General features: G+C 40.7%; 4 protein-coding genes and 1 long non-coding RNA gene across 9 annotated transcripts; 2 read left to right on the top strand and 3 right to left on the bottom strand.

Annotated features, from left to right (window-relative positions):
- The first annotated feature begins 4,494 nt into the window (after positions 1–4,494).
- Positions 4,495–11,343, top strand: TMEM254 (transmembrane protein 254). The gene is made up of 4 exons (XM_039554147.1): positions 4,495–4,627; positions 6,176–6,279; positions 7,443–7,502; positions 9,810–11,343. The coding sequence occupies exons 1-4, from the start codon at positions 4,526–4,528 to the stop codon at positions 9,928–9,930; spliced, it is 387 nt and encodes a 128-aa protein (XP_039410081.1). The 5' UTR covers positions 4,495–4,525; the 3' UTR covers positions 9,931–11,343.
- A 4,208-nt stretch (positions 11,344–15,551) lies between these two features.
- Positions 15,552–47,476, bottom strand: LOC104690224 (putative threonine dehydratase). 2 transcript variants are annotated; one of them, XM_019286640.3, is made up of 12 exons: positions 47,289–47,476; positions 42,474–42,500; positions 38,930–39,272; positions 35,734–35,850; positions 34,601–34,842; positions 30,265–30,430; positions 29,722–29,818; positions 28,769–28,844; positions 27,951–28,076; positions 26,559–26,726; positions 26,189–26,246; positions 15,552–18,472 (listed from the first exon to the last, which is right to left on the bottom strand). In XM_019286640.3, the coding sequence occupies exons 1-12, from the start codon at positions 47,420–47,422 to the stop codon at positions 18,374–18,376; spliced, it is 1,653 nt and encodes a 550-aa protein (XP_019142185.1). In that variant the 5' UTR covers positions 47,423–47,476; the 3' UTR covers positions 15,552–18,373. The 2 variants fall into 2 exon arrangements, with proteins under 2 accessions (XP_019142185.1, XP_019142186.1); XM_019286641.3 differs by lacking the exon at positions 42,474–42,500.
- An 11,206-nt stretch (positions 47,477–58,682) lies between these two features.
- On the top strand, positions 58,683–70,970 carry PLAC9 (placenta associated 9). The gene is made up of 4 exons (XM_010400895.2): positions 58,683–58,871; positions 68,500–68,597; positions 69,498–69,618; positions 70,788–70,970. Exons 1-4 carry the CDS (start codon positions 58,814–58,816, stop codon positions 70,796–70,798), a joined length of 288 nt encoding a protein of 95 aa, XP_010399197.1. The 5' UTR covers positions 58,683–58,813; the 3' UTR covers positions 70,799–70,970.
- An 860-nt stretch (positions 70,971–71,830) lies between these two features.
- ANXA11 (annexin A11) lies at positions 71,831–93,011 on the bottom strand. Of its 4 annotated transcripts, none has more exons than XM_039553831.1 (15): positions 92,870–93,011; positions 83,812–83,869; positions 82,583–82,695; positions 81,089–81,442; positions 80,456–80,543; positions 79,982–80,076; positions 79,421–79,534; positions 79,120–79,210; positions 78,924–79,003; positions 78,701–78,757; positions 77,724–77,817; positions 76,933–77,028; positions 74,300–74,358; positions 73,619–73,741; positions 71,831–72,583 (listed from the first exon to the last, which is right to left on the bottom strand). In XM_039553831.1, the coding sequence occupies exons 2-15, from the start codon at positions 83,858–83,860 to the stop codon at positions 72,524–72,526; spliced, it is 1,473 nt and encodes a 490-aa protein (XP_039409765.1). In that variant the 5' UTR covers positions 83,861–83,869; positions 92,870–93,011; the 3' UTR covers positions 71,831–72,523. The 4 variants fall into 4 exon arrangements, with proteins under 4 accessions (XP_039409765.1, XP_039409766.1, XP_019142191.1 ...); XM_039553832.1 differs by lacking the exon at positions 92,870–93,011 and adding an exon at positions 92,829–92,853; XM_019286646.3 differs by lacking the exon at positions 92,870–93,011 and having other exon boundaries at positions 81,095–81,442.
- Positions 93,012–98,132: 5,121 nt separating this feature from the next.
- LOC109144764 lies at positions 98,133–102,773 on the bottom strand. The gene is made up of 4 exons (XR_005602175.1): positions 102,435–102,773; positions 101,401–101,538; positions 98,406–98,542; positions 98,133–98,214 (listed from the first exon to the last, which is right to left on the bottom strand). It is a non-coding gene; the product is annotated as an uncharacterized LOC109144764 (long non-coding RNA).
- Positions 102,774–114,491: the final 11,718 nt, after the last annotated feature.

Genomic DNA, 114,491 nt, shown 5'->3' with positions numbered 1-114,491 from the left:
GTTTCTAAACAGAAGAGGGAACAATTTTCTCCACTAGTAGGTGCAACAGAAACTTTAGTATTTGAAAACTGAAGAGAGTGATCTATTGATATGAATAGCATGTGAAATTAAGTAGAAAGATTAAGTAGAAAGAATGCACAGGTCCATCTGGTTGTTTCAGTAGAACTAACCCACCTCAGTGTGCACACCCAGTCACAATGGAGACCTTGAGACCCCCTGGACACAGCTTCAGTGAAAAAAGCAATTTTTAAAAATGAATTTAGCTGTCTTTGAAACCTCAAAGAGCATTGTATGTCCCATCCTCATGGTACTATGTGGTTACCCTACCTGTTGATCTCATAAAGAACCTCTTTCAGTTTTAGATTCTTAATAAGTACTTGAGTGTTTAATACCAACCTAATTTGAAATCTAAACCAAGTAGTGCAAATACAAGAAAAAAAGTTTGTATGCAACCATGAGGGAATATGCTTTTTTAATGCTTTTTTTCCTTTCCAACTTTTTTTTAAGATTATGCTTTCCCTCTTTTCTATGGCCTCGACTACTACACACTGAATTTAGCAATGTGTGCAGCCTGCAGCAGGGTAAAGCTAGGTTAGCTCATCTGCTCCAGGGCTTACAGAGCCCTGTCATGGGGCTGGCAGTTGTGTTGATTGCTCCCTATCAATATCTGCATGTTCTCTAGCACAGGAAATGCCTGAGAAAGGACAGGGAGCTGTGGCAATCCTGTCACAACTGACATGTGTTCCAAACTGCAAATCTAAATCTGGCTTTGGTAAGCATGGCCAGAGCTGCCCACTGTCTGCACTCAGCCTTGGTGGTGTGCTGTTGAGAGCTGCCAGCTCATAGCAGCATGCCATTCACTCACTTTTTGGCACTGATTAGGATAAAAGGAAAGGAAATCAAAGTAGAAATCTCAGAAGTTATGGTGAAATAATTTTATTTCCTGTAAACTTGGCAAAGTGAATTTGTTCTGCATTTTTTTTCAATAATTCATGTAACAGTGTTTGGGGATTTGTAGTTTCCAGTTTAGATTATACTTGTCAATAAATGCCATCTACTGACACATAGCATTTCCAATGCTGAAGCCACAAAGATAGCTAATATGTCAAATATATGAGGGCAAAATTGCAAACCTTTGCAAAATATGATAGAGCAAGCTTTTCAGCTACTCTGGAAAATGACTCCCTCAAAATTAGTCGTTAGGTGTACCTAACAACACCTAACAAACACAAGAAAGATTAACCACTGAAAGCAGTGGATGTTCTGTTTTATGACACCTTCAAAGTAAGACAAAATGCCCCTTGAAAAGTATCCTTTAAGTAAGTGCAAATCACTGACCTCTATTCAGAGAAACAAGATAATATTTAATGGCCTGTGCTGGCCAGACTAGATGATGCTACAGGTCTCCTGGCTTTAAATTATTAGAAATGGAACTCTATTCAGCTTCTTAAATACTCTAAAGACTCCTCTCATTGTCAAGAGAAATATCCTGTTTTAAAAAGTCAGGTCAAAGACACTGTCCTGGATTAGAAATGGAACCTCTGAAAGTCCAGGCCCCACAACAGGTCAGAGCAGGGAGTTGTCTTCATGAACTAGTTCACGTTCAGGTGGCAAGGCTGTTGAGATGTCCAGGGCTGGTAGAGCTACTCATGTCAGTCAACAGGGCTGGCAGGGAGTGGGGGCTGCTGCCTCACATGAAGCTAGAAGAATATCACTTAATAAAAAGATAAATCAATTATTTTTTGCAACAGAGAAAGAAAAGTAAGCCAGCTCGCTGTCCTCTGCCCACGATGTCACAGTGTGGGCGGTCCTCAGTGGAGCGTGGCAGTACGGGTGACACGACACCGTGTCTGACCCCACCTGGCCACCAAAGCCGGTGTAACAAGGCAAGCGCTGCAGCAGCGCCCGGCGCTGACAGCCGTGCCTTTGCTGTGCATCCACTGCCCTCTGCAGCCACCGCGGCGCAGCAGCACGGCCATCCCTTCAGCCCTCTGACTACGTCCTAAACACTGGCCTTGCTGCGACCTTCGGTGATGCTCCTGGTGCGTGGGCAAGGTGGGCTCTCCTTGGGCGGGGCAGTCCCAGGAACTTCTACCACAAAGCTCGGCCCGTCTCAGGATCTCAGCACCACCTCTGGACATGGCATTACAGGCAGAAGCAATTGTGTAGAATGTTCTAAAGAGGAAGAAATTAACTGATGGGCTACAAAAAACCCGGAGACAAAAACCACAAAAAGTTTAATTTTAGAAATTTCTCTCAGACACTAAGACGTAAGTGGGGTCACACATTCTTCTCTCCAGCATCAGCAAAACAACCCAGGGAAATTTATTAATCGGGTGTAAATCCACATAGCCAACCTCACTAGGTTTTGCAGATGGGATCCCAGCAACAGTTTTACCACTGAAGGAATTTTTTACCAAAGTCTCCTGTAATCTCCAAAGAACACCCCAGAAAAATGAGGGAAAGGGGGGAAAAAAGCGCAAGCAAGCACAGTGCTTTGGGCAGGATTAGACGGGAATGAAATAGAGCCTGGGAAACAAACCAGTCCCAGGACAGAACAAAGGTAACCCAAAGACACGCAAAGTCTGTCCCCTCTATAGTGACCATTTTCTGCAACACAGGGCTCATGCTGGGGAAATGTCACGACTTGCTGCATTAGTTGTTGCAGAGAACAACAGCTCTACAGGCACGTCATTAACACGTAATTAACAGAGCAGCGTGTTAAGGCTTCAGGCAAGGAGAGAGAACAGCACGGTCAACATTTCTCACTGTGTCTACACCGTCAAAGTCATGTCAAGAAACAGATAGCAAAGCTCAAAGGAAAGCATGAACCCACCCAACCCCCTCCCAACATTTCTACCCCTGAGCATCCTTCCCAAGGCACTGGTGACTCATCACCGAGACCACAGTCCCAAAAAGGCACAGAATAGGAAATGCTGGATTTAATACGCTTTGAATCGCTAGTTTTCAAAAGGGAAGGTACTCTGTACTATTCTAGATAACAGCTGAACTGCTCAGTGGTAGGAAGGTCAATAGCTGTTTATTTTACCCCAGCAGCGAGCGCTACTGCTGCGACCCCGGGTGTGCTGCGGCAGGGACAGTCCCCCGCCCCGCCGGCACCGGGGAGCGCCCCGGGAGCCGCCACCGCCCGCGGCCCCGCCCGCTGCCACGAGAGGGCGCTCCGGCACCTCCGGCACGGGCTGGGGCCGGAAAGGGAGCTGCCCCGGAGCCGGGGCTGCCCGGGAGCCGGGGCTGCCCGGGAGCCGGGGCTGCATCTCGGGCCACACCTGCTGCGATTGTCCCATTTCCTACATTTTCTCCACCCCTAAGCAGACCGCTGCAGTAAAGGGGCAAGGAGTCAAGCTGAAAAACTCACTCCAATTTCTGTGCTGTCCCACACTGCGTTCGGTACAGAATCACAGAAACGATTAAGTTGGAATAGACCTCTGAGATCATCAAGTCCACTCTATGATCGAACACCACCTTGTCAACCAGACTATGGCACTGAGTGCCACATCCAGTCTTTCCTGAAACACCTCCAGGGACAGTGACCCCACCACCTCCCTGGGCAGCCCGTTCCAATGTCTGATCACCCAAAACCTCCCCTAGTGCTCTTCTGGACTATGTCCTCTTGTCCTGCCACTGGCTGCCTGGGACAAGAGACCAATTCCCAGCTGGCTACAGCCTCCTTTCAGGTAGTTTTACAGAGTGATAAGGTCACTCCTGAGCCTCCTTTTCTGCAGGCTAAACAACCCCAGCTCCCTCAGCTGCTCCTCACAGGACTTGTGGTCTAGATCCTTCCCCAGCTCTGCTGCCCTTCTCTGGACACATTCCAGCAGCTCAACATCCTTCCCAAACACAGGGGCCCTGAACTGGACACAGCACTCGAGGTGTGGCCTCACCAATGTCAAGTACATGTGCATGACCCCTCGCCTGGTCCTGCTGGCCACACTATTGCCGATCCAGGCCAGGATGCCATTTGCTTTCTTGGCCACCTGGGCACACTGCTGGCTCATGTTCAGCCAGTGTCGACCAGCACCACCGGTCTTTCTCCTCTGGGCCACTTCCCAGGCACTCTGCCCCGGCCTGGGCTTGTAGAGGCCAAAGTGCAAGAGCCAGCACCAGCTAACGCCGCGGCCAGCCCCGGGCAGGCGGTGCCGGGCCGCGCCCCCACCCCTCGCCAGGGGCCCGATGGCAGTGCCCGCCCAGGGCTGGGCGAGGCCGCCTCCCCTGGTCCGTGACGGCACAGCCCGACCGCAGCCCGGCCCCGCCCCGGCCCCGCCTCCCCCAGCCCGGCCTTAGCGGCGGCGGCGCGGCCCGGCCCCAGCCCCGCCCCAGCCCGGCCTTAGCGGCGGCGGCACAGCCCGGCCCCCGCCCGGCCCCAGCCCGGCCCCAGCCCGGCCTTAGCGGCGGCGGCACAGCCCGGCCCCCGCCCGGCCCCAGCCCGGCCCCGCCCCGGCCCCGCCCCCCCAGCCCGGCCTTAGCGGCGGCGGCGCGGCCCGGCCGCACAGCGCGGCCCGGCGGGATGGCGGCGGCAGCGGAGCGCGGCCGCGATGGCAGCTGCCACTTCCAGCGCTCCCGGCTCCTCTGGATGGTCGCCATCATCTTCGGCATGGTCGTCCTCGGTGTAAGGCGCGGCGGGGGGAGGGAGGGAGGTCGTTCAGAAGCCGCGGGGTGTGTGGAACAGGCTCCCTGTACCGTCCCGGTGTGCGCGGAAACGCCGCTCCCTAAGATAAACTGCGGGGGAAAGGAAACTAGAGGTGCTGCTTTGGCCAGGCAGGGGGAGGCTGGACAGAGCCGTGCAGGAGGGCCAGAGTGAGTGAGAAACCGCTTGGCCTGCGAAGGGAAGCGAGGCCGTGGCGCTGGAGGCGCGTCCCGGGCGCGGTCAGAGCATCCTGGGCGCAGCACCAAGCGAGGGTTTGCGGGGCAGGTGCCCTGGGAAAGGGGCTGCAGCATTCCCAGAACTGGGAATTGAGGCACCGAGCGTCAGCACAGCTTACTCCGGGACAGCTGTGGGGCATCAATCCATAAGGTGCATTTACCCGTGAGGGCTTTAGGCACAGGTTGTACGAACTGGTGTTGGAAAAACACACGAGTTCTGTCACCATGTTGTCTTAATTTCTAAAAACAGACTTCAGCTAAGTTAGGTTGGATTACTGGAGTAGGGATATTAATGGCAGTTTTGATGTATCTTAAAAAGTTTATGAAAGTCATCCATTGACTTTCACATGTTGCGATTTTCCTTCTGTTTGTGTATGGATTGTCTAAACTTAAGAACTACCACTGTAAAAATGATGGTCAGGGCAGGTCAAGCCACTCACAAAACAGTGTTTGGACTGCTTAAAGAAACAGAATGAGCTTTAAGCAGATTCCCTGTTTAAACCCATCATCTTGCCACATCCTTGGCATAGCTAAATTTATGTGTAGTGAGAAACTGCAGCATTGATACCAGAAGCGAGATAAGGCAGTGTGAACTTTGGCCTGGCCTAGCGCTCACTTTACGTCCCCAATGGACTCTGAAGTGCACAGCTCATCCTCCCTGGCTTGTGGAAGTCAGGGTGCACAGTGGCAAACACTGCGGACAGCTCCGTGACAGGAAAGAAACCTGGAAAGAAACGCTACATCTCTGGTTTTGGGATTGTGCTTAGTTATCTTCTGTGCCCTGTTAAAAAGAAACAAAAATCTGACATTTTCTTTTTCAAGGGACAAAAGAAGAATGACTGATCTTCTAGTTTTAGATAAATAGTTATTCCTCCTAAACAGTGTATTCATTGTTTGGCTTCTTCAGGTCACTTACCTCAGATTAACTTCTTCAGGACAAAGTCTTTTTTGCAGCTTCCATGTCTAATAGATAATGAGCTTACTTAAATGCCACTTAATGTGCAGATGCACTCTTGGTACCCAGACTGCAACCTTAAACTTATCCCCTCAGCATCCGGTGTGTCAAGGAATAGAAATTTCATAGTTGGAATCTTTCAAAGGCTACTGAAAGAATATGGGTCTTGGAGAAGGTTAATGGAATGAAAGAATTTAAGTACTATGAATAAATGAACCCTACACCATGGACATGGGGGATGAGGGAGCAAAAATAAAGCTATTTTGAAGGTTAAATTGGTAGTACTTCTACCTTAAAGTAAGCTAACTACATTGTTGGTTTGTTTTGTTTTTTTTTTAGTGGGTAACACTTTGGCCTTCAACTATACCTTATAGCTATTTGGGAATATTTGGTACCTTCCTTAATTATTTAGTGGAACACCACCACAAATGGGTATGCTACGGGTAAGTTCTATTTGACTGTGTAATTATTTTGCCTCTCTCTTGTACTTAGTCTGTGTTAGCAAGCTTTCCTGTAACCCAGTTGTTAATTAGATTTAAAGAGATCTCCTTTCATGCTCATTATAATTAAGGGTGTGGGGTAATAAGTATGTAGGAGACTAGACAGGCTAAGACCAGTTTGGTAGTTTAAAAATTGAACTTGGAATTTGCCATCAATGCTGTTTTAGCAAGAAAGGGAAAAAATGTTAAGATGCTACTTTTGATGACAGTTATTAGTCCAAAGTTATCCTTGTACCACCTACTGAAAGTGGTTTTTTCTCAAGCTGTTGCTTGAGCAGTCCAGTTCTTTCTTTAGGAATCTTCTTTTTCCAGTTTCAATTAAAGAACATTTTCTACCCTGATACTCATTTATCCTGATCCACATGAGAAATAACCTGCCGAACAAACTGCATAGTGCTAAGTTTTGCTGAGTTACAAAGCTGAGTTTTTGCTACTTTAATTAACAAAAGGGCTGGAAAATATTTCCTTGAGCTCACTGACTTCCTGTAAAGACACAAATCAGTAGGGCTTTCTTGTTTATTGTGCCATGTAGAACCGTCATCTTTTCTCAGAGCATCTTTGCTTTAGCAAGGTATTGAATTGATCCTAACTGAATATCCTGTGTAACTTTTTTTTCTTCAGAAGCTTCTATATGAAAATTTGTGGGCCAAGTGTGGCTTATCAAGTCACATTATATATTCTGAATCTATACATAGAGTTATTTTCATAGAACTAAATCTGTAAAAACTTAAGGAGCTCCTTAGGACCACTAAAAATACTTGTGTAAGTAAAAGGATAGATTTTGCATGCTTAACTAAGATTAACTTGTACTGCTTTCTCTAAGCATTTGGCTTTTTGGCTTAATCTGTGCTGAACGTTTTGGAAGCATAGTGGGTCAAGGCTTATTGCACAAGTTACAGTTGCTCTGATTTTCTCAGTGGACTTCAGTTTCTTTTAAGTGTACACATATGGAGGTTTTTTAAGATGAAAAACACCCCAACCTTTCTAGGTTAAAATAATTTGTCGCTTCAGTGCTTTCAGTTTTATATTCTCTGCGTAATGCATCTTGGATACAACAGTCTTCTCCCTAATTTTCCACAAAATAAACCATGTTTTCTTTCCACCAGGTTCTGGGTATCCTGGTTGATTCACATAGTGGAAGCCCTCTACGGTATTAAGTTATGCCAGTAAGTTGTTCCCTCCTCTCACTCCAGCATAGGTTCTCTGCAAAGGATTTCTGAATCAAGTGACATAACCTACAGACTGGTTTTGGTGGCTCTCAGCAGCAGTATGAATTCAGAGGATACTGGTAAAATTCTTGTTGCAGTGACAGTTTGCTGTCCTCCACAATTGGTTGCTGCCAATTCTTCCAGTGGTTACTGTCTTGCAGGGCAGCAAAACCAGGGGCTGGCAACTTGCAGAACCAGCAGCAGCAAGGTTTGCCAGAGCTTGTCTGGCAGCCTCTGACCTCCCTGTTCACTGGGTAACACTGCTGCTCAGGAGGCAGGGGGAATGACAGATGGTGTAGAAATAGTGAGATAACTTCAGGTGTTACAATTTTATCAGATCTTACCTCATCAGGATTGCAATACTGCTAATTACACGCTTAAACCATTGTGTCTGTATTGTGAGGATACAATTGGACACTTTCATTTGGGGACTGTTTAATATCTACTTGTATCTGCAGGTTAGTGGGATAAAATGCTCAAACTAATCAGACTATACAAGCAAGGCCAACTAAGTCTTACGTTAGGATAACAATTTACCTGGAAAGGAGTGCTGTCCAAACCCATCGTCCTGCTCATTTGACTTGTGCTTGCAGTAATTCGGAAGAATGTAGATACTGGTTCTCATGCTCTGCAGGGTAGGTGGCCAGTCTGTTTGCCATGATAAAAATGATGGGATTCCACATCATTTGGGTCATTCACTGCTGTCTGTCCCAGGCTTCTCAGGTGACAGCTCTTGGAAGCAATGGGATTTTATTTCATGGAATGCTGTATAAGGGTTGGGGTTTTTTTTAAGATAGTAGAATATGGATGAATAATTTCTGCCTTCAGAATGAGAGTTAGTAATAATTTGTGTTTATCAGACTCTCATTTTAAGTTATGTAGCTTTGAAGTGAAAACTTTAAGTCTGACTGTGCAGATAGATGGGTATTTAGGCTTAAGGTGATTCTTTTAAGTATGAGGAAGCTTGACTACCAATGAACATACCAAATGAGTGTACTGTAATTAGTTTAACCAATGAAGTTTTACAGAGTAGTGTTAAAACCCACAAAAAAATCTGCACAGATAGCCTGCCCATCATCTCATCAGGAGTGCTGCTTTAGATTACCTAACAGCTATACTTCTATGAGCACCAAACACCATTTATTTTTACTTATGTAAAAGTGATGTCTACTTGGCAGCATCACAAAGGAGGCACAAAGAAAAACTGTGAGGACTCAGATACAAATTCGCTAATCAGCAGTAGTATTGTCATTGGCTCTTGGCCTGTATTGCTGCCTATGGTCTGTTCATTAAGCTTGCTTTGTAGCAACAGGTAAATTTCTTAAGCCCTTGTTCTCTAGTTTCTGCACTAATTTGAAAATGCTGCAGCTGAGATTATAAACAAAAAAGGTTTTCATATCTGGTAAGACAGTTTAAGAATGAACATTTAGCAATGTTGTGTTAATCAACCCTTGGGGGATGATCATTTTGTATGTGTTAGGCTGTGGAGCAATGAAAGCTGAAGTGTCCTGGCCATGGTCAATAGAGGGGCCTCCTTGTACACTGAGGGGTTTTAACACAGCTATGCCTGATGGAAATGTGAAATCTCTTGGGTTTGCTGTCATGTTTATAGTTGTTCCTTTCAGTAGGAATACTTCTCAAGAACAACGAAGTGGAGGAAAAAATGACAATGTCTGTAACATACAGAAAAAGTCACATATGTTAAGTTAAAACTAACTAATATAGGAAGGTCTCTTCTTCATAAATAAAGTGAAGTGCCTTCAGCCCCATTATGTGTCTTTTGTCTAGCCACAAATTCAGGTACCAGTGCTTCTCCATCCCTCATCACACAGTCATTGCCAGGTCTCTGCCCTGCCAGCCTACAGTCTGCCTTAACTACCACAGTCAACAAGAAATTGTATTCAGACTTGTGTGTTAAGATCGGTATTAACCTGATTAACCAGTTTCTTTGTTCTTTGTACACAAACTTCTGGGATAAGTAATTTCAAATAGCATAAACTGAGATTGCAATTTGTATATTGTTGAGGAACTTGTATGCATAGAATTTCTGAAAGAGCTGTTGTTCAGTAGATAGCTTAAAATCCTAAACCCACAAGAACCGGTCTGTTTAGGTAGCACAGGAAATGTCTCAGTAGATGGAAATTAATGTGCTAAGCTGAAATGTTTTAATCCATTCTGAATATCTAACCTTACTTTATAAGTACCACTATAGCCTGCAGGACTATAAGTTTTGTGACACATTTTATGCTTTTGTTAACGTTACAGATCTAAAGGAATCACTGACCCGGCTGTTCAGTTTCAATGGTTCGTTCAGACCCTTTTATTTGGATACGCTTCCTTTGGTCTCCTGGTGTCTTACAAGCCTTCAGCCAAGAAGCAATACTAGAAGATAATGAAAGAAGTCACTTCTCACGTACTTCATCCTCATTTTTCTTAAAAGACCCCCACATACATGTCTAGGTGCTGTAATTAGCAAAATTACATTCCTGCTGCATGATGCAGTGGCCTTCTACTCAAGCAACTCTCCTCTTACTAAGCAACACAATTATAATTCTCAGGGCCCTGTGGGTAGTTCAGTAGAAAACCAGCCCTTCAGTCTTGGCACTGCCAAATTTCAATCCTATTTGTTATGCAAGAAGCCAAAAGTTGCTCCTCTGCAGATTTTGGCATGTGTTCGCTGTCACTGACAGCTACTAGTAGTGATTGATAAATTACCTTTTAATGAGGAGAACTGTTCTTCTACAACAGGGAGGTTATTGAGAGCCACAAGGCAGCTTGCACCTGTTTTGCAATAGGATTTAAATTTACCTATATTTTCTCTACAGGACTGTTGTTGGTGTTGTTGTTAAAGCCTGGTCTTCGTACTTTGTTTTGTCTGCTTATTTTGTTCCACAAAGGACAGACCACTGTATTGCTGCAGGCACGTTGAAAAGACCATGTCTCAGCTCACGCTGAGGTGCAGTGAGCTTGGATACATAAAGCACTTTAACTTGGTTTAATACACGTGCCTTAAAATTCATGCAGCATGACCTCGTCTTCTGAATGAAGATTTAAAGTTATGAGTTATTATAGTATAGAGTAGCTTTGAGGGCAGCTTTTTCGAGAAGTAATTTATTATCTAAAGAAAAAAAAATTATCATTCAAGAATCTAGCTGAAAAGTTGATATTTGGAAATGAAATTAGATGTAGTGAATAAACATATACCACTGTTTCCCAGATGCTGGTCTTCTGAAACCTAAGGTTGAGACACCATCATAAGCACCCCTCAAGAGTATTTCCTGTATGTGTAGTGAGTCTTCCATCAGATTGTCTTTTAGTTTTGAATATCTGAACAAGAATTTAGCGTGTGTAGTTTTAGCACTTTTAAAAGGAATAACTATTTAAAATACTAACTCTGGTGTGGGGAGTAGTTTTGCCATGCTACTGTTCTGGAAGAAAGGTAAGAAAAGGTTGTTCTTTCTCTAACCTCTAAGAGCTCCACAAGGCAGTAACAAATAACCTTGTGCAGTACCTACAGACTGTAACACTTCCATGTGAGAAGCCTTATTCGAGCACAGGTACATAAAGTTTTTGCTTTCAGTGGGTACTAAAAGCATGGAGAACTGAAGGGTTTGAAATGGTGGTTTGTTTATTCTGTTGTTGTTGAATGGTAAACTGGTAACTTTAACATTTTATAGAGAAGTAGAAACTCATTTAGTGGCTAGAAATCCAACTAGAATGTCAAGAGCCTGAGCTACATTTTACTGTGTAACCTTTGTCTTAGTCTGTGACCCTGGAATAAAGATTTCTAAAAAGTGAAGAAGTTGTTTTTTTTTTAATTTATCATAGAAATAAAATGCCCATGCAAAGTACATAGACCCCTTCTTGGTATCAGTATCAGTGTTCCCACTTGGAACATGCAGGATCAGCTTTCCAGAGTAAGTCCCATCACTCATACTACTCTGCCTTCCTCTCCCATGGCCAGTCTGCACTCCAAGCACTTGTCAGGCTTACCCTCAGCCCTTCCCCTGGGTTCTGGAGAGGCTACAGGTAATCACAGCTCTCTGAAGTTACCCACATCCTGTTAGACTCCACCTAATTAGGCAGGCTTCCTTTTAGACAGGCAATGGCAAAGCTTCCTCCGTGCAGCCCAAGGAAGCTACAGTAGGAAGCTATAGTAGAAAAAAATATGTACTGCCTTAGTTAAAAATATGACCAAGCTAGAACAAATTCTAGCCAGGCACTGGTATCAGCAGCATTTTTTGAAGCATTTTTTGTTTAGCGTGACAGATTTCAGCAGCTTTCTGCATAGAGCTTTTGTTGGGCATCACTTACCAAAGATTTTAGAAATGCAACTGCCAGGTATTCATCTACCTTCAGACACTTTCTCTCCCCAGCAGCAGTTCAGTTTTAACACTTGTTAAAAAAAAACTCCAAACAAACCAAAGAGAAAAACCCAAACAAAAACCAGCCAGTGTTTGCTGTCAGCTCTGTCCCAGAGCTGTAACCAGCACAGATGCCTGTTTGCTAAAGTTTCACAACGCCATCCCAACTGCAAACCTGAGCAGCATGGGATAAGCAATGCTGACTGACCTTGAGGAAAAGGAAGAAACCCATAGCATGACAAGACTGAAAATAATATTGAATACCATTTCTGAATCAGTGTTTATAGCATCCTTAACATCACGTAAGAGAAACATACCCTTAATACGTTACAAAATTATTTTAGAAAGCTAGCAGGAGCATGAATCCACTCGGCTCACAAAGACACAAGTTACCGGCTACAGGCTCTTTGGAAACACTTCTGGTTACCTCAGGCATAAGCAATTTCTTCAGGCTATTCCAATAGCAACAGTAAAGGATTACTCTTAATCACTTAGAGCACCTCCTTCCCATGCAATCAAAATGCCCTTTCCTCAGCAGAAGGGCAGAGCAACAGAAGTGTACCCTGTGTTCCCACAGGCTGGGCCGGGTGTCAAACCATCCCCATCAACACCCAACCCACCCTGCCTGCCAAAGGAAAACACTTGCAAGTTGAAGTAATTCAGTGTAACAAAATATTTCAAAATACTGCTTCCCATTGAAAGGAAACCCCAATGAAACACACAGAAGAGCTTTAACTTTTGAAAAACACCACTAAATAAGAAGGTAAATCACCAAGAAAGCTAAGCTGATACTGATAAAGGTTTTCCAGGATGGATTTTTCTGCCAACTAGGCTGCTGAAAGCACTGAAAAATAAATGTTGTTTAGACATCCATTTCAAAGTGAAAACAAGAAAAAAACCGACCCTTACTATGAAAGCTTATGTGCAAGACTGGGTATGCATTATATTAACAATGTAAAGTAGATGCCAAGAAAATTTAAAGCAACCATGCCTGTTTTTTCTAGACATATTAAAAAAAAATCCCCATTCATTATTTAACCTGCACTGGAGATCAAAAAAAATCATTTCATACAAGTCAAAATAACCCCATCACTTAAAACAGTACTTTTATGCTGTGATTGCTTGGTAGCTTTGTTGCAGAAGAAAACAAAGAAACTACCCCAACCTATTTTCACCACTAAATCATGATACATGGAAATGAGTGTAATTTACTCCTTAAAGGTAATTAATCCAGATCAGCGTGTTTGGCAAATCACTGCTCAAATCAAGCTCTGTTAAGGAGATCTGGATATGTAGATCAGGATATACAGCATCAGCTCAGAAACACTGCTGAGCCTGAACAGAGGCAGTGAGAGGTCTCCCACCCATTTTCAAGAACTACTTCTAGAGCCTTCAGAGCTGTAGCCAATTTTTGTGAGGGAGCGATGAAAAACTCCTCCCAGAATCTCAGTATGTTGTCTTGTTTTGCCTCTTTTTCATGCTGACCTAGATTTTTCTAAACACAACAGGAGTCAACTAAGCCAGCCTTTGGAAATAGTGTTGGTTAATTAAGGGCATTTCATTTGCTTTGAGGCTGGGCAGCTGGTCCCCTGAAGAGCAATAGGGCCCCGGTGAAGCTGGGGAAATTTGGTCACTGCCATGGAGTCTGCAGTGAATTTGACCACTATAAGCAAGCTCTTTGAGGTCCCACAGTGTGATGGTTGTGGGCATTCTGGTACAGTCTCTGTATGCAAGAGCCACATGAACAGCTTGAGAAATTACCACAGCTTGTTGAAAGCAAAAGAAACAAAATCCCTCAGTATTTCCTTCACTCCTGCTCCTCAGAAGAGCAGTAATAATATGGCACAATCCACGTACTGTACTAGACCTTACACGGTCCCTGCAACTCCAAACACACCTACAGCACATGCATGAGGGGAAGAAGGAGGGGAGAGGAGGAAAGAGAGGCATAAGGAACATTATTGTATCACTTATCAGCGTTCTTTGAGATCATTTTCACAAAGGAAAACCACGCAGGTGCCCCTTGAGGGAATACACAGGGTGACCAATTTACCAAGTTCAGAAATCACACAATTTAAAGTGTCCTTCTAAAGACACTCTAGACCTCTTATGAAAAGGAAAACCACGTCCTTCTCCAAAATTTCAAAAGTGTGAAGGATAGGGTATTTTCATAGTTGCAATCTGCCCCTGCACCCACCCACACCAGGCAAGTAAATCAGAGTACCTCTAGAGGAGCTTTCAGACATCAACTGCACAGGACAAGCCCCTCGTATCCTTTGTGTGGATGCACTCAGGTGTGACTGATCTGGCTCTGCCCCTTAAGGACTCTTCCTTTCTTCAGACTGACAGGCTGTATGGGCTCAGCTGTATGGGATGTTGATCATTATTGACATACTTCAAAACATTCATATTTTATTAGAATATTTTCCGAATAGTGCCACTAGTTTTTGCTGCAGTTTTTAAAAAAATGAATAAATAAATAAATGCTTTTGAACAATGGGAAATTCATGAGCTCAGGAGGGAACAACATACAGAAGGATTCCTCCCCTCCTTTGAGATGTAGCAAAAGGTTGGGAGCACGTGAAAGCAAAGGTTTGTGATAGAAGAAAACTCTACAAAGCCAATACCCTATGCATGGCAGACTGCTTACAGTTAAACAGCAGAGAAAGTGACAGGAGAACCAAGGCCATCAAATAAATGACTGGCAGGAATTACAGCCCAACCCCAGAGAGTTGCAGTTTCCTTTTCCCTTCAATAAACCACATGCCTGTGTTTGGGTCTAGCAAAAGTTTAACAGTAACAGGTCAAATGCACTTACTGCATTGTGGGATGGGGAGTTTGTGGATCTCCCAAGAGCAGTAGGCCAGAAGGCAAGGTGCTGCCTGGGAGGACACACCACCCGCATGGGGAGATGAACTGCTCCTGATGCTGCAAAAACATGTACTGGCAGAGATTTAGATGTTAATCCCCAGCTAACAGGACCTGGCTGAAGAAATGACGGAATCAGTGTGGGAAGAGATTTTGTTTCAATTAAAGATACACCTTGTTTGCATCAGTCCTGGGAAGAAGTTGTGCTGTGCCCCTGACAAGCAGTGTGTGCCTAGGACAGCTCCCAAGGCTAAGTGGCTTAGCCCCAGTGGAACTGCCTGGGTCAAGGCATCCTCTGCCACTGCAGACAAGACCGTGCACTTTTGCCAGTGCTTTGCTGCACCCTGGAACTGAAGGACTGGTTCCCCAAAGTTCGTGATGATTGTAATGAGAATCTCTGAGAGCTGATCTCGTGGACTTCCCTCACCCACCTGAGCCCAGCCCAGGACACCCTGCACCCTGTCCAGGAACACAGCTAAGCACAGCCAAGGCCCAGCGCAAGAAACAGCACCTTGTTCTATGCCAGTAAGGAGAGTCCATGCTGGACTTCCACCCTGCTGGGGAGCAGGCCAGGAGTCTCCCCTGCCACTCCACAGGGCCAGAGCAGCCATCCTGCCCAGCTGGGCTCTCCTCCCTGGCAGCTCAGAGCTCCCCCCTTGCAGGAGTGATGTGGATTTTGAGTCAATATCAATGACAGATAGAAGAAAAATATTAACTCTGATTTTTTAAAGTGAGGCTGCTATCAGTATCACACAAGAGAATGACAAAGCTTTCATTGCTGAGGTGGCATAGCATAATTTTAATTATTTTTTAAGTACATACAATGCTTAGATTTATATTTTGCTGATTTAACCATTAGTGAAATTTTTACATAATCATTAAAGTTATTTTTCAAGGTACATAAGAACACTCTATATAAAAATACTTCTTGAAATAAAACCACATTATTAGATCTTTGAAGTGCCATAGATCTTATTATGTTTCATAATTCAAAAAGGAAAAGGTTAGCAGCACAGGTATTTCACTATTCTTTCCAATTGCATACCTTCATTTAAATGTTTCGTTTTGAGGGGTTTTTTCCCTTGGAAGATCTTCATTTTATCTTTTAAGCCAATGAGACTTGAATAAAGGCAATAGAGAGTGAAAAAAACCTCTGGTATTATTATATTCACATACACTGCTTATCACTGAAGAGTGATTTACACTTTAAAGTATGTTTATTCTTAAAACAATAAAAATAAAACCAAACTGCAAATATCATGTTTGACATTTTAAGTACCTTCTGGACATCACATTCCTTCCCCCCACCCCAAACACATTTCCAAAATCATATAGTGATTTCAAGTGCATTGATTTTTGGTTACTCTGTGTGCTACATCTTCTCACCCCAGGTTTGTGAAGACTTGCTAAATGCAGTTCCCATTGATTAGGAAATAAGTTGTTAATGCTCTGATCTTCTAAAACAATAAAGTCCAGGATAATATGAAACTAGAAACCAAGTATCTAGACAGCAGAACCTGTTGGCCACTACTGAGAACTTTGGTTGTAAAGTTCCGTTTTCTTCTCATGTAGGTACCTGAGACACCCTCAAAATTTCCTGAGACTTTTGCCAAAAGACATGAGAGGGTAATTAGACCCTTATCTATAGTGGGTTTACATCCCCAAGTCTGCTCTTTGATGATGTGGTTCATTTCTTGTTCCAATGGAAATAGCAAGTATGTAATATAGAGTCTGTCATCTATTTCTATACAGATTTCTTAAACTCTTCTGACAGTGGAGAAAGGAGTTGTGTCTGACAGGCTGTGATTTACAGGACCAAGGCCTATACCCATCATTCTGGATGGCAAGAAGGGAACAAAACAAACCATTGGGGCATCAATAATTTTTAGTTCCATGTGCAAACCAATATGGTCCTTCCAAAACCAGACTAAATCTGTAAACTTCTATTTTTTTGTCCACCATTTGTGAGACTCTCTACTCCTGCTCCTTTGTGAACCACAACAAGACGGAGCAAACAGAGTATTTCCAGAAAAATAATACTGCAGAGACAGCCATAGTGCTGCCCTCCTCATCCCATCTTGCCTGTGTAAGTTAAGCTACAGAGAGAGATGGATCAAAGAATCACAGAATGCTTTGGGTTGGGAGGGACCTCAAAGATCATTTAGTTCCAACCTCCCTGCCATGGAGTTCTGTTCACTAGACCAGGTTGCTCAAAGCCCCAACCAACATGGCCTTGAATCCTTGCAGGGATGGGCCATCCGTAACTTTTCTGGGCAACCTGAGTCAGTGCCTCACCATCCTCACAGTAAAGCATTTCTTCCTAATATCTAATCTAAATCTGCTCTCTTTCACTTTAAAGTCATTGCCCCTTGTCCCATGCCCCATCCAGCTTTCCTGTGGGCCCCCTTTAGGTACTGGAAGGTGCTATAAGGTCTTCCCACAGCTTAAGTTAAATTCTGCCCAAATGCAAAGGCACAGCTGTGTTGTGTGCACATTCAGAAGAGGGCCTGAACTGCTCTTACATTTCTTGCCATCCCACTCTGTTATATCACTTAGTTGGTCTCTGCCTGTAGTGATAAAAATGGTATTTAGGCCAATGTGTTCTTTGTTAATTGCATTAGCCATGTGCCTAAGACTTAGGCTTCCTCTTCTCCCAGCACTGCCTTTGGCTATTAACATGGCTATTAACATTTAAATATATGTCACTATTAACAGTGTACTTAATCTGTCAGGTGAGAGGGATACAGTCTGTTTTAGACAGACTAAGATGATCAGTGGAATGCTAACTACAAAATTCACATGGGTACAGAGACCCTTTTTATATAGAAAAACAAGCCAGTTTATACGTTACTTTTTATACTGAGTCTCCAAAAGCAGAGGGAAGAAATACATTTGTGTTCTGTTCATGAGGTCTAATCATACTCAATACTTTTTTTTTCAATTTCTGCAAAATATTTTAGAATTTTATTTTGCAAATAGGATCATTTTCCCTTGGGAAAAAAGTTAATATTATATTGGCTTTTATCTTCCAAGGGTTTTTCTGTCAGTTTAAATCACCTTCTTTTAGCATAATTTTTCCTCACATGGTAGCAAAGATCAGAACATAAGTGTGTTCAACCCTACACACATGTATACATATATATTCCTGAAGCAGATTTAGCAAACAGAAAACTGCTTCTGGCTTGGAAACAGAAAATTTCTGTACTTGTAGTGTGGCTAAGTCCAGCAGAAGGAGCTGCATTACTTTAACAAGGGGCATTAAAATCAAAAGACCTTTTGGAGGTCCATATTCAGATGTAAAAAGAAATGCCTTTTCCTTGCTTGTTTATGGAATATCATTGGATTCTACAAACTAGCTAAAATCCAGGCAGCCAGCTGATAATGAATCATGGAATTCCAATACCAGCAGAGACTAAGAGTTTCCCTTAGCTAAACTAAAGTTTTGAGTTTACTACATTTTGAGCAGGAAATAAATATCCTGAAACTATTTGCTAACTGTCCAGCTTTGAAAGACAATATTTGTTCTGAAAGCCTCAAGACTGGGGCTCTGTAGAATCCTTGCCAGAGGCCCTCATGCCCCCCCCCGCGCTGTGCCCGTCACCGCTCGGTCCAGACAGTTCTGGGGTAGCGTTCCAAGAGCACATTCCTCAGCTGGGCTGTGTGGATCTTGTCTCTGGTCTCCACAGTGCAGATGACCTGGAAAAAGAATTAGGACCATTCCTGATGGCATGGCAGCAATCTCAGGCAAATTTCCAACTTAATGCTAAAACACACTCATAAAAAACAGTTCAGTAAAATCAGTTCAACATAAAAACTCTGGACCTCACTTTCACTGTCTATGCAGGTAAGAAAACTGACACTGGAGACATCTGGGGCTCTTCCAGCCTGTCTGCATGACCATAAAACCTTCCAAAAGCCCTGCTTCATTGCCTTCAAAGTTTAAATAAGACAGGCTGATCCTCTGCTGGCTCCTGGGCAAGGTACTTGTCTGCTCTTGGCCTCCCTGAAGACATCTGTTGGTAGCTTCTCTCTTCCGTTCCCTGGGGTATGTACGTGGCATTGCTGCCACCTCACCCACCTCTGACTCTTACCTCACCACATTTCTGTATTCCTAGCAAGTGTTTGTTCTAATACCTCCATCCTTCAAGCATTTTATATCCTCCTTCTCTTCTCTCTCATGCAGTTATCCCCCAGTTCTTTACCATCTCTGCAATATTCTGGCTGGTTTCACTTCTCACACACCTTCTTGCTTCATTCTGGTTTTTGTTTGCTTATTGCATCACTCCTAGTTTTCTTTTATGGTTGTTCTGCTGCTAAATAAAACTAAACTCAGGCAAAACTAATCTTGATCATTTTTTTTAATTCTTCACTTTCCTCCACAGGTACTGTTGAAATCCTGTCATGTAGCCACTGAAGATAATAACTTCAGTGGCATTTTTCCAATTTTTCTATAATCTCTCCTTTTTGCATACTCACATCTTTGCCCCATCACTTGAAAGCCTGGGCACTAGCAAAGATGAGGCACCAATGTGAAGGTGCAGAAGGAAAATTATACTTCACAATTTTAGACTCCTAACTTCTATCACTGCTGGCCCTGCTGGAATTATCACGGGTGTCAAAAGTGCCACACGGAAAAAAGACCTCACAGAAACATGGAAATCTAGCAAGGAAAGGAGCCAAGATAAGTCATGGTGCAACTACAGAGAATTCATTGTAACAGACAAATCTCCAGAGAGCAGAGAAAGAACGAGCATGGTAACCTGATGGTGGGCTGCTCCAGACATGCCCTGTTAAAATGTTCCTATCAGAGCTGCATCCTTTTTAGAAAGCAACAAGGCAAAAAATACTCAAATATGTTTACAAGGACAATTCTAAATAAGAACCTCAAATTCACATTTTCTGGAACTTCTTAAAAATAACAACAAACCTTTAGCAAAACTGTTGATGAAAATATAAAACACTCCAAGTTATTCTAAATAGCCATAGCTCACTTAATTAGGAAACTGGCTACACCTTTTCAAATATCCATCATGAAATAAGCCACATTTCTGATCTGGTCTTGTAATTCTTCACCTCTTGTGCTGAACATAGTCCTATTTGATTGGTTCTTTGGAATGCAAATTAGATGCTAATTTCTTTCTTCTTCAAAAAAGTGGGATTTAGTCTCAAGAGAAGGGCAGTCATAGAGGAAAAGTAATAATGCGGAAAGAGAAGAGAACACAATGATTGGGAAAAGTATCTGAGAACACCAGTGTACCAAACACCCATTTTCCATTCCCTGGTTCATATTAAATCCCTGAAGCTTTGCAATCATATCTTCAAGAGGACACACTCATCTCTCACAGAGTCTGGAATTTTAAAAAAGCAACATTTTCCCCCTTCCACAGCAATCACGCCTGTTTTGTCCTGAGTAGATCAATTACTGCTCTTGGAACCAGTCTGGACTTGACAGATTCAGCCCTGAATGTCTGGCAGCAAGCAGTTGCTGTGCCCTGGGAGCAAGCATTTTGATTTATGGTTAATTATCGTCTCTGCCCTTTCCTTTCTGCTCATGATGGAAACCAGGCAGACCTCACTAGACTGGAGCCAGAGAGCTTGTGAACAGGTTAGATAAACACTGTCTTTTTGTTCCGAGCATGCACCACATCCAGCAGCTGATATGGAAGATACCATGCTGTAGTGTAGCATAAGAGTAGTAACAGCAAGAGCAGTGGTAACAACTCCAGAAATTCATCTGACTTCTCACAGTTGTCAAAGAGAGGAATAGAGAACGTTTGCTCCCAGCAGGAGTGAAGAGAGAATCACACAACACCTCAGGGCAGCTACAGATCTCAGCAGCAAGGAAGGCAAGATTTTACTTTCTTGCTTAGACTAAGACAATTTACACTGCAGTTTTACTTTCACAAACTGCACTCTCTTGTTTGCTTCACCTGGGAAGCATCATTTACATGAGCGTCCAACAGGGCACCCCTCACATTCAGGGGGAGGTTAATGAGGTTATATTTATGTGGGATGAAGAAGCACCCCAGTACTACTTACTATAGGAGGCTGCATAGCTATCAATGACCTAAGAGTAAGTGGCCCAAAATGGTCTTTTTTAAGAACAAATGGCAGAACCTATTGCCTGATCTTTCTTGTACACCAGACAAGATAACCTATGACAACTAGAGAAAAATTTACTTTAAATTTATTTCATACTGATGAGCCCTCAGAACTATGCATGGGATTTTTGAACCTGCAGAGCCCTTATTGGCTGCCAGGCCGCCTATGCACAGCACACCTTTCTTTTCTGTGTATCAAGAAACCCCACAAACCCACCAACAACAAGAGTGCATTTTATGAGTTTCTCTCCTACATAGCACGTCTTTGCTGGATTAAATAAATAAATAAATAAATGTCTGGTCCAGTAAGACCATTAAAATAACCAGCCAGATGGATCTTTTACTGCATTTAAAGTTCCATTCCCTGTGGCAGGTAATCTAAAGATTCGTTCCAGCCAAAGGGTTTAGTCAGCCTGTAAGTTTTTGTCAGAGAAGGCCTACAAGTAATTAAAGACAGAAGAGATTTCACTGAATATGGATGGCTTGTGGGTTTTATTTAATGACTGGAAGTAATTGAGGCAGCAGGACAAAGGCTAAAAAAAAAAATAAAGGAAAAAATTGATTACAAGTTATTACTGTGCAACACCAAAATCCAGATGCATAAATTCAAATACTCATAGAAATTACACTGATTTCAAAGAGAGGAAATTTCATAACTTCCCAAAAGAAAGAAATTTGCAAAGTTCTATGCTGAATAGGGAGGGCACCTCTACTCCCTCTTAAATGCAAGTTCTCATAATGGAGGCACTTTGCCTTTTAGATCATATTTTCCTAGATTTTAAAAATGAATTTGGCATGCCTCTCAGCTCCCTGATGCCTACTATCTGTAGGTTGTGTGTGCAAATAAAAACAGTGGGTGGACATGCTGAGCCAATGTCAGAGAGCAGAGGAAATGTGAGTAGTCCTGCTGAATCAAGAGAGTTCAGTCTTTTGTGCTTTTCCAGGCTCAATGTAAAGCTAATACTAAGTAACTAGTGCAGTTCTTTACGTCTGGGAATCATCCATTGAACATTTGTATCCTCCTTCTTTAATTCTAGAAATCATATTCATTATATTTTCTTAAGCTGCTGTTGTAGGATTTGCATAACTTAGTAATCATGATACACCACATTTAGCAACATTATAGGTTTGTTTGCATGAAAGTCACTGGAGTTAGGAGTGAAAACTTTATTTATATATACACTGGTTTCAGTTCTATATTTAGAAAAAGGGGTTTCTTTTTTAAAAATCAACAACTGGGCAATTTTCTGAATTATTCAGTAAACACCCAGCATAAGTTACTTCACATTACCGATTATTTGGTAACAGCAGCTCGGTTGATGGTTTGGGGATCAGCTGTCAGATCATCCCCAAGGTCAGAGCAATGGAATGCTTGAGAAAGAGTGCAGCAGCTGTCAGCTGCTTGTGCAACCTGAGCCCTTATCTTTTGGCAATTGGTGCATTCAGGTCGGCGAGCAGGAGCACGAGCAAGCCATGTTAGGTAAGGCAGGGAACGGTCCACCAGGAACGCTTGGGCCCTCCCCAGAGCCAGGCTCCAATTCCCCAGCTGGGGCAGCCTGCTCTGTACCACAGTCTGCTGTGGAACGCCATTGGAGAACATGACCGAATTCTTCTGGAGGGCCTCAGAAGAAACGGAGTGCTGAACTTCCCCCTCCCAGTGTCTCCATTCTGTAGTTGGGGAACAGAGCATGGAAGCAGAGCCTTGCCCAGGGTCATGCAGGAAATGCTTTAGGAATGATAGCATCCTTCTGCACACTGTAGCTGTACAAATGCCTGCTCCTCTGTATTTGCTCCACAGGGCAGTAACAGGGAATATGTTGGCAACTGGGGACTCCAATCCAAAGGATTCCTTTCCAGCCTTTACAAAATGCAAGTTGGCCCAAACAAATTTATTTAAATTGACCAGAGCAGACTAAAATAATTTATTGAGTTCTGGCCTGAGGCGAATGAACTGTATGAGAAAAAAGGTATTACACCACACAAAGCCAGGAATTCCAGCACCACTGGGAGAATGTGTAATGTTACTGAAAGGAAAAGGAAATATTTGATTTATGACTTAGCATTTTCTTGCACAGGCAAGAGGGACAAGTAATGTGGTGGATGTTCTTTTTACAGCTGGTCTCTTCCAAGTTCTTCAAAACCACAGTATAGTGAAGGTCCTGAGAGGTATGAAGTGAACAGACCAGATAACCCATAATGTCAGACAGGAGTGAGGTCAGAGGGAGCACTGCCACCACTGCAGTGCAAAAGCCACCCACTGAAAAGCTGCTGGGGCAATTCAGGACCTTGCAGAATCCTCCTGGACCTGCCAGTTTGATTATGCTGTAATTTCAGTGGTGAGAAGACTTTTCTAGAAAATTCATGAGCTGAAAGATATTTTTTTTCAACTACGTTGCACAAGTCCAAAAATTAGACCTCATTAAGCAGGCAAGCTGCTGATCTACTTCATAGCAAAGAACATCCTTACCTTATTGAGTTGTTGATTTTGCTCATTGACTTCTGAGTCAATAGTAATATGAAATTAAAGGGACTTAAAAGGTTTTAAAGAGGTTTACAGATGGAAGCAATTTAAGTGATAAATTGTCCCAATTGAATCTCAGGAATATTACTGATGGAGAACAGAGAAGTTCACAGAAGCAAGTTGTAGCTTCCCCCCATGAACTGGGTTGTCCTTTAGATCTCTGTATCCATTTAATTTGTGATATCAGATGATTTTTTTCATTAGCCTTGATATTTTTTTCTGTCTAGATATTCCCAGCCATCTAACCTCCTTCAACAGCTTTAAAATGTGAAGCCTACCAAACCAGTTATTTGTCTGATTTGCTAAGAGTTATCTATTTCAATATAGGGACTTTGGAAGTAGCTTCCTAACCAGTCAGGTAAGAATGAATTAGGGTGTAGTCCTCTGCGTGAAAGAAATCCAGAATGAGTCACAAGGGAAGAGAATCTAAACTGGAGGGATAAGCAGGCAGAATCCTAAAGAAACTCCCATATTGTTCTCCAAGGAACACAAGCAGCTGATCCCTCTGCACAAGGCACTTCTTCATCTAATATAGACACATTCCTTATTTTTTATTGTAAAAAAAAAAATCTCTTATTTTTGTCATTAAAATGTCCCAAAAGTTTTTTTTTTCCAGAAGCGTAATTTGAACATAAGATTCATTTTAGAAAGTCCTTACTATTTTATAAAATCAGACTATCAGAAAGGATCTTCCCACAGGGCATTCCACATGTGAACTAGAAGAACAAACACTAACCCAGAAAGGTATTTCACTAGAATGAAAAAAACCCCCAACCAAAGCAGCTCCATCATCCTGATAAGTGACTAGAAGCCAAGTTTCTCTTCTTTGGAAATAAAAGACTAAATCTAAAAGGATGATTAAATACTGAGGCAATAATCTTGACAGGACAGATTTAGTGTTTCAAATAAGCATCTATGCTCGCTGGTCTGTTCTGCCAAACACCCAGTCTATATCCACAGTCAAAAGCACACATTAAAGTCAGAATGAAATGGGTATAGCTGCAACACCTTTCTTGTTATTGCCACCAATACAACACAAGGTGGTAATTTTGGTTCTTGATCCAGGTTTAAATTCATGCTTAATTTTAAGTGCTGTGATTTACATAGCAAATGCTTAAGGTATTTTGATGACACAGGTCTTTGGCTCTTAGAAACAACAAAAACAAAACATCCCTCACATGTATTGGCTTTACTATGAAAATATGTACTTTTTCCTGTATCTGGATAGAGCAAATTAATTTTGATGCTTACATATAAACTCTATATTTTTCCCTTTTTGATTACATGTGTTTTAATTTTCAAAGAAAGCTTCACAATTCACTAGGTGTCACCAGACAGAGCTGCCTGCAGATGTCTCTACGTCTGGGTCACTACTTTGTACTTCACATCTAATTATCCAATAGCCTCTCCCAGACTGATTAAAAGCCATCATGCAAATCCAATATCCAATTAAATTATTCAGGGATGCAAATTCCTCCCCTCAACCTTTTTGTAGTGCAACACTGTCAGATTCTTCAAGTGGACAGTCAGTGAAAATACATTGTGTTCAAAGTGCAGAGAATAGCACATGGCACTGTTTTCACTCAGGGCCTGTATTTACTAAAAACTAAAAAAAAAACCCCAAAAAAACAACAACAAAAAAAGCCAAAACAAAACAAACAAAAAAACCACCTAAGACTGTAGATTTTGTTTAATTTGCTTAATAGCATTAATAAAAACTACAAGCCTCACTCCATATAAATAGTGTTGAAAACTTTATACGAGTTACAGGGTTTGTTGAATCTAGCCTTCAGTGAAAAGGGTTTCCAGAGCTAAGTTAGTCACTCAGTGGGATTTATCCACCTCGTGCAGCGGGTGTCACGCTATCTCCAAGTCACCCAAAACAGTGAGCTGGCCTATCATTATGGCACACTGCAGAACAATGTGGGGTAAGTCCTTGATGCTTGACAGAACTGATGATATCATGTACTATAGTGATCTTTACCTCTTCTTTATATCTGCAAGTGAAAATATTGAGCGGGCTTTTGCATCCAGGTGGGAAATTAAATGTAAAGGCCAAAACCAAAGAACTTGCTTACCCAGTAACATTTCTGCACCCCAGTTACAAGCCTGTTCAGCAAAGATCTCTAATTTGACTTGCACCTGAGGTTTCACAAACTAAGCCAGGTTGGACCTGGACAGTGATAGCATGAAATCGGTAGGACCACACCTTTGCCAAAGCAGTTGAAATAAGAGATACGCCATGAGACAAATGGTCCTTTTAAGAGACACCAATAGCTGGTAACACCTCTTCACTGTTACAGCATCCAGTACTCAACAAAGGAATAATGATTTGCCTTTGTGCTCTGGTGGATAAGAAAAAAAACTGAGGCCCTAGTTAAAAGCTAGCATTCCTTGAGAGTAAGGGTGTTCTCTACATTACTTTAAGGCAAATGTCAGACAATTACAGCCAGCCTACACAGCTGGCTCTTCAAGTTCTGGACGGATGCTGCAGCTTGCTCACCTCCTCCAGCACCCTGCCACACATATCAGGAGGGTTCAGAACAGCAGTAGTGCAATACAACACCTGGAGTATTTCACCAGGATGTTGCAACAGCAGGTAAAACTGGTCCTGTGTTATTTATATGCCTGCTAAGTGCTTGGCAAGAAGCTGTACAACACAGAGGAAACAATCTCTGACACTGCACACTGTTGGACTTCTTCAACAATGGCATAAAGAGACACAGGAAAACAGAATAAACCAGGGGAGGCCAGTACTATTAGAGAAATTGAAATGGCATCTCATCTTACCTCAACAGTGAAGAGCTCAGATGTCACAAATGTGCGTTCTTGTTTGATATCCAAAACTCTAGATCAAATAAGGGACAAATTAGAGATCACAACAATCCCCTGTCACTGCAAAACAGTTTCCACAAGTGTTCGGAGAGTAAATATCTTTCCTTCTTTCTGAATTACACACAATTCTATGCTACAAAGGTGTTTTCAGATTAGAACAAAAATGAAGGAAATAAAAACTTTTTTGCTATATAACAAGAAAAAACTTTTGATTAATTAGCTACTCAAAGACTTGGCTTCAGAGACATTCGGAAACATTTGCCAATCTTTAAATAATCTTTCTGCTACTCTGTGATTATATTTTCCAACTATTAATCTGATTTACCTTGCTTCTTCCCGAGCCAAAATTTCCAGTAGCTTTGACATGTCTCCTGGGCAGTCGGAAATCACAAGGGAAAATCTGCACACTCTGTTATCAAGGGTCAGGGCATGAGCTATGCACTGTTGCAGCAAATGTAATTCCAGGTTTCCACTGCATATAACAACTGCCACTCTGAAAACAGACAGAAAAATAGCAGTTTTGACTTGCACTCGCCCATGTAAAGGGACCATAAATCATAAACACTGCATCCAAATCAGCCTAAGGTCTGCTAGAACCTCCCCTCACTAAGTATTACATGTCAGAGGGCTCCTGGCTCTCAGTAGCCATTTTGAGCGGGTAGGCAAGGCCTAGAAGCTGGCTGCATTTGTTGGCCTGAAGTGTTGTTTTCATTTTGAATTTCCTGGACATTTGAATTTTGTTAGAGATAGTTAGCTGGAGAATTGAAGGTCTAGGTTTCAAGTTTTAAAAATTTGACATAATTCTCCCCTGGAAGTTCTAAGTTTCAGGCTCTTATTGATCAGACATCAATATGTATGTTCAAGGCTTTCTGTAACCATTGATTAAATTCATCACAGCCCTAAAAAATGAGTGCAGAAATTTTTGAAGGGCAAGTGAAGAGCCATATGATTAGTCTATGAAAATCTCTCTCTGCAGAGCCAAATCTAACCTGAGACCAAACCCTTGCATTTTCCCTTTTATTTTATACTGAAAATTGCTGCTGTTCTGTGTGTACTCTGTCAGCCTCTTCTGAAGAATTGCCTCAGCAGTATTTTAGTGTACAATGCTATGCACTGGAAATTTTATTTTGTCTTGAGGGCATGTAAGTTTAAATACATTCTGGACTATGATCTGAGCCAAGGCTCAATCCACTTAAGTGCTGAGTCCTCAAGCTGAGAGGCAAGGCAGCACTTACCCACACATTCAACACTAAGCACAAGGATAATCCCTCTGACTATGTGGACACTTCTCAGGACCGGGAGGTGCCACGGGGTGACTGCAGCAGACAGCCTAGCTTCTGTCCCACCACAGACAGGGCTGGATTCCACAAGTGGAATGAGAGGAGACAACAGGATGACAAGAGCAGGATACTGTCCTGGCAGGTGTGACAATGCCTCGTGGAGTTGTAACTGCCTTTCCCCCAAACATCTGAGAATCGAGGAAAGGGACAAAATTTGTCAGGTCTGCAGGCTGGCATTTGTCTGGTTCAACACAATCTTACCACCTGTGACTGGTCTAGTCAGTCTGAAGTTTCTGCCACCAATGAGGCCCTTGCCAGTTCAGGGGCAGGAACTGCTTTGTCACCCATAGAAGAAGTAGCTTTTCACCGTTTACCTGGGACCAAGGTGCTCAATCCCATGCTTTTCCACAGTTCCCTATTTGCAATAGCTGCTGTACCTTTTACCCTTCAACTCAGGCAGCTTCCCTGCCACCAATGCTGCAAGTCCTATGGCCCCTTCAGCATCAACCGTGGCTCGTTCATACTCCAGCAGTCTCAGCATTGAAATGAGGATGTCCTCCTCCCTGAAAGCGAGAGACTTGGGTCAAAACAAATCAAATGGGCTCCCAAAAGCAGAAGATAATACATTTATGTGTAACTGGGTTCTTGCCATCTTCCCAGATACATAAGACCACAGGGTTACAGAACAGTGTGCTACTGGGGGTGAATGTACACCTCAGACTCATTATTAACTCAAAGACAGGATGGCTTTTTTTTTTAGAAATATTACCTAAGTCCTAGTACTAAGTATATTCCACAAATTTGGTCTTTTTATGAAGATTCAGAAGAGGTTTGTCAAGGACAAGTGTTGTAGAACACAAGGACAAGTTTTACACCCAAAGCATGACTGGGTAGTGGTGGCAGGTGAAGTTTTGGCCAAGGGGTCAGTCTGGATGACACTTTTAGTCATATCACTTAGTCTTAGGTAGTCCTGTGAGGAGCAGGGAGTCAGACTTGATGATCCTTCATGGGTGTCTTCCAATTTGAGCTATGCTGCGATTCTATGCTATGGGGGTCTGAGTTCAATGTCTCCAGTGCCCCTCTTGGAAGGAAAGGTACCCCATTGCCATGCTCCCAGTCTCTGCATGATGGCAACTCCTGCCAACCTGCTCTCCACTGCACACGCAGAACCACCATAACCTGGTGGTACAGCACATTTTTCATATACAATAATGTTCATCCAGTATTATTGATTTCACTGTTTTTCTTCACCTACCTCACAGCAACAACTTTATCCACAAGCTTCCCAGTCAGCTGCAAAGAATTGCTGCCAAAGCAAACTCCGCTCACATCTGCAGATTTCAAAAGACAAAAATATGAAGTTGGCTGTTTTAGACATATTCAACATTTTTTAGAGTCCTGGCTGGTCTGTACCCTTAATGAGTGCAGCACACTGCTGTTACATGACCTTAAGTTGCTTGATTTTTTTCATATAAAAGAAATGTGTTTGGTAATAAAAGAAAAATCTCACAAGAAGATTTTGCCATTTTGGACACCTTCAAGAAAATTCTGATACTTCACTGGCATTCTTGCAGTGTGAGAATGACCCTGCAGCCCAGTGCTTTTCACTGAGGCTTGAAGGAGAGGAGACCCCAGAATGACACTGGGCTTGTTAGCTCCAGCAGGACAGTTGGCTAAGAGTGCAGACACAGGCAGAGCTTATCAAGAGAAATTAGAAGTTTCTTACAAAACTCCAATTTAATCCAAAACTTCCAGAGATTTGAACATCAGGCAAACAGGATGTTCTTAAATTGCTTAACAGTTGAGGTTTTTTGAGCAAATGATATGGAAACAACCATTTATAAACACTGTTGTTCTGAGAACAGCTTTGTGACTAAATATTCAAGCGCTGCATCATTTTCCTGCCTTTTCACAAATTAGTCTTTTACACAAGAGCTTTCCCATTGACTTCACAGGTTTAGATGCTGCGTGTGAGCACAATGTTCAGATAAATACTCTCATATTTCCATGCACACTGGAAATAGTATTGTACCCCATCAGGGTGGTGGGGGGAAATGTGGCAGAAGTTGCTCTTACAACTTGAACTAAATTCTGAGTCTTCAGAGAATTCCCTTAAAATATCTTTGAACTGAAATAAGAAAGTAATATAGCTGGAGAAATCTGTTACAACCTTTATTTTACCTCCAAAAGAATACTGCATTTTCTCACCTCCATAGAAGTGATGATTGTTGCAGGCCTGATCTTCAGTTGGGTGGCCAGCTTTTAAGGACTGTTGCAATACTGGGAAACTTTCAGATTCAACTCCCTGAGGAAGAGAGATGTCACATTTTACAGAACCAGTTGTAACAGAAGTTACCACCAAATCAGACAGCAAAACCTACAGAAAGTTTCTTCTTCAAATTAACAATTAATTTCAAGTTGTAAAACAATCATGCTATCACTAAACTTATTCTGTGGCTTACTTAGGACCAAATTTTTCCAGTAAGAACTTATTTCTAAACAGAACTGGATTTTATTTGCTTTGGAAAAGTCTTCCCACACTTTTCTCTTAAATCCACCCAAACAGCCAAGGGACAGGAGCTTTCCTGGTTCTTACAGGGTCCTCTCACAGGCAAAAGTCCACAGGATCAGATAGCTCCTGTCCCCAGCATATGCAGTCTCTGGAAGTGTCAGTAGATACCAGTTTCTTTTGTAAACAGCTGTGGTGAAAGCTGCCCAAATGCAACAGTTAATAGGTGAAAGGCAACTTACAATTATAGAAATATGTGGGTTGAGGTGTTTGAGTGCAGCAGCTGACCCTGCCAGCAAGCCACAGTGGCCTCCTGCAGGGAAAATCACTGCGTCCAGCTTTGGCACCTGCTCGTACATCTCCAGCCCCACGGTTCCCAGGCCTGACAGGTAGACAGCACTATCCTCCCTGTGGGAAGGAAGGGCATAGTTCAGCAGGGGTCACATATGTCAGTGCAGTAATAATTCAATCTACTACTTTCAAGACATTGTTCAGCAGAAAAAGATAAATATGAGGGTAAATCTGCAGCATATGAGGGGAGGAGGTGATGCAACAGGACAGTGCCATCAGATGGACCATCGCATGCTGCTACCTGCTGGGAGAAAACTCACACTGTAGACAAGCCCCTCAAAGAGTCTTCAGACTGAAGAGCACTTAATTCCCATTGTTATCAGGTGTTTACAGAGAGAAGTCATGTTTCCATTGCCATCACCTCCTTCAGTTCCCTAAAATTTAAATGTTGCAGTCCAAACTACAAGCAAAGCCTCAAAAAGAAATCTCCTCTTTACTTATCAGTGGATTTAGTGTTTGTGATGAATGGAAATTTTCAGGAGATTTAAGCAGTGTGTTCAACCTCACAAATACCAAAGAGATTGCTAGAGCTGTCTTTCCATAGTCCAGGGCCAATATCTGATACCTTTGCCTTACCCTGGAAGGGTAAGCGAAGCATTTAGTCATGCCAAAATATGCACTGGTAAAATACTTTCAGGCAAATGTAATATAAAGAATAGGGACAAACAGTACCAAAAAATGGAAGATAACTCTGCTATACAGTCTCATGACTGACTTGTATCTATTTCTAAAAGCTGGTTTGCATTTTATTTACAAGCTAGCAATGACGTAAATGTAGAACTATATATAAGAAAAGAAATATGAGCTCTCTGTACATTCTGCTTTTTCTGGCAAACAGAATTATAGATCCAATGACTTTACTCAATTTACTTGACCCAAGGATGTTTGGGTACTAGGAAACTGTTTTTATTACTGTTAGACATGCACAGAGAGGCTCAGCATAGGAGCACAAAATTCCTGCAAGAAGGAGACCAAGGCCCTTGAGAAGTTACCTCACATATATATCAAGACACAGAAAATTCCTCAGGGCAAGGAACTACATAACTATATGTATACTATTACTACTATATGTATACTACTATAACTTATGTATAACTACATAAGAAAGGATGGGATTAATGAACGTCAACTCCTGTAGCACACCCAAAGGCAAAAGCAAGAAACCATAGTGGGATGGGTAACTGAATCCTTGTATTTATTGTCTTTATCAAGATACCGAAGGAGCTCTCACATTCCTCTTATATGTGACAAAATATATCACTATCCTCCTGAACAATTCTGGAGCCTTATTTCCAAAGAAGATTCAGATCCAAGTTTGTGGAGCTACCCCTGCCGTGGTTACATGGGCTACACAGGAAGCTGCAAAAATGAATGAAGGCTTGGGATATTCAATGTAGGAATAAAGCTTCTCTAACAACTGAAAACTGTCCCAACGAGACTTCTCTGGGCATGGAGAACTGTTAGCAATTTGAATCAATAATTCAGATCATCACTTTTTCCTTGCTAACATCCAGTTGAAACATCAGTTCACTGAACAGACTTCAGCTTTTATAATAAAATGTGTGATTTTCTTTGCATTGTGACTGATAACTTTTGCTTTATGAAAGCAAACACATCTCTGAATATCATATGCCTTTGAGGTAAAATGAGGGAACAGGGCAGATAAATCTAAAGACTTTAGACTGAAACAAGCATTTCTGAGCCAGACCTAGAAACTTGGATATTTGTCTTCTGAAATGTATGATATATCAGTAATCAAAGATTGGCTGTCAGGCTTCAGTTTTCCAATGAAGTTTTGGTGTAGCAGCTAGAAGGCCCTGTTCCCATCTGTCCCAAGTAAGCAGCTCAGAGTCTTGTGGATAGAGTAACAGACTAACCAGATCACAAACGACCAGGTTTGATCAGCATTTAGATAGGGAGTTACACGAGAAAAACGGGCTCTCAAGGAAGGAAGGTGTGTAATTCAACCTGCAGCACTCTTTCCTCTCTGATTCACAAAGGAATCTTTCTCACATCCTCACAGAAGTACTGAGTTAGTTATTGGCAATAGTCACATTGCATTTATAATGAGGTCCTGAGCCCCTGTAGTTAGTAAAATTTTCATGGCACCTAGGCAGCAATTAGGCAGACTAAATGATTGAATTCCAATTTGAAAAATCACATTTCCTTCCTGGGATTTCCCAGGAAGTTGCAGCTGGGTAAAAAGTGTCCTTCACCTACTTGAATTCTTGTACGGTCATTTTCATGACACAGTATTTTAATTGCAGTGAAGAAATGGGAAGAGCTGACAATGACACACCCAGCTGCAGGGCATCGCCCATGCAGGGACAGCCAAAGACAGTCACGTAACATCTGCTTCAGGAAGGGCAGAATGAATGACTGGGTGAGGAGACCCAGAGACCAAATTGCTGGGGATTTTATAGAAGCTAGAATCAAACTGAAATAAAACGACATTTCGGAAGTTCCAGTCTAACGCTTGAGAGATCAGCTGGTATTTTACAAGCAGCTTTGGCATGTGACAAAGAATGTGTGTCAGACCCACACTGGAGAAGACTGGCTATCCATAAAGGCCCATATTACACTGGGAAATACCAGTCTACACCTAACAAAATATTTTTCAGATATCCTACTATGAAAAGGCTCACAATTGCAGTGGGGGTTTATTCCTTTTTTTTTTTTCAGTGAAAAATTGCATCTGTGAGGTTTTAATTAAACATAGTCGCAGATTGAATAACTCTGCTTCTTGTAACCTGAAACAAATCAGAGTGCTTTAATATTATTAATGGTAGTGTTTACATTTAGAATTCCTCAGTGTTGGATGCTGAAGTCCTACACATGCATTGTCCCTGGAGCTTCAAGACATGAGAATATCTACCTTAGGTATCTTAAATCATTATCTGGGGAGGAGGGAAGATTAAACATCAAATTACAATAAAATAATTTAGTTCTTGTGTGCGAATGTGATAGCTGATGCAAGCTAGCTGGAAATTAACACATCAATAGAAAAATGGCTGACAGAAACTTGGAAATCACAAAATTATGGAAAACTGTGGTTTTCAAAGGAGCCTAAAAGTGTATAAAATTCTTTGGGATTTAGGGCACCTCATTCCCCACCAGAAATCCCAGTCTGGGACAAGACTGTGCCCATGGTGACAGACCAGGCACACAAACCACCCCTGTGTGTCACTGGCTGCTGGCAGAGATGGCAGAGGAGTTCAACAGTACAGTTTGCAGTATTGCCTTCCCAATACACCAGCTGGAAAAGAAGTGAGGACTCCTCTGTTCTGCTCATTCTGGGATCTTCTTCCCAAGCAACACCACTCGTTATTATTGTATTTAAGGCAGCAGTGCCTGGGAGCTGGAGGGGAACGGGCACTCACTGCAGGAGATGCCATACAAACACCAAGAGCGGGATGAAGCCCACACAGAAGCAGCAATGGTAGGGTGAAAATAACATTCCACCTCAGTGCATCAGAGGGGATGGACCACTGTTAATGATTCACCCCTCTGTGCTTTTGGAAATCCTTCTTGAAGAGAGGTGGGAAAAAAAAAAGGGGGGCGGGGGAGGGCAGAAATGCATGAGACTCTACAGAGATTAAAGAGAAAAGGGAAAATGTATCTGTTCTAAGTATTTTTGCCTGCCTTATCTCATTCATGTTTTTGTTACATCTGCCTTGTCCAGTGACCTCAAATAGTTCAAATTTAGATTTATGCCCATCCTTAGCTACTTTAAATATATGTGTGAAGTAGCCTCTTAATAATCTTTTTTTAAAGGCAGTATCAGTTTTGTTCCTCACACCAGATATGTGCAAACCTTAGAGCATTAACCTTTTCTTGCTCCACATTTTCTCACTGAATTCTTTGCATTAAAGATTAATTTCTACGCACCTAACTTCAAAGAGAGAGACCAGAAATTAACACTAGCCTTAATGCTTTCTGACAGAGTTCTGAAGAATTAACCTACAGCCACTATCATATTAGCCCATAGAGATCGCTAATCACAAAGTTTGCCTAATTTAGGGGAGGAGAAGACTGTTTAATTTTGGTCTCCATGCCCAGCTGTTACAAAGAGACATGATTTGTGTCTGGGAGCATGTAAGTGTCCATATTCCAGGTTAAGAGGAGCATTTTGATGAGCTGTGATAACATTTTAATGAAACTAATTGTTTTTGCAGAGCTGTGCGAGCATCTAATCAGATCTTTCCACTGAGCCTGGCTTTCACTTACTCTTCAAGGTAGAGGTAACCATTCTCCTGCGCCAGCCTCCTTGCGTGCACCTGGGAATCCTTAGCTGTAGTGCCGTAGGATATAACCATGGCACCGTAGTCGCGGCACATTTTCACCCTGGCCGGAGCTGTGCTGGTTGACACGATGACAAACACGGGAATACGGAGCTCTGAGGCATGGTAAGCGACAGCCATGGAAAAGTTACTGTCCGAAGCCACGATCACCCCTTTTCTTTGCTGATCCTAAAAAACAGGGTTGCTTATTGCACATGATATAGTGTCACATAGTTGTCCCATATGATCCTGGATCATTCTGATGATCTGCTTTCCTTTTTGCCCTTTACTAGCTGATTGAATCAGGATATTAGGGTACAGTGTATGCACGTCTGGTATGATCTCAGGATTTACACACAAAGCTAAAACAGCACAAGATCAACCCCTGTGCCTGCACTCCTCTGGGTTCAATTCTTGTTCCATTGGAAAGAGCTGAAAAACTCCAACTGATCACAGAAGAGCTGATATCTGGTCCCTCAGAGCCAATATCTCTGCTCTGCCTGTATGAAATTATTTCATTTCAAGCTTCCTTTTAATAGAAGATTTAATTTATATTGTTACGAAAGGCAGGAATAACCACTGCTCTGGGCTGTTGTCTCATGCCTATTACAACAATTATTGCTGCAGAGACTCAATAACCTCCTATGACAAATGATAAACAAGCTATTCATGTAAGAATACTGAAATTCATTACAAAATCAATTGGTGATCTAGATCCTTGTCATCACTCATTGTAATTCAATTTCATCATCACCCATTAGTTTGGTGGTTTCAACATATCAGAACCACAGTACACATGAAAACACTTGCATCTAAATGGCACAGGAAAATGCTCGTGTTTCCATTCTGCAAGTTTTTGTTTCAAACATTAAGAATTTCACCAGCAGATCAGCCAATTGTAAATGAAGTAGTATTTTACATTCAGACCTGTGTTCACATGCTGTGTTCAGTAGAATGATTCTAAAGACAAGAAGCACTGTGATTCCATGGAGATTAGAGGTAAGTTTATCTCCAACTCTGCTCCATTTTTGTGAAGCAGAACTAATCTAGTTCTTTTTGAATACTGACATTTTGCTATACCTGAGGCAATGACATCAGAAGGTAAAGTACACCCCGTTCCTTCACAGATCCCGTGTACTGGAGGAACTCCTTCTTCAGGTAGATGTCCATCCCATACTGCTTGGATAGCCTAGAATACTGGAGTAGATAAATAATATTATGGCAATGTATCTACTATTAAGAAAAATCTCCCACACTCCATCAGCTGCCTGTTGAGGTGTGAATTCTACTGTGTATGAGCTCTAAGAAGCAAAACCTGTCATCTGTTTCTTCAGAAATACATGACAGTGTGTTGTTACCTACCAGGTCCTTCTGGTCTATAGAAGTGATTTTCAAACTCACAGCACCACATGCCATTAAGAGCTCTGAAAATAGCACTTGTTTGGGCCTTACTGTTCAAATACAGGCATTAAAAGAAATATTTTCAATTATTTCAAAACCCATGTTTCCAGCACTAGCCAGAACTGGATATTGAATATCCAAAAAATAAGGTCATCATCTAATAGATACAAAAGCCATCAGAAAATTCCTCCTTGAGCCCCATTATGGCTCTGCTGTGGTTTCTGCCACAGATTCACTACTGAATGTCATCTATTTTGCATCCTAAGGCCAGTAGACTATGAGTGAAGACATCACTTACTCAAAGAAAGATGGAAATAATAAAAAAACTATTTCCCAGGACTGCAAGTGTAAGCAGCAGCTGTTTGGAAAAGCTTAGTGTTTGGAACAGAAAGGATGCCTGAGCTGAGGGGAATTAGCAAGCACATTACATGTGATGCAGTGCCCAAATGCATGATTTTTAAAAATTTTTAATGGAAAATATTTGTTAAGTTTTACAATAAGACACTCCCAGCATGTATCAACATATTAATTTCCTATTATCATATTCACTAAGCCAAGAGTTTTACACTAGACAACTCATGAAATAGAGCTGCAGAAAGCCTGTGGGTGCCAGCTCCCCAGGCTTACTGCAGCTCTATTTCAGAATTGGCTCCATCTCCTCTATTGGCTGCCAAAGCAAATGAGGCCCTGGTGATTTAGGGGATCAAGTCCTCATTTAAGATAAGTCACAAAGTGAGACAGATTCAAAAACAGCATGACAAAATATTTATCTCAAGCAATATCTGGCGGTGTCATACATAAAATGTATAGTGTATACACTAATATGTACTGACATGTTTTTCAGACTGTGGGATTTCCAAGTGAATTTATGTAAACTAAATATATCTGAAACAGATACTTGCTTTGAAGTATTCAGTTAAACTGCATGTTTCAGGTGAATGTTTCAAGGCTTTTTAGTGGATTTACAAGCATATGTTAAGTTTCTCACCCATAGGTGGGGCCAGATTCTCTATTTTGCTTCTGAAAATCGTGACATAAGATCTACCACTTGCTGCTCCTTTGCAAATCTGGCTGCAGAATTGAAACAATGGAAAGTGCTTAGTACACTAATAGGATAATAGTTTATATCCTAAACATCCTAATCTATGGAGAATGTCTATGCAAAACAGAATAAGAACACTATGAAAGAAACACTACTAGTTCTTCACATACCATACTTGTTTTTGTAGAGAATCTTGGATTCTGGAGTGAACAATCAGAAAAAGGATTTAAGGAGATGAATGCTGTGAATAATAAAGTTGCTAAGTCTACTACACTTAAAACTATGTCATTAAGTCACTCTTTACCCCCCAAGGTGGTGTACTTTAGATTGATATTTTTCTTTAATTTTGATATTCAGTATTTTAAGTTATCCTTTTCATCTCCCTTTAACTGAGGCTTTTTTCATATAGCCTAAATATAGCAATTACTTCTAACAAAGCAGGCATCAGTGCTATTTTCAGCTGAACTGACCTGATGTGTGACCTCATAAGACCCATTGAACCTGTAAGATTTCCCTTTAGTCACCGTGATCTTATCTAAGGACTACAGATACCACGTCTAACATACAACAAACAGCCCAGCCTCCCTCTGGCCTCCACAAAGCTAGCACAACAGCCCTTACATCTCCTCCATCAGTAGCCCAACCAGGTGTGCAATTTAATGTCAGCTCCTTGTTCTCTTATGCTCACTACCTCTTTGACATGTTACAATTCACTCATGATGCCATATCTCAGCTCCAAGGCAAACTCCTGTCTAAGGAAACAGGATACTCCATCCATGGTCTTACTTGCAGATTAGGAATCACCCTGCAAAGTGTTTCTCCCTTCAATTAACTGACTGGAGTATAGTCACATTCTCCTTTTAATCTAAATAAATGTCCTTGAAACGGGCTCTCAATGACAAGTTAAAGGTTTTCTGTGTTTTTCTTGACACCACTCTGTTTTGAGTCAATGCATGAAATGCACTAATGACTTCTGCAGGAACATTGCTTTGAACAACAGCAGTCATAAGCTATTTTCACATTAAAATATACAGGTTTTTATATGGACATAGGTTTTCCACTATTCTGATAATTTTAAAAGCATAGTTCATTAAAAAAGACTAAAGAAAGTGAGACTGTTTAGCTTGACACACCAAAAGGAAAAGAGATTAGCCACAGAGTGCCCAGAGAAGCCTTCTTGAAGAGCTCCCAGCAGTAGAAATACACTATGAAAAAGTGTAGAAATACAGTACAGCTTGCCACTGTACTTCTCTTATGCTTTAGCAGATCTTGTACATTGATGGGAGTATCTCAGTCATTTCTATACTTAGGCTGATCGACAGGTGCACATGTTTGTGTGTGTCTGTCTTACCATCCTTATTTTGCTGAAGACACCTGTGGCAGAAACACCTGGTTACAGAACATATCCAGCCCTTCCTGGTTGGCCTGACTGAAAAGGGAAAGCTGTACCTTCAAACTCTCCAAACAGAAGGGCTGGTTCCAAACCAGACCCTCCCACAAGAGTGCTTACCCAAATGCTGGTAGTCTGCCACCTCCAACTCAGGTTCTTTGTGGCAGGAGTTTTTCACTGGGAGCATGATACCACAGTGCATTAAGTCTATGCCTAATGTGTTTTAGCCTTTGTTTACAGGTCACTGAAATCTTTGAGGATTTAAGTTAGTGTAAACAGGTAAGAAGAAAATTATTATTGACAGTTAAATACAACTAATATGAACATGAGTCTTCTTACACAGATCTGTCTGCTGCAATTCACAGTCTTCCTTCATTTCTGATCAGCTTTCATAAGGAAAAAGAAAAACATTGAGAGAATGCAAAACCATAAAGATTCCCTACCATGCAGGGGGTTTTCTGAACACCACACTGGATTTTGAAGGCTGCTGCACTAATGTCTTCAAATCGAATCAGCTTGTTACAGCTTGCCAGGCTGGTCCTACTGCTCGCCTGAGGGATGGAGGAAAGGGCATCCCTAAGTAACTCCTCATTTCGGCTCACTATCTTCATTTCCCAGGTCTTCACATCCCCGTTCAGGTAATCCTCCTCACCAAAATCCTTCAGTCTCTCGGGGTTGATAGAGGGTGGCTTTTGCCCAATAAGGCCATTTCTTACGGGCACATTCTTACAGCAGCGAAGATCACAAAGTGCTGGGATATGTTGTTTCTTTATTTTATTGTCATCCCTGAAAACAAACAAAAGAAACTTGTTAGAAAAGCTTAGATCATCAAAGGATTTAAGCATTTAAGAAGGATGCACGTCTCAGTTACTCCTTGCAAGCATCAAGCAGGCAGACTGAGTTACTACTGTCATATTACCTAGATGTAGCTGCACTGACAGATACTCTAACCTTCCAGCTGTTAGAAAAGCCACAAATAACCCAGCCTGTGGGCAAACTGTAAAACTGTCCTACCCAAGAAAATAAGAAATATATCATCTGTGTTGTCTGGACAGCCAGACCTTCCTTAATACTCAGTACACAAGGGGCAATGATCCTGGTTCAGTGCTTCCAAAAATTTTAGAATAACTGGAATTCTATTTTCTATATGCAATTCTATCTTTCTCAAAAAAGGCAAGTAGCTGCTGCAGACCATTCCCATAAACTATTAATAGCAGTAACAAATGCCACTACATTGTACACGAGAGGTCTGCTCTCTGCCCTTGCATACTTGCAGAGAGTACTCTTGACAGCCATCAGCTGCCTCGTGACAGGAAGGAAATTACTTTGATAAGGGATAACAATTATATCCTCCTACAGAGCTAAAGAATTAGGTCTCCTGATCTGTGGGTTAACATTTCATAGGTAAATACACATGTAGATATGGCAGAAATGTGGTGGCACAAAAATCTCTTTCCCCAAGAAACTTAGGAGAGACAACATTGCTACAAAAATTTGCCAGTTTTGCTACCTTCAGCTGCCTGACTCTCTGGTCCATAGCATTCAGTTCACAAGGAACAATGTATGGTAGTGCAGGATTTTGCAGTCCTGTTAACAGATAAATGCAAAACTTCTAGGAATTCTTGGAATTTGGAGATTATTATGGGAGAAAGGAGCATTAAGCAGAAGACCAGTGATTTGGAAAGGAGCTGATACCACCCCTGGTCTGTGGCTATGATTACACATATGGTATAAGCTCCTCTACGTGACTTACTATTAATCTATTTGGTAGAAATGGTTTTCTAAAACAAACATGTTAAATTATGTCAGAGAATCCAGTATTATCTCCAACAAAAATTATTTACCTTTTTCCTAAAATAATTTGGGTCTAAGTTTTGCAGTTATCCATCAGCAGGGCTGGCTAAAGCACATGTTATACAGCAGTGATCAGCACTGTAATACGCTTTGCAACAACTTCCAAAAAGAATTTTTAAATATTTAGAAATATCTGTTTTTTGAGCAACTGCCCCACTTTGGGCAGTATCATCCATTTCCTTAATGGTATTAATAATCTGTGCCTGTACCTACACTTCCAATTTTTCCACTGAGGAATTCACATAACAATAGGGGCAATACAAAATGTTTTATTATTCGAATCAAGTATTATACCAATAGCATCAATCATTCTGTATATCTTCACAGAAGACAATTTTTGTAGCAAGATCTTCTCTCTCCAAAATTAATGAGAATGCTAATTTTATAAGATAAATAAAGTATATACATATTTGTAACCTGTTTATGTTGAAACTTGTTGATTTAAAGTATTCTCCCAATACTGTATCTTAAAGCTGATACAGCCTAACAGCAGGCATTCTGCTTTCAAATCAAATAACTTATCAAGTAGCTCTATTCTACACTTTTCTGCACTTCTGCTCCATTTGGGCTAGATAGCTGGAACACTTATAAAGATATTAAGCTTCCAGTGTTAATTTGGGTGCACATTAGTCTGCTTAATGCAAAGCTGAGACCCAGATCAGACTGCCTCCCCAGGAACTTGTTACAGCACAGCCCCCAGCAGAAACAACAGCAGCAGCATCCAAGAGGCCACAGCGCTGTTAGAATTCATTCCATACCTCCCTCCTTCTGAAAAAATATTTTCCATATCACAGACTCCCATAACCACTCCAAAAGGAAAAACAGATACATCTTATTTCTGAACACACTATCTAAAATATTTAGCAAGCATTAGCAATGAATTATGTTTCTTACACTGGAAATGGGTTAAAGGGGCATATGCAGTGAAAAGAGGCAGATCAAAAGTTCGTGATTTTATGGGTGAAATGTTTTATCCAAGTGGCATTTGAGATGGAAGAACAATTGTCATTTTTCATTGCATCTGTTGCAATCAAAAAGTCCATTAAAAAACCCAGCCAAAGATGACCACAGGAAGTTTATTGATGAAGCAGGATTCTGTGAGAAAGTAGAAGTGCATGGTAATGCCTCACCACACTAGTGTCATCAAATATTTGCATCTGCAAATAGAGAGACCAAAATGGTATATTGATTTTTTGCCCTAGTCTTAGGTTTCCCTTTCTTGGCAGGAAAAAAAAGGAGGGAAGTAAATCCGATTCTCAGTCCTTGATGTGCAGCACTACTCCCATGAACAGTGAGTATCTGATCAAGACTCCAATGGAGACAACACCTTGTAACCATTGGAAGAGAGGAACAAAACCTGTAAAATATGTATAGGCTTCTCAGGTTTGAGCTAGGTTTAGAGTACATCTGAAATATTACTGTCTCAATATTTAATATGAACACTATCATACATTTGCATCTGAAAGGTCATCAGCCTCTTTAACAAGGGGATATCATCATTCTACTGTATACATGTATTTCATGTATTTATTTCAGAATAACTTTGATTCTCCTTCTACACCCACGTGTTTCATTTACATGAAAGAAAATGACATTTTCCCATATTGAGCCTATCTGGGTGTGCCACAGACCCTCCCAGAGCTCTCAAACTCCCAAGGTAAACAGTGGGCTGAGGTTTGATCACATATCACAAATGGGCAACTAATGACCCTGTTGGGTCAAAAGTACTTCTTGCCTCAAAAACATTTCACATGCTTGGCAGAGATCCGTATGGATTTCTTTTACAGGAACAGCCAAAACAGGCAGCAAAGCATGCAAGTACTCACAAAAACACAGCATGTGACTTCTCAAGCACAGTAACAAAATATAGCCCCTACTCCAGCAATCATGTCCACCAGATGAAGATCTGAGCCAATATAAATACAAACCCCAGCATTATAAAACACTGTTCCTTTCTAATGGAGCTTTTCCTTTTTTGGAGTTTGTCAAAAGTTTTCATTGAAAGGTCTGTTTATTTCCAGACATAAAACAAATACCCAGCTGGCAAGCTTTGTTACATGGTTATAAATTACAACATTTTACCTTTAAAGTGATTAGTAAAAGCAAACATGAAAATACAGTTTATAAACCTACTTTTTCAAGAACAGCTGCTCAGCATAACTGGAAAAAAAGAGAGAAGATCCATATGCAGGCATTCCATAAATAATTAAGGCACAGGAAAAAATATAATTTGTTTAAGTAGATAGCTTTACATTAAAATCTCAAAGTCAATGCAAAGACAGTGTGTACCAAAATGTACTCCTAAAATAATAAAAAGCACCAGCTTGGAATTAATAATTTTTTTATTTCCAGTTTGGTTTTTTGAACATACTGATAATATTCATCAAGTTAAACAGCACTAGGTAAAACAAATTTTCAAAAATAGTAATAGTAACAAACTAAGAAAATAATAAAACCAGCAAAAATAATTTTGGGAAGATAAAAAGCAGTAATGCAACTATACCTAAAGACCACAATTGCTGCCTTCGTTAGACAGAGAAAGGAGTGTCCAAGCAGTTATCCTGCAAGGATGGACAGTTACACGTCCCCATCAGGTGAAGCACGTGCAGACTGCCTCCCTCAGGACCCATGAAACAGACTAAACAGATTAAACTGAAGCACTGGATCGCCTCAGCTTCTAAAACTGAAGGAGCAAAATCTGCAAAATCACGGATGTCCAGGGAATAGCAAATTGTGAAAGACTAGTCACCACTCTGCCCAGTATAAATGTTAGGGGGAGATCACATGAAAGTATCAGGTAGAAAATTTTAAATTTCCCTTCTTAGAGAAAATAATTATCTTGCAGAACTCATTGCCAGAGGACTCTATGAAGAACAACTAAAAAAAAATGGGCTCCTAAAAAAATTGTGCAACTAAATGTGTGTTGATCACTACTTCCATATCATTCAAGAATTAATCTGTGGTTCAGGAAGCCCCTGAGCACTTGGCAAACTCCATGAATGCATATGAGAGAAAGCATCTTAGGTGGCTTTTATTTTTCTCTCAGCTCTGTTACTGGCCACCACTGGAGAGAGGACAACAGTGGAGGATTGCTCTTTGGCCTGAGCCAGTGTTGTCATTTTGATTTCAGATATACCCAATGTCAGCAGTTGGCCCATTTGGCAGCTTTTACGCTTTCAAAATGGGTCACAACAACATGTTTTGAGGCAGACATGAAGTTGGAATTATGGACATACATTCCTCTGTACTGCTTCACAGATGGAAATTCAATTATCACAAAAGGAAACTAATCTTAATATAAGACTGAAAACTCAGCCTTTCTTTGTCATTTCTACAGCAGCTTTTATTATCTGCATTCACAGTGATACACATTCACTATTAAGAGGGACTGACAGTGTTGCAATATGCGGAAATGTAAAAATTTTCTTAAGAAAGGATGCTCTTTGATGCTTGATCTTTGTATATTTCAAGACCAATCAACAAGAACAGAGATTTAATCCATGGAACAGATAGCAGCTAACAAGTTCTAAGTGATGTCCATGTGCTAGAAAAGCAAATTACTCGTTAGTAGAATTACCTTGGTAATGTTTAGGGCTTGACATGCTTCAGTGAACTCAGACCTCAGAGGAGGTGGTTAACAAAGTCTGGGGAGAAGGATGTTCCACTGATAGTGGACACAAAAAATGCAGAATTTATGGGCCCCAAGGATATTTTGCAGAATTCCCAAGATAAAGAAGAAACTAACAAAGCCAACTCAGCAGCTGTGCTGAAATCAGCTCCAACTGGGCAGAAGGTGATTCTGGCAGGGGCAGATCCCGACCACCAACACAAGAAACCACTGACCCAAAAGAAGAGAAAGACTGAGCATTGAGGACTAATTAGCATGAGAAACAAGAGAATCATTAACCAATAGAAGGTAGAATACTAATTAATAAGAGAACTTACAGCAAATGAAAGCTGATTCCTTTGTTAAAACATATAGATAGTAAAAAGCATTGATAGTTGGTGTGCTCGATTTGTGGAATCCACAGAACACTTGTGCACGTCTCAAGTATAATGAATGGCTCTCACTGTGTAATTATTGGTTTGTTGCACACCAGGTAAGGAATCTGATTTTTGTGGACAACAGTAGCATGGTACAAGTTCTGTAGAATACTTTAGCATCTTTATAGACTGTGCCATGACAAGAAGTTCCAACTCCAATGCCCAGCTTGGGCTAAGCAGTCTCAAAATGTTAAACTTGAGTTTCACTTCAAACTCATATGCACATGTTCTCTACATGTGGATTTTTAATTTTGTCATTTTTTCATGTTTCTTAAGCTTATACCCTGCCTTATATGTTGCCATGATCTTCAGGCTCCCTGAAGACCTTCCTGGAATACACTGACCAAGAGACATTGTTAAGACACAGTTTTAGACACATTTGTCATCTGCTTTCAGGTAACTGGGTTCAGATCTGATGTCTGCAAGTTCAGAATATTTATTAAAGCAAAAGGTGACCCCTTTAAAGTCACTTCTGCCTCTTTCCTCAAAGTGTTGAGCAGAGATGGATCATGCACAGGGGGCAAAGCAGCGGGAGCAGCCTGCTGCAGGTAGCAGTGTGTTCGGCTTATGACTGCAATGTGACTGAGGCTGGGATTTCCTCTTACAGGAGTGAGAAAGAGGCAGTCTCAGGATATGACAGAGAGGGCCCTTTCCCTCATCCAAATCCCTTTTACCCAGAACCTCTCCAGCTCCATTAATCCTTCTAATTCCATGTCCCAGCGCTGTCTCCTCTGACCCTTCTCGATGCCTGAGCCTCCCAGACCCCTCTGATACTTTCCTCGTTTGTTGCAATCCCCTTTCCCAATAGCTCCTAAACATTCCTGTTCCATCTCAGCTCCTCTTCTACCTTTTTACCCATCCCCAAATACTGCAATAGTAGCAATTTTTTAAAGCATCTAAGCAACTTGTGCAAGTGGGACTTTATGAAAGACAAATGGTAGAAAAATAGAGGCTTGCTGAGATAAAAGTGTCAAGAAGCATCATAGCAGATGTCATCTTCACTGCCAGGAATTCCCCTGTATAGTGTCTGAGTGCCCTGCACACCACTACAGGGTGACAAGTAAACCCCTGCAGGCACGGGGAAGGAACACATTAGATCTCTTCGACAATACATTTAAAACGCATCAAAGACAACACTGCATTCAAATATGACTGTCTTGAATTGAGTATTTTGTGTAATACTAGTACTTAGAAACACCCATTCGAGACTGTATCACTCCAACTAGTGGCACACACAGGATGGAAATATAAAATGCGTGTCTGGCATTTATATGCCTAAACCCTATGCAAAGTAATTGCTCCTAAATCACATAGGAATCACCACCACCTTCCCCTAAACAGAAAGACGTGTTCAGCAAATATTAGCTCAACTTTACTGATAGAAACTGGGACGCAGACAGATCCAGTGACTTGCCTAAGACTTCCGCAGGACTGTTTATCAGAGTGTCTTAAGGACAAACAGATCAGGGCTTAGTAACCAGCCTGCATGACAAAAGTGTAAGCACTGTGACCACCCAGCACAGATAGGTACATAATAACCAAGCCTTGAGACTGAGCAGGCTTTTATAACTCTGCTCACCATATACAGGTCTGACAAACCTGTGTGATGCTGCACCAGCAACACACACAAAGAAAGCTCAAGCTCATGTAGGAAACAACCAAGCTGTTTTATCACCTCTGATAAAATCTCTCCTTACTTTTAGTAAGTCAGATTTATCAGTGCCTGAGCCTAGCACTGTATCTGCCTCCATCTGTGGTCATAATCTATTGCCATTCTTCTCTACACACTATGCACATGTCATTGCTTACTGCTGGCAGTGGCAGCTGCGTGGCAACTGCTAAATAGATAACACTGGAAAAAGCAATCTGAAAGCAAGAAGAATTCACAAGGCCACCCATCATGGAACTGTTGAAGAAGAGGTAACCAACTGTCCCTCAAACAAACACATCCCTCTCAAAAGTTCTTACAAGACATTCACAGCTGTGAATGTCAAATGATCACTATCCAACACTGCACACAGTTTGGCAGCTAAAACTCTTCAAGCAATTAAACTTTTTCCTAAGTTGAATGTATTCTGAGTCTAAAGGTTTTCTGCTGACTAACACATCTCCATGATTAACTCGTAATTAGGAACAAATAGCACAATTCAAACTAGAGGAAAGAGTGGTCCTGTGCTGAAAGGAGATTCACAGTGCACTGCATAACAGGTCACATCACGGGTGACTTTGGGCAAGCCCTTTTTTGCAGTGCAGAGCTGGGACCTTGTCTTCCCCTTTATTAACAGCATCAGGCCTACTGAAAAAATTTATGTTTTAAATGTTAGCAACATATGCAACAAGAAGAAGCAGAAAATGAGAATTGGCCCTTGTTTGTACCACATCTGGCAAAACCAGAGCATGATCTTGTTAGTGGTGTCCAGATAATAAAACTGAGGGAGAAACAAACTATGGAAAAGGTTAAGAATGGGGTTGCACAACACCACCATTCCATGTGTGTGCACAGCCTCAGCTCATGCTACACAAGGGCACTAGATGACTCTTAAATTCCATCTGCACGATCCAAGCCTGAAAACAGGAATTTAAGATCACCATAAGCACCATAACAAAGACAACCACAGAACTGTAATAACAGGATCTGACACGGACTATACCAAGATAAATTTTCAGCAGTCCATTGGCCTGTCTAGGGCTATTTCTGATACTGTATTCATGAAGAAATAAAAAAAGCTGAACTCCACAGGCTAAAAATATTCAGATCTCTACTTCTTCTAGTGGATAACTCCAAGAGCAACTCATATCCACAGAACCCCGTGAGATTATGGAAAATTACAAACAATTTCCTGGGGTTTCTTAGTTTGGTTTGATTTTTTTAAGAAAATAAGGAAAGGAAAAAGAAAGCATTACCTATACAGCACAGCGACTAAATAAACAACGAGGCGAAGCAAAACTCCAACTACGACACCATAAGGAGGCAGAAGGGGTCCAGGGATTGTCATGTCCATGGGCCTGGCCCTGGGTGAAGCCCAAGGGCTGACCATGACCCCTGAGGGGGACAAAGGAGCACTCTAGCTCTAAGTCAGACAGCAGTGTTCTCCAACCTTTGCCAGAAAGGGTCGTAGTCTTCATCTTCCCTGTAGCAGTCCCGGGGACTTCTGTTTTTTAGCACCTTGAAGTAGATAAACTGTGCTGCAAAATTCATTGTAATTCCTTGTGCAAAGCAAAGCTGGGAGACAGCTGGCAGGGGACACACTTGCCTGTGAGAAGTGTCAGCCCTGCACTGCCTGGGTGGGAAATAGCAGGCAGTGTGCTGTAAGCAGCTCTCAGCACTGGCTGGGGGGGAAGTGCCTTTGAAAGAGATGGCTGCCGCTATTTAAAGAGATTATTTCAGAGCCCAACCTGTCCTTGTCAATTTGAGTCAGGGCCTGGATTATGCTTGGGTGACGCCTGTTAGCAGGATGCTGAACGCTTTAGTTACTTACTGCTTAGCTGTGGACCATGATCCCGACCTGCTGCAGGGCCCATGACTGAGCAGCAGGACTCTGGTAGGAAGAGCAGCAGGAAAGGGACGCCACGTTTGGGGTGGTTGAGTCTCTGCAGGGGTCCTTTAAGGCAGCACCAAGGGACATGGGTCCTCATGACTGAGGCACAGAGGAGATAGCTCAATTCGTTCAGATCTTCTCTTGGCAAAAGTCCCTGTAGCAGAAGAATACAGGTATCTAGATCACAAAGAAAAAGAAAGACCATCTAGAGGAAAGACAGTAACAACAGAGAGCTATATCTTTATAGATAGATATCTGTTATATCTTTCTATATATAGGGGTTTATATATCTATATATAAATATATAAGTGTGTAGGTATATATATATATATAAATAATATATTCTTGATGGAGTGCAGTCTCCAGGCTGCTTTGAGATGGACCAGGTGTCCATTTCCACATAGGAGTGGTCCCTCAGTACCCTCTGCTTTCTGCTGAAAGCATACAAAATCCTAATCTCCAAGATAGAGAACAGACACATCATAAAATCTAACCCAAGCTGTGACCTAACTCTCCCCAAAGGATATAATGAGAAATACTATATTCTGATTTATATGGGAGAGTCAGAATAAATGATCAAATAGTCTTCTGGGACCTCTGGGAAAGTCTGAGCTGTGCTGGTGGAGCCTTCCCTACACAGGTGTGGCAGGCAGGCCCATGTTCTCTTGACTTCATCAGTACTGATGAAGCTCCAGATTTGCCATTTTTTCCAGTTTCTCACGCACAAACCCCTTTTATTCTTCCCTTTCCAGGTGGTGGATGTGCAGGCTGTGGTGGTGCCATGTGCTACAAGTGGCCACAGCCCAGCAGCACACTGGTGCCAGGAGCGATGAGACAAAATGCACTTGGCTGCTGCCAGCACCGGCTGCCAATTTACGTTCAGGCCAACTTCACTGGTGGCTTGAAGTGCAGAGAGAAGGCAAGTGGAGTTACTGCTTTGGTCACAACACATCTGAACTGCAAGGGTGGGCAGGAAATGGAACTTTGAAGCAATGAAAACAGCAGTTTATCAATCTTTCAGGTGTCTGAGAGTCCACACCAATGTGCTCAAGTCTTGACATGAATTTGGTTCCTCACAAACAAGGCTCTGATCTGTGATTGACACTTGCAGACCATGCTGAATGAATAAAAGGACTTCTGGGACCATTTGGTCAAGAAGCTGGAAAAAAATTTGCTGAGCTGTTGCAGGACAAAAGTACATGAAGCACTGAATTGCTATCCCTGTAAAGCACTCCCAAGCAAGCAGCCCACAATAGAAGAAGGATCTTTGGAAATTTCTGCTGCAGATTTTGGCTCCTGTCAAACATTCTTTCAAAGCCCTTGCCACTTCCAAACCTGTTCACAGTGCTTTAAGAAACACCACAATTACCACAGGAAGGAAAAACTACCTTTCAGCTTTGATTTTTTTCTTTTACATGGGTGGAAGGAAGGGATAAGTAAGATAAAATTGCATTGCTGGTAGTGTCAAGTTGTATCTAACACAATTGCCATGAAACTGTCAAGGATGACAGTAAGTTACAGATCACCCCAGATGACATTTCTTTTCAAATCTAGAGTTTCTGACTTCCTTCCTGCTCTTTGGTGGGTCCTAAGGGAAGGAAGCCAATGCCTCAGTGCTGCATAGCTTTCCAAAGGTTTCATTTACAACTTCCATACTGCCACCACTCACTCTTTGTGTGTTTCTGCAAGGAAACCATCGTTCATATCTGCACAGCTTTAGGCTAACTGAGACCTCAGTAAAACCAGCCTTGGTCAGAGGCACTATATACATCTGAAATGGCAGTTTTTGGGAAGTGGTTTTATCTACACCATAATAAAATATTATCTTGTACTTAGATAATTTTGAGTCCAAAGAAAGAAATATACCACACACTTTAATCAACAGGCAGAACTGAAATTAAATACTCACTTGTGTAAAAAAAAAAAAAGCAGTGATTAGGACTGGAAAGAATTGGAAAATCCAAGTCTCCGAAAAACAGTTTTATACTCATCAGGTCATATACAACTGCCAGCCTTCCTCTCTCAGTCCCTGGTGCAAAACCCATTAAAAATAGCATAATGTGGAGAGGACCAACTGCTCCTTTTTCTAGAAAACCTTTTAAACAAGGTTAAGCTGCACTTTTCCTGAACTGAAAAATAAAATAGAACCATTTTGCTGTCAAAATGGAAAACAATGCTTCATTCTCTTGTAACCAGAGAGAACTCAGTTTGGACAGCACTGAGAAAAATAGCTATGGCCATTGTAAATAAGGACTTTATTGAATTACAGGACTTGAAAGATTGTTTTGAAGGGTTAGCCAAGCTTTTCCCTACACTAAATAAAATGAATAACATTTCCAACCCCAGTGAGAACAGCATGGGTGGGAAGTGATAGTCTGTCCAAAGCAGAGAATTTTTTACAGAATTTGATCACTTGCAGAAGAGGGAGGAGACAGTCTGCAGTTAAGCCAAGAAAAACAATAAGTTTCTCAGAGAATAGGAACTCCGAAAACCAAAATGATAATTGAGGATTATGCAACATGTTGATGCAAATATGGTGGTAAACCACTGTGATAATCAGTATGGATAAAGAAATACAGACAACTCATAAGGAATTGGCAACTAAAAAAAAAAAAAAAGAAAGAAAGAAAGAAAGAAAAAAGAATAGGCACCAAAAAGCTTCCCGTTTCCTTCTTATTAAAGATACTAATTTAACTCCCATCTCAGATTCTTCATAAATCAATATTCATAGAGCAGATCAGAGTTTCAGCTCACATGTGTTTGTATTTTTGTTTCTATTTGTCAGAGAGCAGCTGACCCATGGCATTCCAATGTTACATTCCCACTTGTTATCTTTAGGGAGCTCAGAAAAGGCTGAGAAGGTAGATTGAAATCAGTGGAAACAGATTTAGCTTCCTCAAGCTGTACTTCAGAGACTGAAAGAAAGGGCAGGCATAAATTCAAAGAACATGTTTGCTGGAGCAAGAGGCAACAGGGAAGCCTGGATGTGCTTTGTCTAAAGTTATGGGACAGACTATATCTGTTTACGTGGGACAGACTGTATGTTTAATGCAAACATTTTGCAGAAAGGATGTGATATTTCTCAAGACAAAGAGCAAAAGTTTACATTAGAGCCCAAAAATCATCTCCTCAAAATAGTATCTATAAGAGGTCTAATACTAAGATGCTGAACCAATAGCATCAGATGAGGAAAAACTGGGAACTCCAGCACAAAGCTTGTACATTGCTGTTACCAAAAAAAAAAAAAAAAAAAAGTACATTCTCTTCTGCTGACACTAAATAACTGATAAGAACCAGCAAAATATTTTGTGCTGCTATTTGGGATATTAGCTGTAACATCCTGCTTGTCTCAGTTGCAAGTGGTAGGATAATATTTCTAATACATGCAGAGGCAGCGGATTAGCATTGCAGATGCATGAAAGTACCCAGTGCTTTCCCAGCAGTCTATTCTAAGCCACCTCACAAAATTATATTAATGAACAAAAATTGTATCCAGTTATCTCTGAATAACATGAGATCCCTTATGTCACCCCTGACTCCAGGGTTTTTGTCCATCTGGGTCTAAAGCACTGGTCACGCGGGTGTGTTCACACAGAGTGGAAGTGCACCGGCTGAAGCCCGTGCAGGGAATCACTGAAAAGCCACATTTGACTGTCTATGCAGAGAACAGCAACTGTGATCAGCAGCTTCACTTCTGCTCTCCCAGACACATTAGAATATCACAGTGTCACCATATAATTTCAAAGTGCTACTGCAATAATTTTTTCTCACTAACAGAGAACACCAGGCATTCAAACTGCACGTGAACGTGAGCTGAAACACAATTAGTTTTGGGGCTTTTTAACAGACTTAACTCTCAAAGGGATTCTGATTTGCCGCAGCCTATAGGTAACTACTCACGATGCCTTCAGAGACTTTAATTGCCTTCGAAGATGTTTGACATGGCCCTGCTTAGACACCCAGCAGCAGTGAAGAACAGATGGTGGTGTCTGCTGAACGCAGACCAACGCTTTGCCGGGGTGCCAGCCCCCCCAGCATCGGCACGGACTGAACTCTGCTTCCCCACCAGCCCAAGCACGCTCAAGGTCAAGTACGTAAGAGTCGGGGGCTGTTACTGCGTTGGAGACACTCACTGATCCAAATCCTCTTCACTCCCCTCCCTAATTAAAACACTGAACTCTCAGTTGCAGTTCACGCTGTGCTGGAGATCAGCTCACCTGGGCTGTGCCCAGCGCTATCGCAGGAGAAGGAAAACGAAGAAGCCGCCTGAGCCAAAGATGGGGCAGGAGACAAAGCGGCCCCTGGGGTAAGCTGGTGGCCAGAAACAGGTCACCTCAGTGACACCCGTGAGGCAGCTCCCCAGCTGCCAGGGCCATTCACACGTATTTGCTGCCCGCTCCCCACAGCTCTTCCCCTGACCTTCTGCTGGGCTGCTCCCCGCATCTCACCTCGTCTCCGCCTGCTCCCACGCTCTCCTTCCAAAAATTCCATCAAAGCTGCGCAATTAAGTCCCTCCCAGTGATCCCAGCAGAATACTGTGCACCCTGGACTGCTATAATTTCTTCTAAATTCAAACCATAGGCTTTTGCTCCATCAGCTTCTCCTAATTCACTTTCTTAATGACAAAGAGATTACTTCAGAAATATTTGTGGCATCCTGATGATTCAATTGACTCCTGTCCTCACCTCTGCTGCTTCTTATTCCTCGAACACATGCAATGAGCTCTCCATTTCCCTTTGACTTTTTTATCGTCTAATATTCTATTTCCTCTTTTCTCAGTGTTAAAGAGATGTTAGATAGTCATCAATGTGAAAGTCATCCCTTCATTATTGTGTAGGTGGCAAAAAGTAGTATTCAAGAGGATAAAAACAGATAGCACTTACAGAAGTAAAAATACAGAATGACATAGATTAATATCTGCATTAAGACATAATATTTCTGTTATTCTTACAAAGAGTTCCAGTGGTGGGTCTGAATTAAAGAACAGTTGGGACAGATAATCTAAAGCATTTTACTGCATCTGGACAAACTATTATAACAGATTTTTTAACTTACTCTGAGCCAATTGGTCTCTTAAGGCAAGGAAGGATATCCTAAAATCTGACATTGGAAACAGCATCCATACTATCGTGATTTCCTACATGATTGCTGCCTCAGGTGATAATTCTCACTCCTACTTCTTTCCTCCTTACCACCAACTAAACTATGCATGCAGATACAGCAAACTAATAGCAAGTGTAGCCACCATCAGCCTCCCTCCTAAACACATATGGAACCGATTGCACTTTAATGAACTCATTAAAAAAAAAAAATTTAAAAGGGGTGGAGGACAATAGTTGAGTTCACATCTGTTTTCTAACAATTGGAGTTAATGTCCTGCCTCCAGAGTCTGTAGAGTGTGCTAATCTGTTCATTTGTGCATATGCTCACAAGGTTTTCATGCCTTGGATCAACTTTTAATAGAAATTTTTTCTTAGGCACTTCTCTTCCTTCTTATGGTTACACTATTTCCCTATGGCAACTACCACAAATTCTCCTATTAAGTAGTGGCATTATGAAAGTATTTAAGTTGTCTTTTAATGCAGTTTTGCAGATGGAATTAAAGATGTGAGAAGCCAGTACTATACAGTAATAACTAGCTATACTGTTGGGGAATCTTGTTGGACAGGATCCATCATGTGATTAACTACAAAGGCAGCAGGATGAAAAAAATTCATACACATTCTTGTTCACTCTCTGCCTGGAAACATGTATTGGAAGCATGTTTGAAGAAAAATTGCAGCTAAAGATGTAAGGGATCTGTAATAACAAAGGAACTACTATCATCCTTCTACAGTATTGTATATTCACTCACACACGTATTTTAAAAGGAATTTTACCAGGGATTTTTACTGCATTGGCTTTAAAATTATACACATACTATAAATTTTCAGAGAAATGGCAGTGGAGTGATTAGCTTGGCTTCTCTCTCTTCTTGGCAAATCATTCTTCCCCTTGCAAGTCTCCATGACCTTGTGGTAATTAAGAGAAAAGGAGACTAGGCTGACTAGCAAACAAAAAAGGGATTTAATTCCAGCTGTTTCTCTGTTTTGTTAGGTATCTCCACTCACATGGCAAATATTACCTATATTCACAGGCTTCACATACATGGCTGATGCATTCCCTAATGGAGAAAGGTACACAGCTGTGTGTTAAGTAACAGACCTCTGCTGTACTGCTGTTTGTCATGACTCGTGTTCAGCAAGGTGCTGCTCAACACATTAATAGCTTCTCAGATATTAGCAGCTCCTTCATGGAATTAAATTGTGGCTTCAGTTTCAAGTAATTATCTCATTTAATTGGTGTGGTTTGCAATACCGATCTGCTAAAGACACTAGCTGAGTAATTCTAATTTGGGAATAATCAAGTGCTTCCCCCGTGAGTATTATTTTCCCTGAATATTATCCACCACAGACTCACAGATCTATTTCACATTTTTATGTGACGCAAATGGGTGGACGTAAAGTTACAACAGCAAAGGGCCACAACCTTCTGCAATAGAAAACATAGCAAATATCAGATCACCCTTTGTGCAACACAAGACTGGGAGTCAAGAGTCTATTCCTGAATTACTAACTTAGCTGGGAATATAGTTAATCCTTCTTTCTAAGGACAAAGATTTCTTTTCACTAAAATGGGTGGGCACACTGCATATCATATTTCATAGGGTTCCTGAGGCAAGGCCAGGCTTCATAGAACGCCTGAAATCTGTCAAATGAAAGGATGTAACAACTAGTTAAAAATACAAAACAAACAACATAATTCACTAATATTCCACATGACCCACCTTTTCCTTCAGCTTTCTGATTCAGTTTCCTTGCAGATCATTGCTCAGGAAGCTGAAGCCACAGACTGAAAACAGCCTGAAGCCATCAGATGCTTACCTAATGCTGGCAAACAGAATCCAGCCTAGTGTGCTGGCACCAAGATGACACCAGAGAGTCAATTCCTGTAGCTGACTCACTGCTGGCTTTAGGCGTAGCACAAAATGTATTGTTTTGAAGAAGGCTGGATCAGAGCTGTCTGCTCCATGACACATACACTTGTTAACTTCTCCAGGGAGGGCAGAGACAGAGCTGATCCTCACAGTGCTTCACACTATGAACCATGCGACGTGGGTTCTTAACTGCATCAAAGACTATGCTTTTATGACAATAGCAGGAGAACTTGATGCTTTTTGATGTCCCCTGCAAATCGAGATAATAAACACGACTACAAGTTGATATACAACAGACCAGAGAGGGGCCTGCACTGGCACAGAACATGAAGGTATTCACTCATGGAAGGCTGCAGCCATACGACCTGTAACTCCGACAGAAGCTGCCCCATGACCAACAGAGGCATGGAGGCTCCATGGAGACTCCCAGGGACGTGGTGCTAAAAATCACTACTATCAGAAGCTTTAAGTGGCAATGTCTACTTCATTCTAATGAAATCATCACTGCAAGAGGCCCTTCATCTGTTCACCAAACAGAAGTACTGTTGCAGAGCAAAATTCTCCTTCCCTGAGAAGCAGCCCAAAAGCTGCATACTTGCTCTGCTCAAATCAGCCTCTCCAGGTAATAAAATTCTGCTTCTGTATCTGTTCAACAACTGTTCCAAGCCAGCAGTCAGAAACTGAATGAATTCCGAGAGTGAAAATAATTGACCTCTTCCAAATGGATCACGAAACAAGTCTCAATTTACATTAAGTATTCAATAACCTCCAAGTAGCAAGAACTTCTGGTCATGAGCAGCTGACAGAAGTTAGGCCTGTGATGAGAGCCTAAGGTACCTCCACAATCTCTAATCGACACCAATCTTCTCCCAGGGGCAGGGAGGCAGACCACACAAACCTTGCACAGATTTCGTCATCCACCAGTGTTAAAGCCAGGGTGGATATTATACTCTTTCATTTCCTTCTCTTCAGGGTAATCCTCTCCCTACAAGGATTGGTTTTCTACCATATTTTTGTCTCCTGAAATAATCTCCACTTAATTTTCTGTGTGTCTCACATAAAGTCCTATTTTCTCCAAGTGTCTGCTCAGCTATATCCTTTGTCAGCCCATGCTGCAGGATGTCATGCCCAATAACAATGTGATTTTTTTCACATGGCACATATGTCCTCTGCTGACACATACCCTTTATTTAGTCTGCTCCTTCTCCCTATGCACTCTGCAGTTATTTATTGCTTTTGCCAAGCATTTAGCTAGTCCAAGAAAGAGATACAGAAAGACCATACCAAAAACAAACAAAAAAAAAGCACCTCCCAAAATAGACTTAATCCTTATGTTTGCTCTCCCTTCCACTAAACTGCCTGCTGGCATAAATTCACATCCCTGTTCACTGGTATGCTTTTTTTGGCCACCGGTATCTTGGGAACATCTCAACAGCTGGATTTTGTGCAAACCTATATTCATATGATCTCATTGTGTTCTCATATATGGCCATTTCCAAGATGAATGTGCGAAAGAATGCTTTCTCTGATGGTAATCAGATACTGACTAACTTTTCAGAACACAAATATGTTTGCATCATATTCTTTCTTCTGCTCTCAAATCATCCATCTTCAGAAAAATCTACTTTACAATTTAATGGGTATTATCACACCCCCAGATTTTTTGTACTTTTGTTGCTAGTTAAGTTGTCTTCTCTTGCAACTTCCCTCTGAGTATTTATAAATAACAAATGTAATCTGAGGTAATTAACCAGGATGACCAAAAATCTCAGGACAGGTAGTCCTACTGAAAAGCAGAATCCCACTGGACAGAAATATTCCTTCTGGCTGCATTTCCCTGCAGTGGAAAAAACTTCTCTCTGATTACAGAAACAACCCCTGGAGGATAATAGTAGAGAAAACCCACACTATTTTGTTTAGTTCTCCATGGCTATCAGACCAGCACCTCACTATAGTCAAGCATAACACAGTATGCAAAAATATGCAGCAAGTGCCTTAGAGGGACAGAATTGTTCCAGGAGCCTGAGAGCAATTCAGAAGGAAGCTCAAGGAAATGTGCTGTAAAGGGGGTGAATGGCCTCAGCAAAGGTGGTCTGGAATGGAAATTGCCATCTTTTTTCCAGTGTGTTGAAAGGAAAACTGTTTCAATGGATGTTCATTGCTTTTTAGTGTGTGACATAGAGGATGGAAGAGAGAGCTTGCAGAAGGCATCCATGCAGGCTCCCTTTGCAATACAGAGAATGCATTGGGTGATTCTGCTTAAAAAAGGACAGAGGCAAAGGATAAACACTTTCAGAAAGCAGTAGCCAACTATTCATAAATATTCTTCTTCTGCTCCCCAGTTCCCTCTCTTCAAAGCACAGACAGCACATAGATAATGTCTCACTTCAAAAAACACAGCCTACCACATCAGCATCTCATATTGAAACACAGGGTAAAACTGAAGGTAAACTCACTGTTACCTTTTGCAGTTCCTCTCTCAAGACCCATTTATAAAAAAATTAAGATTTATGTACGTTTTCAGCAGGCATAATCAAATTTATTGTCAAAACAAGAATTTGTAAGAATTATAGTATGCTACATAGTGATTCAAGCCAAAACACCCAGAAAAACACTGCCACTCCAATTTTCATAGTTCATTTAATTTTTATTTCATAAAAATGTTAACTTATTCAAACCAGCCCTGAGGACTTAATAAACACTGAGGTTGTTCTATGCCTCATCAAAACTACCAGCTAAATTCCAGTCACAGAATCTCTGTTACTGAGGCTATTTTGCCTTTCAACTGAGCTTACAACCTAACCTGCTATGGAAGTCACTGAGGATGATTCTACTTTGAACTCTGAGATAGCATCCCTACAGGATCATTTTCAGATATTCAAATAACTTGATTTTTTGACTGCTAGGGAGGTGGTAAAGACCAAGGAAATCTGTTCTAGTTTGCAGGGGTTTATTTTCAGTGGTTAAAACACTGTCTATCCTTGACAACAGCCTTTAGGATTAAGCAGGATGCCTTCGTGGCCTCTCACATTTTTCTTGCAGTAGTTTGAAAAAAGATAACTCAAACGAACGTGAGGAACAATACCAGGAAGGAGATACCTTAAGTCTTTGAACACCAGCCTAGAGAGGTCAAAGACTGATGCTTATCCAGTCAGCACCCAGAAACCTGTTAGACAAACAATGTTCAACCAAGATCCTGCTAAAAATCCCACACGTTGCCAGGCTACCATGAGTAGCACTATTTTTGCATGTGATGTTACCAAGCCCAACCAATTTTAAAAGCCTGCCAAACTGAGAAGAGCTCAGATGGCTCCTCAGGTGATCCTATTATACTGTCCAAACATAAAGCACCACAGACAGTTGTCACCTCCCACAACACTGCCACACATTGAACTGCCCAAGAAAGATGTTTCTGCGCTCTTCAAAAAGAGCATATAATAGTAAAAGCCCTATAAGCTCACAAGAAGTAAAGATACCATGTTTTCCAACACTCCTGCCTTGCCTGCACCAGATGAAATTCCACAGGGAAAGAAACATCCAGCACCCCTTCCTCCTTTCTCCCTTCCTTTCCTTGCCTACTTGCTGTATTTACAGGACCCAAAGCTTTTCATCACATTCCATTGTAGTCTGTGTAAATAATACAAGCGTAAAAAAAATAACTTTGGGGAGCCTGGGCCACTTCCAGCTTGCCCAGATAGCTGGGCTGTGCGTAGAGCTGGAAGGGTGTTTTTTAAAAGGAGGGAAGCAGAAGAGAACAGCTTAAGAATCTTGGCTCAGCCTGGGCATATTTCCGCCTAACTCTGGCTAAACCTCAGCACGAAGGGCTGGACGAGGAGTCGATAGGAAGCCGGGGAGGGAGGGAGGCTCTGGGGCTCTCCAGCACAACTACGGCAGAGTCCGGACAGGCTGAAACCATGCTTCTCCTTTGGGCACTGGCATTTATTCTAGTCCTGCAGGAGCAAGACATTTTAGGTAAGTGATTCTGAACTTGCAAAGCAGAAACTATAGCTTAATCTTAGTAAGGTCAAAGCCTTTGCATGGGGTGGGAGGGGGAGGCAAATAATTGCATACTCTATGGATTTTATGTGAAGGTGACACAGGTACATGTCAAAATTCTGTGGGCATATTGTTTTTAAGAGGAAAAACTCCATTTTTGTGACATTAAAGTCTGTCCTGTAGGCATATTGTTTTAGTAGAGATTTTTTACTTCTTACAGGAGATACTATCACTCTACCGTCAGAAATTCAGAACCACATTGAGGTGCTGCAGACAGTGCCCTGAATTTCCATAACTACTGTACTGGCAGCTGTATTAACATCACACTAATCCATTCAGAAATGAGATTGAAGTTCAAGGTGATTAGAGAAAGATTCTCCTTTATTCAAAGGCTTCTTTTTAAATTTCTTGGTAACAGCATCACATTTTTATTTCTTCTGCCTTGGAAGTACAAACAGAGAACATCTGATAAGCCTGCATCTGAATTCTACTTTCGTTAACAAGAGATTAGTGCTGAATAACCTGTAATCACATTGTAGTGTGACTGAAAGCTATTCAGTTTGGCTAGTTCAAGGCTTTACAGTCCCTGTGTAACCACAAACCTGGCTTCCCAGCCTGTTTGTACTACATCTTTTCTGCTAGCTGAGGCTCAGCTTTATTTTCTCTCTGGTCCTACTTTCTTGACAACACAATGGTTGTATTTCATGGCAGGGTACTAAGATCCTATTACATTCAAAACATTTCCTGAAAAACTGTTAGTCCCTTCTGCCCCCAAGTCCTAGTCACTCTTCTTTGCCCTGACATCCTCTTACTTAACTGGCTTTCTGATGTTTATCTCAGTGATGAACTGAGATATCAATGCAAAAGCAAGAGCACTCTAATTTGTTTCCACTCCACAAGAATTCACTATCCTCTTGTGAGTTTTGTGAGCTTCACCAAAATAAACGTGAAATTAAAGGAAAATTAAAAAAGGCTTTGTCTATTCCCCAAAAAATGTGGTTTTAACCTCAAGTCATTCACAAACTCAGATAAAATCCAGTTAATTAGAATAGCATTTGAATAATAACTGCAGTGGAGACTAGCACCCAGTATCATGCCAGGTGGCAGCTACTCTGTCAGCAAATCATGTTTACTGTCTTCATGGTGTACATCATGCAAGATGAGCGATTTTTGTGTCTGTCGTGATCCGGGGAGCACCCTGACTGACTGAAAGACCATCCCCACTTTCCCTTTGCTATCTTTGACCTGGGGAATCTAACTTTTGATTCTCTTGCAGATCCCTCCATCCTAACTCCTGTGGGTTCCTCTTAAAAATTATTCAGTCAAACTAGAATTTATGTTTTAATTCAGCTATTAATATTCAATAGCCAATCTCATATTCGAAGAGCTCAGCCTCCAAATTATTCAGGAGAAGAGGATGGCACAGGGGCCCTTCTGGATGCAACCGTATGCTCCTGCCACAGTTCACAGTGCTTTCCTGCTGGTGCTGGGTTAATTTGTGGGATGCTGCTCAAATGCACCACATAATGTAGTCTGGAGCACATTACCTGCCCCATCTAAACGTGTTTCCATTCTTAAAAACATCCAGGCAAATCGTTCTGAGGGGTGTGGCAGCCCAACAGCAAAGAGTTTGCTCCATGTTTATGCGTGGCAGAGAGGTGACCTGGAGTTCTCCGGTAAACAAGTACCTGGCAAGCAGGCTGGCCCCCTGGCATGGGCCATTAGGGGAGCGCACCAAACGCTGAGCGTTCTGCCAGGGAGAGCTTCCAGTGCAGGCACTGCTGCTCCACACTGTGGTGTGACTTGCTTTTAAACAGCAGAAGGTTCAGTCGGTTTTATCTACAAGTTAAAGTAAACCAAGTGTATGAATGTTTTTCTTCATTCACCTAACATTTTTTGAATTCTCAAAATCTCTTGAATCCTCTGATATTCACATGCAATATCGAAGCTGGGAAGATCTATAAGCTAGACCATTATCTAGAAACTGGAAAAAAAGAATCCTTTCAGAACAGCTAGATTCTGCCCCAAACTGACCATTTGCATTCTCACAGAGGAGCAGTTTTTCTCTAGGAAATTAAACCACTCCATTGTAGAATTAAAGCCACAGTAAAATTTTATGATAGGTATCCTATCTTAGACCAGACTTGGACTCATATTTCTCTACTAACAAATTAGTAATGGTTTAATCTATACTCCATATTATAGGTATTTTCTGTCCTTATGGAAATCTATCAGCATTATTGTCTCCAGCACAAGGTTTACAGTCTTTGCAGAACACACCTCTGAGCTCCAACAAGGAAGGAGAAATAAAGTTTGTGACAACAAAGTGTACCCAAAAATAACTGCATTTGTTAAGATTGGGAGGCATCTGGAGATAGGGTTCAGTACACAAGTGAGCCTTTTATAAAGGGATTTTACACATCCATAAAGCCCTATGTTTTCTTATGTTTAGTTAAAAGGAATTTAAGTTCTGTGGACTTTCTAACCCCCAAGTGCAAAGCAAAAGTTAATATCAAACTCCTCCAAAAAATCAGAAGTTTAGAAATACAGGACTCCTGTTGTTTATCTGCAGGGTGTGGCTCTATTTATAAACACAGCTGATCTGCTCTGCTTGAAGCAGTTGTGATTCCTGGGCCTGAATGTCAGGATCTAGTGTGTATGTGTGTATGTATCTCCCCTTCTCTCACTGTTCTACTTCCTGAGTTGTTTCAGAACAAAAGAACTGTCTGCCAAGAGAAAATACATCTTCAAACAAGTTCTTAGATTTGTTTAGGTATTAGAAAAAAACCTAAAATTATGTTATTTCATTGTACTTATTTCTTTCTACTACCATGACTTAGACATATGAAAACTACACAATCACAGAGCTAACGAGTAAGTCACAGACTCACCTCACCCACTACCCATGACCATAGCTTCTATTAATAAACACAGACTAAAAGCCATGTCCTCAGAAAATTGAAAAAGTCTTTATCCTGCACAAGCTGGATTCTTTATGTATACTAAAACTCAGCTCCTTCCTAAACAGCTTCCCCTTCTCTATGCACAAGTATTTCCTATTTCTAGCTATAATCCTCCTAACACTTAGGCTCAGTTCCCATAACAAATATATATTCACACAAAAATAAACACATAATAAAGGCAAACTTTTCTGCAGCCCAAAGCATCATTGTAAGATACAGCATGAATTAGAGTAACGTACCTGCAAATTATGCAGCTCGTGTCTCTTATCAGTCTCAGTGAGAGAAGGGGAGATACAGTCCCTGTAGCCATTTTCCATCGCAGCAGCAAGTGCAAGAGGATGGTCTCTGGCTGCTTGTTCAGTAGACCAGCATGCTGAAAACACGGTCCAAGCCAACAGTTCCCTCACAGGAACAATTAATTGCTATCCTTCTTCCTTTGAATGAAAACACATAAAACTTAAGTGCTTTTTACAATCATAGATATGGTCAAATAGCAGAAAAAGGAAAGTAGTTTTCCAAGTAGCGATTTTGCTTCTGGCACACAGCCAGGGCAAGGGCTCAGAATTTTCTGTGCCTTAAAAAAAAAACCCACCCACTGGAAGCACAAACTATCCCTGGCCTTGTGCACTCTCTGTCCACTGCTGGGTAAGTGAGAGATGGATCCCCTTATGAAATGAGGATTACATGGATCACAATAGCAAAAGCTCCCTGTAAATGAAGTGGTTCTACACAGTAATATATGCTAACTATCTACTGAGGAACAATTTCTATGAGGTCCCATTTCTGGTTTTGCACATCTCACAAGCACAAGTGATGCACGGTCGGACCAGAACACACCGTGACATCTCACAGAGAGGTGCATGGGACAGACTAGGCAGAGATGTGAAAACTCATAGGCTGATACCTGACCCACCTTCATTAATACATTCCATAACCTATGAGATTACCCCTTTGCTCCTTGTCTTTCAGGTAAAAAAGAATATAAGTATAATCTTAACTGATGTAGGATCTGAAATAATATTCATAGTAGCACATTGTACATCTTGATAAAGAAAGCATGAACCAGGTCTGCAATTTTGGAACTTGACTTTCTGATATGGTTATTTAGCTTCTAAAATTAATATTAAAACTAATTTCATGGAAGAAGCTTACTTCAGGATGTTTCCCTTATCAGAGGCTCATAAATCTTGGATACCGGAGAAATCCCTTGGATTTTTTCCCATATTTGAAATCTTCCAAGACATGGCATTTAGGCAGCACTTGAAGTATTCAGTGAATGTATAAATTACAGATTAATCCCTAATCAGGCATTAAAAACTTCCTATGTATCTTCTTGAAATAAAACCAAACCAAACCAAAACAAACCCCGATACAAACCAATCTTCCCACAACGCCTAAATTTCAGATCTTCCTATATTATCAGTTTACTGTCTAATATACAATGCCTACTTTCCATCTCCCACTTTGGATAGATCATATTTACCCTGAATGAAATTTGCCTTGTCGTTCTGCCATAAAAGCTAGAGCCTAGTAAAGGTGTGTGTACATTTAAATATTTACATGTATATGTATATATTTGCATGTAAATATAAGCAAACCCATGCAGTTGCCTCCAGTGTGAAGCACAGTAACCTATAGCAATGTGTAAGTTGCTAAGAAGTTTTATACATTCCTTACAATTCCTGCAGTCTTTATTGCAATCACTAAAGGTAAGAATTCCCTTATCTTTAAGGAAATGGAGACTAAACCCTAAAAAGAGGCTCAGAGGTGTCTAAATCACATATAAGCATTAGTGTTTTATGGATTACAGCCAGAAAGATGCTCTATGTCCAGTTAAAGATATGCTTCTGAGTGGCTAAGAACTTGAAGGGAATCAGTGCATTAAAAAGCATTTTCAATACAACACTTGCTATCCAAATCATTTAGTTTTGATGTCCTAACATTAAAATTGAATATGTCTTGAGTTATATATCACAGCTGAAAATGAATTTGGGCACACTGGTGATAATGAAACCAGTAGTACTTCCATATACCAGGATGCCAACGTAGTTAATTAAGGGCTGACATAACTGGAAACTAACTTTGATGCTTTGAAGAACAGCCTCCAAAATTAAATATGACTAACAGTCTTAGCTTAACATAGTCTTTGGTCTGAAAGCACTAGCACCGACAGTTATTAGTATCAGTTCAGGTTCAAAGCAATTGAATCATTCCTGAATTCAGCTGCAGGTTATCTTCACCAACCACTTTTGAAAACTGTGCGATTTCTTGAGCTAGCATTTCAAAGTTGCATGCAAATTTTAAAGTGGAATCCAGCACTTGTATTTAGAGAAAAAAATAATTTAAGCAAAGATCAGCAAATCCATTCAGAGGTCTGTTGCATTCCTCCCAAACTGGTTAGTGGATTCACCATTTGAACTTGAACCTCCAGTTCATGACCTTTTTCCTGTTGGAACATAAATCGTTACTATCCCTATTCCTTTTCTCATCAAAAGCTATCCAGCCACCTTATGCTATATGCTCTTGAAATAAAATTGTATTGCTAAACCTAAGGCAGTGCAAACAAAAACACACAGTGCGTTTTCTTGAAGAGTTAGACATGTTCACCTTTATGCCCCTTGCTCTATCGCATGTTTTTAGGCTTCCTTTTTTGCTATCTGGTTCCTGTTTCAACCTCACATCTTTCACTTGGCCTGTGGCTTGCTTTGTTTTTCCCCTCCCGCCCTACTGAGCACAAACAAGAACCTGCAGTCAACTTTCAAAACCACACTGATCACAGAATGAGGCAAAAGAAATTTTACAGGTTTTAAGATCAGTGGGGAACATTGCGGTCACTCACCTTGACCTTCTCTGTAATGCAGACCAAAGAACCCAACCCAGGAATTTCTAGATCAAGCCTGTAACTTCATTTGGACCAGCAACGTATCATTAGGAAGGATACTTAAAAAGACCTACCAGATCTGTGTCATCACGTACTTTAGTTCTGTCAGTCCTAGTAACAGCAGGAGATGACAGCAAAGAGGCAGTTGCTCAGGTTTATTCTGATGCTTACCATTAGCAACTACTTGGATGATCAAAATGAACCATTTAACAGCCATCTGGGTAGAAAGAACCCTGACAGTCCTAGAAGGGAACTTCTTCAGGGAGCACAGAGAAGCAACACCTTGCAGGGCTGGGGGAATATATCAAATGTACAGGAGGCAGAAGATCTTAACTGAGAGATATTCTTAATCTAAGGCCCCTGCTCTTAATCTGTTTAGCAAGGCTGTTTTGATTCTTACTTCATTGCTCTTTCTCTCCCTTTTTTTAAGATCAAGTTTTGTACGGTCAGGCTGACCATGACACATAGATCTTGCTCTTCATCATGCTACTTCTTTCAAACTTTAAGCATGTTCTTCTATTAAACAGATCCTTATTAGCGAACAGTTCAGAGATGCTCCATTTTCCTGCTAGCGTCTGACTGCATGACAGCATAGGGTGGTTGGAACTACCCAGATTTATGGGCACCATCAATGTAGCACAGAGGACTTAATCAGAGGGGAAAAAAGCATGAGTCATTTTCTGATCTTGAACACGAGAGTTCTGGTTCTTGATGGGAAATAATCACCCTATATATCAAATAGAAGGGATTTCAAGAATTTAACTAAGCATCTCACTTGCAAGAAACATCAGGTAGAAATTTGCAGATGGGACATTAACTGAAAGGTAATGTTCTCTCTGCCATACTGAAATGTTACAAGTGTCTGGGTGAAATAATCTATTAAGTTTCAAATGAGAGATTTAAGACATTCAAATATGCCTCCTACACACTTGACTAAGCTGTCACAAGTTGCAAACACCCACACATTTTAAATATGTAATTTATACGGCATACAAAGAACACTTCCCTTTTGAAAGTGTTTAGCTTCAAAACTTACTACCAAAGTTTTCTGTACTTGTGCATGTTCTTTGAAACATAGATAAGTAAAAATTCCAATTTACATTTAGAAAATACTTCTTCAGTAACTTCACAAAGAAAGTACCTGGAAGTATCCTAAAAGGCCATTAGTCTTCTGCTTACATGGTTTGCAGCCTTCCATTCTTCACTTCCTTTACAAGCTGACTGTTACTATTACATGAAGTAGAGATGCTGCTGGAGTACGGTCAGTGCCAAAGGCAGATAGTGACCCTTTCTTTCACTGGTTGCAATACAGAGAAGGGCAGTGCTCATAAGCAACATTCCATGTGCTCTCTTTGAGCACATGGAAATTACTGCTTTGGCTGAATTGCCTGACCATAGTGACCCAGACATGTGCCATATTTACAAGGGACCGGATGTGTCCTGCGAACAGCCCGTCCCAGAGATAAAGCTGTGGGTTAAGAGCTAAAGCCAGACAACAAAGTGTTTTGGGCAGCAAAAGCCTCAAGCCAGGACTCAGAAAAAAGAAGAATCTGCACTGACAAAGCACTGGTTTCCCTGCCAGCAGCAGCAGCCACCCACCTGAAAGACCCTGTTCTGGCATGGTGGAGAAGGGGCAATTGCAAGAGCCTGAGCAGCTCTGTTCTGGTGTGAAAGTCACTAATGAGACATGGACACGCAGGTCCTGAGAGGGTTTCTGCTAGCTCAGCCCTCAGCCACTCCATACTGTGAGGTCTACAACTAGACATGCTTTGGCTTATACTAACCCTTAGCCTTGCTAACATCAGCTATCAGGTGCTTCCTGAGATACTTAGGCTTGGCCTGTTTGTCAAATTTTTTAGGCACTGCACTAATTCTGTTGTTCTGAGTGACATCTTACAGCTCTGTCAAACTAGGACAAGACACTTTGTCCTCCTCAGTATGCCCATTACAGCTAATAATGCAGCAACGTGCTTTGAGTGGTAGAAAGCTGTCTCCCTCCGTGTCAGGAGAGGAACCCACCACCCCAAGGAACCAAGCGCTACTGAGTCCTGTGTCTCATAGCAACCCCTTTACCTCATTCTCTAGATGTACACAAAGCTGTGCAGTGCTTGGCTAAGCTCACAGTAAGATGTGACAACCTTACATTGGCTATACATACCTCTCATGGCACACCTGCTTTGAACGAATGCCATTCATCCATCATATCTAACCTCCCCACCTACAAACACCTGCCTAGAAAATCAGCCAGCACAATTTCAGTATCTCCACACTGTTCCAGTCATGATGGAAAAACCATGTAAAGCAACAAAAATTTTGAGAGATAGCATGGTTCACTTGACCACTAAGACGGTAACAACACTCATAAACCACTACCACAAGCAGCAAAGAGGAAAAAAAAGGCAACTGCAAAGCAGCTGGTGTTGGAGCACCTGCTGTATTTCAGCACTCTAGTAAACAGGTAGGTGAAGTCTTTGGGTTTCTGTCCTAGCAGCACCACCTTCTGGTGAATGCACTAAAGAAAACCCCAACCAAATCTTTGCCAAACCAATTTCCAAATAATGCCCAGTAAGTCAGGTTACATTGTAATCCCTCCTCTCCATCCTCCACCCTCCAATTCCAAGAATGCCATTCCAACTCAGAGTACATCTCTCATCCCCCTCAAACTGCAATGACCCTTACTGATACATTTGCCATCACCTGACACCTCTGTTTCGGAAATCTTGACACAGGCTTGAGATGAAGCACTGCAGCAGTTCCAAATCACTGCTCTGGCACAGCAGTACTGAAGACAGAACTAGTTACTGCTCTCATGTGTCTTACTGTTCATTACAACACAAGCTCAGTTTTGTCTTTGTTACAATCAATGACAGAATGAGTTGCTGCTGCTTCCTCATTATCATAGCTGCTTCAAGCATCAAACAAGAGCAAAACCTAACTTTACATGCAGCAAGATACACTTATCACTTTAGCACAGTTTAAAATATTCCGCTACAGTTCTCTGCACACATGTTAAAATTAAATGTTCCTGAATGCTGCACAGAAATTATGAAAAGGAAATTGGCTCCACTAAAGCATGGATGTCAGCAGCTACTGACCTTTCATGGAGCACAGCCAGCAGACTGAAAAGTTCAAAGAGCAAGAGCTCATGAGCACTGAGAGATAAACACAGATAACCAACAGAGATATGTGACTTTGTACATAGCACCATATACGAGTCAGCAAATGATACCAGCTGTACACATTTTTATTGTTTCCCTTCCCATTGCAAAGTTAGACTGTAAGGAACAACGTTCTGGCACAGAGGAATCATCAGCCATCATTCCGCATCCATTTGGACAAGCTAGCTGCTCTTCAAAGCTTTACTGCACCAGCTGCTTCTGAAAGAAGTCTTAGAGGAATGATTGTGTAAAGCAGATCTTCCCAACAGTCAGGTTTTACACTTAAGAGAGACAGTTACAGCCTATAAACTTACCTTACACAGGTAGGAAAAAAATAGATTGTGTAAAACAAACACACACATAAACAAAACAAAACCACCCCTGGCAAGAGAAGAACACCTTGTTCCAACCAACACGACGCGTGCAGGCAAGGAGACATTCACAGCACTGGGGCATAGCTGTAGTTATCGGAAAAGAGGTTCACTTCCTACATTTGGTTCATAAACAGTGCTGTGTAGCATGCAAAATACCACTTCAGCAATCAGAAAGGCAAGGCCTGCTATTAAAAACCTCCTGCTAATTACCTGTGTCTGTTTTTGCAGCTGCTGCAGATCCTGTCAGTATGGTACCTGGAAGTTTGGAAAGAGGAAGCTGGTGTAATGAACATATGATCCACGAACGCTTAGATATTATTGAAGAGGTAAGAGGGATTGTGCTGGCTCCTGAATCTCACCAGACCTCTGCCCTATCCTGTTGACCAAAGAAAAAATGTCCCTTCTTGACTTTATCTAGTCAACGTTGGACTTTTTTCAGATGTCATAGTTTCTAACTGTCCATAAAGCCATTATCACCAGAAATACGTAATCTTGATGAATTTCAAAAAAACTGATTAATAACTTATTATATATCAGCCTTTTCTAAAATGTTTATAACTGTGCCTTTAATCTAAAAATCTCAGAATCAGTATTTTTAAAGTTTCACATTGGCTTTTGGGTAGATGTGAGTTCTGCAGGTGACTCCAACTGAGGAGTTTCTGCTCACCCCTGTTGACACTTAAGAGCTACATGGGCTCTATGACTGGGATTCTAGGAAAGGTGCAGTGTTTGCATTTTTTTCTCTGGTGTCTTAAGCACCCAAAAGTACCTGCTAACTATTCTCAGCTGGATAGTTCCCAAACTCCATGCTGTGGTTCTCAAATGGCAACATTACCTCTCTTCTGCTCTCCTCCCAGCCCTCTTCTTTCCACCCCATCAACTCCTCTCATTGTCCATGCACATTCTTTTATTGCATATAATGGCGTCTCAGAAACGAGAAAGAATTACAAACAAATTAATGCAAAGCTCCCTCCAAGAAGTCAAATTATTCTTTAAATAGGGGTGCTGTAATTAACTCTTGCAAAACAAAGTGCTAATACTTGGTGCCACTAGAGGCCAGCAGAACACCAGAAATGTTTAAACCTGCAATGCGCAATACAGACTAAATTAGCTGTTAGCATTACAGGACATTAGGTTTGCATTTCTGCAAACACGACTGCTGCAATTCCTTCCACTTGACTCTTTGACTGCTTCCTTTCTCCATTTTTCTCCCTTGTTTCCATTAGAAGGTAATAAAAACAGTGGAGCACCTAGAATCAGAAGTCAAATCACTGCTCAACATCATCAGTGAGACAACATCGAATATCCCCACCGCTCCAGGAACTCCACTTATAGACATTTTTGATGGTCAGTATCTGGTCAGGTATAACCTAAGCTGAAAAAAGCATTACATATATTACCACCAAATATGCCTTCTTTTCTCCTCCAAGATGTGAACTAATTCCTTCATTCAGTTCAGGGTAGCTAAGGCCTCATAACTGAGGGCCTCAGGACCCCAGCTCTGGGTCCAGTTTGGAAAATCAGGTTTCAACAACCACTAAAGAGAGGGATGGGAGAATAGGAAGCAACCCACCTTAGAACGGCAGGACAGACGAAGTTATCTCAAGGTCCCTTTCAGTTTTAAGATTCTGTGATTCTTTAACTTCACGTATGACTAAGTAAGGGAGGGCAACAACAACCACAAAAAAAATTGGAGGTATTACCATTTTGGTATCTTAAATCCAACTTTGACATTTGTAAGCCCCTTACACAAAATGTGCTCCTGGATAAACGTTTTTGGAATAAATTAAACCATAAGAGAAATTATTTGGATGAGACCACCTATTCTACTCACTTTCCTATAATGCTCTATGCTCTTCATTCTCTGCCCAAGTACCAGTCGTGCATTTAACAAGGTGAGACACTCCCGGTGGAAAACAAACCACTTGTGGACAGATACAAGCATCCACAGACATGTTTATGAAATCAGCTTTGTCAGTGCTGGGCTGTTTGTTCATTTAAGGTAGCTGTACCTGGGCACACTACAGTGCACTTACTTACAGTGATGGAAGCGGGCTCGAAGTAGACAGCAGTAGAGTTTATGCTGGTTTTTGGTTCTTGCAGTAGGCTGTATGGATCTGGTCACCATGATTGGTAATTTCCTCACCAACTTTGTTATCCATTGACGTTTCCAGCTTTCTATGAGGAGCAGTTAACAGGTTAACAATTAAGTTACTCCCCTGCAATGGAAGGGGGTATTCCAGTAAAAGTGAAAAGTATTCCAGTGAAGTGTTGCAGTGCATTTAAAATAGAAATCAGCACACAGCACATCTACAGCCAAGTACTACTCAGATGGATCTTGTAACAACTGCCAAAGTGCTCAAGAATTACACATTAGACCTTCGATGATTTCATGAACCAAAGTGACAATTCCCCACTTTAGAGTAGCAAGATTAATGTTTTAAATGAGATTTATCCACAAAGACTGATCCTGATCTCATAACCAAAAATAATTACATCAGCTCTTCTCTATACAGATGCCAGCTGAACACTGTGAAGACAGAAGACAGCTGAATGTAACAGTGTGGTTGTCATAAACAGTTACACTTCTGATCATTTAATAAGCTTGTGTTTCCAGAATTTGTGCAGGGTGAACAATCCTCAGCTGTAGTTTGTCTTCTGTGTTGCTGTGCTTTATAATAAAAAGGTATTTGCTTTTAGACACTGTGTCAAACTTTGTATTCTAAATCTTTCAGCAGCCCTACTGTACCAAAACTGCCTTTCAAATAAAGTATTGTCAGTAAGAAAAAAAGATCAGGTGGTCTGCAGGATTAAAGCACAGTAACAAACTTCCCTTAACTTAGAACCTTCCTCCTTCCCTTGCAAAGAAGTGAACTCTTGCTGCTATTGGTTTCAGCCAATGAAGATACACTTCCAGCTGCAAATTCCTCTCATGCTCAGATTGTCCAACAGAAGTGAGTGTATGGTCTATCTTTGGACACAGGACACGCTGCTGCCAGTGACCAAAATGGGAGTCCTGTCTCAAGTGCCAGTCAGAATCCATCATTTGGACACACGGCTACCATATTCTATAATCTTTATATTCCTCTCCCTTGCCATGCTGACAACGCAATTCAGAATTAAATCCAGGACACTGCCTTTTTCTTTCAAGACAAACAGCAATACAACTTCTAGGAAAAAGGACTGCCTGACCCTTACACAACAGAGGGAGCACGCTTACATGTGTGTCAAGTTAGGGGAGTTTGCACGTACTTGATTAACAAGCAGCCTATTTTCACTGACATAGTTAGAAAACCTTTCCCCTGCTTTGTAGTTTTTACCTTTACGTGTTTTTATTTTGAGAACAACAAGCTGAAGAGATGTCATCCATGCCAGACAATTGCTCATTGTCAGCACAATTGCTGACAATGTACAGACAATTGCTCATCAACAGCACATGACTCCCCAACTCTTAACAATACAACAATTTCTGAATAATCCTGTGGAAGAAAACTTCTGTGGAAAAACTGAGTTACAGAAACTGAGTCACCACTCACATACATCAAAATGAACACCAAAAAGCAGTCTGCAAAGACTTAGCTTTAATTTCATAATCTCTTCTTACATACATACATTTAAGGCACAATCCAAAACCTTTAAACATTAATGACAGACTCTTTACTACTGTCAACATCACTACTGCCTTGTGACAGTTTGCCTTAGCAAGAATGAAATGTGGAACACATCTTCCTTGAAAAGAATCAAGGAAAGAAAACAGAACTTGACAAAACTTCTTTAAAACAGTCTTAACTAGACACAAAACCTCGAAGCTGCTATCTCCACATATCATGAAGTGGGCTAGCCTGAAACCAACTCTGTATACAATATATATATAAAACTTGCATTAAAATGGCACTCAGTGTTTATACAAAATAACACCTTAAATCATACAACTGTGATTTCTGTTTCATAAAACAAACATTATTTCAGCATGATAGAAGCAGAAAAGAAATAATGACCTGTCATTCATGGATTGCTGAGGGTGCTATACAGAATCCTGAGCAGATGGCACATAAGCTTGGTATTTTGGGGGGAGAGGGTTGGCATTTATTACGTACTACTTTTGAACTGAAGATATATGCAAGATTATCTTTTTAAATGCAATTGCTTTAGAAGAAACAGGTCATTACATATTTACTTAGGGAGAAAAAAAGGTACTTTGCAGCAAGTACATGAAAATAGCAGCTTTTTTAAGAAAAGCTCAGTGCTCCATTTAGTCATTTCCACCACACAACTTGAGCAGGATTTTCCGGTAGTCTCCTGAAGTATCACCCTGAAAAGCAACCCAGAAAAAGAAAAGTTGAAGAACAACCACAAGAGATGAAGCCACAGCTGAAGAACTAAGAACTTTCTTTCCAGAGACATTTTTGCCTCTACTTTTACAGAAATAAGCAGCAGAGTTTATATACTCCTAACTGTGCACATGCACACCCCATATTTACTGAAGTCAAGTTTTGACCAGGTTTAGTCCATTGAATAGGTAGGCCTGTTCTGCTTCTGAATGGTAAATGTGAATGCCAGATCAAAAGAGGAACGTGGGGGAGGAAGCGATACAGAGCTTTTCCACCAACATCTCACTGCCTTCTACTCATACACTGATGGTTACAGGGCATGCAACTACTGTAGAAGAAACATTTGCCACATGCAATCCTTCAGAACCTCTACAGGATTCTTTCCAAACACCACCAAGTTACAGCCCCTCAGCATCAGCAGAAGGAATAAACAGGGGCTTAACAGGTTTGACACCCTCATTATAAGGTAAATAAAAGTGGCACCACTCACTCTCCTCCTCTTCTTATTACCCTACCATCAGCCAGGCATCCTCTTGACTGTTGCTACAGCTCTATAGCCGTAGGAGGGTGGATCAACTGCTAAAGAATCTGAAGTTTAGCGTATTTGCAAAATCTTGTACTTTCAAGAGAAAGAGGAGGCAATCCTTCAAAAGATTTTTAGCTTTGTATTCTTCCAATACAGAGATGAAGTAGAGCACCACTGTTACTCAACTGGAGGACTGAGTGGTTCCCACAAGATCACATAAGGAGTTTGCAATAGAGGGTTCTCTGAAACTCCTCTAGACCAACTTCCCTTTCCTTCCTTCCCTGTTAGCTTCCTCCCCATCTCTAGCTCATCTAGCCCCCACACAAACCCAAGTGCTGTCAATCCTCTGGCCCTCCACGCTCCTGGCAAATGCAGCAACCCAACACAGCCAGCCACACTCAGTGCAGGTAACAGCTGTTCAGCACAAGGATCAGTGTTCTGCCAGCATAAAGGGTGTCATGGCAGGGAAGGTAAGGTCTCCAAGGCTTACAGTGATATCCTGGTAGAGAGATCTGCCATACATCCGCTTGTACTCTGCACGTATGTCCAGCAGGTCAACCTCGCTGCGCGATACCATGATCCGGATCAGAGTCCTGTCCTTTGTTCCTGCTCCCTGGAACAAACAAAACAGCAGTATAATGTATTGAAAAGTGTATGATAGAGCACTAGTAAAAAAATAAAATGCCTGTTTACTAGCATAACCCCCCCTGACTTCAATAAGCTTGAACAGAATTTGGCCTATCATGCTTTAATAAATTAAATTTAGTGGTAGGACACTAATCTCTGCACAAGAACAGCTCAAAGCAAAAAAAAAAAGAGGGGGATTGACAGAGGTACGGGGGGTCAGGACAGTCTGGTGAATTTAATGGCCTACTTATTCATTTCTGCCAGAATTGCCTACTTTAAAAGTATCAATTTCAGTGAGTTTTAAGTGTATTTGTGTTTCACCAAGTGAAGATGTTTGGTTTATGTATGGTTGTACTCATTCTCCTGTTAAGTTGGATCAAATTAGCTGGATTTTTCCAGCCTTTCATAATAATAACTGCATCCTGTTAGTCATCTGACCACTGAAAAATGTAATCCCTTCAGCTGAACAGTTCCTTCCCAAGAGCTGTACAGGCATTTTAAAAAACCCCATGCTAAGTTTATGTAACTTGTCACAGACACCTACCTTCATTGCTTTCTGTAATCTCTCTGCAAAAAAAGCTGGTGTGTTCTTGAGACACTTAACTGCAAAAAGAAACAGTATTACAGAAATCAGGCATTCCTCCTCAGCCAGAACTCAGCAATATTTTGAGTTTATCCTACATAGTCACATGCTTTAATTTTACATAAACATACACTTGATACAATGCAGCTTCCACTCCTTCCATTAGCCACTGAAATTATTTTTAATCCAAACAGTAGCTGCAATACAGTTAAAGAACCTACACTGCATGGCTCACAGCAAACATTTCTGTCACTAGAAACCATCTAGTGTGAAGCAGCCATAATGAACCTTTGAATTCTAATGACCACACTCTTGTTTATGAAGGGAAAAGAGGGGATGGGGAGGGGGCAGAAGACTTGAAGGAACACACAGGTAGTGGTGCTCCTAGCTTCTTAATTCTAAAGTTTTAGGCCATGCATCTACAAGGTGTGACAAATTCAAATCCTGAGCTAGTACAAATTGAGAAACCACCTATGATAGCAGAGAATCTTAGGTGTTTCTTCTTAAGGCCGAGTCATCACAACCCTTACTTTAAAGTCTTATTTTAGCCACAGAATTCATCAGGACTCCTGAAAAATTTTTAACATGCTCATTTAGTAATGACTGGATGTAATATTTAATTAGCACAGTTCATCAGAAATCTGAAAGAGCAAACTCTAAATCAAATTACTGTCATGTTAATCAGGATAATGAGAGAATCCTCCATCACTGATCAGAATTAAAATCTATATATTGATGCAATGTTGTTTACAAGTAAACAATCATGCAAATTGTGGCAAACTACAGAGAAAACAGACCACACTTGACATTTAATAGCACAGTAGGGTATCAAAATCAATCACACAGAACCAAAGGTGTAAACCTAGATACATTTTTCATAGCAACACACATTCTGTATAGGAAGAAGTACTTTTCTGAGTAGGAAAATGTAGATGAGAGAGAGCAGTTCACCACACAACTGTCAATGGTATGTACAGTACTATTCAAAAACAAATGACAAAATGAAATGCATGTTTCTGTATCACTGTATTTAGCTAACACAACACACTAGCATTGTACAATGTTTAAAGATGTTGTAAGTTACCAGTTGTACAATCCAGAAAGCTTTAAAGAAAGCAAAATTAAATATTTTCAATTAGAAAACCCTTTTTCCCGCAAATAAGGTTCACAGAACAAATGATGTTAACATCACTGACTGATACAGATATGTGTATATACATATAAATAAAAAGCCCCACAGAATTCATTTAATAAAGGGAGTTATTCAGTGAATATTAATGACAAGCCCTGCTCAAAAGGCTACTGACTTGTTTGCAAGCTATAGTCTCAGTTGTGAATCTGGATCTACATGGAGACCTGTCTAGTCACCACAAAGCTCCATGAAGTCAAGAGGGTTCTAAACTCTGAGCAGTTTCTTTACCAAGGCAATCTTTTTCTACAAACACTGGGAAATATATCTTTTCCCTAAGCTTGGTTTTCTAACAATACTTTCTGAGGGGACAAAGTTTGAATCCTGGAAAAGGTCTGCAAATGAATCACACAAAATGAGCTAGATCCAGTTTTGGTCATTAAAAGATCAGTATAGTGACAATGTGGCAAAGTAGAAAAAGAACAGTAGTTACGTAGCTCCCATATGCACAAGACAGGCATGAAAAAGTGAAGCTTTTAAAATTGATTTTCATTTAGCAAGATTTTGTTACAAACTTCAATGAAAAAAATCTGTTGAACCAAATAGCCTCTCCTATCTCATTTCCAAGTGATGCAAAGTTCATTTTTCCTATTTTGGTAGGAGTTTTTTGGGTTTTGTGTATGTGGGTGGTTGAAGGGTTTTTTGGTTACATCACTACCATATTCAAAACCAAACAACATCACTTTTAAAGCAGGAGCTCTAGATACTGCAGTATATTTACAGTAATAAACAGAAAAAGAAATGAAGATGTAAAGACAAAAGACAGGAAAGTGGTTCACAATTACATGTATAATAAAGCACTTTAAATAGAACTACTGCACAGCAACTTGAGGCCTCGACCCAACATCATGGAAACGAATGACTGCTTCTGAAGTGACTGGAGGTAAGAGTTTTCACTGCTCAGAAGTACTGGGGGCAATTAGAAACAAAGATTTAACAAAATTGTACCCACAGGAAATGTGGAAAAAATAACCCCTTTGCAGTCAAATTTAAGTTGTCTTTTTAGTAAATAAAGTTAGAGGTAACTAATTAGAGGGTTAATGCTTGTATTTTGCTGGATTTCCAAAATTGTCCCAAACATTCCATTCTCACTGACTCAGCGCAGTTGGTACAAGTTCTCTTCACTTCTTAAAACAGTGCCAATTATAGTCAATAATTCTCCCCTCATTTTAACATGTGAAATTTAAATTCTGCAGAAGCCTGAAATAAAAAAACTTTATCTGTCATTTTGAGATTAATTAAGTGCCCCACTTTACTATTCACAAATGACTTCACAGAAAGCGTCAACATAAAAAGCAGAAACTGGAATTATTACTAATAAGAACATCCTTAGCTGAAGTCACAGATGCCATCTGAGGCAGCTGTAGCAGAACAGCAGGAATGAACTTGCTAAGGTGGCACATACCTACTGCCAGCATGCCCCTTTCCAGGTCTCCAGACATTTCACGACATATGCTTTTCTCAATGTCCCGGTTACACATCCTCTGGTACTCACTGAAGACTGTTAATGGAAAAGAAACATTTCAGGAGTCAGCTCAGTAAAAAGAGGTGGCACTAGAACATGCTGGATGGCTTCATTTCAATGGCACTTCTCAGCTGGATACTACAGTGTACTCACACAAGTTTTAACACCTCAAGTACTAATACTGTGTTATCAACCATTTGCATGTTCTCATGCTCCTTCTAGCTAGATCTGTCCTTTTCGTTAAAAGGCTAGACCAAGAAAGCACTGTAAGAGAAAGAGTGGCAACTTTTTTAGGAAAGCTTTGGGTCTCTAAAAAATTAGGAAGAAAATATTCAGGTTCTCATACACACCCCTTTCCTCCACATAAGTACTTCACATCCCAATAGCACATTGTAAAAGTTCTATGTATTTACTGAAACATTTCCACCGTGACAGACTGATGTAGCCTTACACTAGCAAGTAAAAGGGGAAGGACTGCAAGTGTCTTACACACACAAGTATGCAAGACTGAAACAATTCTAGTTTTTCAATTCTTTAATGAGAGGATCATTTGAACAAGTATGACCTCCACCTGCTCTGATATTTAAGAAAGGTGACTTTTCCTCAGCAGAATTCATCCTGCTTTTCATATCTCATTGGGTTCATTTTACAGATGGAGGAAATTCAGGCACTGAGCAGTGCTGTATATTTCATACACAGAATCAAGTTACTGTTTATGTAGGACACCTTACCTGCTCTAAGGTGGGCCCTGCTTCTTGCACACAGAATGGCATTGAATTTGGATTCATCAGTTCCTAGACGGTTCTCTCCAGCTGCATACAACTCCTGAACACAGAAGGGAATTCACACTTCATTACTCAGAAAACTAGTCAGGCTGAACAACTGCTACAGATTTCCATCCTTACAGCCTCTCCTCCTTCTATACTTATTTCTTAGCCTATGTACTACTGCAAAACAGGAACAAGCAATAAATAGCAACGAGTTCTAACCTTCCTATAGCATGGATTGCTTGCATATGCTTAAGTGCTCAAACACAAGAGCTCCAGATTACTAAAGGAAGGGATATTGTTCAAAAAGTACCTGAAAATTGTTCTTCCTAACAGTCCTTGCACTTAGCTTTTTTCCTACACTTTTAAGTGTTTTCTGGGATGTTCTTGTGTTTTGGCTAAGGCACACTATGTAGAAAGTAAATTACATTACTATTTAAATGACACTAGTATGCTAAAACAATGCAGGGTTTTCCCTTTGCTATGTGGTGAAATAGAACATATAGAAAAAGAAATGGGGCAAGCATTACGAAGTCCAAGTGCATTATTTGCTGCAAAAATCCAGACTTCCTTAAACAACACGCAAAGGCTAATGCAGGTGTTGAATAGATTAAAATTTAATCCACACACGTATCACCTCATATCTCTTTGGACAATTTCCTTAGTAAGCAGCACAATCCAACACTTGCAAAAGCCAAAGACCTGACAGAATGAGAGGTAAAATATCCTGCGGACTGTACTCCCAAGAGCTTCATCTCTGTATTGCACCTACATGGCTCTAATGCTGCCACAGCTTTTCACATCTCTTCCATCCACTGAAACATAAGCACTGCATCAGAAGTCACAAGGTGTCCAAAACTAACAGTAAGCAGAATCCACACAGTCAAATTTCAGTGTATTAAGTTGACTATACTCAGAAATTATGAAGCATTTCTACTGACCTGCACATCTCTTTGGACAACGGACATGTCAACATTTGTACTTTCATCTCTGTTTCCCTGAAAGAATTAGAAGATCCAAAAGTGTTACTAATGAGCTTTGATGGGCTGCTTTTTCTAAAAGTAAAAAAAAAAACCAACAACCAAAACAAACAACAGCAACAGAAAATCCACACCACCCACAAACACACAACAAACAAATTCTAAAATCCCAGCAGGCAAGTACCTGAGCAAGTGAAATTAAAAGCCTCTGAAAGTGTCCAGACGTGTCACTTTTTATTGCTTCCTCCAGAGTTTTCTTAAATTCTGGAAAAGAAACACAGTCATGAATCATCATACAACCCCGCTCATTTCCTAAATTCATACTATCAGTCAGTGATTAAGTAAGAAAAGAAAGAAAATTTTGATGGAACAAATCAAACCTGCTTTATAGACCCTGTTGAGTTCCTGAATATGCTCATTACTGCGGGAAGCTAAGATTTCAATGAGACAATTTTCATCTGTGCCAACACCCTAAAACACACACAGGAAAAACAGATTTCAGATTATTATTTCTACAACCTAGTATAAAAGAAATATAATCAAATTATATAGGAAAAAATTCAGAATATAACCTGGTATATGAAGTCAAGGCAAGTAATCCCAAACTTTTAAACGGCAATCAAATGTTTTATCAGCTCAACCATTTCCTCTATCTTATAAATTTGTATCTTCTACACAAACCTTTATAGCTTCCTTGATTTCGTAAGCATCAAACATGACAGGTGTCTTCATCATTGCCAAGATTGTCCTCTCAAAGTTACCTGACAGCTCAGACTTGAGATCCTTGATCAAATCCTAATGAGAAGCAAAAACAAGGAAAAAATGCATAAAGACCAAACCTGACAAAAGCAAGCACCAAAAACATGCATTTTACTTAGAATTCTTTATGCATAAACACCAGTAATGTATGTTCAAAGTAAAGCTATTCCACTTAACACTAAAACCAGTATAATGGAATGTGTACATTGAGGTCATTAAGGTCCAATTAAATAGACTGCACAGATCAAAGAGTCAAAGTAACCATTTAGCAGAGAAACTGCTTACATGCTTCATCTGCAACACTGCATGAAGAAGTCAAGTGTAGGTAAAAAGTAGAACAACTCTCAACTGCCCATAACTTAACAACCATCTTCCCCCTAAAGCACCTTGCAATCTTTTCTTCCCACCACTAAGTCTTCTGACTTCCACTGAAGGGATGTAGGCTCTTATTTCTTCTTCCTTCTGTTCTCACAAGGCATTTACCTTTCCATAAGCTGTTTTGAAGGACAGGATTATCTGCTGCCGCTGCTTGTTTGAACGACTTCCAAGACAATCGATAATCGCCTGCTCATCGGTTCCTGTACACGCACACAGACACCACAGAATGAGCACCACCTCATGTGAGGATTCAGCTTTCTGTCTCTATTTCATCCTATTCTAACCCCAGCAGAAGGACATGTGTGCCTTGAATTCATCTACAGTATCTGTTCTTGCATACAACCACAGAACTTTGAGCTCTACTCCCAAGCACAAACACAGTAAGAATACAAAGAAAACCTAAACCAAACTCATGATGTTGTTTATGCCTACATGAACTCCCAGTAATACTTCTGATAACCAAGGACAATCGCATGTGAATTATCCCACGCAGTACACACATAGCAATAGGAAAAGATCCACGCTGAATTGAGACGCAATTCTACTTTTAACTGAAATGTAAATCCTCAGACTGCTCACCTAATCCCTTCATGGCCTTCCTTAAGACTTCGGCATCCTTCAGAGGGTCAAAACCTGGTGCATCAGTGATTGTACCTCGGTTTCCATGCTAAAATGAGATCAATAGTGTTAAATAGCATTAGTGTTAACAGCACATTAGTGTTAAACAGTAAAATACTGTGGTTTACTCTTAGGAAAGATGATCACTGTTACCAGTTTTCTTTTTGTTAGAAAAATAAGAGAGAAAACTCAAACCAACCCTGCCTTAAGCAATTTGTTAACTTCTAGACACAAATTACAAGAAAATGCAAGATCAAGAAGGTTTGCTGACATTAAATCTGCTTTCCAATTAATTAAGGTTCGATGATACTGTATATACAACTGGCAATACTTGATAAAGTTAGGAAAGGCAAGATTCATCAATCTGAATTCATGTCGAATCTTTTTTCTTGGATACCATGATAAAACGTAAATTGTTTCAAGACATATGAGCCTATACTGGTTGCATTTGAAAACGTTCCATCTTTCTCCTTCACTCAAACTTCTTTTTATAACTTTCAATTTTATGATTGGTTTACAGTTATACACACAAAGAAAACGTAGAGGAACGTATATACAGTCACATCTCAAAAGAAAAGCAGTGAATGCTCTTACTCTTACAGGAGTGACTGCAGGCCCTGTAGTTCCTGAGTAAGAGGGCATAGATGGGTTCACAGCTGGACCTGGTGGAAAATTTGGCATGGGCTGCTGCCCTGGGTGAGTCGCTGGAGGTCCTGGATGGTTCATAGGCTGCTGGCCTGGCACAGGGCCACCCATGTATGCTGGGTAAGGCGACATTCCGGATGGTGGATTTCCTCCAGGTGGAGCATACCCTCCGTACGAGGGCTGTTGTCCTGGTGGAGGTTGCCCAAAGCCACCTGGAGGAACTGGTGGAAAACCCCCAGGTGTGGAAGGATACATGCCTTGTGGTATATTTGTTCCTCCAAAGGTCCCTGCCAGGTTGGATGCCTGCAATGACAACAATAAAGCAAGAGACAGGAAGGGGTACAAACAGCTGAGTTTCAGTAACATGTTTAATACAATACAACCTCCCTCCCCACCAACACAGATAGATAGCACTTTATCTGCAAAAGATAGCAAGCAGGATGGAAAAATATGCCTAAAACTTTACACCAAATAACCCCTTCTTTGTCCATGGCTGCCTTGTGTGAACACAAGGGTGCACCTGGGTGCAAAGACTTTACTCTAAGCAACCTTTGGCTTTTATGATGTGTTAGGAGTTTACAACTACATTTGGAAAGACCTCTGCAGAAACTGCAGTGAAGATACTTCACATCAAAATCTTACCACTGAAACTCTCTTCTAGAGAGAAACCAGAAGTGACATTTGATGATTGCAGCATTATCAAAAACTAGTTGCTGTGGATATTGCTATGTGCACCCTAGATAGTTTGTTGCTCAATTTGCCTGCTGGCTGCCAAATCACTTCATTTAATCACTGCCTCAGAAAGACATCTAAAATGCAAATATCTTCCTACAAACTGTATTCGTTATGCAGCATAACAGATTTCTGAAGACTAAAGTTGTCAGAAGTGTCACTTGCTTCTGCTCTACGAAAAAAAATCACATTGGAAATGTCTACATTTTCTTCAGTCAATGTAAAAGGTTTTTACCTCCATCTGTTAAACATCAGTGTTTGTAAGAGACTGTTGATCCCATATTCTTTTCAAGGACGAATCACTGATACCTCTAATTACACAGCCATTTTCCTTACTCTGATTGGTCAAAATCCAGGTAATAGGCAAAATCCAGACTGTGTTTGCCCACGTGAATATATTAAGAGTGGGTACGGTGTGTTAGTAGTTCCCTATTCCTCTACACAGCAAATGCCAAGTTCTATTAGTTTTATGTCCATGACTTTTGAAGTTAGACTGTTAACAACATTTAACTAGTGCTCTGTTTTCCTAAAATAAGAAATATCTTGCAGCAACCATTTTCTTCAATAGGCAATATTGAATGCTCAACACCTAAACAGATTAGACATAAAGGCACAGAATTCAAGTGATGAACCTCTTGGTGACAATGCCAGAAACACAATTTTGTACTTGAGGACACCAAAGTGAAACACATTAAATGAAAGCAAACTCACCATTCCAGCCATGTGGTTGGGATTGAACTGGTTGGCATAGCCAGCCACATTTTCCAGACCAATTGGAGGTGGATTTGAAGGTGGATAGGCAGCTCCACCCCAAGGATTGCTACCTGAAATCAAACACAGATGCACTGAAATGAGAAACTATGCTTTTTTAGTTCTTACTGCTTAAATTTCTAATGTAATTTTCAACACTACCAGGAAAATCAACTGAAGAGGTGCAGGGTAGCAGTGCAACTATTGAGAAATCTCACGGGATATTTCTAATCATGTTAGTTACCACTGAATCTGTAAGTTCTCACTTAAAACAATTCTAAACCTGTTTGAAGGTTAGCACTCAAGACTGTTAACACCATACCTTGACTTGAGAGCACGTAAAGTACAAAGTTGTCTGGGTATTCCAGTAGGAAGATATTATTAATTCCACTTACTCTGCCAATCTGAGAGATGTCCACAGAGCACAATAGTACATTCACAGACACCCAGGTCATAAAACTTGTCTGCACACAGCAGTATGGTCTAACTTAACCCAGAATACTTTGCTGAGAAACAGGCTTTATCCTCCTAGCTAGCTGGGCTTCTTACTGTACACCTTCCTGAGTTAGCTTGCCCAAATCCACAGTTCACCATACCCACATGACTCCAGTCCTTTCTTTCTACCTTTCAACAGTACTAACAACCGAAATTCTGCTTGATAACCAAGCAGTGGTTGAGGATGCCATCAGCTTTGTATTATTATAATTGCTACCTTTTTTAACAGCTCTCTCCCTTCTGTATGCAAGCACCTGCCTAAGAATAGTGAATTAAGGATAATTTCCTATTTCTTCAGGGAATACAGTTTTAAGCTGTATGAATGATTTTTTCCCATGCTCATTTGTCTCACCACTCACCTTGAGGACTCAGTATCGACCAGACACTGATCCTTGTCATTTATTGGATTTTGTCAATATTAAGACCATCTTAATTTGGTCAAATTAAGACCATCTCCTAATGCTCTGTGCTTTGAGATGAATGAAACTGGATCTTACTATATGAGCACATGGCAGAGCACACATATTAGACAAACGAGAATCCCCAGCCCAGATAAAACAGGACTTAACAAGAGAGTACAGAAAGCTTTGGTGGGTCAAGGAAACACCCTGCAGTCTTGTTCTTCATCCATGCCACCTCCCCACTCCAGATAAATACACCACTGTATTTAATGTTTACTCATCGGAACAACTTACCTGGGGCTGGTGGATATCCACCCGCTGGGGGATAGCCCGGGTAACTCATTGCAAAGATCTGAAAAGTGTGTGTGATACAGTTATTTTCTGTAATACTTCACTCATTACACCACATAACACTAAGATGCAACATGTATGCAGTAGTCAGTTACCAAAATTTAGACATAACCTGCACACTTTGTCCCAGCTCTTCCCTTAGAAACCTCTTCCCATTTCCTTTTGCTGGACTAATAAATATGTTCAGATGACTGACTCTGCTACTGCTTAGCTCTCACACTATTTTTCTTATTTGTTCCAGTTGCCACTTACTGCTTACTTTGTCTATTATGTTGTTAGGGATGTATGACTTGAACATGCTTCCTTTATTGCACTATTAAAATCTCCAGAAGTTTCCAGCCTATACAGAACTGCCTTATCAATCAAGAGTAGAAAATCATCTGACAAAGAAGCTATATCTTCAAGCAAGTAACCACAAGAAGTTGTTAGAAGGCACCGAAATGCAAACATCTGCAGAAGTGCAAGGTCAGAGTAAGAAGCAGAAGGGATACGTGCTTACGGCATTGCCATAAAATATGAAGGGGTTTACTGGTAGGATAAGATCACTAGAACAAATTGGATCTCTCAAAATGGATAGTGCCTCTGTCAGCACAGAAGTGCACAAAGTCATTAGCTGTCCAAAGCAAAAGCAGAGGTCAAAACAGAAGAACAGCTAAATGAAGGACAAAATGAAAACAGGCTTACAGAATATAAAGGCCTTATTTTAAACAGAACAACTACCAGGAAGAATGGTAAAAGTAACTATGAAGAAAATATCCATAATGAGTGTTCACTTTTTGAAGGTTATTTTTAATGACAAGTCCCAGTCTATTTTTAGAACTGCTGTGTAAATTATCCCTTTTTTCCCCCCCCCTCTTTCCCCTACAGCACCACCTTTTGCATCTGGCATGTATTGTTGTGTTTTGGGTTTCAGCTGTGGAATTTTGTTTTGGATTTGGTTTGAGTTGGCAGGGGTGCTGTTCTTGTGATATTGTTTTCATTTTGCATGATCACATTAACTTCCCTTTCTGGTTTGCATGGCTCTATTGAACAGCAACAGTGAAATGGAGAAACAACTTTTTTTGTGGTTTTGGATCTTTTTTTAGAAGGAAATACAATTAGGAAATCTTCAATTTACTTAAAAACTGTTTGGACTTCATGTTGCACATACTCATTTAAATTTAAAGAGAGAGAAATGAACTAACACAAACTGCAATGAACAGAGCACACCAAAAGTTATAACCCTACCTTACTTCTGCTCCAGTATGTAGTGTCTAACAGAATCAATAAAAAAGTGAATGCAGCTTCTCAGCACCAGAAAAGCAATCACTGCTGTTACCCATGCAAAGACTGACCCCAAATCCACGAGGCAAACACAAAAAGCAAAACACTTATCCCCTCTCTGCTGCTGGAAAAACGAGCAGGCAGCTTCCTCCCTGCTGGCGCTTGGCCACACAATTGCCAGAGGGAGGCGCCGGGCTCCAGGCCGGGACGCACAGCCCCTGCCCACGCTGCCAGCTCCGGGCAGGTACGAGAGCATGGAAGTGCAGAGAGGCCAGCAAACAAAAAAAAGAACATTAAAAAAACTCAACAGAAGGCAGCCTGGCACACTTCAGAGCCTCTCTAATTTAGAAACGGGCTTTACATAATAAAGAATGGAAAAATAAAAAAGAACAATTGTTACCATGTCACTCAAAAACCAAGCAAAGAACCCCCACAATCTAGAGTCTCAGCATGCATAATGTCAATGTGTACATTTTTATATACAAATTATTACAACACTGAAATTAGTATTATTTCTTCAGGTACAACTATAATTATATTTTTATTTATTTTTTAGCTTCACATGTAAATACAATAAAGACAGGGTACTCAAAAAAATTATAAGATGCCTTTTCAATAAAACTTTAGGCTTTTTGCCTTATACTTGTACTTTTTTTTTTTTTGTCATAGAAGGTGAGAAACAATGGGGTATGTCTTGTTTTTCTTAGCAAGGTTGTTTTCTTGCTTTTAATCCCATATAGAACATTCATTTCAAATTAGAAAAAACCCCAAGATTAGAAGAGCGTTTTGGCAATGAAAGCTGAGGTTGAGAAAAAACAGCTAACTTCAGCAATCTTAAAAAAATGTTACTTTCTTTATAAAAATGTTCCACTTGCTTCTTTTGAACACTGTATTTATCCAGGGCTTTTCCAAGGGGAAATTTTCCCAGACTGGTTTGATTCCAGGCAAACTAGATCTGCAAACACACCAACTTCTCCAGTTCAGAAACTTCTCTGATCACTATCTTTTCCGTAGCTCGTTTGAGCCTCTGTTGGCAAGTTCTCTAACTTCAAAAATATTAACAGAAAAAGTTAACTTTCCCAACCATTCCCTGAGCCCTGCCTGCATTTCATCTTCTAATCTTATCTTCCACACTTTCTCCTGCTACATCCACAATATTTTACTAAAATTGTTCCTGATGAGCAGCACTTGCCTGCTGACAACAAACAGGTGACACAGGCGAGGGAACAGAAGATATGGAAACCCACCCTGCTATTCAAATATTGCATGGGAGCACACAGGAACAGCAAAGTCTCTGTTTGCTCAGTCATAAAAAATGTAGAACATAAGATGAGGGAAAAATCCAAACAACCAAACCACACACGGAAAGAGGGAGTGCCTTGAATAAAATACAGACCAAATACTGTCAAGGTCCTCTCCCCATTCCCAGTGTTCAGTCCTAGAGGTCCACCTCAGAACTCTAAATAAAGACCTTAGGTTTTACTCCCACGGTGAACATCACTATCGTGCTTCACACTGCACACTATGAACCGTTCAGGCTCTTGAGCATTTTCCTGCTGCTTGGCAAAGCTAAGAGGGAACAGACCTGCTCATAAAAGATTGAATCTGTGATAGACTTTCAACAGGAATCTTGAAAATACGCTTCTGGAAGATACAGCACGAAAGAACAGGACTACAACTCGAGAATTTTATAACAAAAATTCAAATTACGTAATGATAGCAGAAATAAACAAGAAAACTCCAAGGCTGCCAGAAAACTTCTGTTTTAAGGTGCAGTAGCAATTAAGCTCAGTCACTGCATTCACACCCATTTCTGGAATTTATTTAGTGGCTGCTCTTCAGGCTCCAGCTATGCCATGGTATAATAATTTGAGGACAAAAAAGGATGAAACACTATACCCTTTATTTGTTCAAAATAATTTGTTTAACTATGCCCATTTCACAGGGAACACCGAGTAAAGTTAAACCCTTGACTTGACTCCTCGACAAGGTTAATTACCAGGATATAGTAGACAAAGCAGCCTGAAGCTATAAATTACAGTACCTGCTCTGAGACTGATCCCTGATTGTGAAACCAGCAGAACAGAATTTATCACCTTACAATATGCTGTCGTTTTTCATCAGATATGAGCTGAGGCATCCACCACTGTGTTTTTCCAAGACAAGGACAAACCACAGTCAACATTGAGCTAGCTAACTGCTATTTTACCAGCCTGAGCAAGATTTGACTCACGCACTGCAGCATACAGGTTGTTCTCTCCTGTACCAGTTGTAATATTTTTCATCCTGACAGATTAAAAGTCCTGCAATTTTGGTTTTTCATTAAGTCTTCTGTGTATGTGACTCCTGTCTAGCCTGCCTTTCACTATGAATAAAACTAATTTAGTAGAATGGGTTCCTCTTCCAACAGGGCTGAGTTCACGCTACCCACAACTCAGGAAACCTCTTTTACACAGATCTTATCGCTCATTGTTCACCCTTACAAACCTTTACTGGACTTCATCCAACAATGTGTATTTAAAGACTAACACGTCATCCATTTCCTACAAAAAAAAGTTTCCTTAACAAAAAACCCAAACCAACTCCCAGCTGTCAATAGATGGTGGAACAGAAACAAACTCAAATAGGAGTTTTTTTAAAAACTATCCATTTGAATGCTTGCTAGTATTACAACTCAGGAGCTCTGTCAGTTTTGATGATCCTTCTAATTCAGTATCATAATCTTTTTTTTTACAGAAAATAATCTAGCACTTTTTGACCTGCTGGGGCAAGGGGCAGGGGGGGTTGAGAGGGGGAAGAGCAAGAAAGGTAGCACTTGCAAGCTTTAGTCAAAATAAAATAGAACTAAAGAGAGATACTATGTCCAACAAAGAAAACCTGAATTGGAGGACACACCCAAATAAGCCACAACCAAGCTGTAAAAATATTACTAAGAACATTCATGGAACTTTTCCAGTGACAGAAGCCCTACATATATACTCAGGGCAACAAGATCCAAAGAATTTAGTTGAGCTGAACAGGCTTTCAAGATCTATGTGCAGCAAAAAAGCCTGAGTTAATTCCAAGATGTCAGTTTCAGTTTGGATCCCCACTCTGCCCTGATCCAAGTGCTTCCTTTTGTAGCACACTCCTTCAATATCCTCTTTCAAATATATAAAATACATAGTCAAAACATTTATGACAATACAGATGGACACCTTCCAAACAACAAAACAAGCAAGAAAAAAACCAAATCAAGTTTATGAGATGTTTGAAGAAGTAATGGAATGAGGTTGTTCTATTTCAAACTCATAACTTGTTATAGAAAATCATTTGTTGCAAAACAAATAATACTATAAATAGTCTGAACTATGTTCTTAACTGACTAATGCCCCAGGGATTTATACTCCTCTATTTTAAATTCCGCCATGAAAGAATAAATTTTTACATCATTAGTGCAAGTCAGACTAGGAAAATACCAATTACTCCATGAACTAAAGCAATAGTGTAATAATAATATTCAGTACACTAAGATAGTTACTAAAAAAAAAATCTGAGTGTTCATTTCACACCAGCAGTTTTTAATTGGTTGCTGTGCCCGAGCCTGAAGCGCAGAGCCAGGGAGTGGCCCCACTGCAAAGGCAGAAGCAACAGGAACAAAAGCACGACAAAAAGTTTCCATCAGGTCTGCAGCTGTTTGGGCTGCAGAGGAAGCCAAATGACACCAGGCTGTTCAAGTGACAGCTCCCAAAGTCAAGTACACTGGCAGGAGCCACATGGGACCTTAGCTAAACTCCTTTGGGACATACCCTACACTGCAACAAAACGGCCTTGGGACTCCCCAGATGAACAAGAGGTGCAAATACATCAACTTTTTCTTAAAGGTGATGGCTTTCATATTTTCTGGACAGGGAAGGCTTACACATTCAGCTGTCCAGCAACACTGGGATGATTACTACCCCTCAGTGAGCAAATGGACACGCCTTCAATTCATTCAGTCCGGGCTATAAAGAATAAGTGACTTTCAGCTGATTAACTCTTTCCAGGAACAGAATTATTAAAGGACCAATTTAGAGTAGTCTAGTAGAAAAACAGGTATTTCAAAACAACCATAAACAAGGAATGGGAAAAGAAAGCAAGACTAGAGCCTTCAAATCTAGTCTGCACTTGAGATCAGCAAGCTTTAGTCCTTAAAGCTCACTACTGAAAAGTAAGTATTTTTCCCCCTAAATCCTAACATTTGTAAGATACATTTATTCTCCTATGAATAATAGAAAACCAAGTATTTTTAAAACACTGCCAAGCATAGCCAATAACCAGTTATTTGGACTATAGATAAGTACGCTGTTTACAGAAGGAGTACAAATTCCCAAGCTTAAAGTTATCTCTAGCAATAATAAAACGGATATTCACCCTGTCTACTTCAGGCAACTTAAGCACCTAATTTAGAGCAACTCGCTAGGCCAAAGTTCAAAATCAGACATGCTTTTATACCCAAACCAGAGGTCTTTGGGATGCAGGAATTAATTATAGTGAGTATCACTTCACATACATGTTGACTATACGGCTATAGTAAAGTTTAGCACAAGTAAGAGACCTCAGAAGCATTAGAACTCATCTGAATCTTTAATATAGGACTGTTGTATTTGACAGTTTTTAAGCCTGCCAGAAGTTCAGATCTAAAAGCCCAAACTGAAAGCCCACTTCTCCTTCTGGTGAACACTTTCTCAGTTCCCTCAAAAAAACCCTCACCACCCACACTTTGCAGTAAAAGAAAAAAAAAACCAAAACAAACCTACCAAAACAAAAATTCCAAAAAACTTTTAACCCTCCCTTACCGAGTAAGACAGTATATTCTCTCTCAGACAACACATAAGGAAAAAAAAGAGACAACATCTGGGAAGAACTCGTTTCCCTTTCTTTGGAGATCTTAGACAAGAACATTGCTATCGATCAGACAGCACAGTGACATTGTGCACTGTACAGGGAACAGCCAGGTACTGGGCCTGTGCAGGGTTGTGTTTGTTTTATTCAGTTGCCACAATCTAACAACTGGCACTGGTCCACACTCAGCATCTGTGACAGCTGAATAGTATGGATACAATTTCACACACACAAACAAAAAACTAGACGCCAAGCACAGGCAGGATTGGCTGCCTGGTCATCACAAGCACATGATAGAATTGTCTCTTAGAAGGACACCACTGAGTCCCAACTCTGACCATAACTGATTCCAGTTTTACCCCATCCAGGATCTAACCTCTTACCAAGATTTTCTAGTGAGCACTGACAAAACCTGGAACAAACACAGAGCAACAATAGAAGCAATACACAGTAAATACTAACTGTTGTCCTTTGGTTTGCTTATCTACTTTTTACATTCTTCCTAGCTTGGGGAACGGCCTGAAGGAAATTCAGCATTTGCATCAAACACACCTGCTTTCAAATAAACTGGCAAAAGCAAAGGGACAACCTTAACATCAGTGCGTGACAACTCAAGTTTCAAATAGATCTAAGTGCTCTCACTGAGGGGTAAAACATGCAGCCTTACGTTTCCTTTTTTTAAAAAAGTCTTTTGCTACCTTCAAGATAAACTCAAAATGAAATGCACTACCTAAAGCTGACAAGTCTCTGTCCTTATTTCCAATAGTTTACATAATACACTTTTAAAATATATGCAATAAGAAACATGGTTCAAGGGAGTAAACATAAATGTATGAAATAAACAAAAGAAATGCCACTACTGCCATTACTCAGTTGTATATTTAATGTAACGGAAGCCTCCAACCACAATTTGAAGCCGATAGAGAAGTTTATATGAATTATTACACAAAGCCTTGGCTAAAAATAAGTGAAAATTTCAATTTGTTCAAAAGCCCTGCTAATTCTGTAGTCACAATTAAACCATCTGGTGTTTTCAATTATATCTCTGCTTTAACTACAGCATCTTTTCTTTTTCTCCCTACATTGCTATCACAGAACTAGAATTAGGTCAGCTCTATCATGGCTCTGATTAATGCAGTGTTATTGAAGAGACCCTCTGGAAGCTCCATTTTCCAAAACTTGCTAGAGATCTAGGAAACAGCATCTCCTATAACCTCCAAATCAGACAGACTACTTAGCTGAGCTTTTTATAGCAGATCAGGTTATGTATTTTAAGTTGTTATCTAACATTATGCCTTTACAATTTTCACTATATAAATACCCCCATGAAATATCTCCATCCCACTGCTGGTTTTGTTACATCTGTTGTGACATCTTTTGTGACTTTTGACATTTCACGGAGTTTTCAGTCTAGCAACTCAAAACTTCTGGGAACTACAAATAATAAGCTAAAGAAGCGACAAAGCATGTGAATGAATGTGATGGCTACTCCAGAAATTTTAAGTACAGACAGACATTTTGGCCTCTGACCTTATACTAAGGTCAGGCAAGACAAAGGAACATAATATCGTAAATATTGTTGACATAAAATCATTAGGCACTCAGTAGAAATGCAGCGGGTACAGGGCCACAGGCAAACATGTAAGCAATGCTTAGTGCAAGTTATCTGCTGCATCAGTGGGAGGAGAGTGATCCACATGACTCTTAGAGCAACTCAAAAACCAGGAAATTACAGAAATAGCCAAGTTGTTGGGAAAGCATTTATACACTCAAGCTTTACAGCAGCCATACACTCCACACTGGTTTTGTATTGTTTCTGACGTTACCATGGACGTTCCAGTAAAGCACTGACTCACTCCACAGAAAATAACTGCGTGCTGGGGGAGGTTTCAGGGAAGGAACCTCCCAGCTCCTACAGCAGCTGGGCTTTCAGGTGCATAACTCTCATAATCAGCTCCTTCATCAAAACACACTGCACCAGCACTTTTCTTCTCTCTCGGCAGTCTGTTTTCTCTCCACACCTTCACCTCCACACTTTCTGCCCCAGTGCATCTGTCTCCGTTCTAGGCTGAGCTGCCTTCCTTTGCTTCTGCCACTCCCTTCAGAATGTTATCTCTGGACTATTCCTCCTTAACAGGAAGAAGCTTCCAGGAACTAATATAAATATATTAAAAAGAAAAATATATTCCAAAAAAGTACTCCTTTACTGCCCAGAAACAAGATGGGGGCAGGAAGGAACTGCTTTTCTGAATAGGGAAATGTTTGTGCTGTTTTCTGTCACACATATAGCTACAGCATAGCAAGAGTTTCATGAGTTCTGGTTTTAAGACAACTAAAGTGACTTGAAGACACTTAAAGACACTTAGGTGTCTTAAAGTCTAAAGACATTTGAAGTAGATATGGTATAAGAAAAAGTAAAGTATACTACCAGCAGTTTAGAGAAAGGAGCCTTCGGGCGGGGAAAAAAAAAAAAGCACTGCGTAATGGCCAGCCTACCATTTTAGGCTGCTTTCTCCTGATAACTGTACACATCAAAATTATAAACTCAATATAAACTACAGGCACAGGCAAAGGACCGAATTGCAACTACAACAGCAAAACATGCCCTCTCCCCTAAAACCACATTTCCCCAGGAAACAGGCGTTTCTTTTTCCCAAGCGCGGAGCTGCCGCAGGCCCCGACCTCCCCTCCGCCAGCCCTTGAGCCGCTGCCTGTCACCCCGCGGGCGCCCCGGCTCCTGCCGCCGCAGGGTCCCCGTCCCGCGGGGCCACGGGCCCGGCACCCAGCCCCGCGGGACCGCCCGGCCCGGCCCCTCCGCAGCGGGTGGCCCTGACCTCTCGTCCCCGGCCCGTCCCGCCGCTGGGGTTGCGCCTACCACGGGTCCTGTGGAGCCGCTGCGGCTGCCGCCTGTCCCAGGTGCTCGCCGGCGCTGCGGGGCGGTGCCGGGGAGCGGCAGGAGGAGGAGCCGCTGCTGTCCCGGCTCACTCCGCCCGCCCTGCCGCGGCCTCAGTGCGAGGGAGGGCCGGGGCCAAGCGGTGCAAAACCCGCCGGGGGCGGCGGGCCCGGGGCGGGGCCGGCCGGCGGAGCGCGGCGAGCGCCGGGCACGGCCGGCAGCGGATGGAAACCGCACAACAGGCTTGGCCAAGAGGCGGCTTCAGCGAGAGGCCCATTTTATAAAAAACAATACACACGGGGAAAAAGGTAACTCCATCCGTCACGGGGGCAGCCTGGGCATCCCCCAAGGGCACGGCGTCGCCTGAGGGACCGGGTGACGTGGGCACGGCAAAACCAAATACGGGAAGCTACAGTTCAAGTCAAGGTTGTAAGCATTCAGCACAACATTGGATTTAAATCTGAAACCCCTGACTGTTCCCACCAGGTGAGTTAGGTCTCACCACGAAATTTTAGAAAACATGTTTTCCAGACAAGGTGGTACAGAAACCCGCATTCGGTATCTAACATACTTCTCCTCAAGTAAAAATCCACAAAAAATCGAGAGGAAGGAGATTGTTTATGTTGGCCTTTTCTAGTAACAAGCAGTAATAGCTAAAGTCTTCAGTAAACATCTTTTTTTTCCTACACACATTCTTTAAAGATGAGTGAAGTTGCTCACATGGAAGCATTTAGAGAGACAAACCAAGACAATAAAAATAGAAGAAAAATAAAAAGGGCTAGCATTTTCCAATTAAATTTCATTTGCCAAGACACTAATCAAAATAGCAAACACAGCATTATCTAACTGAATCACAGCATTATACAACTTGGATGGGGAATGAGCTTGACTTTGCAGCTGGGAAGTTTGTGAACAGTGTCCAGAACCTCCTTTCCAACACTTGCTTCCCTAATATGTATGCTTTGTAACAGGCAATTTCATTTAGAATGAAACTGATTTGGGTAGATGTGTACACGCTTCTTAAAGCATCCTGTTCAACCAGCAACAGCTTTCAGTGGAGGAGCTGGGTTTTTCTCCTCCATACAACTTTCACATACCACAATGGCCAATCATTGAGATACAACAGCTGTGATTGAACTAAAGAAAAGAAATTACCAATTTTTTCCCTTCCATCATCAAAATTTTAATTGGCACTGCAGAGGCCAAGGCTGCACTCATGGGTAAAGCTACATTTAAAGTAGTCCAAAGCAGTGAATAGGTATATTTGAATATAAGAATGGCTGTGGTGGTTTAACCCCAGCCAGCAGCCAAGCCCCACACAGCCTCTCTTACTCCCTGGCCAGCAAGATCAAGGAGACAATGAGGAGGATAAAAGCCAAAAAACTCAGGGGCTGAGATACAGACAGTCTAATGGAAAAAGCAAAAGCCATGCACACACACAAAGAAATACAAGGAATTAATTCTCCACTTCCCATGGGTAGGCAGGTGTTCAGCCATCTCCAGGAGGACAAGACTCCATCACACATTACTTGGAAAGTTAAATGCCTTCACTCCAAATATCCCCCCTGCTTTCATATACTGAGGACAATGTCATATGGTCTGGAATATCCCTTGGGGTCTGCTGTCCTGGCTGTGTCCCTGCCCAACTTTTTGTGCACCGCCAGTCTCCTCTCTGGTTGGGTGAGAAGCAGAAGGGCATCGGCTCTGTGCAAGCCCTGCTGAGCAATAACAAAAACATCTCTATTATCACTGCTGTGTTCAGCACAAATCCGAAACATAGCCCCCCATTAGCCACTGTGAAGAAGATAAACTCATCTCGGTCAAAACCACCACATTAGCTTATTGTGGTTTAGCACAAATTATAAATTTATACCCAGATTATCTTAAACTTCACTGATAAAGATGTTTCTGACTAATAGGCAAAGCTAAACATCAGCACAGGTTCTGATGCAGAGTGCAGCCTGACGTTCACTACACAGGCAGATGGAGAAATGAAGATGTGCCCAGAGTAGCTCATGAGGAAAGAAGGCCAGGGATCTTTCTCCTCTCAGTCTGCTGGTATTGCTTCTCTTGGGAGCTAAACCCCTCTCAACTGTGTCGGCCCAAAAGGGCCACATTAGCTCTAACACAAGAGCTCTGTTGACCAGAGTAACTTTGACTGAAAAAGGTAGGAGCCATTCAGAGGAACTGCTACTCCCATCAGATGGGGACACAGGGACTTCTACAAAGCATTATTTCTTCTTCCAGCAGGATTTGAAAAATAACGAACTCATGTTTCTACAGATTCAGTACTGATATTTTTTTCATATAGAAAAGTCCTTTGAGTATCAATGCCTAGACTGGAAGGGGTGTATGAGGAAGCTTATACTGCTGCAACCAGCCTGGTATTCATTCCAGACCAGGTTGTGCTCACTTTGAAGTCAATTGAAATCTTCCATGGGTTTAACCAAGGTCTAGATTTGGCTCACTTGTATGAATCCCTCTATTTATCCAGGCTCAGTGACTGGAAGTCTCACACCTTTGATACTGCATTCATAAACAGAAAACTGGACTAGCTATGGCAGTATATGGAATATTCTTCTGACAAAGAAATCATTGTATGGAAACCTCACTGCCTGCCATTTTCAGACAGTCAGAGACTGAGACATTTGCTTAACATATTTTGTTTCTGGAAATTTTTCCACAGGAATGATAACCTCTGAGCCCATGCTTTTTGGGACCTCTGGCTAGAGCAAAACCATTTTCCTGCAAAACCTGCTACGGGCAGCACATGTACTTGTCAGCATCCACTTAAAGTTCCAGGAAGCCTACCATCATGTTTTAATGTCTTTTTATTTCTCAGACTCTTGGGTTTTAATATTTAATTCTAAGGACAGAATGCCCAAGCAGCATGTACTATGCAACTGAACAGAGGTTTACTTTTACTCATATAAAAAACTGTCACTGTACTGGCATTTCAAACCAAATGCATACAGACAGTGATGCCACAGTCAGAAATGAAGTAGAAACGAGGCCTAGAATCCTTGGTGTTGGCATAGGTGAGAGTTTGCCTGTCATCTCAAGCATAGTCATACTGCTTTCTGATACCGTCCCAATACTGATCCAATTGAAACAGAGAAGCCTTTGTGGGACAACCCACAAAAATCGCAGCAGCATTTCCTGCAAGCACTGCATTTTCCTAGTGACCCTTCCAAGGTTACAAGCTCCAGCCTTGTAGTTTTCCAAGTAGATTTGTGCCATTATAACACACCAACCAGAACTGTGTGGGGAAAACTAGTACAACAAAACATCCACACTCCTGATTTCACAGGTATTGTCTTCTTCATTTTTCCATATTCATTTTACAGCATTTCATTTCTATCACTAAAATATTCCATTGTTGAAAACTCAAAAAGAAAAAACCTGAGTATTAACACAGTAAAAGTAAGCAGAAACTACTAAAGAAAACATAAAATCTGCAAGTATTGTCACGCAGTCTTTCAGATAGTCTAGGAACCTCGAGTACCAGTCAGTGTGTGGTACATTTTTGGGAGTTCTAGCCTGGAACCCAAATGGTCCAGGTTACCCCAGAGGTTTCCTGCATGAACTTGATCAGGTTCAGATCTCTGAAGATACATATACATACAGATTACATTCATTTTGAGCCCTAAGGAACTGATATAGATAATTTGTTAAACTCTCTTTGAGAAAGGGAGTTCTCTCACAGTCATGCTGGGTTGTAGTTCACTTTTTTACAGTTCTTTTGGTTGATAGAGATTTTAGAAAGACATTTGCCTGAATGCTTTCACTCTGCTTTAGCCACAAGAGACATTTATCTTCCCTCCTTGGTGTTTTACTGCTCCTGAGCATTCTGTAGGTTTTATACTTACTTTTTTTTGCATGTGGTTTCTAACTCCATCAGCTTACCACTCTTCTATGCACCTGTTTCCCTTCTTCATAACTGGGCCTTCAGTTAAACCAGAAAACAACAAGTTAAACCAGTTAAAACAGATCCCTGCAAGACAATATCATGTATTTGGATTTCCCCAACTTGTTCCTCCACAGGTTCTTTTTACCCACCACCATATTAGACTTGAAGATAACAAGCATTTGATAGTAACAGCATTATCCTCAGTCTGTGTTACACTCCTGAGAAAATTTTACTGCTTAAAATCCATTGCTCAGAGGCAGGCTTAGCTAAACTGACTTCTGCAGTCCAGCTCCATTTCCCCTGTGCATTTGTGTTGCAATAGGAGACTGCAGTGTTTAATGTCTGCACTACCACCAGTCTGGAATAAAGGTAATACAGCCTATGGCTTGACTTGCTGTATGCTGAGGAAGGCAACACTACAGCCATTTCATAACTGGGTCAGAACTTGTGATGGACTGTAAAAACTATGTTATCAAAGGCTATCTGCCTTAGACCTGGGTAGGTCTTTAGCATTAAGAGATTTTTGTAAATAATTTTCTTGTGTGTATCTTGCATTTTCCCCCAAACCACCATGCTGTGAGCTTTAATCTGTGAGGCTGTCAATCTGAGCATCTTCCATTGTTACTAAAGGCATTCAAATTAAATGAATTGGTGTGTTGAGCATGCATTTGTATGTAAACCATTACCCTTCACTTGCAGCAGAATATAGCCTTGAAATAAACATCTTCATCAAGGAGTAACAGATGGAAGTGCTTTAGTTGCCATTTTGTATTAACAGAAACTTCTCATTAAACTCTTGAAGCGTTACAATTGGACAGATCTGTGTCAGGCGAGCTGACTTTGGTGGGCTGACACTTTGCCACACACACTCACAGAAGTCACTAGTTCACCCCTTTACAGATCAGATCTTCTACCATTTGTCTAGATTTTCTGCTTTGGGTTGTATCTTGTGTAAAATTGAATTCTGAACCCCAATCAACATTTAATTCTAAGTAACAGAGTTAGCCAACAGGAAAAGGAACTCACAGATACAGACTGAGCTGGCCCTGGCACGCACACACTTCACCTACACCTGCAGAGTTTAAGCTCCCAGTATGGAGAAATAGATAAATATCTGCTAGTATTTTTAAGTACTGCTGAATGCAATTCAGTTGGTTGACTGGGAACTCCATCTGAATGGATTCTGGATGAGTCATTTATCCCTATGTGTCAGCTGTGGCAATTTGTAATACCATTCTGAACTGTTTGCTTCATTATTGTAAATGACGTTCCAGTCCCACAAAGTTTCCGGGTGGAACTTAATATGATGTAAACACAAGTAACTACCTACCTACTTTTTTTTTTTTTTTTTTCTTCTTCTCCAGGAAGTAGAGAGCAAAGCAACTCGGGTATTCAGCAGTATCAAAAATTTTTCAAGCTATTAAGAGAAGCCATTATTGTAGGGTTAACCAAAAGGTTTTATTAAACAGTGATTTAATGATGATGATTAAACAGTTACTAAACAATGACAACAAGGGGGTCAAACACTCTACACTACTTATCACATTTCTAATAATTAAGCTAGCTTGTGTACAGTATACTTTAGATTTAACATAAAATGTCATTTACCTTGCTGTAGATACCAGATGCCCAGATGGTAAGGGATCTCTTGACCGTGAGGAGTGGCCTCAGGAGGCACTCCTGCTCCAGGGGAGATCACCACCATGCAGCCACTGCAAGGCTGGAGTGCTCAACAGGCTCTGGGTCTGCAGATATTTGTAGTGTAAAGTGGTTGGCTTGTAGTAAAACTCCTCTCTAGTGGCAGCCATAGAAGTTTTAGATTTGTCTGGTCTCAGTTCAGGCTGGTCCTGTTAACTCCCAGTAAGACCCAAATTGTTTGGGTCCCTGAGAAGACATAGCTTAGCATAATTTCTCAAGGTTTGCAAAGCAGGGCTGGTTTCAGCCAAGCCTATTTGTTGGTGGTGCTGATTCTGGCTTTGACACCTTTTAGCTCCTCCCATCAGGTCATGCATCCACAGCTTTTCACATTTACTCTCCTATTTACTAGAACTGAACCCTCTCCTGTATCTTCTGTTCTGCTCTCCTCACCTTTAAATCTTATGTCAGAATACACCATATTGAACTATTCTTCTTTTCCATCACCTGCTATATGCCCGTGTTTCATATTTGTGTGGTAATTCTGTGGAGAAAGGAGTGCCTATAGCTTATACATATATTAAGTATGTCAAAAAGAATGTGGAGCTGAAAATATGACTACTCAGTAAACATCAAGATCTGGGTAATTTTAGCTCACTATAGGCCTAGTATGTGACTTTAGTATGTCCATTCTTCAAATTTGCTTCCCTAACACTGGAAATAAATACCATTAATCTAGCCTCAGTGTGATGATAAAAATCAAGAGAACTACAGAAAGATAAATTTCCTACATGTACAACACTTCTTTGTAATTATTAGTCAAAATTGAAAGGCTGAATAAAAAATTCTCAAGACTACAAAAATCACAGTTCAAACTGTATTTAAAAGTGTTAACTTTTCAGAGGTTCTGATCATTAACGCCTGTGAGGGTCATCTGTGCACAGCAAACTCTGAGGGGCTTTTTCACCTCACTAATGATGCATATCATTAGCTCCTCAAACCATGCCTCCAGCTGCGTCCTGCTGTGGCAAAACAGTTCTTTGAGACGTAACTCTTGGAAAGTAATAAACTAAGTCTCATATAGAGAAGTAGCATAATCTTCCCACGACTCAGCCCTGATTCACCAGGAGCCTTTCCCACATTCAGGGAAAACCATGTCATTCAAGCCATCTTTAGCACAGATGACCTTTTAAGCAAGATTGCTCAAAATATTTCGCAACTATTAAGAAAAGCAAGCACTGAAAGATTGCCTTTCATAGGTGTCCCAGCCCAGCCTTGCAGGTAAGCACCCTAACCACAGGCTAGGGTTCAGATCCTGAGCTGGACAACACAGTATTTAACTGAAACTGAATAAAGTCAGGTTTGTGTTCTTGGTATTGACAGCAATGAGGCAGCATTTGTGTAAAAGGAAGAAGGCAAATTCGGATCAGTAAGCATATTTCCAAGAAGCATTGCCTACTTAGCTGAGACTGAATCAGCACATACTTCTTTGCTTGCCTTCCAATTGCAGGGAGCGAGAGTCTCCTGGTGGTATGGGAGTGCACAGCGGTGCAGCCTTGGGTGGCCTCGTGGTACAGGTCTCCCCAGCACCCAGCAGCCTCCATTCCCTGCAGCTCTGCAAAACACGGGCTCAGCTGCGATGGTCATCCACCCTTGCCAAGGAATCCTCTCTCCTTTTCTTGCCAGCTCAGTCAGTCCTAGGTGATTACAGCTGCCCTCAAATGGTTTTTGGTTTGCTTTTGGTTTTTTTGCTTTGTATGCCTTATCCTTATTTTGAACCCTGCAAACCTCCTTTGATTGAAGTTTTAAGGGAGGAAGCCTCATTGCATCCTGAACTAGACTTTCATTTTCATATTTAGAAGCAATAAAAAAAAAAGAAATTTTTGTTTTCTACAAAGCAGCTGCCATCAGCAAAGCCTATTATCTGAGGAGGCTTGAAGCACAAAGGAATGACAGCTCAGTCCTAACATTTAAGATTCAGAACTTCAGACTATTTTAATACATTCCATGATGAGTCAGACCCCTCTCCTAGAAATATGGAAAGGCATTTTTTCTTTTTTTAAATAGCTGTGCTACTTCACCTCAGAAATATTTAACATCCATAAAGATGAGCCACTGACATTCCTGCTTCCTTCAATTTTCATTTGCTTATACAGCAAGGAACACAAAAATGTGTTAAAAGATTTAACAATGATGCTCAGATGTAAATAGACCAGAATTATGCAAGTGTCTGAGTTTACAGTTCAGCTGCAGATTGTAACTAGTTAGTTTTGTTTGTTTGTTTAATCACAACATCATTAACAAATTGCTGAGATTTCACAAAATTCAACTATAGCAGGAAGATACATGCACACAGTAATTCTTATTTATCTCACAGTTACCCACAGATTTGCCAACAGAGGGAGTCCTCTTCCTGTCTACCAAAGCTTTATCGAAGTGACGGTGTCCCTGCTGTGCAGCTATCATCACACTAACAGCAAGGATGAAAAAGGTTTGCAAAATAGAGTCACCTCAGGGTATTTAGCAAATCAAAACAAGGGGTAATATCAGACATCCAATCACTAGAAGTGCACTGGAGGATTCAAGTGGCCATTTGTGTTATTACAGCAATTATATCTATGGGCAGAGCTATGAAATATCTATGAGAGTAATTACTCTTAAATGCATTGAGAAGAATTATGCCAGATAAACATATAGTTCCCCTATGTCTGCAAATCAGTGTTTAACCGTAAAACTCCTTTGAGTTCTTTCCTGTTGGCGTACTCATAGCTTGTCAAACAGCAACTATTTAGGCTGTGGTTTGGACAAAACAAAATAATGTTTAAAAAAAGAAAAAAAACCAACTTTCTTCTACAAGAAGTGATTTCCTTAAAGTATCATGTAATTTTAATCCCAACCTCTGGGTTTTTTCAGTTTGATATATCCCAGTGAGTCTTCTAGAAAAATAAAAATACAGAACCAGTATTACCTGCGTCTGTTCCATCCCTTCTCCTCCTTTTACTGGGACCCGTATTTACACTGAGATTCCAGCAGCAGTCCTAAGCTCAACCAATTATCTTCTGAAATGAGTTCAGGGTAGGTAGACCAGTACCAAGAAAACTCAGAACTGCAACAAAATTGAGCCTAATTATTGATGGCAGTAAGAGTGAGATTTTTTTCCTCTTCATTTTCAAATGAGCAAAGTTCTTTCTTTTCTACTTCTTGTTAACACTGCAAACAGATCAGCTTTGCAAGTTTTGGACGTCTGGCCATTTTAGATAAACATTCCAACCTTTTAAGTGTTTACAGACTAAACTGTAGAGCTAAATGTTTATGTTGCACTGAATAACTTCAGCTTTGTATTTAACAGAAAGACTGCTAAAGTAATATTGTTTCAATCAGTAGGCGAAGACACATGCTACTGAAATAACCAAAATTTTAAAGGAAAGTATTAATACTAGTCTGTCCATAAATGTTTAATACATCTCTATGTATTAGGCTTTATAGATGGAATATATAAAACTGCCACAATTTTTACAGGGTTTCTAATTTTAAACGTATTCCCAGACACTTTGAAAAGAATTATTATAGCTTTTAGCTTCTATGAAAACTAGAATATAGCTTTTTGGGTTTCAAATAGTATGTTCCTCCCCTAATTCTAGTTTAATATTAGATAAATCCTTGGCTATGTATTTCAAGGAACATGGCCTCCGATATTGCTAGGAACTGGGCTTGGATCCTATTATTGTACTTGTGCAGGGCAAGAGTTTACCATAACATATGCAAAACTACATAGAGCAGAGAACTGGTCTGGTCCAGAAATTCTCTTTTCTGGACCAAAATACCTGTTCTCAATCAAACGTCTTCTCAGTTTTAAATAACAATGTAGCTTTCACCTGCTAAGATTAATTTGAATCATGTCTCTCTCTCCTTTGTATTTACATTTTTCTTACTCTTTAGGGACGACAACAATATCTAATAGCATGTAAATCTGAAAGTATGTCATTCACTCCAAAATACCACCTTGCTTGCAAAATGAAAACAAGCTGGGGTCCAATATTGCTTCTAAGAAGAAGAAAAACAGCATGAAGAGAGTTGCACAGTGGCATCAGCTTGCAGGCTGTGTTATTCATTGCTCAGCTTCTCATGTAGAAACTTTCCACGTTAAAGAAATACAATGCAGATGAGGATATTTCTTAACTTCTGTGGTTAACTTGTATGTTTCCATTTCACTGTGAGTTTCAGCTGGATGTGTTTTCCGCAAGGTCAGAAGAGTTTGCTCAGAGATCAGCTCCTCTGGGGATCGTACTGATGCCCTTTCCTGGTGTTAAAATCAAGAGTCAAACACGGTTAGAAGGGGAAAAGGGATTTTACCTTGGTATTTATTTTAAGGATCCTTAGGTGCACACATCCAGGTTGAATGCACCGAAATGCACCCCGCCAAAATGCCCCCCCGAAAGATCTGGTATAAAATTATTGGTCTTACTAATTAGCAGATCTATCAAAGATTCCCCAAGGAGAGGCTTGAATGAGCCCCCCTCCCCAGGGAACCGTCCCTTGGATGGTTCTATCTTAGTTTGCAAAATGTATTCTGGAGAGGACCTTGGGGTCTGGGGCAGACTAACTCTTACCTATGAAGCTTCTAAAATGTTTAGTCTCCTAGCTGAACAAACATGTCTAAGAATGTAGGCAAAAAGCACTAAGAATACAGAAGTTGTAAAAAGGTATAACAGGGGTATAAAAGAAAAGGCAAAAAATCATCATGGCATCAATACCATTACACATTTCCTGTTTTGCACATGACAACACAGTAAGCTTTTTCAAAGACACAGGCTGTATGTATAAGGCTTCTGGGCAGAGTTACTACTGTACTACTACAAGAGCCAGTACAAAGGAAAGAACTCTTGACTCAAACCTTTCCCATCTTTCTACCAAGTCCTTCAGAACCTGAATTCAAGCTCACTGCTCAAACAAGTTGAATTTAAAGAGTGACCACCTCAGGATTTAAACTGGGTTTTCAAATCCCTAAGTGTAAAGTAATCCAATATAGCATTTAAATTTTGTCTTCTGCCCATTACTTAGGCAAGTCAATTTTCACTGTGTCAGAGTAGTTGCATTAGCACTTGTCAAGTTTGGTAACATGAAGTTACCTGAGACTCAGAACAGATGCACCCTTTCTAATAAACCCAGAGGTAATCAGGCAGCAGTTCCTGAACCAGCTGTTAAAAACTGGCATCACTATTCCTTTTTCACAAACTGCTTCACCTATGCTTAAAACAGCTCCTTACCCCAGTTTTCTGAAAGTTCCAAGTTATTTAGAGGTTGAACCATGTCAAGTGACTTACAGTAACTATGCTGTATTGAAGATACATTTAGTGTTCTCAAAGGAACTAACATCGGCAAGAGTTTTCTGATAATATATTGTATTGTAAAAGGATCTTTTAAAAGAGATTGCAACAGTAAAAGCATAGAAATTACATAGGGAGGTGTAAAGGAAATGACTACCAAGAAACATAGTTTTGGGGTTTTCTTATCAGTTCAAGTGGAGATGCAATATCGATATCTCAAAGTCCTGGTGATGATCTATGAAACTGAGGAGAGTGCTATAATTTTAAGATGGTTTATATTAGCCAAACATCACTGAAATTATACCTGAAGACTTGACACAGATCTCACTTTTTCCAAGACTGCTGGAATCACAGTTCAAACCAGAACACTGCATCCCTCATGCAGGTTTCTATTGCTGTCTGGCCACAGAGCATCTTTGGAGCATCTCAAAGATAAGAAAAAAATTGTCTGAAATGGTCAGGTTTGTCCTGACATGATCTTGAAATAATGCCATTCTCCATACAGGAAACAAGCATAAAGGAAGACTTTTGACTAATCAATAGAACCTGATAGTCCTCAAAATTGGGACTGTTATTCATAATTCACAAAACTTGCCTGTGAGAAAACGCTTGCAGTATGTGGGACAGAACAGCAGGAGGGGATCAAGGCAGCCTTCGTTTTTGGGAGCTTCAGCCAGCAGGGAATCCCAGGCATACCAGGACTGGGATAGAGGCTGCTGTGCCCTCCCCTCCCTTTCTCCCTCCCTCCCATGGTGATTTCTGCATTATCGCCCCAAAGGAAGCTCTGCCCAGGAGGAGCCTAGCTTGCCTGCTCCTGCAGTCGAGAAAGAAAAGCATTGACAAAGATGAGCCTGACACAGTGCATTGTACTGCAAGATATTGGTATCTAAACTTAACATTTGGGAAAACAATTCAAAGGAAGAATTAAAAAAAATACATAGAAACATCATCATTCCTTTCTGGTATTTCCAAGGATCCTGGCAACATAGTATTTCATCAGTAAGCCAGTAGCCTGTTCCAGCTTCAGAGATGGGCCATCTCACTTCTCGCACAATGAAAAAAGGTATAGAGAACAATCTGATGCTTGCTTGGACCCCTCAGTGAGCTCTGTGCAGGCAGATCCATAAACAGTGTGCAGGGGCTGCTTGTAAGAAATTCGGTACAGGACTGGAGCTGAATTCTGTGTTCTGTCAGCTGTTGGTAGCGTGCAAGACCCCAGCTAGTGAGCTCAGATCAAGCCTCAACAGGCACATGCTCACCTCTTAAAATAGTACAGTCTGGCAATAGATTGTAAAAAGGCAAAGATACACATGCTATAAAACCTAATTACCATTGCAGCCCATGTCATGGCCTGCCATTGCACACAGTGCATAGCAAAGGAAGGGCTTGATCCAGGACTCCAACAGCTCAGCATGGTGACTTTCCACCCCTGGAGTACCCTGAAAAAGTATATCAAAGGAGAGATTTCTATCTATTTCCCTATAATGAAATATTTTTGAAGGAGTGAGATTATAGATGATAGAAATGGGGAAGACATACCATTGATTCACCTAGCTGTATTCCATGCCTAAACAAATCTGATCTCAACTCTGCATTTATGCATGCCCCAGCCAAACTACTCTGTATGTGAAAAAATATTCCACTGCCTTCATCTTTGCAGTCCCATAGTGTTCACCATCAACAGAGTAGAGGAGTTTCCCTTTCCTGACTACAACCTGATAGTCTCTATTATGCCACTTTTTAATTACTCACTTCACTCACCAATGTTTGAGTTCACCAAGTATTTGCTGGCATTTACCTTGAATTCTCTGCAGGGGGACTTTGGTTCTTTGAGGGTTTGAAAAAAACTACAGTCCCTATTCATGTCTCTGCTAATGTACTATATGATGTGCTAGCTCTGCATATATTTTCTAGTCTGTCCGTATTTTCCAAATATAATAACTGGGTACTGAATATCAGTTCAATGGCCAGTTTTGATCACTACCTTCTGCACCTACAACCCCAGCCTTGCATCATATGTATTTCCTTGCCAGAACATTGAATAAACTTGTGTATGTTATGACATTATTGCCACCCTCCTGTATTTTTTAGTTTCTAGCTATTCTTCCATAAAATAATGACAGCATTTAAGCTGCATGATCTATGGCAAAGCAATTTTGTTTATTTCTTATTCAAGGATCCTATTTTGACTGTTATGTCTCAGCCCATTCTAAGATTTACAGTTCCTCTATATCTGGTATTATCTGAATATTTTACTAATATGCTGCTCTTATTTTCTTTTACAATAGGCTCATGATGTACTTTCAATTAATGTATTTAAATCAGTAGTTCATCTATGTACATGAGAGTAAAAAAAAAGAATAAGCATTTGTTCCGTGTTATCTCCCACTATACCTTGCATTTGCAATCTATTGCTTCTAACCCTGAGTTTAACTCCAATTTTATTATACTCTAGGCTTCTAAAATTTGTTTGAAGCTTATCAGTTGAAACTCTACAGTCCTAGTAGTGGAAGTTTAAGAAACAGTTTACTTACCAGCTGTGTCAAATTAGATTCTCACTTCTATGATCAGAAAAAAAAAAAGAAATAAGCAACTTAATTTTTAAAATCCTTTTTCTAGGATTTGGGGAAAGGTGTGGGGAAAACTTTAGTAGTGCAACCACTTTACTAGATACAAGTTATTAACACGAATGAATTACCTTCTTATAGATATATTAGGAGTAAGACATGATATATTTTTAAAATAATCTAGTATTCATATTAGCTACTAGTATCTAAGAGACTGACATGAGCAAATCACATGAAACCTAAGTTGAATTACATGGGTAAGAGAACTTCCTTCAGAATATTCCATTAAACAGTGCTTGATGTGTTTGAAGAAAGTTTACACTCAAAAGCCACTTGGATTTCTAGTCAGGAAAGGCCCAGTGAAGTAGAGGAGCTCTCCTCTCAAGATAACCCTTTGTCTGATACACGTGTTGCACCCTTGGAAACTGAATATGCAGAGGGATAGGAATAGAGTGGCAGAGAATGCCTGCTCAGAAAAGAGAAAATAGCAGCTGCTACTATTACTGCAATGCACTTGTGCTTGCAGGACAGCCTAAAAGTTGCAAGGGACTAGGAAGCACTACTAACTTAAGAAAAATAAAAATAAAACCTCTAAATCAGTGCCTAATTTTGTGTGTTTAATTTTAAATTCTGCTGAATGATCAGCTGAACACAATGAAACAAGGACAGGCTAAAGGGAAGCCACAGAAGATTTAGATAGGATTATGAGCAAGGTTCTAACTCCACTCCCAAAGTCAAGTGAACTCTTACTAATCCTGTCCTTAGTAAATTATCATTTAAACTGACACAACTACTGATCCTATTACTGCTTAAGTACAAAAGCCACTTTATATGTGTAATAATTCCACAAGCACTGAGATTTCCATTCAACAGGCCATCTAATATCTGCAGTTCTAGACTAGGGCACAGCACTTCTGGCAGGAAAAAAAAAAAAAAATTTCAGTCCCCAGTGTAATTGCACTAAACTGATAATTCACTGCTTAACGTGGTGTGTAATGAAAGATCGAGGGTAAGGTGAAAGAGATGACTTTCACCTCTGCTACAGTTTGATAGCAGGAAGATTCCTTTAGAACCTACAGGTTTATGTAGGTTGTTGGTTAAAAGGAAACATTGTGTGGATTTCTATGAGGCTTCTGTGAGAGGCAACAAAAGTTGTCCTTTCTGAGAAATGTACCCAGAATGAGAATATCTCCTGCTGGACAGCTTGGACAAAGAGCTGGGACTGCCAAAAGCTGTGGAAAGCTGCCAAAGGACAAGGAAGAAAATAAAGCAACAGAAAAGTGCTAACATTTTATCAGCAAAATCTTTAGGGTAGGGAAAGGCAAGCTTACGAGTACCAACAGTCACCGTATGTGAACACCCTGAAACAGGAAAGAGCAGAAATTCCAGCTGTGGAGCACAGTAAAAGATTTTGCACAGGAAATGGGGAGATCACATTATCATCAACATTCAAAACGTTGATTTTCAGAGAGGGCCCAGATAGACAATAAAACAAACGGCTACAGTCCTAGAACTCCTTTTAATGCTATGAATAGTAAAAAATGTAACATCTAACCTGCAAGAACCCTTATGGATCACCGTCTGCAAACTGCAGGAAATAGTTGCACACTTCATTCGCTAAAGTGGGATGCAGGCACATCAGTCTACAGACATTTTCAGGTAACATTTTGCTGACATTCAGCAACATCTGAGCTTTGTTCAATCATTTCCTGGATTAGAATAAAATTTGTATCAACTGTTGCATAAAAATGATAAGGCTAAGCAATTGAACCTCCTATGGAGGACTACTATGGTCTTGCAGCCACTCAGTTGTCACAATTATGACTTCAAAAGTAAACCCAACTTTTTCCCTCCATATCCAAGATAAATAGAAAACCTCAGAAAACCTCCACCAGCACATTTCCAGAAAATACCACCAATGACATAGTACTGGTGAAGCAAGAGACTGTTTAAGTTCTGTCCTCAAATAAACTGCGATTTTTCTTCACTCCAGCAAGCATTCTCCCATGTGCTTTTACATGAGTTTGGGAAGGAATTTCAAAGGAATATCTTCAGGGCTTTTTCTGTTCTCATATAATCAGGCCTGACTTTAACAAGAAGTTACACCTGACTGTGGAAACTGAGCTGCTGCATTACTGCCACAGAGAGATTAGATATTACTAAAATTAAGAACGTGGAGCCACATGTCATGCTTTGCAGCATAGTTACTTCTCTCATTACAATCTTTAGCATAGACTTCTTCAGTAGTATGCAATTCAGTGTAGTTCCACAGAGTATGTGTCTATGCATTTGTATATGCATATGCATTCTGTGGTCTAAACAAATGTGGCTGTTACCATATATACCTGCTATATGAGTTATTATTTTAGCATTAGCTGCACATGACTAATGGAATCCTGCTTTATTGTTTGGAAGGTGCATATAAAATAATAAGAAAAAGTGGCACTGATTTATTTGCATGATTAGTGACAGCAGTCCTGTGTAAGGATTTCTTGATTACCACAAACTGTAAAGTTCAATAAAAAGCATTCAGTAGCTGGCACTGAACTCTACGTGGCAGTAATGTACCAGCTCAGTCTGTACAGCCAAAGCTTAAAATAGGTAGGGATTACATGACCCAGGCGTAAATTAGGAAGATATTAGGACTTGACCCTGTGAAGCATGAGAAAAAGAAACAATCTGTGAAACAAATTTAAAGAATTCATTATTTACTTCAATTTAAGGAAGGGTATGTCCCCCTCTCTCCTGCGCAACTAGCAAAAATTCCCCTGCATCTTTCTGAGAACATATTCGTGGTTGCTACAGTCTTAAAAATCTACTTATATTTTTGTGGTCATCCTGTCTGGCTTTGTAGGATCTTTTGGAAGAGAGCTCTACAATTTTCTACCCTAAGATATCTGATAGCTACACTAAAAATAGCCCCATGGCAATTCCTCTGTTGAAGATACACCTACTGGTATGTGTCGTGCTTATCATAGTTTAGAATCCTCTTGGACTCTCAAACTACTGCTGATGCCCCAGGGGTTGTAACAGAATGAGTCTCAGTGTGCTCTTTAAACAATCATTAATACCTTATGCCCATAATAAACCACATGAGAGTGTATCTATTTTCTGCACATCAAGTATATCAAACTCAGTGTTCTCTGACCACATGAGGGGAGGAAGGGCAAATCAGTGAGGAGAGGGTATGAAGAACATCTTAGCATTGTTTGCACAGCTGTGGTGTCATGTTTTACCGTTGCATTACATTTTCCAGTATTCCTGTCCCAACCAGTTAAATACTCCACAAATATCAAACAATTTACCTCTGATAATTCATTAAGAACCAATAGTTACAAGAGCTAGGCAAAGCCCTGTTTCTATGGATATCCACTCAGCTTAGAGAAATGTGAACTAGTCTCTCACTAGGGTTCTTCCTGAAAACCACCTATCAAGGCTGCTAGGATGTACAGTAGTAACCCAGGTACCTCACGGAGAGACCTCCAGAGCTTCCCTATGGCAGTTAGCAGCAGCAAATGCTGTTGCAGCAGGAAGGCTTCCTGACACATTTTGCTTTGTAGTCTCTTCATATACATAAAATAATTACATTCTGTGTGTAAAAGCTATCAAAGATTATAACGAAAGAATTAAAAGTCTTGAAAAAGTGCAGCTTTAAAACTTATCCAAAGTTCTGCTTTAAGGAAGCTATATAGCATCTAGGTACAATTCTGACTAAAACATCGCTTCTATCAAATTCTGAAGAGTGTAGGCCTATATTTCTGCACTGCTCTATGAGCCAGCACTTTCTACTTCATTGCTTGAAAAGACATTCCTGCTTTTTTTCAACATATAAAATGGAATTTCTGGAACAAGTAAACTGAATTAAAAAAAAATAGAATAAAAATAAATCAGTCTTCAGTATTCTATATTCAAACATTCCAATTAGTCACAGATTCTGCAGACTTGCTTTCATGTTTTTTAGCAGCGTAATTATTGCATAGATGAAGTTTCCAAATGGAAACCTACAGAACAACAGTCAGGTTTGGAAAAGTGTAGCCCATTTTCTTCTTTCAAACAGAAGTTTGTAAAAATGTGTTATTGAAGAAACAGGGAAACTGAGGCCACCTCAAAATATGAGCAAGAACCAAGCTAATGATACTGCTCATGAGTTAAATTGCCATGAAAAGTAATATGCACCAAAGGCAAAGAGAGGAATGGAGTAGGTAGGGTGAGGGGGAAGCATCTTGAAAAGTAAGAATATGTTTGATAGGATCTTCCCCTAAGGGGTAGAATATCACTCCTCTACCCTGGGAGCCTTTCGTTACTGCTTTCCTACTGCTGGCTTCAACCTCAAGTCCTGCTACCCATGTATGTACAGTCCTGGTCAATTTATACTCTAAGAGTTGCCTCGATTCAGCTTTTATAAACATGACAATGTTATAAACGAAGCAATGTCTGAAGTTAACAACTGCACGTACTGCAGTACGTCATTCACCTTCCTAGAGTTCCAGTCACTTCTTGCAGGTGTGGAACTCAACACATATTATTATTACCTGGCTTTAAACTGGTAACGTGGAGAAGGTCTGTCCTCAGCTTTGAGAGTAGAGGTACAGGGAAACAGGAAAGAGAAGGAAGTAATTATGGAAGTCATTAAAGGATTCCGATTCTAGAGACTTGAACTTCAAGTTCTGTTTTGAATCTTTTTGAGAAGGCAGATGATAAAAATCCCTTAATTACCTGTAGAAAAAAACCACATTCCTGCAAGTCCAAAAAGGTACACAAAATAAGATATCCAAAAGCAAGTAATGCAGTTGCAATTCATATTAAAAGGAGTTTGGAACCAGCATGATCCTTCCATGTGCTCCAGGCAATCCAATTTCTTGGATATACAAACAAAAGCAGATGTGTTGATTTTTAGTGGGAAAGTGATTTATCTCTATATATGGTATCAGTACTAGAATACTGTGTACAGATGACATCCACATTTTAATAAGACCAGATGTAGTTTGGAGAGCAGGATAGCAGGAAGGAAACACTTCAAAAATTAAAATAAAAAATATCTAGAATTAATTTTTTATTTGGTAATAAAGGGCCTCAAATAATTTAATCTAACAAAATGAAAAGGGAATATGATTATGGAACAAAAGAGCCTCCAGAGAAATAAAGCACCATGTAATTAAAAAAACCCCAAACCTATTTGCCTGGAGTGTGGCATGGTGTCAGCAGAAAAAAAAATTAAAACCCACCCAAAAATCTGATAACTAGTAACTGAGGACAATTTTAATTTGGAGAGTGATTAAGCACTGGAACTGATGCCCTTTCTGTTGCAGGGGTGTTTTTCAGATCAAGAAGATGATGAAGAAGATATTTTTAGCCAAAGATACTAGAAAGATTATACATTTCTTGGCAAAATTTACTATCTTGCTTACTAGGGGTGTTCAGAACAAACATTTCCACAGTCTTTTCCAGCTTTCAGTTCTGTGAAGCGTTAGACCTTCTTCAATATATTTTGAGGTGAAGGCTCTTAAGTGGTGTTCTACACAAACTCCTGCTATCCACTAAGGTATCTAGTAACATCAACTGTATTTTTAACAAGGTTGCTACTTCACAGCAGTAGAAGAGAAGAAATATGAGCACACACAACAAAGCTGTTAAACCCAGTGCTAAAATGCAAGCTCAAGGGAACCGAGCCATGTTCCAGCCATGTCTGTAGGGCTTAGTAGTCAACTAATTAGTTAAGTCTTTTTGTAGACAGCTGGCAGTGATATAACAGGGATTTTTCTTCCTCTTCCATTCCAAGAAAAATTGAGTACATTGAATGGGAATAAATCACCCATTGATAAGATACACCAGAAAACACTCGTGAGGAAACTCACTACTGAACCCTTGATCAGCAGGTTTTCTGTGCCTGCACAAAGCTATGTACTACTCCAGACACTGAGCAAAATAAAAGAAAAAATTAAGAATATGTATTTGAGATTGGAACTAGGCAGAATTCTATCATGAAACCTCCTTACAGGTTTAAAAGCTCTTCTCCAAGAAACTGAAGAGAGAAGTAAGAGGCAAGAAAGATATATTGCTGAAGACCATCTCCCAAACACCTACATTTAACTACCAAAATACATACATTTGTGTTTTCTGGGTACAATACATAGCATTTCCCTTTTTCTTTTACTCACCATATTTTTCTAGTTACTATTTCTGACCTCTATTCTTCTGTTTGTTGGCTGGAGGATTGGTTTTTATTTGTTTTGGGTTTTTTTTCCCAAGGAGAACTTTTGACTTTTGTGTGCTCTTCACCATAGATTTTGTTTTTCAAACACCATGAAATTACTCAGCAACATCTGTCAAGACAAGGAATTAAACTGAAACTATTTAAAAGAGCATATAATTTTTGCCTCCTATTCCTCTGCAGTACAATCAATATTACAGTGAGGAGAACCTATTAGCCTGCTTTTCATATCACAATTTTCCCAAATCATGATCCCAGTAGGAAATAATCTGCTGCAGGTACTGCAGATGAAAAGAATCCCCACAGCTAAGTTGGCTCTTTTTTTTAAAAAAAAAGAAGTATTTGCAATCCATATGGCAGAGCTAGAGCTCGCTGACAACAACTCTGACTTGAAGGGGAATACCACAAAGCTGCCCTATTTCACCCCAAACCTGTCCAGTTGGATTGTCACCAGTGTACCCAATAATGCACAACAGCATTTGCCTTTTAGGCACAGTAAATATAAAGTTGATTTAAAACAGGAATGTTCCCAGTGACACGTTTTATGCTCAGTCTTCCCAAATATCTAACCTTATTTGAACTCTGTGTCCAGCCTCAAAGTAGGGAGGAAACTTTAAACTATAAAGGCACTTAATAACTTTACTCTTCCTCATAAAGTAGAGTGCAAGAGAAAGAAATAACTGCAAGTTCAAGGTAAGATAGAGAGTGGTGAACCGTGTATATCCTATCAACTCCAAACTGCATGATATGATCACTTCTGTCATTAGAAACTCCCCCCCCAGGAGTACAGTAATGGACACAGTGGATGGAACTATGTAGATGTGACCACTCTCTCCAGGCAGGCCTGGTGCTGAGCTTGGCAAGAGAGAACAGAGGATAAAATGTCTCTAGAAAAATGTCCACAAAATCTAACCAAAAAAAAAAAAAGGATAAAGGAAGTGAACAGAAAAAAGTGAAAGAAGTGGTTTTTCTAGTGCCACAGAGTAGTTCAGTGGCTGAACAAGTAGTAGGAATACAGTTTTTCCCAAGTCCCCTCTATTGCCCCAACCACAAGATGTGCTGCTGCATACCAGTGATTATTCTATGAGATCAAGACTTTACTGTGTATTGATTCACTATTTAGAAGCTGAAAACAGACAAACAGTTCAGAAGTGTAGTAAGAAATCAATGGATCACTGTTAATTTCCTTCCCAGTATCCATTGTTTGCTATGAGATGCTTCCACACAGCATTTATGGGAGCCCTCTAACCAACAATGCAACCCTTCTTAATCCAAGCAGTAACATACTTTTCAAAGTTTCATTTCCAAGAAGATACTTCAGCAGCTAAAAGGTTTAAGATTTCTTGGTTTGTCAAGCTCTTTAAGGGAGCTGGGGGTGAAGAAAAGATTGGTAGGTTCAGCAATGAAAATAAATTCCCCAAGGAAGAGAAGTTTCGGCACTGAATAGTAAGCGGAAAAATCGTCAAAACATCAGTTGTGAAAACTCAGACTGCTAAAAGTGTTCCTACAAGATCTTGTATTTATTTACAGACAGTAACACATCTGTAGTTATAAAAATCTTCTGAAATAGGTCAAGGTAGCCTTTTCCCTGCAGATTAGTTATCCAAGGCACAAAGAAGATAGCAGTAACATTCCCAAAGTCTGACTTGCTGCAAAACTAATAAAGCCAGGTCACATATTTTCTGGTCTTAATATGAAACTCATTCAAAACAGCAGGCTTTACTAACACAAAATGCTTTAAACACCCTGCAGAGGAGCAAAGGGTTTGTGAGGTTTTTTTTAATTGCAGCCATTTAGAAACACTGGCAATCGTTTATCAGAGGCCCATTGTAGTAGTACTGACCAAAATTCAGTTCTCAACATGTAACTACTGATTTATACTCGCCCTGGTTTTGCTTACGACCATAAGTAATTTGTATTTCTACAGCAAAGTAAAAAGTAAGAGAAATTTCTT

This window comes from Corvus cornix, chromosome 6 (assembly GCF_000738735.6).
Source record: "Corvus cornix cornix isolate S_Up_H32 chromosome 6, ASM73873v5, whole genome shotgun sequence".
NCBI lineage: Eukaryota > Metazoa > Chordata > Aves > Passeriformes > Corvidae > Corvus > Corvus cornix.
The sequence above is the reverse complement of the archived record's forward strand: the minus strand, read 5'-3'. Positions and strand labels throughout refer to the sequence as shown.

Bases quoted from the DNA above. Each gene is read 5' to 3' on its own strand.
- ANXA11 (XM_039553831.1), bottom strand. From the start codon at position 83,860: ATGAGTTACCCGGGCTATCCCCCAGCGGGTGGATATCCACCAGCCCCA. The intron at 82,696-83,811 runs GTAAGTTGTTCC...GTTTGATTTCAG, and splicing joins TGGATATCCACCAGCCCCAG to GTAGCAATCCTTGGGGTGGA. The intron at 77,029-77,723 runs GTAAGGTGTCCT...TTCCATTAACAG, and splicing joins CAGGGCCCACCTTAGAGCAG to TCTTCAGTGAGTACCAGAGG.
- LOC104690224 (XM_019286640.3), bottom strand. From the start codon at position 47,422: ATGGTCAGCCCTTGGGCTTCACCCAGGGCCAGGCCCATGGACATGACA. The intron at 34,843-35,733 runs GTATAGCAAAAT...CCTGTTTTTTAG, and splicing joins TTCTGATGTCATTGCCTCAG to GATCAGCAAAGAAAAGGGGT. The intron at 26,727-27,950 runs GTACAGCAGCTA...GTCTGTTTTCAG, and splicing joins CCTGAGTTGAAGGGTAAAAG to AGTGGCAGTTGTTATATGCA.
- PLAC9 (XM_010400895.2), top strand. From the start codon at position 58,814: ATGCTTCTCCTTTGGGCACTGGCATTTATTCTAGTCCTGCAGGAGCAA. The intron at 58,872-68,499 runs GTAAGTGATTCT...CTGTTTTTGCAG, and splicing joins GCAGGAGCAAGACATTTTAG to CTGCTGCAGATCCTGTCAGT. The intron at 68,598-69,497 runs GTAAGAGGGATT...TGTTTCCATTAG, and splicing joins GCTTAGATATTATTGAAGAG to AAGGTAATAAAAACAGTGGA.
- TMEM254 (XM_039554147.1), top strand. From the start codon at position 4,526: ATGGCGGCGGCAGCGGAGCGCGGCCGCGATGGCAGCTGCCACTTCCAG. The intron at 6,280-7,442 runs GTAAGTTCTATT...TCTTTCCACCAG, and splicing joins CACAAATGGGTATGCTACGG to GTTCTGGGTATCCTGGTTGA. The intron at 7,503-9,809 runs GTAAGTTGTTCC...TTAACGTTACAG, and splicing joins TACGGTATTAAGTTATGCCA to ATCTAAAGGAATCACTGACC.